This window comes from Myxine glutinosa, chromosome 1 (assembly GCF_964187855.1).
Source record: "Myxine glutinosa chromosome 1, kmMyxGlut1.1, whole genome shotgun sequence".
In the NCBI taxonomy this organism is placed as follows: Eukaryota; Metazoa; Chordata; class Myxini; order Myxiniformes; family Myxinidae; genus Myxine; species Myxine glutinosa.
The window spans coordinates 353,945,490-354,089,668 of record NC_136261.1 but is presented as its reverse complement, the minus strand read 5'-3'; positions in this window follow the sequence as shown (position 1 = coordinate 354,089,668).

Sequence of the window (144,179 nt, the reverse complement as noted above, 5' to 3'; positions counted from 1 at the left end):
CAGGACCAAGCATGTCCCAAAAGGTTTTATAAAATTCAGCTGGTAGCCCATCAAAACCAGGAGCCTTATGATCAGCAAGGCCATCGAGCGCAGTTTTAAGTTCACCGAGAGTAATGTTCTCATCCAAGACATGCCGTTGATGCTCATCTATCTGCGGTAAATTGGTCGTAATATTCTGCATTGCAGGCACATCATTGGGCTTAAAGGAAAACACATTCTCAAAATAAGACCGAACAAAGTGAACAATCTCCGTATTATCACTAAGAATATGCCCATCACTAGCCCGAAGACTAAGCATTTGCTGGCTCGCCTTCATCGTCTTCTCAAACTTAAAGAAATCTTTACAACATGTGTCTGACGACAGTAAACTATTAACTCTCAGCCTGACTAAGGCACCAATACCATTTTCTTGAATTAATTCCTTAAGCAGAGTTTGTTTTTCAAAGAGGAGTTGACACCGTCTTTCATCACTGAGGACCTCAGCACCTTCCTGCAATCGTAGAATTTCTTGTTTCAAGGCATCAATACATAATTGTTTACTTTGAGAGCAATTGGTTTTGTATTGCTGACAGAAAACACGGATCTGCGCTTTAGCATAGTCCCACCACTGACAGAGATTTAGGAAACGATGTTGGAAATCCACAACCTTGTCCCAAAAAACCACAAAGGATGATTTAAAGAAAGGATCGCTCAGAAGTGAGGTGTTAAGAGACCAATACAGAGTGCGGCGTTTGAAGCGAGGAAAGGAAAAGCACAGTTTTACCAAAGAATGATCAGAGAAGCCTGAAGGGACAATAGCCGTATATGTCACAAGGTTGACAGCAGAGTTAGGAATATAAAATTTATCAAGACGAGCAAGTGAAAGATGATTTAGTAAAACCCGACACCAGCTAAATTGCTGCAGGTTTGGGTGTTGTTGCCGCCATACATCGTTGAGGTCATGCCGCGAAGTTATACTGGAAAGAGGCCTACTTGAAGCTGGATGTGGCTCTGCACTGTTCCTATCTAAAGTTGGGTTTAAAGTACAGTTAAAATCACCCCCTAAGCACAACAACGTATCAGAAGAGAGGTGTCTCAGGAAATTAAAGGACTGATTAAAAAAAGTTCCTCTATCTGTGCTATCACTTGGAGCATAGACGTTAACAAACATAAATCGTTGCTGATTGTATTCAAGCTCTACAGAGGCTAGATAGCCTGGTACAATTTCCTTAAAGATGGGGGGGGAGACAGACAAACGTGAACTGACAAAAAAAGCAATACCCGCACTCACAGAATCTGTATTACTAAAAAACCAAGTGCCAATCAGCTGTTGCTGCCAATCAGCCATGCAGTCTGCAGTGGCACGGGTTTCTTGCAATAAAAGTACATCAATCTTTTCCCTCCTGGCTAATTGCACAGTTTGGGACCGACGCAGCTGACTGCGCCCACCATTAATGTTCAAGCTTGCTATGTTCATAGAAACATAGGCAGCAACACAGCCATTACAGGTTTAATTCTTTCCTTGCTGTGACAAGGTACCTCTTCAGTCTTTTCAGTGATTGATCAGAAATATGAAGGGCCGCAGATTGTTGTACAACTTCCTGAGCCCCACTAATGAAGGCGTGAGTATCAACGAAGAAATCGCAGATTTTCACGCGCTTTTTACGGTAAGTTTTTTGTAGGAAATCCACGATTTCAGCAGGAGGGACGGAGCCTCCAGAGACATGCTCCGATGAGAAGTCGGCCTCACCATCACTCAGTGAGGCAACGGAAGAACCCCCATCAGAGTCACAATCATTGCATTGAGAGTCCATTGCTGAGGCAACAGGCTCATCGACGTGAAAATCTGAGACTTCAGCACTATCGCCCTGCTGACCATGAGCTTGACAAGGCTCAGCTGCCTCAATGGAGGATTCCACAGACAGATCACTAGTTCCAACACACTCACCACTCCCCACAGAGGGAGGGGTGGCACAATCAACACAAGCTTCATCAGGGGACACACATGGAGGCTCAACCTCACATGGAGGTTTACCCTCAGAACACTGGAGAGACTCAGGTGCTGTCTGGCCAACACATACATTTTCAGCATTTATCACATTACCCTCAGAGTATTCTGAAGGCGGGGGAGGTTGAGCAATTTCCTCAACTGGAGGAAACTGCTGAGGAGGAGGTCGCGCTCCACCATAACCTTCACTAACCACTTGAGCGAAGGTTGGAGGACAGGCCAAGACCTTAGTATCAGGCTCGTTGAGGTCGCTAGAAGGTGGGAGGGTTCTTTTCCTGGTTCTCTGTTTGTCTACAATGGGGTTTGCATCAGCACCACCCATACTGTTTACCTCATCGACAACGATCTCAGTAGAGCCCTGCTGTTCATCACCATTCAGGCTAGTGGCTCTATCTGCGGACTTTTTCGGGCACGAGTCTTTTAAATGACCATATTGACCACACTCAAAACAAACTAGAGACTCTGTGGAGACAAAGACCCGATAAGTGTGACCTTCGACCTTGAAAGGCAATACCGCATTTAAAGAGGTTACACCACGCGGTAAAATCATATAAACAAAACGACGAAAGGACATGACGTGTTTTAAACGGTTATTTTTCCCTCGTACAGGAACCAAAGTAACTGAAGAGACAACAGAACCAAGTTTGTTTAGTTCAGTAACCAGGTCTTTGTTCTTAAGGAACGGAGGAGCGTTAGAGAGAGAAACCCGAACTGCCGGCGTGTCGAGTGGACATACCTGAACAAACACGTCGGGAGCAAAGAATAGCCCGTGCTCGACTATTTGAGCAACCATGGGCACTGTGGAAACAAAGATTACCACGCGTTTATTCATGCGAGAAGCCGCTTTTACATTATCCAAACCGATTAACTCTCCGACCGCAAGGATAATGGCCTCCACATCGATTCCCGATGGAGGTGAGCAAACTAACCCATGCTTCCGGGTTAGCGCTTCAAGAGACGTGTAACGAGAGCTATCCGCCATCGTTTACACGTTTAAACAAAGGATAAATGTATAAAGGGTTAATGAAGCCAAAAAGCTCCAGTAACGAAAAATAAAAATATTTACGAAAAAAGAAACGGAAAAAGGATTATGATTTGTAACACGAGGCGAAAAAAACCCGAAGAGGGAACCGCCCTAAGGGGGAACCTTTACCGGTCTCACCACGTGTGCTCTCTCACTTTCTCACTCTCAAGAGGGGGGGGGGGGGGGGTATGATAACGTGGAAGGGTGACACACAAAAGACGGAACAAAGGTGAGAAAAGGTAAGGGGAGGGTAAAGATACAAACCACGAGCACGGAGCTACAATGCCAAGACACGAACAGACGCCATGACACCGCACCCAACACACGAACGGCCAGCAGGGGGCGCGAGAGAGAGAGAGGGAGAGGGAGAGAGAGGGAGAGAGAGACTTTTGAAGCTCTTTTATTATAAAGGTAAGAAACCCATACAAGTCATGCAAATAATAAAGTCACCACAATTCAAAACATGTGCAGCCAAACAACAACAATAAAAACACCAAACACTAAAATAAAAAACTTAACAAACCATGATCAAGTTTACAAAACCCACCCTTTGCACACCATTTTTCCACAAAGGTTTGTAAATCATCTTTCATTTGGAAAAAAGAAAATTCCATGCGTAACCTTGCCATGACTAGAGCCTTAAACACAATTACCACATCACATAAAATATCAGCATTTGCCAGGAGCTTTGCTTTTCTTGTTTTGTAGATTGCTAATTTTCCAATAGAAATTAAGAAATTAGCAAGAGCAGTCTCAGAGCGTTTTTTATAACTAAGTGGTGTTCCAAAGATAAAAACACGTGTAGAAAAAGAAAAGTTCATACGATTAAAAAAAGTTGATAAAAAACCAAAGAAGGGAAAGAGTCTTGCACAATCTACGTAAGCATGGAAAAGGTCTTCAGAAATCATACAAAAGGGGCATTCCACTGAATTATCCTCATTAAAACGATGTAATAAAACATTGGAGGGCAACACCATATGGGCGAGTCTCCAAGCAATATCACCAGTCCTTTTAACAATCGGTGAAACATACATTGCAGACCATTGCGGATGGGAGGGAGACCCAGAAGGCAGTTTCTCTTTCCATCGAGCCCCAAAAGAAAGAGGCTGTAACGAGGGAAACCGAACTGAGATACACAAACGATACAGTCTCTTTTTATCCTTGCTAGAAAGTGGCGATGAGGATAGCAAGATAGATGTTGTGGTGCTATCAGCTGGCAGGCTAGAGCTAGCACAGATCTGTGGTGGTGTACGGTGGTCACCATTGTTGGCGGTTGAGCTCAGGCCCAGGTGCCTAAAAACACACAGGATTTCCTGTAGGACCTTGGCTACGCTCCTCAAAGATCTGATGCCAGTTCTTACTTGAAGATGTCCTGCGGAGAACCAACTGTTCCTGTTACAGTCACGAAGGTCCCGAGTCGTTTTCACGCCAGCACTCACAAAACGTTGCACAAAGGCACGTGAGCGAGGAATAGCAGGAAAGAGGGCATTGTAGAAAAGGGGTTCCCGGAGGAACCTTTCACTGTTGTATGTCTCCATTTGGCGAGTTATTGAAATGGACCGCCAGACGTTCAAGACATCTTGGTAAAAGTCAGGGAGCAGCGAAGCATCGACATGTTGCAGCTCCATGAAGAAGAGTTCACAATTGTACCCAAGCATGCCGGCTTGTTTTAGTATACAGTTTGCAGTCGATTTCCAGGGCAAGGCCTCCAGAAATATAAAACGACGAGCTGTGGAGACTCGGAAGGCCATCACCCGACAAAGAATGTCCACAAGCCCATGACCACCTTCTGCCAGTGGGAGGCAAATAGTCTCTGGCTTTAGCCAGTGTTTGCCATCCCAAAAGAAGTCAAGTAAACATTTTTGGATTGACGACACCAACGTTGCAGGTGGCTGCAAGGCAATCATTTTATGCCATAAGAGAGGGGCCACCAGGTTGTTAATGACCAGTGCACGACCTCGGAAAGACAAGGTCGACAAAATTCCTCTCCATCTGTTTAATTTGTTGCTGATTTTGTGGAGCAAACCATCCCAATTCCTTTTGACAAAGCCTGGGGTTCCAAGGTAAACACCGAGGTATTTCACACCTTCTTTTTCCCATGTCAAATTCATAGGGAGAATTGGAAGGGCAGAAGGTGGCGTACCGCCGACCCAAACTGCTTTGCATTTCGACCAATTAATTTGCGTTGTACATGCTTGAGAGTAAACCCGTAGGCACTCAAATAGCAGAGCAATGTCATTACTGCTGCGAACAGCAACACATACATCATCAGCATAGGCCGAAATGATAACGGGATTTTCTGAGGGAGTCACTGAAAATCCCATAAGAGAAGATCGTAAACGAATCAAAAGGGGCTCAATGCAAAGAGAGTACAATATTCCAGATAAGGGACAGCCTTGCCGAATTCCCCTCCCAATCCGCAAAGGTGAACAGAGACCATCATTGATTTTGATCAAGCTAAAAATGTGATTATACAATAAGGATACATATGAAATAAAGGATGCCCCAAAACCAAATTGCTTTAAAATGTGAAACAAATACTCATGATTAACAGAGTCAAAAGCCTTTTCTTGGTCAATAAAAAAGAGACCGGTATGTTGTTGTTGAAATGCACACACATCCCACAGGTCTCGTACCAAAAAAATGTTATCGTGCATAGATCTGTGCATAACACAGTACGATTGATCCTGATGTATAACTGTGCTTAGAACAGTCTTTACACGGTTAGCTAGCGTTTTGGCAAAAATCTTGTAATCTGTGCAGAGAAGAGAGATTGGACGCCAGTTCTGTATCAATTGCAGGTCGTTTTTCTTAGGGATAAGGCAAACAACTGCACGCCGACAACTAAGGGGTAACAATCCCTCACGCAGACTGTATAAAAACACTGAGTGCAAAGCAGGACCAAGCATGTCCCAAAAGGTTTTATAAAATTCAGCTGGTAGCCCATCAAAACCAGGAGCCTTATGATCAGCAAGGCCATCGAGCGCAGTTTTAAGTTCACCGAGAGTAATGTTCTCATCCAAGACATGCCGTTGATGCTCATCTATCTGCGGTAAATTGGTCGTAATATTCTGCATTGCAGGCACATCATTGGGCTTAAAGGAAAACACATTCTCAAAATAAGACCGAACAAAGTGAACAATCTCCGTATTATCACTAAGAATATGCCCATCACTAGCCCGAAGACTAAGCATTTGCTGGCTCGCCTTCATCGTCTTCTCAAACTTAAAGAAATCTTTACAACATGTGTCTGACGACAGTAAACTATTAACTCTCAGCCTGACTAAGGCACCAATACCATTTTCTTGAATTAATTCCTTAAGCAGAGTTTGTTTTTCAAAGAGGAGTTGACACCGTCTTTCATCACTGAGGACCTCAGCACCTTCCTGCAATCGTAGAATTTCTTGTTTCAAGGCATCAATACATAATTGTTTACTTTGAGAGCAATTGGTTTTGTATTGCTGACAGAAAACACGGATCTGCGCTTTAGCATAGTCCCACCACTGACAGAGATTTAGGAAACGATGTTGGAAATCCACAACCTTGTCCCAAAAAACCACAAAGGATGATTTAAAGAAAGGATCGCTCAGAAGTGAGGTGTTAAGAGACCAATACAGAGTGCGGCGTTTGAAGCGAGGAAAGGAAAAGCACAGTTTTACCAAAGAATGATCAGAGAAGCCTGAAGGGACAATAGCCGTATATGTCACAAGGTTGACAGCAGAGTTAGGAATATAAAATTTATCAAGACGAGCAAGTGAAAGATGATTTAGTAAAACCCGACACCAGCTAAATTGCTGCAGGTTTGGGTGTTGTTGCCGCCATACATCGTTGAGGTCATGCCGCGAAGTTATACTGGAAAGAGGCCTACTTGAAGCTGGATGTGGCTCTGCACTGTTCCTATCTAAAGTTGGGTTTAAAGTACAGTTAAAATCACCCCCTAAGCACAACAACGTATCAGAAGAGAGGTGTCTCAGGAAATTAAAGGACTGATTAAAAAAAGTTCCTCTATCTGTGCTATCACTTGGAGCATAGACGTTAACAAACATAAATCGTTGCTGATTGTATTCAAGCTCTACAGAGGCTAGATAGCCTGGTACGATTTCCTTAAAGATGGGGGGGGAGACAGACAAACGTGAACTGACAAAAAAAGCAATACCCGCACTCACAGAATCTGTATTACTAAAAAACCAAGTGCCAATCAGCTGTTGCTGCCAATCAGCCATGCAGTCTGCAGTGGCACGGGTTTCTTGCAATAAAAGTACATCAATCTTTTCCCTCCTGGCTAATTGCACAGTTTGGGACCGACGCAGCTGACTGCGCCCACCATTAATGTTCAAGCTTGCTATGTTCATAGAAACATAGGCAGCAACACAGCCATTACAGGTTTAATTCTTTCCTTGCTGTGACAAGGTACCTCTTCAGTCTTTTCAGTGATTGATCAGAAATATGAAGGGCCGCAGATTGTTGTACAACTTCCTGAGCCCCACTAATGAAGGCGTGAGTATCAACGAAGAAATCGCAGATTTTCACGCGCTTTTTACGGTAAGTTTTTTGTAGGAAATCCACGATTTCAGCAGGAGGGACGGAGCCTCCAGAGACATGCTCCGATGAGAAGTCGGCCTCACCATCACTCAGTGAGGCAACGGAAGAACCCCCATCAGAGTCACAATCATTGCATTGAGAGTCCATTGCTGAGGCAACAGGCTCATCGACGTGAAAATCTGAGACTTCAGCACTATCGCCCTGCTGACCATGAGCTTGACAAGGCTCAGCTGCCTCAATGGAGGATTCCACAGACAGATCACTAGTTCCAACACACTCACCACTCCCCACAGAGGGAGGGGTGGCACAATCAACACAAGCTTCATCAGGGGACACACATGGAGGCTCAACCTCACATGGAGGTTTACCCTCAGAACACTGGAGAGACTCAGGTGCTGTCTGGCCAACACATACATTTTCAGCATTTATCACATTACCCTCAGAGTATTCTGAAGGCGGGGGAGGTTGAGCAATTTCCTCAACTGGAGGAAACTGCTGAGGAGGAGGTCGCGCTCCACCATAACCTTCACTAACCACTTGAGCGAAGGTTGGAGGACAGGCCAAGACCTTAGTATCAGGCTCGTTGAGGTCGCTAGAAGGTGGGAGGGTTCTTTTCCTGGTTCTCTGTTTGTCTACAATGGGGTTTGCATCAGCACCACCCATACTGTTTACCTCATCGACAACGATCTCAGTAGAGCCCTGCTGTTCATCACCATTCAGGCTAGTGGCTCTATCTGCGGACTTTTTCGGGCACGAGTCTTTTAAATGACCATATTGACCACACTCAAAACAAACTAGAGACTCTGTGGAGACAAAGACCCGATAAGTGTGACCTTCGACCTTGAAAGGCAATACCGCATTTAAAGAGGTTACACCACGCGGTAAAATCATATAAACAAAACGACGAAAGGACATGACGTGTTTTAAACGGTTATTTTTCCCTCGTACAGGAACCAAAGTAACTGAAGAGACAACAGAACCAAGTTTGTTTAGTTCAGTAACCAGGTCTTTGTTCTTAAGGAACGGAGGAGCGTTAGAGAGAGAAACCCGAACTGCCGGCGTGTCGAGTGGACATACCTGAACAAACACGTCGGGAGCAAAGAATAGCCCGTGCTCGACTATTTGAGCAACCATGGGCACTGTGGAAACAAAGATTACCACGCGTTTATTCATGCGAGAAGCCGCTTTTACATTATCCAAACCGATTAACTCTCCGACCGCAAGGATAATGGCCTCCACATCGATTCCCGATGGAGGTGAGCAAACTAACCCATGCTTCCGGGTTAGCGCTTCAAGAGACGTGTAACGAGAGCTATCCGCCATCGTTTACACGTTTAAACAAAGGATAAATGTATAAAGGGTTAATGAAGCCAAAAAGCTCCAGTAACGAAAAATAAAAATATTTACGAAAAAAGAAACGGAAAAAGGATTATGATTTGTAACACGAGGCGAAAAAAACCCGAAGAGGGAACCGCCCTAAGGGGGAACCTTTACCGGTCTCACCACGTGTGCTCTCTCACTTTCTCACTCTCAAGAGGGGGGGGGGGGGGTATGATAACGTGGAAGGGTGACACACAAAAGACGGAACAAAGGTGAGAAAAGGTAAGGGGAGGGTAAAGATACAAACCACGAGCACGGAGCTACAATGCCAAGACACGAACAGACGCCATGACACCGCACCCAACACACGAACGGCCAGCAGGGGGCGCGAGAGAGAGAGAGGGAGAGAGAGGGAGAGAGAGGGGGAGAGAGAGAGAGGGAGAGAGAGAGAGAGAGAGGGAGAGAGAGAGAGAGAGGGAGAGAGAGAGAGAGACTTGACTTTTATGTCCTTTTATTATAAACAATGTAAAGCCATTTCACAAGCAGTTGTAAAAAAAACACATTTCACAAAGCAGTTGTAAAAAAAAAAACACAGCAACTAGTTTAAAGAAATTGCATAAGGATCATGAAGGCACCACAAAAAGAGCAAAGGGTATTTAAAAGAACCCAGCAAATATACAAAAAAATATATATTGAGCAAATTAAGCGAAAAACTAAGAGAGAGAGAGAGAAATGTATTCAAGGACACAGGAAGAAACATATATGCAAGCAATCAGTTCCAAAGAAAAAAGTCAAATCAATCAGGAATTATAAAGTAATTACCACTTTTGAATCATCGACTGAGCACAGAACATTGCCAATACACCACTTTCTCTCAAAAAGTTGGACGTTTCCATTACTGACAAAGAAATCAAATTCTAGCTTGAGTCGTGTTGAGACAAACCCTTTAAAAATAGAAATAGCCTCAGAGCCATAGCCGTTATCTATTTTAATTTTCCGAGATTTATATATCGCATATTTTGCAACAGCAACCAAAAAATTGAGAAGAACACCCACATCCCTACATGTGGGCCTGAAAGACACACCAAATATAAACATATGCATATTGAAAGGGAAGGACAATTGGTGAAAAAGATATTCAAGGAACAAGAAAAGCGATGTCAGTCTACGACACTGTACATAAGCATGAAACAAATCCTCCTTCTGGTCACAGAAAGGACAAGTTTCCAGCAGTGAGCTGTTAATACGGTGGACAAAAATATTGGAGGGAAGCGCCCAGTGTGCTAACCTCCATTGTATGTCCGCTAACACACCATGTATTGGTAAGGTGTACATGTGAGGCCAAAGGGGGGTAGAGGGAGACCCCAACCCTAACCGCTCTGACCACAAAGCTACTCGTGTTCTCCCAAAGAGGGGTACATTCTTATTTTGTCGAGAGAGATCACGGATTCCAATTTTAGTTACAAGATGAAAAGGGGGGGTATGTTCAATCTCCGGCTGAAGAGAAGACGAAAGGAGCACTTTGATTTCAGGGAAACCTAACCGAAAGTCCTCAATGTTACCAACACCTTCCCAGCCGATGTTTAGCTGTCTAAATTTTCTTATGACTATACGTACAACTTGGTCTACAAGTCGGACAGACCGAGATCCAACTGAGGTTGCCACCAAACCAGCAGGTTTCCACTTAACTCCAGATGAGTCTCTCAGATCACATACTTTGTTAATCCCTCCTTGGATAAATTTTTTAATCAGGGCATGGCTATGAGGGATACCAGGAAAAAGGTTATTGAAGAAAAGGGGTTCTTGAAGGAACATTCGACAATTATAGCCCTCAAGGAAGCGGTGGACGTCAAACCTTTTCCAAGTGTCCAATAAACTCTGATAGAATCTCGGAAGAGAGGCAAAATTTATATGCTCGAGGTCTATCAAAAGAAGCTGCCGATCATATCTCAGTCTACCAGCCTGTTGTAACAGAAAAAATGCAAAAGGCCGCCAGGGCAGCTGTTCAGCGAACAGTAGTCTCTGCAGAGACTGCAGCCGAAAGGCCACAACCCGACCAGAGATATCAACAATGCCCTGGCCACCTTCCTTCCGGGGGTAGTACAATATCTCAGGCCTCAGCCAATGGTAGCCACTCCAAAAGAAGTTTACTAGCATTCGCTGAGTAGCCATAATTAGTTGGTTTGATGGCTGTAAAGCAATAATGCTGTGCCATAATTTTGTTGCAACCAGATTGTTTATGACAAGGGTACGGCCTCGATAGGAGATGGACCTCAGCAGTCCTTCCCATGCTTTCAATCTGTGCATAATTTGCTCCAACACTCCTTCCCAATTTTTCATTTCTGTTTCACGATTACCGATATGCACTCCAAGATATTTAACCCCGTCCGTTCTCCAGACCAGGTTGTGTGGGAGTGAGGGTGGTGATACACAAGAGAGATTGCCTTTGCCACACCATAATGCTGTACTTTTATTCCAATTGATCCCACCGGAAGAGGCTGCAGAGAAATCTCGCATACAACGTTGTAAAGCAGAGACATCATTGGAGCTTCTAATCAAAACACAGACATCATCAGCATAAGCCGTCTGCACAAATTCTGCTCCTTCTATACTTCTCATTCCCTGAGGTATTTGCTGTCTAATAGACCGAAGGAGTGGTTCAAGGGCGACTATATATAGAAGCCCAGAGAGGGGGCAACCTTGGCGAATACCCCGTTGGAAAGGAAAGGGAGAGCATAACCTATTGTTGATCTTCATCATACATTGAGTATTAGTATACAGGAGTTTCACATAAGAGGTGAAAGTTTCACCAAACCCCATTCCTTTCAGGACAGAAAAAAGGTACTTGTGGTCAACACGATCGAAGGCCTTAGTTTGATCAAGAAACAGCAACCCAAAATCGTCACGCAGGAACTTATTGCATGAAATAATATCTCTTACCAAAAAAATATTATCATAAATAGATTTTCCAGGCACACAGTAGGTCTGGTCCGGGTGTATAACTGAACTGATCACAGTCTTCATACGATTAGCAAGTACTTTAGAGAAAATCTTGTAATCAACACACAATAAGGAGACAGGTCGCCAGTTATCAACCAGTTGAAGATTCCCAGCTTTTGGTAGCAAACAAACGACTGCTCGTCTACAAGACATTGGAAGTTCTCCGACACGTATGCTTTCATCGAGTACATCGAGTAAGTCAGGTCCCACAAGGGCCCAGAAGGTCTTGTAGAATTCTGTGGGCAGGCCATCTATTCCAGAAGCTTTCCCATCTTTCAGGCTCCGCACAGCTGCTTCAAGTTCAACAGCCGAAATTGGGGAATCGAGCATGCATCGCTCATCCTCCTCGACACTCGGAAGCCCAGCAGTTAACTCTCGTATCACCTCATTGTCCACGTTCTGAGGAGAATACAAGTTAGAATAGAACCCTTTCAGAGTACACTTGATCGCCTGCTGAGAGGTCACCAGCGACCCATTGGGAGTGAGTAAAGTATGAATTTGTTGTGACCTTTTGAGGGAAGACTCTAACTTAAAGAACTCTTTGTTTGGCATGTCCAGAGTTAAATAGCTCATTCGCATTCGGACCAAGGCACCCATCGCCCGTTGCCGTACCGCTTCCTCCAGCACTGCTTTCTTTGCCCATATTAGTTGGTCACGTGCACCTCTCCCAACCTCGTCAACATTCTGTTCCAACGATATAATTTCAGATTTTAACTGATCTATTGATATTGATTGGATTTTGGTGGTGTATGCACTATATTGTTGACAGAAATTCTTAATTTGGGATTTTGCAATGTCCCACCACAGCCGGAGACTATCATACTCAGGTCTGGAGGAGCGAATTTTCTCCCACACGACGTGAAAGGCCTCATTAAATTCCTTGTCATGTAAGAGACGAGTATTCAAAGACCAGTAAGCACTACCACCGGGTGGAAAGGGTAACTTAAAGGACATCGAGATTAAAACTGTGGTCTGTGAATCCAGTTGGTAAAATTTTGGAGACAGACACCACATTCAACATTGGCTTGTTCACATAGAATCTGTCCAGCCTTGCCATTGACATAATACCATCATTGCATCTACACCATGTATAACAGCGTGAGAGTGGGTGTTGTGATCTCCACACATCCTTAAACCGAAAGATGTTGATGGTGTCCTCTAGAGCTTTCGTAGAGGCAACATGAGGCTCATGACCATTCCTATCAATTGACGGACAAATTGTGCAATTAAAATCTCCCGCGATACAGATAAAGGCTGTTGGGTCCAGAGTTTTTACAAAATCTCGCAGAGTGGAAAAGAAAATTTTCCTCTCCATTGGGTCACACGGTGCATAAACATTCACTACGATAATCTTTTGGGTATTATAAAGAAAATCTACGGAGATCAAATGCCCTTTATAGATTTCTTTAAATGAAACCTGTTGAGCACAAATCTTGTGACTTAGGCAAATGGCAACACCGGCCCGAGGTGTAGGGAACCCACTTAGCCACCATTGCCCTTTAAAAAGTTTCCCCCAATCGGCTACTTGAGCACTAGTAGCATGGGTCTCTTGTAAGAGAATAATGTCAGCCTTTTCTTTTACAACCGCTTGAATGGTTTGCACCCTCCGTAAGGGGGCACGACCCCCATTTATATTTAAGGATACAACATTTAGTTCCATGGTTGATTCTTCTAGGGGGTGAAGTCCTCTTCCTCAATTAATTCCTTGTTTGCCTTCGTGATTGATTTCCTCAGCCGCTGAAATTCAGGTTCGGAGATTTCCACATGCTCACTCCTTTGCAGCAAAGGTTTTGCGGCTGCAAGGAAGGCCTGGATATTAGGAAAATGATCCTTAATTCGTACATGCCTTTGTCTGAAAGTTTCCTTCAAAAATCTGACAATATTTTCTTTTGAGATCTCCAAAGGCTGCTCTTCCTCCTGAGGGGGGGGGAGCCCTGTCAACCACTGCCACTGGTTCCTCATGGCCGATCAGTGTCTCTGTAGTTAGAATTCCCTCTGTGACGCTAGTAACGAGTTCCTCCTGAACCTGTACAGAAACACCTGTTCCATCCCCATCTACCTTAGGTTCTTCATCCTCTTCATCCTCATGCATCATTGCAATGGGGGGGGAGGAGTCGTTATTAGTAGTAATGGGTATTTTGCATTCCCCATTAGAATTGATATGGTCATCAGTAGGCTGTTCGGTTTCGCAGGTTGATTTACAACCTTCAGGAAAAAGTTCCCCTTCATCCTGAGCAGGTGGTATCATGTCAGCCATAGTCTCACCACCTTGCTGATCTTCATGTGGAGGACTGTCTGAATCGTTTAAACTGCTTCCTGTCTGCACCACCAACACTTTAACACCTTTGTCCTCATTCCTCGCACTTACAAGTGACCGTTTCAAATTTTTCCGAGACGCCGCATCTACAATCTGCTGCTCCTCACAAAACATTCCCTCTACGGGTAGAGGCTTCTCCCTTACATTTGCTGACTCATCGTTTGCACGATGGCCAGCTGTACTGGATGACTCATCGCTTACACGAAGCACATCCGTATGGGTCTCATCAGCACCACTCTTAGCCGTACCTTGATGGTCCGATGTAGATTCCCGCACTGAAGGCGAAACATCTATAGAATCCTCCGTAATGGTCACGGGTGGGGCTGGTCCGGCTGCTGAGGCATACGTTTTCTCCCCATCAGGACAATACTGCCGAGTGTGTCCATGTACACCACACCCGTAACAAATCAACCTCTCCGTTGCCGCAAAAATCCTGTGCTCACGTTTTGACGACTTAAAAACGAGAGAGACATTCAATTGCGTCAAACCATCCTTCAAAACAACATAACAAAACCGTCTAAACGTTTCGATATGCTTAAGCTTCCCGTCTGTGGTGCGAATGGAGGCTTGGATAATTCTCGACACCACAGTACCGTACTGACCGAGCTTCTGAAGGATTTCCTCATTAGACAGCGTCGGTAGAACGTTTGATAGTACAGTATTACCTTCGAGGCCGGAGTGTTCCATGGCGAAACCGGAACAAACTGGTCATTGCCCAAGGTGAGTCCGTTCTGCACGACGATGCGCGCGAAACGGACACGTGAAACGAAGACAACCACCTTGTGGTGCATTCGGGACGCTGCCCGTATGTTCTCACAACCGATCAATCCTCCGATTGCGAGGAGCGTCTCCTCCAGCGAGACATCTTCCGGTGGGACAAAACACATGCCGTGTTCATCTGTTAACCCCTCATCGGCGTCACGACCGGCATTACTTCGACTATTCTTGCTAGCCATTTGAAGTAACTAAACGAAAAAAAGTAACCAATAAATGGTACAAAGGTTTATAAAGCCGAAATAAATGAAAAATAAACAACAACAACAATAACTGGGAAATAAATAAATAAATCCCGTTAACCACCTAAAGTGGATAACTCTAACCGCGCTGTCTCTCCCTCTCTCGCTCAGTAGACAAGATGATAGAAAGGGACACCGACACTCGGACAGCAGAAAGGACCAAAAGGTAGGAAGAAAGGAAAAAGCAACACGAGACACAGCACGTACGCCAGTGACTTAGCAACAGACCTGGCAATCGCACGTGCGTGCTAAGCGAGCGGCAGCTGTGCAAAGTGGGAGGGGAGAGAGAGAGAGAGGGAGAGAGGAGAGGGAGAGAGAGAGAGAGAGAGAGGGAGAGAGAGAGAGAGAGAGAGGGAGAGAGAGAGAGAGAGAGAGAGAGAGAGAGAGAGAGAGAGAGAGAAGAGAGAGAGAGAGAGAGAGAGAGAGAGAGAGAGAGAGAGAGAGAGAGAGGAAGAGAGAGACTTGACTTTTAAGCTCTTTTTATTATAAAAGTATAAAACAAGAATACCACCAAAAGCAATCAATCAGGGCAATCAGTAAAATCATAGCAATCCCGAAAGGAAAAAAACAAACGGTGCACTGCAAACCCAGCAACAGAAAGGTGCAAATGCCAGAAAAAAACAGCACACGATAAGAAACACCCGCACTGTATTATACGGAGATTAACAATTTGTTTTCCTGGACCTCACAAATCCCTCCAACACACCAAGTCGCAACAAAATTAGCAAGGTCGTTTGCCGTTTGGACACAGCCAAATTCAAGCTTGAGCCTTGCTGACACCAATGAACTAAAGAACACCATGATACTGCATTCCTGCATGGGTCTGCCGCCCAGCTTCGCCTTCCGCGACAGGTATACGGCCAGTTTAGCAGTAGCGGTTAGGAACCCGAATACAATGGATGTGGTTCCCTTTTTGGGAGGAAAGCCAAAGATGTAAGCTTTCAAGGAAAAGGTAACCTGCAATCTATGGGAAATAAAATTTAACCAATGAAACAAAGGAGAAAGTCTTTCACAATTAATGAAAGCATGAAGCAAATCTTCCCTCGCCGGACAAAAGGGGCAACAGCCGGAAATGGGGGAAAAAAAACGGATGACAGCATTGGAAGGAACAATCCAGTGGGCCAAACGCCACTGAAGGTCACCTGTTCTTTTAGAAATAAGTCCAGCATACATTGTATCCCATAAAGGCTCAGAGGGGGGACCGGGAGGCAAGAGTCCTTTCCACCGGGTAACCCCAGCTAGAGGTGGGTCCCCAAGAAGAAGTTTCACACAAGACCTATAGATACTCTTGCTGCTCATGCCATGGAAGGGGGGTGACCCTGCGCTCATGGGGGGCAGCTCGTTTGGGGTAAAAGTGACCCCTAATTTTGGGACTGTGGGCTCGACCTCTATGTCCTGCGTCCAATGTAGGCCTAGCTGGTGGCCCTTTCGGATCACCGCTCTTAGTATATTCTCGATTTGCCTCCTGGACCGAACACCTGTTAGGTCCGCCAGCTCGTTCGCAGGCTTCCATCCCTGTCCAGAGTCGTGTCGGAGATGACACACTTTCAGGATGTTGGCCGCTATAAAATGCTGGCAGAAGTCGCGACTCCTCGGGATATCGGGGAAAAGTGGGTTGAAAAATAAAGGCTCATGTGCATACATGTTAGTGCCATACGAGTCTGTTTGGCGACTTATCGAAACGCCCTGCCAGGCATTCAAGAGGCTCTGATAAAAAACTGGGAGCAGAGATGTATCGGTGTGTTGAAGGTTGGTCAGGAAAAGTTCCTGTCCGTATCCGAGCCTCCCAGCTCGTTGAAGAATGGAGCAGGCTAAGGGCTTTCCTGGTAGGTGTTCTGCATACAGCAAGCGTTGGATGGAGCGGAGCCGGAAGGCCAACAGGCGGCATTTCACATCGACTAGGCCATGACCACCCTCGGCCAAGGGACAACATATGGCGCTGGGTCGAAGCCAGTGGTAGCCTCCCCAAAAAAAATCCACCAGTTTCCTCTGGATAGCTTGGAGCAAAACCTCCGGTGGTTGCAGGCAGATGAACCGGTGCCACAAAAGGGTAGTGACGAGGTTGTTGACAACTAGCACGCGACCCTTATAGGACAGGTGGGGTAGAGCTCTTTTCCATCGGCTCAAACGCCCGTCTACCTGGTCAATGATCCTGTCCCAATTGTTCTGGGCATACTGAGGAGGTCCGAGGAAGACGCCCAAATACTTGATGCCATCGTTTGCCCACACTAGTTCTGCAGGAAGGGGAGGTGGTGGTAATAACGGTGGCATAGATAAGTCGTTTTTTGGAAAGGGGATCCACAGAGCCTTGCTTTTCCCCCAATTACACCTTAATGATGAGGCAAGGTTGAAGTCCGACAAACACTTTGCCATGGCGTCACTGTCGCATTTTCTTTTTATAATGACACACAGGTCGTCGGCATAAGCTGACAGGGTCAAAGGTGGGTGTCCTGGAGAAAGGGCAAGTCCAGGGATATCCTTTCTGAGGGCGATTAAGAGGGGCTCCAAGGCGAGGGCAAATAATAGACCTGAAAGTGGACAACCTTGCCTTACCCCTCTCTGAACCTTTATGGGTGGGCAAAATTCGTTGTTAACTTTGATCAGGCTGGAGATGTTTGCATATAACAAAGCTATGTAGGCTCTAAAATTTGTGCCAAGCCCGCAAGCTTGTAACACATGACACAAAAACTCATGATCAATGCTATCAAAGGCTTTTGCCAGGTCAAGAAACACCAATCCAAAATCCTCTTTAACACATTTACCAGTTAACAAATCTCTGACTAGGAATATGTTGTCATAGATGGATCTGCCAGGGATGCCGCAACTTTGATCAGGTGACACCAGGTCCCCGATAACTGTCTTCAACCGGTTCGCAAGGACCTTGGAAAACAGTTTGTAATCCGTGCACAACAACGAGATCGGACGCCAGTTTGACAGGTGTCGGAGATCGCCAGTCTTGGGTAGCAGGCAGAGTACTGCTCTTCTAAAACTGAGCGGTAATTCTCCGGATAAAAGAGATGCATCCAGAACATTGAGCAGCTCTGGGCCCAAAATGTCCCAGAATGCCGAAAGAAATTCGGCCGGTAGGCCATCGATGCCAGGGGCTTTTCCCGACTCCATCTCAGCGAGTGCACCGGATAGCTCTGGAAGGGTAATTGGAGCATCCAGTTCCAGACGTTGGGCCTCAGCCACGGAAGGAAGGTGAGAGGTCAAAACATTCATCATTTCGTGAGAAACTGTTTTGGCCTTGAAAAGTTCAGAAAAGAAATCAATTATATTTAATCTTATATCACTCGGATTTGTTAGGATGTTCCCCCCTGGGTCCAAAACCGAAGATATGAGTCGTGCTGGTTTCTCTATAGTTTCTAGATGAAAGAAAGCCTTAGTTGGGGTATCTGAAACCTTTATATTTTGTATTCTTAGCCGAACTAGTGTGCCCGCTGCTTTTTCATGGATCAAATCCCTTAATTGGGCCTTCTTCTCGAGTAGCAACCGATAGTTCACTGGGTTGCTCTCATTGGCCAACTTGCTCTCTAACCTTAAGATGTCTGCTTCCAAGCAAGCCATCGTGATATGTTTTACATTGGTACAGTGCGAATTAAATTGTTGACAAAATACTCGAATTTGGGCCTTTAGGTTATCCCACCAGAGGCTAATTGAGGAGAAAGAAGATTTTTTAGTACTCATTTCAGCCCAGAAATCACGAAAGGAGTCTGTAAATAAACTGTCCTCTAAAAGTTTAACGTTAAACTTCCAGTAACTATTTCTGCATGTGGGTCGAGGAAAAGAAAGATCTAAGGTTACCATATGGTGGTCTGAAAACAATGACGGAAAACAACCTGACGAGGCCGCGACGTTCTTAAAGGGTACATTTATGTACCAGCGGTCGAGTCTTGCCGAAGACACCCGGCCATTGGCACATCGACACCAGGTAAACTGGACTGTGTTGGGGTGGTGCAATCGCCAAACATCCAGTAGACCGGCCGTCTTAAAGAAACGGGATAGGTCCGCATGGGACTCGGGGTGGGGTTCTGCCGAGTTTCTGTCTTTCGGAGGGTCAAAGGTGCAATTAAAGTCACCACCAATGCACACACATTGATCGAGATCAACTGATTTCAGGTGGTTTACCATGGAAGTGAAGAAGGCCTTTCGGTCCCTGCTCTCACTAGGTGCGTACACATTGAAAATGGTACAGCGGAAGTTTTGATGTGCAAGCTGGAGGGAAATAAGCCGGCCTTTTATGACTTCCTGAAAATGACAAGACTCGAAAGCTAGGCCTGGCTTTAGAAAAAACCCAACCCCAGCAGATGAGGCTGACAGATTGCTAAAATAGCATTGCCCTTTGAAAGTTTGGCACCAGTCATGTTCCACGTTAGGTGTGATGTGGGTCTCTTGTAGTAAAAGAACATTTGCCTTTTTACGGTCAAACAAGTTTTTGACTTGGGCCTGACGGAGGTGGCTTGCACCCCCACCATTCATGTTTAAGGTCGCAAAGGAAATGTTTTTCATTCCGTGGTAATGAAATCGCCCTGTGCTTGGGAACACTCTGCACCTGCTCGGGTAACAAACTTTCTTAACCTGTGGAGTTGAGATTTCGTCAGGTCAAAATCCTCACGCGCTTTGATTATTGACTTTGCGGTGCACATGAATGCAGCCAAGTCAGGGAAATTGTCTTTAATGACAATGTTGCGGTGACGATACGTTTCGTTAAGGAAGGTAAGAACGAGTTGAGGGGATACCTGCGAGTGACCTGTCATTGTTTGTGACAGCGCGGTTGCCTCAATGTCATCTTCGGACTCAGACACGTCAGATAACATGTCGTCGGGATCTGGGGTATTACCCGCTGCCCCCGCGGTCTTGTCTGGGGGCACCTTCACAAGTTTCTCAAGGTGTTCCCGAGGGCACTCGTTAACACTTTGGTGGATATTTGTTTCTGGGGTCGGAGCTTGGGTTTGAGATCCCGGCAAACTCAGATTTGCTGGCCCCGTTTGTACAGTGGGAGCGTTTATTGAATCCTTAGTCTGCTCGGTATTTAAAGGGGGGGCAGGCGGAAAACCATTTCCCAGCTCGGAAATGGTAATACTTTCACTGGAGGTTTCGCACTCGGAAACTTCCAGGTGAGAGGTACAAATTTTATTTTTTGGCTCATTTACATAATGAGACTCACTGGTGTCATTGGCAACGGTATCCATGTTCTCAGTTAGTGAGGGAATGTCAGAGGGGCACTCGGACACGTGTGCGCCGGAAATGGTGCCGCCCATGACCGCCTTCTTTGCAGCACCAGCGAAACTGCTTGGCGCTGGTGCTCTTCGCTTTTTAGAAAACACTGTGGATTCTTCGTTCATGGGTTCGGGAAAGGGGGCAATGCTAGTTGTGTCAGTCGCATCGGTGGGTGTCGTCACATTGGAATCGAAAAGCACCGGTGTGACAGACGACTCAGTCGGGGTGTCAGAAGGTACGGTCGGGGTGTCAGAAGGTACGGTCGGGGTGTCAGAAGGTACGGTCGGGGTGTCAGAAGGTACGGTCAGGGTGTCAGAAGGTACGGTCCGGGCGTCCGAAGGTGCGGTCGGGGTGTCAGAGGGTACGGTCCGGGTGACGGAAGGTACGGTCGGGGTGTCAGAAGGTACGGTCAGGGTGTCAGAAGGTACGGTCCGGGCGTCCGAAGGTGCGGTCGGGGTGTCAGAGGGTACGGTCCGGGTGACGGAAGGTACGGTAGGGGTGACAGGAGATACGGTCCGGGTGACGGAAGGTACGGTAGGGGTAACAGGAGATACGGTCCGGGTGTCAGCGAGCATGGTCGGGGTGTCACAAGGCGCGGTGGAGGGATTGGCCTTTTTGCAAGCCCTTTCGTTATGTCCCGGTTCACCACACTTCGGACAAGCGGCCCTAGGACAGAATCTTTTAACGTGTCCGAATTCTCCACAATTAAAGCAAGTTAAGGAGGCTGAGGAAGCATACATGTGGTATTCTCGATCATCCAACGATACTTTAAAGGATATATTTAAACCTGTATCGGCTCCGCGATCCGGGAGGATCATGTACACCTGCCTCCTTAAGCTCATCACGTGTTTAACACGATCACTGCGACACCCGAGCGGGATCATTGAGATTCGGGAAACAATTTTTCCATAACGAGACAGAACAGATAGGAGTTTCTCGCCTGGCACAAATGGTGGGACGTTGGATATTGTTATCTTGGTCGCCGGCGTATCCATAGGGGATACCGTAATGTAATGGCCCCCTTTTATGGTTAGACCGGTACTAACGACGTCATGGACGAGTTTTTCTTCTGACACGAAGACCACAAATTTTTGGTTCATTCGTGACGCCGCACGAACATTACCGTCTCCTATGATGGATCCCACGGCAAGGATAATGTCCTCAGTAGGAGCTCCTTCGGGCGGAACACATGCGAATGCATGCTTACGTGTCAATTTCTCGAATGCCTCGCAACGAGAGCGTGTATTCGCCATACCGGCGAAATCCCCCCCCCCCCCCCCCTTGTCCGAACCGGACAAGAAGGTGTCAAACCTAAATAATCAAACTAAAGTAAATAATAAACGTGCATTATAAGCGCAAAAAAGGCTTACAAAGCGTCGTCAAAGCCAGTAGGCCGCACCCAAAATGGGCTCGCTCTCAATCCTCTCTCTCTTGAAGACAAGGGTACAGAACGGATGGAAACACGATGCCGAAGCACAACGGATGGAAAAGGAGAGGGAGGGGGGGCAGGGGAGGGCAGGAGAGGAGAAAAACTCACAAAGAACTCACTACACCACAGAGCAGTTGCTCACAGCCGCCATGACGCCACACCCACCACAAACGGCCAGCAGGGGGCGCGAGAGAGAGATAGAGAGAGAGAGAGAGAGAGAGAGAGAGAGAGAGAGAGAGAGAGAGAGAGAGAGAGAGAGAGAGAGAGAGAGAGAGAGAGAGAGAGAGAGAGAGAGAGAGGAAGAGAGAGACTTTTTTGACTTTTTAGTCCTTTTATTACAAAAATATAAAATATAAAAGTAACAATATACACATTTTGCAATGAAATCAATAATGCCAATAAAAAGAAAAAGAAAAAGAAGAAGCACCCAATGATCATCAAATAAGAAACAATCAGTATCTCACAACAGTATTCTAAATTCGTTTTCTTTAACCTCACAAAACCCACCAACACACCAAGTATCAACAAAGTTTTGAAAATTTCCGGCCTCGTTGGAAAGGGTAAATTCCAGTTTCAATCTTGCTGAAACGAATGCATTCAAACACAACATGATATTGCAGTGCTCTATCGGTTTGCCAGATAGTTTGTCTTTTCTTGTCAAATAAATAGCAAGTTTCGCAGTTGCTATTAGGAAACTAAACAGTTTAGACGCAGGATTCTGTTTAGGAGCAAAACCAAAGACGAAATTCCTCAAAGAAAAAGTAACATGCATTTCGTGTGCAATGTAATTCAACCAATGAAACAAAGGAAATAATCGGATACAGTCTATGAATGCATGAAACAAGTCCTCATTGACTGTACAGAAGGGACAACAAACAGATACAGGAGAAAAATGTCTAATAAACGTGTTGGAGGGAACAATCCAGTGGGCCAAACGCCACTGGAGATCACCTGTTCTTTTGGATGTGGGCTCACTATACATGGCTTCCCAGATAGGTTCGGAGGGGGGTCCTCCGGGTAACAATCCTTTCCATCGGGTAACTCCATTTAATGAAGGGTTCCCATTTAACAGCTTGAGGCACATCTTGTAGATGCCCTTGCTGTCCATTGTCTGGAAAAGCTTTGACCCATCGCTAACAGGGGGCAAATCGTTTTGAATGGGTTCAACAATCAATTTAGGCACTGTCGGCTCATTTAGATCTTCTTCTGTACCTTGAGCCCAAGTTAGGCCAAGTTGCCGTCCCACCTGAATCATTTTCCTCAAAATTTTTGCAATCATCCTATGGGACCAAATCCCTGTCAGGTCGGCGATTTCACTTACGGATTTCCAACCATACCCTGAGTCATGTCGGAGATGCCGCACCTGCACGATACCAGCTGCTTTAAAGTGTTGGCAAAAATCTCGACTCTTTGGAATGTCGGGAAAGAGAGGGTTATAGAACAAAGGCTCGTGTGCCAGCATTTTCGTTACATATGTGTCTGCCTGACGACTCACAGAAAGACTCTGCCAGGCATTTAAGAGGCTTTGGTAAAAAGCAGGGAGAACCGATATGTCGACATGTTGGAGGTTCATTTGAAAAAGTTCAAACCCGTACCCGAGCCTGCCCGCTCGCTGCAGTACAAGGCGTGCAGGGAGCCGGCCTGGCAGATGTTCCATGTAGAGGAGACGTTGAATGGACCGCAGCCGGAAGGCCATTAGGCGGGCTTTGATGTCGACGAGGTTGTGGCCACCCTCAGCCGAGGGGCGACATATCACATCGGGTCGTAGCCAGTGGTAGCCTCCCCAGAAGAAGTCCACCAGTTTGCCCTGGAGTGCTTTGAGTAGGGCCTCCGGTGGTTGCAGGCAGATGAACCTATGCCACAACATTGTGGCAACTAAGTTGTTGATCACTAGCACACGGCCCTTGAAGGACAAATGAGGTAAAACCCTTTTACATCGGTTCAATCTTTCTCCCACTTGCTCAATTACCCCGTCCCAATTTCTCTGAGCATATTGTGGGGAACCAAGGAATATGCCCAAGTACTTAATTCCCTCACTTCCCCACAGCAACCCTGCGGGGAGGGATGGGGGCGGCTGTGGTACAGGCTGAAGAAGGTTGCGATAAAGGGAGGGTATCCATAACGTCTTGCTCTTGTTCCAATTGATTTTTAAAGAGGAGGCAGCGTGAAACTTTGATAGGCACTCAACAAGGATATCAATATCATCCTTATCTTTTACAAAGATGCAGACGTCATCCGCATAAGCACATAGGGTTAGCGGTGCACTCATGGGAGAAAGTGCTATTCCAGAAATCTTCTTTCTCAGTAGATTGAGAAGAGGCTCTAAAGAAAGAGCAAACAATAAACCAGAGACTGGGCACCCTTGCCGAACCCCTCTCCGAACCTTGATGGGGGGAGCCAGCACATTATTAATCTTAATTAAACTAAATACATCTGTGTATAGCAAGGAAATGTAGGAACGAAAGTTTGCTCCGAGGCCGCATGCCTGTAACACATGATGCATAAACTTATGGTCGATACTGTCAAATGCCTTTTCAAGATCAAGCGACATCATTCCAAAGTCTTCTTTAACACGGTTACCATCAATGAGATCTCTGATTAAAGAAATATTATCATGGATGGATCTTCCAGGAACACAGTAACTCTGTTCTGGCAGTACTAGATCGCCAATAACCTTTTTTAGTCGATTAGCTAGTACTTTTGAAAAAAGCTTGTAGTCCGTGCACAGCAGGGAGATCGGTCGCCAGTTCACCAAAAGTCGGGGATCTTCAGTTTTCGGGAGCAAGCACACTACGGCTCTTCTTAGACTCAGCGGCATTATACCAGTCTGTATAGAAGTGTCCAAAACATTCAGCAACTCAGGGCCTAAAAGGTCCCAAAATGTCAGAAAGAATTCGGGAGGTAGACCGTCAATACCCGGAGCTTTCCCTGAATCCATGGCAGCAAGAGCACAGGTTAGCTCAAGGAGGGTGATTGGTAGGTCAAGCTCCAACCGTTGAGCCTCAGTTAGGGAGGGGAGGTGAGAGGTTAAATCCATCATTGTATCATTACAAACAGTCTGCTCCTCAAAAAGTTTTGTATAGAATTCAATAATGTTTAGTCTAACATCATCCTCGTTGACAACAACGTTGCCTCTTGAGTCCAAAACAGAAGAGATTAGCCGTGATGGCTTGCTTAAGGATTCTAAATGAAAGACTTGTTTGGGGTGTCTGATAATTTTACATTCTGTATTCTAAGTCTAATTAATGTACCGGCTGCTTTCTCTTGAACTAACTCCCTTAAAAGAGCTTTCTTTACAAGCAAAAACCGGTAATTGGCGTCATTGTTTTCATGAGCCAATTTACTCTCCAATTGTAGAATATCCAATTCCAACCAGGCCATTGTAAAGTGCTTGTCGTTTGTGCTGTGTGATTGGAAACATTGACAAAAAACCCGAATTTGAGATTTCATGTTATCCCACCATATGCTGGATGAAGAAAAGGAAGATTTCTTTGCTACTAGACTTGCCCAGAAAACACGAAAGGCTTCTTTAAACACACTGTCTTCTAGAAGTCTAACATTAAACTTCCAATAAGCGCTCCTATTTGCGGGTTGAGGAAAGGAAAGGTTTAGGGTTACCAAATGATGGTCTGAAAACACGGAAGGAAAAAGTGTTTGAAGAAACCGCAGTATTTTTAAAGGGTACGTTGATGTACCATCTGTCAAGCCTTGCCAAGGATACTCGACTATTGGCGCATCGACACCAGGTGTACTGGGATGTGTTTGGGTGGTGCAACCGCCAAACATCAACGAAGCCCATTGTGCTAAAAAAATTGGATAAGTGTACATGGGACTCAGGATGGGGTTCGACAGAGTTTCTGTCAACCGATGGGTCGAAGGTGCAATTGAAATCACCTCCGACACACACACAATGATCAAAATCAACCGATCTTAAGTGATTTATCATTGAGGTGAAGAAGGACTTACGCTCTACGCTATCACTTGGCGCATACACATTAAAAATGGTGTAATGGAAGTTATGGCTTACTAGTTTGAGAGAGCTAAGCCGACCATTTATTACCTCCTGAAAATGGCATGACTCACACACGAGGCCTGGCTTCAGCAAGAAGCCGATTCCAGCAGATGAAGCTGATAAATTGCTGAAATAGCATTGGCTCTTAAAAAGTTGATGCCAGTTATGTTCCACATTTGGTGTGATGTGAGTTTCTTGAAGTAAGATCACATCCACCTTTTTCCGTTGAAATATGTTTTTTACTTGAACCTGGCGGAGGTGGCTAGCACCACCACCGTTAATATTTAAAGTTGCAAGTTTTATAGTTTTCATCCTGTATTGATGAAATCAGCCTGTGGCTGGGAACACTCTACACCTGCACGTGTGATGAATTTTCTTAACCTGTGGTATTGTGACTTATTCAGGTCAAATTGTTCAGGCGTTTTAATTATGGATTTTGCAGTGTGGATGAATGCAACCAAATCGGCAAAATAGTCTTTAATGACTATGTTACGCTGTCTGTACGTTTCGGCTAGAAACGACACGATGTGTTGGGGGGGTATCTGTGACTGAGATGCTGATGACTGTGACAGCTCAGTCACTTCCACCTCGTCCTCAGACTCTGACAGGTCTGATAATGTCCCACCTGGATCTTGGGCTTTACTTGCAGCTCTCACAAGCTACTCTGGATGCATATCCTGAGATTTCGTTGGGTACTCTGGTACACACTCACGAGCAGACTGGTGCTTACTTTCTTTATGTGTGCTTTGGCAAATGGCTGCAGATCTCTGCGTAGCCGGGGTTACGATTTCTGTTTGTAAGACAGAGCAATTTGTTTGGTCACCAGTCCGCTCAGCTACTGGAGGGGGTCCGGTAGGGCTTCGCGTTCAGGCTCAAAAATGGCCGCATTGTTCGGATCAATGTAGGCTTTATTCTCAGAGCCTGGGAAATCAGTAACATCCTCTTTTCCACTTTGGCGTTCGATATTTTCGTTTGCTGTAAACGTTTTGCCCTCTTTTGCAGAGACAGTGTCTCTGCCCAAGACAGCCTTCTTTATCGCACCATCGGGGCTATTTGTTAGTGGTGCTTTCCGTTTTTTGGTCAGTATGACAAGTTCTTCATTCATGGGTTCGCCAGCAGTACTAGCATCACCAAGTGCCATCTCACTGGGTTTGGGTAGCACCGGGGCGTCGGGAAGCACGGTCGGGGCGTCGGGAAGCACAGTCGGGGCGTCGGGAAGCACAGTCGTGGCGTCGGGAAGCACGGTCGGGGCTTCGGGAAGCACGGTTGGGGCTTCGGGAAGCGTAGTCGGGACCTCGGGAAGCACAGTTGGGACATCAGGAAGCACAGTCGGGGCGTCGGGAAGCACGGTCGGGGCTTCAGGTAGCACCGTTTGAGCGCCAGGAAGCACGGTTTGAGCGTCGGGGAGCACGGTTTGAGCGTCGGGGAGCACGGTCGAGGCGTGAGGAAGCACAGTCGAGGCGTGAGGAAGCACGGTCGAGGCGTGAGGAAGCACGGTCGAGGCGTGAGGAAGCACGGTCGAGGCGTGAGGAAGCACGGTCGGGGTGTTTTCTTTTTTACAGCCCACATTGGTGTGTCCCAATTTGCCGCACTTCGTACAAGATGCTTTGGGACAAAACCTTTTAACGTGTCCGAAGGCTCCACAAAGGAAGCACGTTAAGGTGCCTGACGAAGCGTACATTTGATATTGACGATCATTTACCGAAATTTTAAACGAGATGTTTAGTCCTGTATCGTCGCCGCGATCAGGAAGCACCATGAATACTTGTCTCCGGAAACTCATAACATGTTTCATTCGTTCATCCCGACATCCCAGGGGAATCATCGAGATTCGGGAAACAACAGTTCCATACCGGGTCAGAACAGCCATTAACTTATCATCTGTGATAAACGGAGCGACATATGAAATAATAACTTTAATCGCCGGTGTGTCCATCGGGGAAACCATGACGCACTGCCCACCTTTCAATGACAGACCGGTACTAACAACATCATGCACGAACTTCTCGTCCGACACGAAAACAACAAACTTTTGGTTCATCCGCGACGCGGCGCGGACATTTTCATCGCCGATAACATTCCCTACAGCTAGGATAATGTCCTCGGTAGGAACACCTTCGGGAGGGACACACACGAAAGCATGCTTCCTTGTTAGGGTTTCAAACCCTTCCTGCCGTGCACGAACACTCGCCATAACGGCGATGTCTCACCTTTCCACCTTGACCAGGCGGAAAGGACACAAAATAAATAAAGTCGAAATGAAATAATGAATAATAAAGTTCACACGACGCGAGTAAGGTAAACAGCACCGACGGAGCAGGTAAACTGAACCGAACGGGTCTGCTCTCACCTTTGGGCTCTTCTCTCACTCTCTCTGTCTCAAGGGAGGGAAAGGGGCACAGGTGGTAAAGAAGGACACGACAAAGGCGCGATGGGAAAGGAAGGAATGGGGGGGGGGGGGGGGGACAACACAACACAAGCACGGAGCTACAGCACACGAACACCAGTGCACGCCATCTTGCCACGCCCAACACACGAACGGCCAGCAGGGGGCGCAAGAGAGGGAGAGAGAGGGAGAGAGAGAGGGAGAGGGGGAGGGAGAGGGGGAGGGAGAGGGGGAGGGGGAGGGAGAGAGAGAGAGAGAGAGAGAGAGAGAGAGAGAGAGAGGGAGGGAGAGAGACTTTGACTTTTTAGTCCTTTTATTACAAAAATATAAAAGTAACAATATACACGTTTTGCAATGAAATCAATAATGCCAACAAAAAGAAAAAAGAAAAAGAAGAAGCACCCAATGATCATCAAATAAGAAACAATCAATATCTCACAACAGTATTCTAAATTCGTTTTCTTTAACCTCACAAAACCCACCAACACACCAAGTATCAACAAAGTTTTGAAAATTTCCGGCCTCGTTGGAAAGGGTAAATTCCAGTTTCAATCTTGCTGAGACTAATGCATTCAAACACAACATGATATTGCAGTGCTCTATCGGTTTACCAGATAGTTTGTCTTTTCTTGTCAAATAAACAGCAAGTTTCGCAGTTGCTATTAGGAAACTAAACAGTTTAGATGCAGGATTCTGTTTAGGAGCAAAACCAAAGACGAAATTTCTCAAAGAAAAAGTAACATGCATTTCGTGTGCAATGTAATTCAACCAATGAAACAAAGGAAATAATCGGATACAGTCTATGAATGCATGAAACAAGTCCTCATTGACTCTACAGAAGGGACAACAAACAGATACAGGAGAAAAATGTCTAATAAACGTGTTGGAGGGAACAATCCAGTGGGCCAAACGCCACTGGAGATCACCTGTTCTTTTGGATGTGGGCTTACTATACATGGCTTCCCAGATAGGTTCGGAGGGGGGTCCTCCGGGTAACAATCCTTTCCATCGGGTAACTCCATTTAACGAAGGGTTCCCATTTAACAGCTTGAGGCACATCTTGTAGATGCCCTTGCTGTCCATTGTCTGGAAGAGCTTTGACCCATCGCTAACAGGGGGCAAATCGTTTTGAATGGGTTCAACAATCAATTTAGGCACTGTCGGCTCGTTTAGATCTTCTTCTGTACCTCGAGTCCAGGTTAGGCCAAGTTGCCGTCCCACCTGAATCATTTTCCTCAAAATTTTTGCAATCATCCTATGGGACCAAATCCCTGTCAGGTCGGCGATTTCACTTACGGATTTCCAACCATACACTGAGTCATGTCGGAGATGCCGCACCTTCACGATACCAGCTGCTATAAAGTGTTGGCAAAAATCTCGACTCTTTGGAATGTCGGGAAAGAGAGGGTTATAGAACAAAGGCTCGTGTGCCAGCATTTTCGTTACATATGTGGCCGCCTGACGACTCACAGAAAGGCTCTGCCAGGCATTTAAGAGGCTTTGGTAAAAAGCAGGGAGAACCGATATGTCGACATGTTGGAGGTTCATTTGAAAAAGTTCAAACCCGTACCCGAGCCTACCTGCTCGCTGCAGTACAAGGCGCGCAGGGAGCCGGCCTGGCAGATGTTCCATGTAGAGGAGACGTTGAATGGACCGCAGCCGGAAGGCCATTAGGCGGGCTTTGATGTCGACGAGGTTGTGGCCACCCTCAGCCGAGGGGCGACATATCACATCGGGTCGTAGCCAGTGGTAGCCTCCCCAGAAGAAGTCCACCAGTTTGCCCTGGAGTGCTTTGAGTAGGGCCTCCGGCGGTTGCAGGCAGATGAACCTATGCCACAACATTGTGGCAACTAAGTTGTTGATCACTAGCACACGGCCCTTTAAGGACAAATGAGGTAAAACCCTTTTCCATCGGTTCAATCTTTCTCCCACTTGCTCAATTACCCCGTCCCAATTTCTCTGAGCATACTGTGGGGAACCAAAGAATATGCCCAAGTACTTAACTCCCTCACTTCCCCACAGCAACCCTGCGGGGAGGGATGGGGGCGGCTGTGGTACAGGCTGAAGAAGGTTGCGATAAAGGGAGGGTATCCATAACGTCTTGCTCTTGTTCCAATTGATTTTTAAAGAGGAGGCAGCGTGAAACTTTGATAGGCACTCAACAAGGATATCAATATCATCCTTATCTTTTACAAAGATGCAGACGTCGTCCGCATAAGCACATAGGGTTAGCGGTGCACTCATGGGAGAAAGTGCTATTCCAGAAATCTTCCTTCTCAGTAGATTGAGAAGAGGCTCTAAAGAAAGAGCAAACAATAAACCAGAGACTGGGCACCCTTGCCGAACCCCTCTCCGAACCTTGATGGGGGGAGCCAGCACATTATTAATCTTAATTAAACTAAATACATCCGTGTATAGCAAGGAAATGTAGGAACGAAAGTTTGCTCCGAGGCCGCATGCCTGTAACACATGATGCATAAACTTATGGTCGATACTGTCAAATGCCTTTTCAAGATCAAGCGACATCATTCCAAACTCTTCTTTAACACGGTTACCATCAATGAGATCTCTGATTAAAGAAAAATTATCATGGATGGATCTTCCAGGAACACAGTAACTCTGTTCTGGCAGTACTAGATCACCAATTACCTTTTTTAGTCGATTAGCTAGTACTTTTGAAAAAAGCTTGTAGTCCGTGCACAGCAGGGAGATCGGTCGCCAGTTCACCAAAAGTCGGGGATCTTCAGTTTTCGGGAGCAAGCACACTACGGCTCTTCTTAGACTCAGCGGTATTATACCAGTCTGTATAGAAGTGTCCAAAACATTCAGCAACTCAGGGCCTAAAAGGTCCCAAAATGTCAGAAAGAATTCGGGAGGTAGACCGTCAATACCCGAAGCTTTCCCTGAATCCATGGCAGCAAGAGCACAGGTTAGCTCAAGGAGGGTGATTGGTAGGTCAAGCTCCAACCGTTGAGCCTCAGTTAGGGAGGGGAGGTGAGAGGTTAAATCCATCATTGTATCATTACAAACAGTCTGCTCCTCAAAAAGTTTTGTAAAGAATTCAATAATGTTTATTCTAACATCATCCTCGTTGACAACAACGTTGCCTCTTGAGTCCAAAACAGAAGAGATTAGCCGTGATGGCTTGCTTAAGGATTCTAAATGAAAGAAAGACTTGTTTGGGGTGTCTGATAATTTTACATTCTGTATTCTAAGTCTAATTAATGTACCGGCTGCTTTCTCTTGAACTAACTCCCTTAAAAGAGCTTTCTTTACAAGCAATAACCGGTAATTGGCGTCATTGTTTTCATGAGCCAATTTACTCTCCAATTGTAGAATATCCAATTCCAACCGGGCCATTGTAATGTGCTTGTCGTTTGTGCTGTGTGATTGGAAACATTGACAAAAAACCCGAATTTGAGATTTCATGTTATCCCACCATATGCTAGATGAAGAAAAGGAAGATTTCTTTGCTACTAGACTTGCCCAGAAAACACGAAAGGCTTCTTTAAACATACCATCTTCTAGAAGTCTAACATTAAACTTCCAATAAGCGCTCCTATTTGCGGGTTGAGGAAAGGAAAGGTTTAGGGTTACCATATGATGGTCTGAAAACACGGAAGGAAAAAGATTTGAAGAAACCGCAGTATTTTTAAAGGGTACGTTGATGTACCATCTGTCAAGCCTTGCCAAGGATACTCGACTATTGGCGCATCGACACCAGGTGTACTGGGATGTGTTTGGGTGGTGCAACCGCCAAACATCAACGAAGCCCATTGTGCTAAAAAAAAAATTGGATAAGTGTACATGGGACTCAGGATGGGGTTCGACAGAGTTTCTGTCAACCGATGGGTCGAAGGTGCAATTGAAATCACCTCCGACACACACACAATGATCAAAATCAGCCGATCTTAAGTGATTTATCATTGAGGTGAAGAAGGACTTACGCTCTATGCTATCACTTGGCGCATACACATTAAAAATGGTGTAATGGAAGTTATGGCTTACTAGTTTGAGAGAGCTAAGCCGACCATTTATTACCTCCTGAAAATGGCATGACTCACACACGAGGCCTGGCTTCAGCAAGAAGCCGATTCCAGCAGATGAAGCTGATAAATTGCTGAAATAGCATTGGCTCTTAAAAAGTTGATGCCAGTTATGTTCCACATTTGGTGTGATGTGAGTTTCTTGAAGTAAGATCACATCCACCTTTTTCCGTTGAAATATGTTTTTTACTTGAACCTGGCGGAGGTGGCTAGCACCACCACCGTTAATATTTAAAGTTGCAAGTTTTATAGTTTTCATCCTGTATTGATGAAATCAGCCTGTGGCTGGGAACACTCTACACCTGCACGTGTGATGAATTTTCTTAACCTGTGGTATTGTGACTTATTCAGGTCAAATTGTTCAGGCGTTTTAATTATGGATTTTGCAGTGTGGATGAATGCAACCAAATCGTCAAAATAGTCTTTAATGACTATGTTACGCTGTCTGTACGTTTCGGCTAGAAACGACACGATGTGTTGGGGGGGGGGGGGTATCTGTGACTGAGATGCTGATGACTGTGACAGCTCAGTCACTTCCACCTCGTCCTCAGAATCTGACAGGTCTGATAATGTCCCACCTGGATCTTGGGCCTTACTTGCAGCTCTCACGAGCTCCTCTGGATGCATCTCCTGAGATTTCGTTGGGTACTCTGGTACACACTCACGAGCAGACTGGTGCTTACTTTCTTTTTGTGTGCTTTGGCAAATGGCTGCAGATCTCTGCGTAGCCGGGGTTACGATTTCTGTTTGTAAGACAGAGCAATTTGTTTGGTCACCAGTCCGCTCAGCTACTGGAGGGGGGACCGGTAGGGCTTCGCGTTCAGGCTCAAAAATGGCCGCATTGTTCGGATCAATGTAGGCTTTATTCTCAGAGCCTGGGAAATCAGTAACATCCTCTTTTCCACTTTGGCGTTCGATATTTTCGTTTGCTGTAAACGTTTTGCCCTCTTTTGCAGAGACAGTGTCTCTGCCCAAGACAGCCTTCTTTATCGCACCATCGGGGCTATTTGTTAGTGGTGCTTTCCGTTTTTTGGTCAGTATGACAAGTTCTTCATTCATGGGTTCGCCAGCAGTACTAGCATCACCAAGTGCCATCTCACTGGGTTTGGGTAGCACCGGGGCGTCGGGAAGCACGGTCGGGGCGTCGGGAAGCACAGTCCTGGCGTCGGGAAGCACGGTCGGGGCTTCGGGAAGCACGGTCGGGGCTTCGGGAAGCACGGTCGGGGCTTCGGGTAGCATGGTTGGGGCTTCGGGTAGCACGGTTGGGGCTTCGGGAAGCGTCGTCGGGACCTCGGGAAGCACAGTTAGGACATCAGGAAGCACAGTCGGGGCGTCGGGAAGCACGGTCGGGGCTTCAGGTAGCACGGTTTGAGCGCCGGGAAGCACGGTTTGAGCGTCGGGGAGCACGGTTTGAGCGTCGGGGAGCACGGTTTGAGCGTCGGGGAGCACGGTTTGAGCGTCGGGGAGCACGGTCGAGGCGTGAGGAAGCACGGTCGAGGCGTGAGGAAGCACGGTCGGGGCGTTTTCTTTTTTACAGCCCACATTGGTGTGTCCCAATTTGCCGCACTTCATACAAGATGGTTTGGGACAAAACCTTTTAACGTGTCCGAAGGCTCCACAAAGGAAGCACGTTAAGGTGCCTGATGAAGCGTACATTTGATATTGACGATCATTTACCGAAATTTTAAACGAGATGTTTAGTCCTGTATCGTCGCCGCGATCAGGAAGCACCATGAATACTTGTCTCCGGAAACTCATAACATGTTTCATTCGTTCATCCCGACATCCCAGGGGAATCATCGAGATTCGGGAAACAACAGTTCCATACCGGGTCAGAACAGCCATTAACTTATCATCTGTGATAAACGGAGCGACATTTGAAATAATAACTTTAATCGCCGGTGTGTCCATCGGGGAAACCATGACGAACTGCCCACCTTTCAATGACAGACCGGTACTAACAACATCATGCACGAACTTCTCGTCCGACACGAAAACAACAAACTTTTGGTTCATCCGCGATGCGGCGCGGACATTTTCATCGCCGATAACATTCCCTACAGCTAGGATAATGTCCTCGGTAGGAACACCTTCGGGAGGGACACACACGAAAGCATGCTTCCTTGTTAGGGTTTCAAACCCTTCCTGCCGTGCACGAACACCCGCCATAACGGCGATGACTCACCTTTCCACCTTGACCAGGCGGAAAGGACACAAAATAAATATAGTCGAAATGAAATAATGAATAATAAAGTTCTCACGACGCGAGTAAGGTAAACAGCACCGACGGAGCAGGTAAACTGAACCGAACGGGTCTGCTCTCACCTTTGGGCTCTTCTCTCACTCTCTCTGTCTCAAAGGAGGGAAAGAGGCACAGGTGGTAAAGAAGGACACGACAAAGGCGCGATGGGAAAGAAAGGAATGGGGGGGGGGTGGGGGGTTGGGGGGGGGGGGGGGTGGGGGGTTTGGGGGTGGGGGGGGGGAACAACACAACACAACACAAGCACGGAGCTACAGCACACGAACACCAGTGCACGCCATCTTGCCACGCCCAACACACAAACGGCCAGCAGTGGGCGAGAGAGAGAGAGAGACACAGAGACAGCCTTTCAGTGAGATTGAGGTGAGTGAGTGGTATTCCATCGGCACTCTGACGAGTTTCTGTCGTTTCTCGCCTTTTTCCTCATTGAGAGGCGTGGTTTAACACGTTCGTTTTATCATGCTGGTATGTGTTGAGTGGCGTTTTTTTGCGGTTTATTCCCCCTACTTTTTAAAGAAAGCTGTACCCGACCCTCCTTTTCCCCTCGGCCCCAACTCGGCTTAGTCCGGGTAATTTTGAATTAGTAAAATGTCGACACGTTCCCCGCATGCTACTTTCAAAGCTCTCACACGGAATCATGGCGTGGTGTGTCTTCCTCCCAATGAGGTTCGTGTGCAACACTGTTATTGCTATTGCACACCGCACCTTTCCTATGCCATCTCCAGGCGCTGCATATCGTCATTGCCGGGCACCGAAGGGGGCTCGGAAAAGATGCACGCTGAAAGGGAGTACTCAGTTTTCACTCTGGTTGTTTGTTGTACACCGCACCTTTCCTATGCAATCTCCAGGTGCTGCATAACGTCATTGCCGGGCAACAAAGGGGGCTCGGCAGTGACGAACGCTGAAAAGGAAGGACTCAATTTTCACTCTGGTTATTTTCTTGCTTTCTTTCTAGTTTGTTGTACACCGCTCCTTTCCTATGCCATCTCCAGGCATTGCATAACGTCATTGCTGGGCACCGAAGGGGGCTCGGAAGTGACGCACGCTGAAAGGGAGTACTCAGTTTTCACTCTGGTTGTTTTCTTGTTTTCTTGTTTTTTGTTTGTCCGAGCGATATCTCAGCCATCCTTTGAGCTAGGAAGCTGAAATTTCGGCACAATAGTGAGCAAGTCCTTTGTCAAAAACACTTTTTTTAAAAATTAATCAATTAATTGAGGAGTTATTTAATTATTAGCGATTAATTAAGTAGAGAAGTTGACTCTAAAGCAGTTGACTGCTTTACCTCCTCGCGTACCGGCGAGGTCACGTCTTTTCGAAGCTGTTCCATGCGCTCACGCTTTCGAAGCTAAGTGATTGTGTTTTTGTCGAGACTGTATCTATCTTTCGGTGTATGTACCTATAGCGTATCTTTTGGAAAATTTTCGGTGCTAATTTTTCGTACATGTATACACAATCGTCGGTTAATGCGTATCGAGTATTCTGCGGCCTAGTACTCGTAGGTTTGGCTACCGTACCGTCTCCGACCTTGTGGTTTTGTTTTTCTCTCAGCGATTCGTCGAATGCGCTGCATTTATTTTCGTTCTCTGTTTCATCCCAGTCGTTCACCCCATACCTCCTTGTTTAATATCTCTACTCAAAAAAAAAAAAAACCCAAAAAAGATTACCTTCCCAGGTCTTATTCGTTTATTTGTTGTTCTTTTTTGTTCGTTCGTTCTTCGTTCGCGATCACGCGATCACGTGGTTAGAAATGTATAATCTCTCCCCTGAACAACTATTTTCTCTCATATATTATAACACCCTTTTCTTCTTTTCCTACAAAAGGATGCTTTCGTCTTGCTCACCAAATCTATTCATTCCAAAAAATATATATAATACCATCTCTTACAGTTCCTCCTTTCTACATTCCCTAAACTATCCAGAACTCCACCCCTCCTTCAGTGTCCTCAAACGTATTTTTGACTCGAAGGTCTCAAACTAATTTTGCAAAAAATGTTCGTTTCCCATGAATCGTACACTTTTCAAAATCCAATCTCACCCCTCCCCTCCAAATCCTCCCCATCACCCATCCCTTTCAAATCTCCCCCCTTGCCCCTTCCCTCCCCTCCCTCCTAAACTCCCCCCACACCCCTCCCCTCCGAGACTCTCCCTCGCTCCTCCCCTCCTAGACTCCCCTCTCACCCCTCCTCCTCAAAGCATCCTCCCTGCTTCTTCCCCCTTCCAACTTTCACCTTCATCTCCCCCAACCTTCTGCCTCGCTCTTCCCCCTCCTCAAATAACACCTCACTGTGCCTCACCCAATCTCCATCAAACCTTTTGTCCGCCCCATTCTTCCCTTTCTCCAAGCTATTCTGAAATCTCTGAAATCTCTGACACACCTTCAACAGCTCTCCCTACCTCTTCCTCCTCTTTCACATCTTACCCTACCCCTCCCCCCCCTGTTCTGGACCCGATGCTCCCACTTCCTCTTCATTAACGGTATGGACCTCAAACATCCGGGGCCTTCGCTCAAACTTGACTGATCTCTCCATACAGGTTGCTTCTGACAAACCAGACGTGATCTGCTTAACAGAAACCTTCCTCCTTCATGATGTCTCTGATGCCTTGGTATCTCTCCCAGGTTACTCCCTCCTCCGGTATGATAGACCTGAGCCTCGTCCTGGAGGTGGGGTTGCTATCTTTATAAAAAACTCTCTTCCTCACTCGCCCTCCACTGCCCTCTCTCCACCTCACCCCCAGGAATACCTTTGGCTACGGCTTCCCCTTCGCTCCCACCTTTTGTTCATATGTGTGTTGTACCGTCCACCAAACAGCGATGACTCCATCTACATCTCGCTGTCTGATAATATGGACCAACTTCTATCTATCCATCCCAACTCTCTCTTCCTCATATGTGGTGATTTCAATTGTCACCAGGCCAGTTGGCTGGGTGTGGGTACCTCTCTCACCAGCCATGGCTCTTCAGCAAAGGACTTCTGTGACTCACTGGGACTGACACAATCTGTCAATTTCCCGACCCGGATCTCAGTCAACGGAGCATCTTCTCTTTTGGATTTGGTTATGACAAACTTCCCTGAAAATGTCTGCTGCTCTTCTTCTGCTCCAATCGGCTCATCTGATCATGTGCTTGTAAAAGTGGACATCTCTCTGACCATTCTCAGAGAGCCTCCTCAGCGTCGACGAGTCTGGCATTTCACTCAGGCCAACTGGCACGGTCTTCAAGCAGCCATCAATCATCTGGACTGGTCTCCCATCTCTACCGCCTCTGACATCAACTCATCCTGGGAATTCTTTCAAAGTAAATTGCTCTCTCTCATGCACAGATTTATCCCATCTCGTCTTCAGTTTTCATACCCTTCCTCCCGTCCATGGTACACGGAATCTTGTGGTGAGGCTGTTGCCCTGAAACAACTTGCTTTCGTCTCCTGGAAAGCAAATCCAACGGAAGGAAATCTCATTTCCTTTCACAAAGCCCGAAACAAGTGTGTGTCCACCCTCAGGAGAGCCAGGAAACAATATCTCACCGTTCTCAAGACCGAACTCTCTTATCTGTCTCCCTCTTCCAAATCCTGGTGGCGTCTGGTCAAATCTGTTTCTGGTGTTTGTTCCCCCTCCATCCCCTCCCTCACCTCAAATGGCTTAACGGCTGACTCCGCACGTGAAAAAGCTGAATGCCTCAACTCTGTGTTTGCCTCTAAATCTTGTGTCCCAAACCCATCCCTCTCTGTAGCCACCGTACCCAGTCGTACCCAGCTGCTCCTGGACCCTGTGTCCTTTCCTCCTGACAAGGTGGAAAAGTTTCTGTCAACCCTCGACTCTGAGTCTGCAACTGGTCCTGACGGTATCAGCCCACGGGTCCTAAAATCATGTGCTTCCGCTCTTTCACTCCCTCTTTCTGTTCTCTTCACCCTCTCTTTTGCTCAAGGTCATCTGCCATCTGCTTGGAAATCAGCCAACATCACCGCTTTGCACAAAAAAGGTGCAAAAACAGATCCCAGCAACTACAGACCAATCAGCCTTCTCCCAATTATCAGCAAAGTCATGGAATCCATCATTGCTTCAGATATGAAATCTTTCCTCTTCTCCAATGGCTTGATCTCTGATCATCAATTTGGTTTCAGACCTGGTCACTCTACTCTGGACATGCTGCTTCTGCTTTCTCAACAATGGATGGAGGTCCTCAACGCCAAACAGGAAATTAGAGCCGTCTCCCTTGACATTTCACGTGCCTTCGATTCGGTCTGGCACCCTGCTCTGCTCACCAAACTCTCCTCCTTTGGTATCCATGGAAATCTCCACGCATGACTGGCGGACCTCCTCTCTGGTCGTCGTCAACGTGTGGCCCTGAATGGGTTTCTCTCATCTCCTTTTCCTGTTCAGGCTGGAGTTCCCCAAGGTAGTGTTCTGGGCCCTGTGCTTTTTCTGGTCTTCATTAATGATCTCTCTGACTCTCTTGAAAATCCTCTCTATCTCTTTGCTGACGACTCTACTCTCTGTCGCTCCAATCCTCATCCCTCAGATCGGCAGTCTGCAGCCTCCTCACTCTCTGCAGACCTGGACAAAATCACAGACTTGGCAAACAAATGGAACATGTCTTTCAATCCTGATAAATCTCACACTCTTACGATGTCTCTCCAAAAAGACCGACTGGAAAACCCTCCCATCCACTTTCTGAATAATCCTCTCCAAGAAGTTCTGTCACTCAAGCTTTTGGGTCTCACTATTTGCCATGATCTTTCCTGGGAAAACCACATTTCAAATCTGGCCTCCAAGGCCAGTCGCCGACTGGGCATCCTCCGTCGTGCGAAGTCCTTCCTTGGCACACCTGAGCTCCTCACCACATACAAGGCTTTCATCCGCAGCTCTATGGAATACTGCTCTCCCCTCTGGTCTGGTGCTCCTGCCTCACACCTAGCCCGTCTTCACGCTGTTGAAACCAAAGCGTTCAGAATCATTGGAATCTCCCGCGATGAAGCTAACTCCAAGGGCCTTTCACTCACTCACCGCAGGCAGGTTGGTGGTCTTTCCGTCTTCTACCGACTCCTCTCTGGCCTTGCCCCCCCAGCCCTCTCTGGGCTCTGTCCCCCAAATATTCCTACAGGTCGCACAAGATCTGCCTGCAACCCTCTTATGGTTAAACTGCCAAAATCAAGACTTTCTGCTCACCTTCACTCCTTCATTCCTCTTTCTCCCGCCTCTGGAACAAACTCCCTCACTCTCTTCAATCCCACTCCACCCTCCAGGTCTTTAAAACAGCTGTTCACCACCATCTCTTATCCTCCCCCATCCAAAACCTTGATCTTTTCTACCCCCGCTAATTTCGGTCCCCTTGTGTTTTATACTTCTCCCACCCCCCCCCCCCCCCCTTCCCACGCCTCCTGCTCCCAAGCCCTCTCCCTCCCACACTTCTCCCTGCTCTCAAATGTTGTGGTTGTGTGCTTCCCCTTCTCTCCCTATCTTGTCTTCCGCTCCCTCTTTTTGTATATTTTGTTTGTCTGGTTGATTTGTTTGTGAAATAAATGTTAGCTCTTTCACGAGCCTCGATTCAGTATACAAAAAAAAAAAAAAAAAAAAAAAAAATGTACTATTTAATTATTCAAATTTCCTTTCTCTTCTGACCATTAATTAACTCAGGCACCTTTAGAGTTAGGAAGCTGATATTTGGACATGCCAATGACCAGGTGATTTGGCTGCAAAGGCTATTTTGGATTTATTAATTAATCAATTAATCAATTAATCAATGAATCGATTAATTATTTAATTATTCGATTAATGACTAAAAATTTTTTTTAAGTTACAGATTCTGATGAAATGTTGGTGGTTTCTGTGTTATATCAGCGAATTGCTTAATTATTTCATTTTTTAATGATTATTATTGATTTATTTTCTAAATTAATTATTTATTTTATTTTCTTTCTCATCTGGGCAATATCACAGGCACGTTTTGAACTAGGAAGCTAATATTTGGACATGACAGTGACCAAGTGATGTGGCTACAAAGGAAATTTTTGATTTATTATTAATCACTCAATCGATTCATTTTATTTATTGATTAATCAATTAATTTTTTTTTTAATTAATGCCTCATTTAATTAAATTTCTAAAAGATACATCTTCGGATGAAGCACTAGTGGTTTAGTTATGCGATTAGCCAATTGATTAAGAAAATATTTTATGATAATCTTTTCCTGATTTTAATTATGCAATGAATCAATCAATTATTGCACACCTCTCCCTCCAAATACAGCCTCTATGAGCTGCACGGTGGTATTGCCGGGCACCAGATGCGCCCCGGCAATGCCGTGCTGGAGGATATTTAATTGTCTGGCAGTGTACTTTGAATGGATCTGCACTTGTTGTACACCGCACCTTTCCGATGCCATCCCCAGGTGCTGCATCACGTCATTGCTGGGCACCGAAGGGGGCTCGGCAATGACGCACGCTGAAAGGGAGTACTCAGTTTTCACTCTGGTTGTTTGTTGTATACCGCACCTTTCCTATGCCATCCCCAGGAGCTGCATAACGTCATTGCCGGGCAACGAAGGGGGCTCGGCAATGACGCACGCTGAAAGGGAGTACTCAATTTTCACTCTGGTTGTTGTACAATGCTCCTTTCCTATTCCATCTCCAGGCATTGCAAAACGTCATTGCTGGGCACCGAAGGGGGCTCGGCAGTGACGCACGCTGAAAGGGAGTACTCAGTTTTCACTCTCGTTGTTTGTTTGTTTGTTTCTTTTCTTGTTTTCTTGTTTTCTTGTTTGTTTGTTTGTTTGTCCGGGAGATATCTCAGCCCTCCTTTGAGCTAGGAAGCTGAAATTTCGGCACAATAGTGAGCAAGTCCTTTCTCAAAAAATGTATTTTTGTTTTTTGATAAGTCAATTAATTGAGGAGTTATTTAATTATTAGCGATTAATTAAGTACTTATTAAATTAATTAAATTTACTTTCTCTACTGGCCTTTATCCCAGGCACCTTTTGAGTGAGCAAGCTGATATTTGGACATGCCAATGACCAGGTGATTTGGCTGCAAAGGCTATTTTTGATTGATTGTACACCGCTCCTTTCCTATGCCATCTCCAGGCATTGCAAAACGTCATTGCCGGGCACCGAAGGGGGCTCGGCAGTGATGCACGCTGAAAGGGAGTACTCAGTTTTCACTCTGGTTGTTTTCTTGTTTTCTTTCTTGTTTTCTTGTTTTCTTGCTTGTTTGTTTGTTTGTCCGGGCGATATCTCAGCCATCCTTTGAGCAAGGAAGCTGAAATTTCGGCACAATAGTGAGCAAGTCCTTTTACAAAAATGTTTTTTTTTGTTTGATTAATCAATTAGTTGAGGAGTTATTTAATTATTAGCGATTAATTAAGTACTTATCTAATTAATCAAATTTCCTTTCTGTCCTGAGCATTAACTCAGGCACCTTTTCAGTTAGGAAGCTGATATTTGGACATGCCAATGACCAGGTGATTTGGCTGCAAAGGCTATTTTTGATTTATTAATTAATCAATTAATCAATTAATCAATTAATCGATTAATTATTTAATTATTCGATTAATGACTAAAAAAATTTTTAAGTTACAGATTCTGATGAAATGTTGGTGGTTTATGTGTTATATCAGCGAATTGATTAATTATTTCATTTTTTTATGATTATTATTTATTTATTTTCTAAATTAATTATTTATTTATTTTCTTTCTCATCTGGGCAATATCACAGGCACCTTTTGAGCTCGGAAGCTAATATTTGGACATGACAGTGACCAAGTGATGTGGCTACAAAGGAAATTTTTGATTTCTTGATTAATCACTCAATCGATTCATTATTTATTGATTAATCAATTAATTTTTTTTTAAATTAATGCCTCATTTAATTAAATTTCTAAAAGATACATCTTCGGATGAAGCACTAGTGGTTTAGTTATGCTATTAGCCAATTGATTAAGAAAATATTTTATGATAATCTTTTCTTGATTTTAATTATGCAATTAATCAACCAATTATTGCGCACCTCTCCCTCCAAATACAGCCTCTATTGCCGGGCAACAGATGCGCCCCGGCAATGCCGCGCTGGAGGATATTTAATTGTTTGGCATGGGGGCGGTGTACTTTGAATGTATCTGTACTAGTTGTACACCGCACCTTTCCGATGCCATCCCGAGTTGCTGCATAACTTCATTGCCGGGCACCGAAGGGGGCTCGGCAATGACGCACGCTGAAAGGGAGTACTCAGTTTTCACTCTGCTTGTTTGTTGTACACCGCACCTTTCCTATGCCATCCACAGGTGCTGCATAACGTCATTGCCGGGCACAGAAGGGGGCTCGGCAATGACGCACGCTGAAGGGAGTACTCAGTTTTCACTCTGGTTGTTGTACACCGCTCCTTTCCTATGCCATATCCAGGCATTGCAAAACGTCATTGCCGGGCACCGAAGGGGGCTCGGCAGTGACGGACGCTGAAAGGGAGTACTCAGTTTTCACTCTGGTTGTTCGTTTGTTTGTTTCTTTTCTTGTTTTCTTGTTTCTTGTTACTTGCAAAATCGAAGATTTTTCAAGTATATTGGTCGGTTGTGTTTGTGGTTCTGTCTGTCTGTTTGTTTGTCTGTTTGTCTGTTTGTTTGTCACCGGCCTACAGGTCACAATTTTCAACCGATCTTCACCAAACTTCACTAAATGGTAGAGTTGGTCAAATGCCAGACGCCTATTGTTTTGGGGGTCAATAGGTCAAAAGGCTCCTGGACTCCGTGTCCTTTCCTCCTGACAAGGTGGAAAAGTTTCTGTCAACCCTCGACTCTGATTCTGCAACTGGACCCGACGGCATCAGCCCATGGGTCCTAAAATCCTGCTCTGCTGCTCTATCTCACCCTCTCTCTGTTCTCTTCACCCTCTCTTTTGCTCAAGGTCAACTGCCATCTGCTTGGAAATCAGCCAACATCACCGCTTTGCACAAAAAAGGTGCAAAAACAGATCCTAGCAACTACAGACCAATCAGCCTTCTCCCAATTATCAGCAAAGTCATGGAATCCATCATTGCTTCGGATATGAAATCTTTCCTCTTCTCCAATGGCTTGATCTCTGATCATCAATTTGGTTTCAGACCAGGTCACTCTACTCTGGACATGCTGCTTCTGCTGTCTCAACAATGGATGGAGGTCCTCAATGCCAAACAGGAAATTAGAGCTGTCTCCCTCGACATATCACGTGCCTTCGATACGGTCTGGCACCCCGCTCTGCTCACCAAACTCTCCTCCTTTGGTATCCATGGAAATCTCCACGCATGGCTGGCTGACTTCCTCTCTAGTCGTCATCAACATGTGGCCCTGAATGGGGTTCTCTCATCTCCTCTGCCTGTTCAGGCTGGAGTTCCCCAAGGCAGTGTTCTGGGCCCTGTGCTTTTTCTGGTCTTCATCAATGATCTCTCTGACTCTCTTGAAAATCCTCTCTATCTCTTTGCTGATGACTCCACTCTCTGCCACTCCATTCCTCTTCCCTCAGATCGGCAGTCTGCAGCCTCCTCACTCTCTGAAGACTTGGACAAAATCACAGACTGGTCAAACAAGTGGAACATGTCTTTCAATCCTGACAAATCTCACACTCTTACTATGTCTCTCTGAAAATATCGACTGGACAACCCTCCCATCTACTTTCTCAACAATCCTCAACGAAAAGTTCTGTCGCTCAAGCTTTTGGGTCTCACTATCTGCCATGATCTTTCTTGGGAAAACCACATTTCCAAGCTGGCCTCCAAAGCCAGTCGCCGACTGGGCATCCTCCGTTGTGCGAAGTCCTTCCTCGGCACACCTGAGCTCACCACATACAAGGCTTTCATCCGTAGCTCAATGGAATACTGTTCTCCCCGATGGGCCGGTGCTCCTGCCTCACACCTAGCTCGGCATCACGCTGTTGAAACTAAAGCTTTCAGAATTATTGGAATCTAACGCGATGAAGCTATCTCTGAGGGCCTTTCACTCACTCACCGCAGGCAGGTAGGTGGTCTTTCTGTCTTCTTCCGACTCCTCTCCGGCCTTGCACCCCCAGCTCTCTCTGTGCTATGTCCCCCAAATATTCCGACAGGTCGCACAAGATCTGCCAGCAACCCTCTGATGGTTAAACTGCCGAAATCTCGGCTCTCTGCTCACCTTCACTCTTTCATTCCTCTTTCCTCCTGCCTCTGGAACAAACTCCCTCACTCCCTTCAATCCCACTCCTCCCTCCAGGTCTTTAAAACAGCTGTTCACCACCATCTCTTATCTTCCCCCATCCAAAACCTTGATCTTTTCTACCCCCGCAAATTCACCCCAGATCCACCTTGTTTGAAATTCCAACTTCTTTCCTGGAAGTCCTGGCCGTGTCCATATGTTTTATACCTCTCCCACCCCCTCCCCCCTTCCCATTCCCACCTCCCCCAAAGCCCTCGCCCTCTCTCAGATCTCTCGATGTCTCCATGTCTCTCGTCCCTGCTCTCAAATGTTGTGTTTGTGTCCTTCCCCCTCTCTCCCCATCTTGTCTACCGCTCCCGATGTTATATGTTTTTGTGTCGGTTTGTCTTTCTGTGTGATTAATGTTCGCTCTTTCACGAGCCTCGATCTTGCATACAAAAAAAAAAGAAAAAAAAAAGGTCAACATAGGCCTTTTGCTAAACTTTGCTAAATTTCTAAAATCCTCAATTTTCATCCGATTGACTTGAAATTTGAAGACCACTTCCATATCTAGTCACTGAATTCAACCACCAAGCATTTTTGAGGTCAACATAGGCCAAATGGTGAACATAGGCCAAATTTCTAAAATCTTCAATTTTCATCCAATTGACTTGAAATTTGGAGAGGACTTGCATATCTGGACGCTGAATTCAACCACCAAGTATTCTTGAGGTCAACATTAGCCAAATGGTCAACATAGGCCAAATTTCTAAAATCCTCAATTTTCATCCAATTGACTTGAAATTTGAAGAGGACTTGCATATCTGCTCACTGAATTCAACCACCAAGTATCTTTGAGGTCACCATAGGCCAAAAGGTCAACATAGGCCATTATGTATCATTGGAAAACTTTTGGGGGAGGGCGGATTTTGCAAGTATCGTGCTACGCATGACGTCTTCTTGATACTTGCAAAATCGAAGATTTTTCAAGTATATTGGTCGGTTGTGTTTGTGGTTCTGTCTGTCTGTTTGTTTGTCTGTTTGTCTGTTTGTTTGTCACCGGCCTACAGGTCACAATTTTCAACCGATCTTCACCAAACTTAGTACTCACAAAAAAAAAAAAAAAAAAAAAAAATTCCTTCCCAGGTCTTATTCGTTTATTTGTTGTTCTTTTTGTTCGTTCGTTCTTCGTTCGCGATCACGCGGTTAGAAATGTATAATCTCTCCCCTGAACAACTATTTTCTCTCATATATTATAACACACTTTTCTTCTTTTCCTACAAAAGGATGCTTTCGTCTTGCTCACCAAATCTATTCATTCCAAAATATATATATATATACCATCTCTTACAGTTCCTCCTTTCTACATTCCACAAACTATCCAGAACTCCATCCCTCCTCCAGTGTCCTCAAACGTATTTTTGACTCGAAGGTCTCAAACTCATTTTGCAAAAAATGTTCGTTTCCCATGAATCGTACACTTTTCAAAATCCAATCTCACCCCTCCCCTCCAAATCCTCCCCATCACCCATCCCTTTCAAATCTCCCCCCTTGCCCCTTCCCTCCCCTCCCTCCTAAACTCCCCCCACACCCCTCCCCTCCGAGACTCTCCTTCGCTCCTCCCCTCCTAGACTCCCCTCTCACCCCTCCTCCTCAAAGCATCCTCCCTGCTTCTTCCTCCTTCCAACTTTCACCTTCATCTCCCCAAACCTCCTGCCTTGCTCTTCCCCCTCCTCAAATAACACCTCACTGTGCCTCACCCAATCTCCATCAAACCTTTTGTCTGCCCCATTCTTCCCTTTCTCCAAGCTATTCTGAAATCTCTGACACACCTTCAACAGCTCTCCCTACCTCTTCCTCCTCTTCCACATCTTACCCTACCCCTCCCCTCCCCTGTTCTGGACCCGATGCTCCCCCTTCCTCTTCATTAACGGTATGGACCTCAAACATCCGGGGCCTTCGCTCAAACTTTACTGACCTCTCCATACAGGTTGCTTCTGACAAACCAGATGTGATCTGCTTAACAGAAACTTTCCTCCTTCATGATGTCTCTGATGCCTTGGTATCTCTCCCAGGTTACTCCCTCCTCCGGTATGATAGACCTGAGCTTCGTCCTGGAGGTGGGGTTGCTATCTTTATAAAAAACTCTCTTCCTCACTCGCCCTCCACTGCCCTCTCTCCACCTCACCCCCAGGAATACCTTTGGCTACGGCTTCCCCTTCGCTCCCACCTTTTGTTCATATGTGTGTTGTACCGTCCACCAATCAGCGATGACTCCATCTACATCTCACTGTCTGATAATATGGACCAACTTCTATCTACCCATCCCAACTCTCTCTTCCTCATATGTGGTGATTTCAATTGTCACCATGTCAGTTGGCTGGGTGTGGGTACCTCTCTCACCAGCCATGGCTCTTCAGCAAAGGACTTCTGCGACTCACTGGGACTGACACAATCTGTCAATTTCCCGACCCGGATCTCAGTCAACAGAGCATCTTCTCTTCTGGATTTGGTTATGACAAACTTCCCTGAAAATGTCTGCTGCTCTTCTTCTGCTCCAATCGGCTCATCTGATCATGTGCTTGTCAAAGTGGACATCTCTCTGACCATTCTCAGAGAGCCTCCTCAACGTCGACGAGTCTGGCATTTCACTCAGGCCAACTGGCACGGTCTTCAAGCAGCCATCAATCATCTGGACTGGTCTCCCATCTCTACCGCCTCTGACATCAACTCATCCTGGGAATTCTTTCAAAGTAAATTGCTCTCTCTCATGCACAGATTTATACCATCTCGTCTTCAGTTGTCATACCCTTCCTCCCGTCCATGGTACACGGAATCTTGTGGTGAAGCTGTTGCCCTGAAACAACTTGCTTTCGTCTCCTGGAAAGCAAATCCAACGGAAGGAAATCTCATTTCCTTTCACAAAGCCCGAAACAAGTGTGTGTCCAGCCTCAGGAGAGCCAGGAAACAATATCTCACCATTCTCAAGACCGAACTCTCTTATCTGTCTCCCTCTTCCAAATCCTGGTGGCGTCTGGTCAAATCTGTTTCTGGTGTTTGTTCCCCCTCCATCCCCTCCCTCACCTCAAATGGCTTAACGGCTGACTCCGCACGTGAAAAAGCTGAATGCCTCAACTCTGTGTTTGCCTCTAAATCTTGTGTCCCAAACCCATCCCTCTCTGTACCCACCGTACCCAGTCGTACCCAGCTGCTCCTGGACTCTGTGTCCTTTCCTCCTGACAAGGTGGAAAAGTTTCTGTCAACCCTCGACTCTGATTCTGCAACTGGTCCTGACGGCATCAGCCCACGGGTCCTAAAATCATGTTCTTCTGCTCTTTCACTCCCTCTTTCTGTTCTCTTCACCCTCTCTTTTGCTCAAGGTCATCTGCCATCTGCTTGGAAATCAGCCAACATCACCGCTTTGCACAAAAAAGGTGCAAAAACAGATCCCAGCAACTACAGACCAATCAGCCTTCTCCCAATTATCAGCAAAGTCATGGAATCCATCATTGCTTCAGATATTAAATCTTTCCTCTTCTCCAATGGCTTGATCTCTGATCATCAATTTGGTTTCAGACCTGGTCACTCTACTCTGGACATGCTGCTTCTGCTTTCTCAACAATGGATGGAGGTCCTCAACGCCAAACAGGAAATTAGAGCTGTCTCCCTTGACATTTCACGTGCCTTCGATACGGTCTGGCACCCTGCTCTGCTCTCCAAACTCTCCTCCTTTGGTATCCATGGAAATCTCCACGCATGGCTGGCGGACTTCCTCTCTGGTCGTAGTCAACGTGTGGCCCTGAATGGGTTTCTCTCATCTCCTCTTCCTGTTCAGGCTGGAGTTCCCCAAGGTAGTGTTCTGGGCCCTGTGCTTTTTCTGGTCTTCATCAATGATCTCTCTGACTCTCTTGAAAATCCTCTCTATCTCTTTGCTGACGACTCTACTCTCTGTCGCTCCATTCCTCATCCCTCAGCTCGGCAGTCTGCAGCCTCCTCACTCTCTGCAGACCTGGACAAAATCACAGACTGGTCAAACAAGTGGAACATGTCTTTCAATCCTGACAAATCTCACACTCTTACAATGTCTCTCCGAAAGGACCGACTGGACAACCCTCCCATCTACTTTCTCAACAATCCTCTCCAAGAAGTTCTGTCGCTCAAGCTTTTGGGTCTCACTATCTGCCATGATCTTTCTTGGGAAAACCACATTTCCAAGCTGGCCTCCAAAGCCAGTCGCCGACTGGGCATCCTCCGTCGTGCGAAGTCCTTCCTTGGCACACCTGAGCTCCTCACCACATACAAGGCTTTCATCCGCAGCTCAATGGAATACTGTTCCCCCCTCTGGGCTGGTGCTCCTGCCTCACACCTTGCTCGGCTTCACGCTGTTGAGGCCAAAGCTTTCAGAATCATTGGAATCTCCTGCGATGTAGTCAACGCCGAGGGCCTTTCACTCACTCACCGCAGGCAGGTTGGTGGTCTTTCTGTCTTCTACCGACTCCTCTCCGGCCTTGCTCCCCCAGCTCTCTCTGTGCTCTGTCCCCCCAATATTCCTTCAGGTCGCACAAGATCTGCCTGCAACCCTCTTATGGTTAAACTGCCAAAGTCTAGGCTCTCTGCTCACCTTCACTCTTTCATTCCCCTTTTCTCCCGCCTCTGGAACAAACTCCCCCACTCCCTTCAATCCCACTCCTCCCTCCAGGTCTTTAAAACAGCTGTTCACCACCATCTCTTATCTTCCCCCATTGAAAACCTTGATCTTTTCTACCCCCGGTAATTCACCCCAGAGTCCTTGCAGTGTTCATATGTTTTAATCCTCTCCCACCTCCCCCCAAGTCCTCCCGATGTCCCTGCTCTCAAATGTTGTGTTTGTGTCCTCCCCTTCTTCCCCCTCTCTTTTGTGTCCTCCCCCCTCTCTCCCCATCTTGTCTGCCGCTCCCCTTGTTTTTTGTGTTTTGTGTGTCAGTTTGTCTTTTTGTGTGATTAATGTTTGCTCTTTCACGAGCCTCGATCTTGTATACAAAAAAAAAAAAAAAAAAAAAAAAAAAAAAACTTCACCAAATGGTAGAGTTGGTCAAATGCCAGAAGCCTATTGTTTTGGGGTCAATAGGTCAAAAGGTCAACATAGGCCAAAGGTCACCAACTTTGCTAAATTTCTAAAATCCTCAATTTTCATCCGATTGACTTGAAATTTGAAGACCACTTGCACATCAGGTCACTGAATTCAACCAGCAAGCATTTTTGAGGTCAACATAGGCCAAATGGTCAACATAGGCCAAATTTCTAAAATCCTCAATTTTCATCCAATTGACTTGAAATTGGAGATGACTTGCATATCTCGTGACTGAATTCAACCACAAATTATATTTTAGGTGAACATAGGCCAAAAGGTCAACATAGGCCAAATTTCAAAAATCCTCAATTTTCATCCAATTGACTTGAAATTTGAAGAGGACTTGCATATCTGGTCACTGAATTCAACCACCAAGTATCTTTGAGGTCAACATCGGCCAAAAGGTCAACATAGGCCAAATTTCTAAAATCCTCAATTTTCATCCAATTGACTTGAAATTTGAAGAGGACTTGTATATCTGGTCACTGAATTCAACCACCAAGTATATTTGATGTCAACATAGGCCAAAAGGTCAACATAGGCCAAATGGTCAACATAGGCCAAATGGTCAACATAGGCCAAATTTCTAAAATCCTCAATTTTCATCCGATTGACTTGAAATTTGAAGAGGACTTGCATATCTGGTCACTGAATTCAACCACCAAGTATGTTTGATGCCAACATTGGCCAAAAGTTCAACATAGGCCCAATTTCTAAAATCCTCAATTTTCATCCGATTGACTTGAAATTTGAAGAGGACTTGCATAATTGGTCACTGAATTCAACCACCAAGTATTTTTGAGGTCAACATAGGCCAAAAGGTCAACATAGGCCAAAAGGTCAACATAGGCCAAATTTCTAAAATCCTCAATTTTCATCCGATTGACTTGAAATTTGAAGACCACTTGCATATCTGGTCACTGAATTCAACCACCAATTATTTTTGAGGTCAACACAGGCCAAATGGTCAACATAGGCCAAATTTCTAAAATCCTCAATTTTCATCCAATTGGCTTGAAATTTGAAGAGGACTTGCATATCTGGTCATTGAATTCAACCACCAAGTATTCTTGAGGTCAACTTAGGCCAAAACGTCAACATAGGCCAAATTTCGAAAATCCTCAATTTTCATCTGATTGACTTGAAATTTGAAGAGGACTTGCATATCTGGTCACTGAATTCAACCGCCAAGTATACTTGAGGTCAACATAGGCCAAAAGGTCAACATAGGCCAAATTTCTAAAATCCTAAATTTTCATCCAATTGACTTGAAATTTGGAGAGCACTTGCATATCTGGTCACTGAATTCAACCACCAAGTATTCTTGAGGTCAACATAGGCCAAATGGTCAACATAGGCCAAATGGTCAACATAGGCCAAATTTCTAAAATCCTCAATTTTCATCCAATTGACTTGAAATTTGAAGAGGACTTGCATATCTCGTCAATGAATTCAACCACAAATTATATTTTCGGTGAACATAGGCCAAAAGTTCAACATAGGCCAAATTTCAAAAATCCTCAATTTTCATCCAATTTACTTGAAATTTGAAGAGGAATTGCATATCTGGTCACTGAATTCAACCACCAAGTATATTTGATGTCAACATAGGCCAAAAGGTCAACATAGGCCAAATGGTCAACATAGGCCAAATTTCTAAAATCCTCAATTTTCATCCGATTGACTTGAAATTTGAAGAGGACTTGCATAATTGGTCACTGAATTCAACCACCAAGTATTTTTGAGGTCAACACAGGCCAAATGGTCAACATAGGCCAAATTTCTAAAATCCTCAATTTTCATCCAATTGACTTGAAATTTGAAGAGGACTTGCATATCTGGTCACTGAATTCAACCACAAATTATATTTTAGGTGAACATAGGCCAAAAGGTCAACATAGGCCAAAAGGTCAACATAGGCCAAGTTTCTAAAATCCTCATTTTTCATGCAATTGACTTGAAATTTGAAGAGGACTTGCACATCTGGTCACTGAATTTATCCACCAAGTATACTTGAGGTCAACATAGGCCAAAAGGTCAACATAGGCCAAATTTCTAAAATCCTCAATTTTCATCCAATTCAATTGAAATTTGAAGAGGACTTGCATATCTGGTCACTGAATTCAACCACGTATTATATTTTAGGTAAACACAGGCCAAAATGTCAACATAGGCCAAATTTCTAAAATCCCCAATTTTCATTTGATTGACTTGAACTTCCAAGAGGATTTATATATATGGTCACTGAATTCAACCACCGTCTATTTTTGAGGTCAACATAGGCCAAATGGTCAACATAGGCCAAATTTCTAAATCCTCAATTTTCATCCAATTGACTTGAAATTTGAAGAGGACTTGCATATCTGGTCATTGAATTCAACCACCAAGTATTCTTGAGGTCAACTTCGGCCAAAACGTCAACATAGGCCAAATTTCGAAAATCCTCAATTTTCATCTGATTGACTTGAAATTTGAAGAGGACTTGCATATCTGGTCACTGAATTCAACCGCCAAGTATACTTGAGGTCAACATAGGCCAAAAGGTCAACATAGGCCAAATTTCTAAAATCCTAAATTTTCATCCAATTGACTTGAAATTTGGAGAGCACTTGCATATCTGGTCACTGAATTCAACCACCAAGTATTCTTGAGGTCAACATAGGCCAAATGGTCAACATAGGCCAAATGGTCAACATAGGCCAAATTTCTAAAATCCTCAATTTTCATCCAATTGACTTGAAATTTGAAGAGGACTTGCATATCTCGTCAATGAATTCAACCACAAATTATATTTTCGGTGAACATAGGCCAAAAGTTCAACATAGGCCAAATTTCAAAAATCCTCAATTTTCATCCAATTTACTTGAAATTTGAAGAGGAATTGCATATCTGGTCACTGAATTCAACCACCAAGTATATTTGATGTCAACATAGGCCAAAAGGTCAACATAGGCCAAATGGTCAACATAGGCCAAATTTCTAAAATCCTCAATTTTCATCCGATTGACTTGAAATTTGAAGAGGACTTGCATAATTGGTCACTGAATTCAACCACCAAGTATTTTTGAGGTCAACACAGGCCAAATGGTCAACATAGGCCAAATTTCTAAAATCCTCAATTTTCATCCAATTGACTTGAAATTTGAAGAGGACTTGCATATCTGGTCACTGAATTCAACCACAAATTATATTTTAGGTGAACATAGGCCAAAAGGTCAACATAGGCCAAAAGGTCAACATAGGCCAAGTTTCTAAAATCCTCATTTTTCATGCAATTGACTTGAAATTTGAAGAGGACTTGCACATCTGGTCACTGAATTTATCCACCAAGTATACTTGAGGTCAACATAGGCCAAAAGGTCAACATAGGCCAAATTTCTAAAATCCTCAATTTTCATCCAATTCAATTGAAATTTGAAGAGGACTTGCATATCTGGTCACTGAATTCAACCACGTATTATATTTTAGGTAAACACAGGCCAAAATGTCAACATAGGCCAAATTTCTAAAATCCCCAATTTTCATTTGATTGACTTGAACTTCCAAGAGGATTTATATATATGGTCACTGAATTCAACCACCGTCTATTTTTGAGGTCAACATAGGCCAAATGGTCAACATAGGCCAAATTTCTAAATCCTCAATTTTCATCCAATTGACTTGAAATTTGAAGAGTACTTGCATATCTGGTCACTGAATTCAACCACAAATTATATTTTCGGTGAACATAGGCCAAAAGGTCAACATAGGCCAAAAGGTCAACATAGGCCAAGTTTCTAAAATCCTCATTTTTCATCCAATTGACTTGAAATTTGAAGAGGACTTGCATATCTGGTCAATGAATTCAACAGCCAAGTATACTTGAGGTCAACATAGGCCAAAATGTCAACATAGGCCAAATTTCTAAAATCCTCAATTTTCATCCAATTGACTTGAAATTTGGAGAGGACTTGCATATCTGGTCACTGAATTCAACCACAAATTATATTTTAGGTGAACATAGGCCAAAAGGTCAACATAGGCCAAATGTCAAAAATCCTCAATTTTCATCCAATTGAATTGAAATTTGAAGAGGACTTGCATATCTGGTCACTGAATTCAACCACCAAGTATCTTTGAGGTCAACATTGGCCAAAAGGTCAACATAGGCCAAATTTCTAAAATCCTCAATGTTCATCCAATTGACTTGAAATTTGAAGAGGACTTGCATATCTGGTCACTGAATTCAATCACCAAGTATATTTGATGTCAACATCGGCCAAAAGGTCAACATAGGCCAAATGGTCAACATATGCCAAATTTCTAAAATCCTCAATTTTCATCCAACTGACTTGAAATTTGAAGAGGACTTGCACATCTGGTCACTGAATTCAACCACCAAGTATCTTTGAGGCCAACATAGGCCAAAAGGTCAAAATAGGCCAAATTTCTAAAATCCTCAATTTTCATCCGATTGACTTGAAATTTGAAGAGGACTTGCATAATTGGTCACTGAATTCAACCACCAAGTATTTTTGAGGTCAACACAAGCCAAATGGTCAACATAGGCCAAATTTCTAAAATCCTCAATTTTAATCGAATTGACTTGAAATTTGAAGAGGACTTGCATATCTGGTCATTGAATTCAACCAACAAGTATTCTTGAGGTGAACTTACGCCAAAAGGTCAACATAGGCCAAATTTCTAAAATCCTCAATTCTCATCCAATTGACTTGAAATTTGAAAAGGACTTGCATATCTGTTCACTGAATTCAACCACAAATTATATTTTAGGTGAACATCGGCAAAAACGTCAACATAGGCCAAATTTCGAAAATCCTCAATTTTCATCTGATTGACTTGAAATTTGAAGAGGACTTGCATTTCTGGTCACTGAATTCAACCACAAATTATATTTTAGGTGAAGATAGGCCAAAAGGTCAACATAGGCCAAAAGGTCAACATGGGCCAAATTTCTAAAATCCTCATTTTTCATCTGAAAAATCGTCACTTTTCATCCTGTTGACCCGAGCTTTGATCAAGATTGTAAATTTAAATCTTCATGAAATGGACAATTTGCTGTATCAATGGTAAACTTTTTGGGGGGGTGGGGGAGGGCGGATTTTGCAAGTATCGTGCTATGCATGACATCTTCTTCTTGTTATTCATTTATTACTTTGAAAATCGAAGATTTTTCAAGTATATTGGTCGGTTGTGTTTGTGGTTCTGTCTGTCTGTCTGTTTGTCTGTTTGTTGTCACCGGCCCACAGGTCACAATTTTCAACCGACCTTCACGAAACTTCACCAAATGGTAGAGTTGGTCAAAAGCAAGAAGCCTATTGTTTTTGGGGTCAATAGGTCAAAAGGTCAACATAGGCCAAAGGTCACCAACTTTGCTAAATTTCTAAAATCCTCAATTTTCATCCGATTGACTTGAAATTTGAAGAGGATTTGCATATCTGGTCATTAAATTCAACCACCAAGTATTTTTGAAGTCAACATCGGCCAAAAGGTCAACATAGGCCAAATTTCTAAAATCCTCAATTTTCATCCAATTGACTTGAAATTTGAAGAGGATTTGCATATCTGGTCACTGTATTCACCCACAAATTATATTTTAGGTTAACATCGGCCAAAAGATCAACATAGGCCAAAAGGTCAACATAGGCCAAGTTTCTAAAATCCTCATTTTTCATCCAATTGACTTGAAATTTGAAGAGGACTTGCATATCTGTTCACTGAATTCAACCACCAAGTATACTTGAGGTCAACATAGGCCAAAAGGTCAACATAGGCCAAATTTCTAAAATCCTCAATTTTCATCCAATTCACTTGAAATTTGAAGAGGACTTGCATATCTGGTCACTTAATTCAACCACGTATTATATTTTAGGTAAACACAGGCCAAAATGTCAACATAGGCCAAATTTCTAAAATCACCAATTTTCATTTGATTGACTTGAACTTCCAAGAGGATTTATATATATGGTCACTGAATTCAACCACCATCTATTTTTGAGGTCAACATAGGCCAAATGGTCAACATAGGCCAAATTTCTAAAATCCTCAATTTTCATCCAATTGACTTGAAATTTGAAGAGGACTTGCATATCTGGTCACTGAATTCAACCACAAATTATATTTTCGGTGAACATAGGCCAAAAGGTCAACATAGGCCAAAAGGTCAACATAGGCCAAGTTTCTAAAATCCTCATTTTTCATCCAATTGACTTGAAATTTGAAGAGGACTTGCATATCTGGTCACTGAATTCAACCGCCAAGTATACTTGAGGTCAACATAGGCCAAAAGGTCAACATAGGCCAAATTTCTAAAATCCTCAATTTTCATCCAATTCATTTGAAATTTGAAGAGGACTTGCATATCTGGTCACTGAATTCAACCACGTATTATATTTGAGATAAACACAGGCCAAAAGGTCAACATAGGCCAAATTTCTAAAATCACCAATTTTCATTTGATTGACTTGAACTTCCAAGAGGATTTATATATATGGTCACTGAATTCAACCACCATCTATTTTTGAGGTCAACATAGGCCAAAAGGTCAACATAGGCCAAATTTTTAATATCCTCAATTTTCATCCGATTGACTTGAAAATTGAACAGCATTTGCACATTGAGTCACTAAATAGGAAACTAACTATTGTTGAGGTCAAAAGGTCAAAGGTCAACTCAAGGTCAACCTTCCAAAATCATCACTTTTCATCCTGTTGACCCGAGCTTTGATCAAGATTGTAAATTTTAATCTTCATGAAATGGACAATTCGCTCTATCAATGGAAAACTTTGGGGGGGGGGGGGCGGATTTTGCAAGTATCGTGCTATGCATGACGTCTTCTTGTTTGCATGTTTGTTTGTCCGGGCGATATCTCAACCCTCCTTTGAGAGCGGAAGCTGAAATTTCGGCACAATAGTGAGCAAGTCCTTTGTCTAAAACGTTATTTTTTTGTTTTTTGATTGGTCAATTAATTGAGGAGTTATTTAATTATTAGCGATTAATTAAGTAATTACTTAATTAATTAAATTTATTTTCTCTTCTGGCCATTATCTGAGGCACCTTTTGAGTTAGCAAGCTGATATTTGGACATGCCAATGACCAGGTGATTTGGCTGCAAACGCTATTTTTTATTTATTGCACACCGCTCCTTTCCGATGCCATCTCCAGGCATTGCAAATCGTCATTGCTGGGCGCCGAAGGGGGCTCGGCAGTAACGCACGCTGAAAGGGAGTACTCCGTTTTCACTCTGGTTGTTTTCTTTCTTTCTTGTTTGTTTTCTTGTTACTTGCAAAATCGAAGATTTTTCAAGTATATCGGTCTGTTGTGTTTGTGGTTCTGTCTGTCTGTTTGTTTGTCTGTCTGTTTGTCTGTTTGTCTGTTTGTTTGTCACCGGTCTTCAGGTCACAATTTTCAACCGATCTTCACGAAACTTCACCAAATGGTAGAGTTGGTCAAAAGCAAGAAGTCTATTGTTTTGGGGTCAATAGGTCAAAAGGTCAACATAGGCCAAAGGACACCAACTTTGCTAAATTTCTAAAATCCTCAATTTTCAGCCGATTGACTTGAAATTTGAAGAGGACTTGCATATATAGTCAATAAATTCAACCACCAAGTATTTTTGAGGTCAACATAGGCCAGAAGGTCAACATAGGCCAAATTTCTAAAATCCTCAATTTTCATCCAATTGACTTGAAATTTGAAGAGGACTTGCATATCTGGTCACTGAATTCAACCACCAAGTATTTTTGAGGTCAATATAGGCCAAATGGTAAATATAGGCCAAATTTCTAAAATCCTCAATTTTCATCCAATTGACTTGAAATTTGAAGAGGACTTGCATATCTGGTCAGTGAATTAAACCACCAAGTATATTTGAGGTCAACATAGGCCAAATGGTCAACATAGGCCAAATTTCTAAAATCCTCAATTTTTATCCAATTGACTTGAAATTTGAAGAGGACTTGCATATCTGGTCACTGAATTCAACCACCAAATATTCTTGAGGTCAACATCAACCAAAAGGTCAACATAGGCAAAAATTTATAAAATCCTCAATTTTCATCCAATTGACTTGAAATTTGAAGAGGACTTGCATATCTGGTCACTGAATTCAACCACCAAATATTATTGAGGTCAACATCGGTCAACATCGGTCAACATAGGCAAAAATTTCTAAAATCCTCAATTTTCATCCAATTGACTTGAAATCTGAAGAGGACTTGCATATCTGGTCACTGAATTCAACCACCAAGTATATTTGAGGTCAACATAGGCCAAAAGGTCAACATAGGCCAAATTTCTAAAATCCTCAATTTTCATCCAATTGACGTGAAATTTGAAGAGCACTTGCATATCTGGTCACTGAATTCAACCACCAAGTATATTTGAGGTCAACATAGGCCAGAAGGTCAACATAGGCCATATTTCTAAAATCCTCAATTTTCATCCAATTGACTTGAAAATTAAGCAGCATTTGCATATCGTGTCACTAAATTGGGAAACAAATATTTTGAGGTCAAAAGGTCAAAGGTCAACTCAAGGTTAATCTTCTAAAATCATCATTTTTCATCTGAAAAGCTGTCAATTTTCAACCGATTGACTTGAAAATAAAACAGCATTTGCATATTGCCTCACTGAATTGGGAAACCAACTATTTTTGAGGTCAAAAGGTCAAAGGTAAACTCAAGGTCAAACTTGTAAAATCATCATTTTTAATCTGAAAAAATCCTCAATTTTCAACCGATTGACTTAAAAATTGAACAGCATTTGCATATCGAGTCAATAAATTGGGAAACATACTACGTTTGAGGTCAAAAGGTCATAGGTCAAACTTCCAAAATCATCACTTTTCATCCGATTGACTTGAAAATTGAATAGCATTTGCACATGTGTCACGAAATAGGAACACCAACTATTTTTGAGGTCAAGAGGTCAAAGGTCAAATTTCCTCATATTTAAATTTAAAGGCAAAAAATTTAACCTCATAGTATAGAAAAAGAAGTTCCAAAAAGTGTAGAGAAAAGACATTTGTGGCAAAGAGAAGGGTTCCAAGTTGTGCAGTTGCAGAATTCTCATCACATGCATGAACTTGTTTGGCGGATATTGGATGTTGCATGTCAAGTGATAGGTCCCCACGGCCATCTCTAATTTGCATACAGGTCGGTGATTAAACCACGTGGATGTTCGCATGGATGTTGTTTAAAACCACGTGGATGTTTGTTACTTGCAAAATCGAAGATTTGTCAAGTATATTGGTCGCTTGTGTTTGTGGTTCTGTCTGTATGTTTGTTTGTCTGTCTATTTGTCTGTTTGTCTGTTTGTTTGTCAGCGGCCTAAAGATCACAATTTTAACCGATCTTCACGAAACTGCACCAAATGTTAGAGTTGGTCAAAAGCAAGAAGACTATTGTTTTGGGGTCAATAGGTCAAAAGGTCAACATAGGCCAAAGGTCACCAACTTTGCTAAATTTCTAAAATCCTCAATTTTCATCCAATTGACTTGAAATTTGAAGAGGACTTGTATATCTGGTCACTGAATTCAATCACCAAGTATTCTTGGGGTCAACATAGGCCAAAAGGTCAACATAGGCCGAATTTCTAAAATCCTCAATTTTCATCCAATTGACTTGAAATTTGAAGAGGACTTGCATATCTGGTCACTGAATTCAACCACCAAGTATACTTGAGGTCAACATAGGTCAAAAGGTCAACATAGGCCAAATTTCTAAAATCCTCAATTTTCATCTGATTGACTTGAAATTTGAAGAGGACTTGCATATCTGGTCACTGAATTCAACCACGTATTATATTTTAGGTAAACACAGGCCAAAAGGTCAACATAGGCCAAATTTCTAAAATCACCAATTTTCATTTGATTGACTTCAACTTCTAAGAGGATTTATATAGATGGTCACTGAATTCAACCACCATCTGTTTTTGAGGTCAACATAGGCCAAAAGGTCAACATATGCCAAATTTTTAATATCCTCAATTTTCATCCGATTGACTTGAAAATTGAACAGTATTTGCACATTGAGTCACTAAATAGGGAAACGAACTATTTTTGAGATCAAAAGGTCAAAGGTCAACTGAAGGTCAACCTTCCAAAATCATCATTTTTCATCTGAAAAAACGTCACTTTTCATCCTGTTGACCCGAGCTTTGATCAAGATTGTAAATTTTAATCTTCATGAAATGGACAATTTGCTGTATCATTTGAAAACTTTTTTTGGGGTGGGGGGGCAGATTTTGCAAGTGTCGTGCTCCGCATGACGTCTTCTTGTTTGTTTGTTTGTTTGCTTGTTTGTTTGTCCTGGCGATATCTCAGCCATCCTTTGAGCTAGGAAGCTGAAATTTCGGCACAATAGTGAGCAAGTCCTTTCTCAAAAATATTATTTTTTGTTTTTTGATGAATCAATTAATTGAGGAGTTATTTAATTATTAGCGATTAATTAAGTACTTATTTAATTAATCAAATTTCCCTTCTCTTCTGACCATTAACTCAGGCACCTTTTGAGTTAGGAAGCTGATATTTGGACATGCCAATGACCAGGTGATTTGGCTGCAAAGGCTATTGTTGATTTATTAATTAATTAATTAATCAATTATTCGATTAATTATTTAATTATTCGATTAATTACGAAAAAGAAAAATTTCAGTTACAGATTCTGATGAAATGGTGGTGGTTTATGTGTTCTGTGACCGAATTGATTAATAATTTAATTTTTTCATGATTATTATTTACTTATTTTCATTATTAATAATTTATTTATTTTCTTTCTGATTTGGCCAATATCTCAGGAACCTTTTGAGCTTGGAAGCTAATATTTGGACATGACAGTGACCAAGTGGTGTGGCTATCAAGGATATTTTTGATTTATTGATTAATCGATTAATCATTTAATCGATTAATTATTTATTGATTAATCGATTAATTATTTATTGATTAATCGTTTTTTATTTAATTTTTTATTAATGACCTATTTAATTAAATTTCTAAAAGATAAATCTGCAGATGAAGCACTAGTGGTTTAGTTATGCTATTAGCCAGATGATTAAGAAAATATTTTGTGATCATCTTTTATTGATTTTAATTACAATAAATCAATCAATTAGTGTACACCTCTCCCTCCCAATGCAGCCTCGATGAGCTGCACTGCTGTATTGCCGGGCGCCGCCTGGGCAATGCCGCGCTGGAGGATATTTAATTATTTGGCATGGGGGCGGTGTACTTTGAATGTATCTGTACATGTTCGTTTTCTTTCTTGTTTGTATGTTGTGCACCGCACCTTTCCTATGCCAACTCCAGGCGCTGCATATCCTCATTTCCAGGCACTGAAGGGGGCTCGGCAATGACGCACGCTGAAAGGGAGTACTCAGTTTTCACTCTGGTTGTTTGTTTGTTCATTTGTTTGTTTTCTTGCATTCTTGTTTTAGTCTAGTCAAATTTCTGGGAAACGTGAATTCATGAGGCATTTTTGAGTAAAAGCAAGCAAACCACTTTTTCTGGGGTAGTTTTTCGTGCTGAATACGAATCTGTTGTTTGCCAAGCCCAAAAATGCGTAATTAGGTCACTAATCAAGGTCAAAGGTCAATGAGTGCAAAATTCAAAATTTTTGAAAAAATGTTTTATTTTACATCACCTATCTGTACATTTCAATTATTTTACAGTATTTTGTCTGGTAAGGTTACTACAGCTTTTCACAATTATGAAAGTAAAGGGAATTGTGAAGGGAAAAAATCAGATTTTTGTGAATATATCCGTAATGAAGCAACTTTTCGTTTTTTGACATACTGTTTTAATTCACTTGAATTGTTGCCTTAAATACCATCAGTGAAGTGGTTTACCTGAGTCCTATATAATAGCAAGATTGTTTTCTACACTAAATGTCAATATTTGACTAATTAGCCACTTAATTAAGGCTAACGGTCACAAGGCGCAAAGTGCACTTACATGGCACAAGGCGCAAAATGCAGTTCATGGCAAACATGTTTGGAGTGCAGGCAGTTGATCATTATCACATGTATTCTTAATTAATCCTGAATCAATTGCAGTCTGTCAGACTGATTGGCTGGAAGGAGGAGCCATCCAGGGGAATGCCAATTAGCTTAACTGTGTAAGCTCTGACCCCCCCCCCCTACTTTGGCCTGTTTCGACATGGTGTTTCACTGGCATTGCACTTGCAGGCCTCAGTGCAGAACTGTTTCCCCCACTTCCGACAAGAGCAACTATCAGAACTGCAACCTTTCTTGCAACCACACTGAGTAAGTTCTCGGCATCCCTTTGGAATTGACGGTAAAGTTGTAAGAACCGGTGACAACTTGTCATCAACGAGTTTCCATCCACAATCAGTCGGCGGTGGCAGATCTGTCATTGGATTACTGGCCTCTCTCCAAATTAAACTTTGGTAGTTTGCACGCTCTATGTGGAACTTTGCTGCATCACTAGATGGAGGTAGGGTCTCCGTTGCATGGCATTTGTTGAACAGTTTAATGCGGGCTTGATTACAGTTCTCAGATGGTTCCTTGTAGATATGGCAAATGAACTTTTCAGCATCTTCTGTGACCTTCTTTGATGGTGTCGGAAACTGCTGTTGTTGGATCTTTTCAACTGCTGTTGGTATATCCAACGTTGACGTATTGGATGGTTTGATGTCTCCAAGACCGCTTTCAGCAGATGGCCCCCTCTGCCAGGCAGCTAACTGAGTAGCGTGAAATGTATTTTTGCCATCTAGGGTAGAGTCATTGATGTCAATATTGTCGCCAGAAAAATGCACAAATCGTCCCGAAACCAGGTTGCTGGTAACAACTGCCCCAGTTTCTTGATCAAGCGCTTTCAGAGTGTTTTCAGCCATGGCAGTGTCATACCTAAGAACCCGGTTATAGCTGATTATGTGCCCAGCATTATGGAATAGCTCAACTAATTTCTTTGATCGAGTTGACTGGTGCAGCGTCATACCCATTCCAACGTGTTTAGGCGGTGCCTTCTTGTCTCCACATACACCATAGACCATGTCTTGTCCAATGCTAAGGACCCTTGTCTTCTTCACCCAACCAGTTTCAGACATCTCACTTTCGTCAAACTCAGCATCGACACTACTTTGGCCTCCAAGCAAGATATTCACAAACATGAGTACAGATGGTGGTACACTTGCCAACTCTGCTTTTTCGCTTACATCGCAACCTTCGAATGCAGGATGTGACATGATATCACTGCGGAGTTGCAGAGCAACGTGCACTAAAGACAGAAAATGATCATCCTGTTGTCTAAATATGGGAATATAGTCTGCACTGTTCTGACCGCACACCATTTCTGAAAGAGGTATGTGACTGAAATGTCGTGGAAGAAGCAAAGTTTGTTTCTCTGAAGGCGCCAAATTTCTTAGCACAAGAAATTCATAAATGTCCCCAATGCAATTCGACAAAGTTTCTTTAAAAGTCCCCAGTATACTAAGATACGATGTAGGAATTGTGCCGTCGCACTCACTGGCTAACTCTTTGTACCTCTCGAACACTGCAGATAGTTCAAATACGTGCCCTTTCTCAGCAGAGTGACGCAGCTCTTGACACAACCATGATATCGCCATGTCTGCTGATTTGCTTTCAGTTTCCGCCCTTTTGACATCCCTAAAGAATTTACTAAGACAGTTAACATGGTAACATGCCTCAGCTGAGATTAAATCATTCTCATTTGCAGTACGGACTAAGATGTTATGTACAAATTTAGCTTTTTCCGTAATTTCATTACTCATTTTGAAGGTTGTGACACGACTTGTCTTCTGCTTCTTGTCAAAGTTCTGGCAGAACATACACAATGTCCAGTTTATCTTAGTAGTACTACTGCGTAAAAACGGACATGCTTCAGCCGAAACACTCTTTCTTTCAGGATCTTTTTCGTTTTTCGATTGTTCCTTGGCTAGCTTAGCATTTATTTTCCCCTTGTGTGTGTATGCAGAGTAACATAGCTTATGCCATTTAAGTTTGGGGAGACTTTCTGGAGGCTCTGCAAAGAGAGTCGAAAGCCTGTCCACGGCTGATCGAAATTCATAGTGTCTAAGTTTGCATCGGAGCTCGGTCACCTCTCTGATGGCAGCAATACCCTGGTTTGTCTGGTTGAAAATCGTATCTTTGACCTGGCTAGTTCCCTGACAAATGATACAAAGTTCAAACGACACATCCTCACGCTGTCGCTTGAGGCTGGCAATAGGTTCCATGGTTGGCCTGAGGGGAGAAACAGAAACCAAACTAAGCACCAGGCACGCATGTTCTGACCATGAAAACTACAACGTTGTATGATATACTGCAACAGCCTTTAAATGATCGAATAAGCGCAGGCAGTGTTGGCCCGGGTTTTAATCTTATTCTCAAAGACACAAAGTAAAGCTTCTTCAAGACAAAACATCTAACCGATATCACTAATTCATTAGTGGTAGATGCATTAGGCACTCATCGTCAATGCCCATGCCCTGCCTGTCTTTTTACTACTGTTAGGTAAATGTACATGTATGTAGACCTGCCTATGATGTGAGATGTCAAGCATACATTACACATTTGTATGTACATGTATCTCACCAAAGAAGAATGCATTCCTTTACTTTCATTTGATTTTATATTTCATTTTTTAACAATCTTAAAAAGACCCTTACCTGTACTCCTGAAATGTTTAATGCCTGATGCCTAGGGTACGAACTAGATGGCTTATGCTAGGCTATTAGATTCATTCTTCATCATTAAGGGTCTATTGAAGAACACCCTGCTCTGTCTGAATGGAAATGATTTGACAAACATGGCAAATGCATTGGGGTCAGAAAGATGAAGCCACTTTCACTGTTGAGTGAAAGGGATGGTTTCAAGTGCAAGTAACTGTTACGTCATTGCAAGACTTTCGCACTCATTGACCTTTGACCTATGTTGTTTACCGGTGACATTTAGATTCTGTCTTTATAAAATCTATCTCTAGAGTCTAGACCATCAATAGGAGCATAAAAACTCTGCCCCATTGTGCATTTAGAGGTTAAACTGCAAGCAAATTACGCAAAAACTAATTGTCGCCCCTTCCAGAGATAAAGGCAAATGAGCATAGATGTGTCCTCACGTTTTCCTTTAAAAATAAGATTTTGAAAAGCTTTAGCAACCTTACTAGACAAAATATTGTAAAATAATTGAAATGTACAGATAGGGGATGTAAAATAAAGCATTTTTTCAAAAAAATTTAATTTTGCACTCATTGACCTTTGACCTTGATTAGTGACCTAATTACGCATTTTTGGGCTTGGCAAACAACAGATTCATATTCAGCATGAAAAACAACCCCAGAAAAAGTGGTTTGTTTGCTTTTACTCAAAAATGCCTCAATCATTCTATAAAGGCACATTTTCAGATTTTTTGACTAGGCTATTTTTCCGGGCTATATCTCAGCCATCCTTTGAGCAAGGGAGCTGAAATGTTGGCACAATAGTGGGCAAGTACTTTGTCAAAAACAGTATTTTTTTTTGATTAATCAATTAATTGAGGAGTTATTTAATTATTAGCGATTAATTAAGTACTTATTTAATTAATTAAATTTACTTTCTCTTCTGGCCATTATCTCAGGTACCTTTTAAGTTAGGAAGCTGATATTTGAACATGCCAATGACCAGGTGATTTGGCTGCAAAGGCTATTTTTGATTTATGAATTAATCAATTAATCGATTAGTTATTTAATTATTCGATAAATGACTAAAAATAATTTTTTAAAGTTACAGATTCTAATGAAATGGTGGTGGCTTATGTGTTCTATGACCGAATTTATTAATAATTTAATTTTTTAATGATTATTATTTATTTATTTTCATTATTAATCATTGATTTATTTTCTTTCTCATTTGGCCAATATCTCAGGCACCTTTTGAGCCAGGAAGCTAATATTTGGACATGACAGTGACCACGTGGTGTGGCTATCAAGTTTTTTTTTGATTTATTGATTAATCACTTCATCGATTCATTATTTATTGATTAATCAATTAATTATTTAATTTTTTTGATTAATGCCTGACTTAATTAAATTTCTAGAAAGATACGTCTTCGGATGAAGCACTCGTGGTTTATTTATGCTATTAGCCAATTGATTCAGGCAATATTTTGTGATAAACTTTTCTTGATTTGAATTATACAATTAATCAATCAATTATTGTACACCTCTCCCTCCAAATGCAGTCTCTATGAGCTGCATGGCGGTATTGCCGGGCGCCAGAGGCGCCTCGGCAATGCCACGCTGGAGGATATTTAATTATTTGGCATGGGGGCGGTGTACTTGAATGTATCTGTACTTGTTGGTAATATCATTGGTTTGGAAAAGATCCTTGCAGCATCACGAATGAATAAATGTATCGTTTTTTTAGCCGAGGAAATCCTCGTACATGAGGTTGTTGCAGCTGGTCCGTCCACGGACAATGGACACTTCGTTTTGGTTTCCCCACTCGATACCCCAGCTGTTAAAATACTACTATCTAACATCCCCCCCCCCCACCCCCCTTTTCTAAAGAATGAGTCGCTGTTGGCGGAACTATCGCGGTGTGGCACTGTCGTGTTCCAGATCAAGATGTTGCCGCTGGGCTGTCAGAGTGAACAGGCGAAGCACGTCATGTCTTTCCGATGCCAGGAATACATCGTACTTTCCATATCCAACATGGATGCAGTATTAAATGCGGTATTTAAATTCCGAATCAAAGTTCACGACTACCAAGTATATGCGTCAACCGAGACATTAAAATTCTTCACGTGTGAAAAGTTCGGTAACTTAAAACACTTCTGTCCCCAAATTGCACCCTCTGTGACTGAACATCTGGGATGGGTTTGCGCTTGTTTTTCATTGAGGGAGAGGAAAACATCTCAAAATTCATTTGCACCTCGTAAAGAAAAGGTGGTAGTTCTCGAGTCAGACACTTCGGAAATGCCTCTGTCCTACGAAACTACTACCAGCGAACGGTACGAACTGCTCGTGCATGAGAATGTAGATCCCCAGCCCTTACCCGAATCTTGCCCCACAAAGTACATGTTTTGGCAGCTTAAATATAAATGGCGGTGTGAGTCAGTTGCGCAAACTCCAAGTGGTGAACCTTGCACTACAGAAAAAAGTAGACATACTTTTCTAACAAGAGGCCCACACTACTCCAGCATAACATTCAGAATGGAACCGAATGATGAAAACGACCAATTTGTTTTAGCGATTCCAATTCCCGAACTGCAGGGGTGGCTTTTCTATTGAACCCCCATTTCTGTCCATCAAAACTTTCCTTTAAAAATATAATCCCAGGGCACTTAGCCTCCCTAGAATTTGTTATTAATAACATGAATCTTACTTTGTTGACGTTTATGCCCCTACAAATAGCACGGACTGGCAACGCTTTTATGCTAGATTAGGGCCTTACATGAGGCAAATAGACCTGCACAGGTGTATTATAATGGCAGGTGATTTTAACTGCACTCTGCAACCAAACCTAGACAGGAATGGTGTGGAACCCCATCCTGTACCAGCTAAATTATTAGCAGATATAATAAAGAATTTCAAGCTTCAGGATCTTTGGCATCAACAAAATCCCACGACGCATCAATTTACCTGGAGCAAGATCACAAACAACCAAGTATCCCTAGCTAGGCTCGACCGGATCTATATAAATTCACCGTTTTTCAATCTCTCCCCGACCACTGGAATTCCACCCTCCGATTTTTCAGATCACCATTTAATTATGGTCAATTACCACTCACATCTGTCTTTGGAATGGCCATTCTTTCTGGAAATTTAATGTCACCATCTTAGAAAACCCTTCCTTTCAGGCTGCCTTTGAAGACGTATTGTCTGTTTTATTAAATCAAAAACACCAGTTTGCAAATTAGCGTTTGTGGTGGGACAATTTAAAGGCCCAATGTAGAGGATTTTGCCAACAATTCTGTTTCTTAACCACACAAGAGGAACATGGAATAAAGACTAGTTTAGAAAGGCAAATTCTACAAATTTTACCCCTCCCTCCCCCACCCCCCAAGAAGAACTGAAACTGAAGCAAAGGAAAGCTTTCCTTCATACAATAATGGAGCATCAAACCCAAGGGGCATTAACAAGATTACGTTTTCAGCAGCTCAACCCTTTGGACACGCCAACCCGATACTTCTTTGATTTTGAATCTAAGGTTCGTCGCCCCAAAATTACTGCTCTAAAATGCCCCGACAATTCTGTCATCACTCACCCTGCAGGAATCAAGAGGGAAGCTAGACTCTCTTTTTTTTTCTTCTTTTTTTTTTCTTTTTTCTATACTGAATCGAGGCTCGTGAAAGAGCTGACAACCGCGAGGGAAAGACAGCACAGGGGGACCACGAGGGAAAGACAGTACAGGGGGACCACGAGGGAAAGACAAAGACAGCACATGGGGACCGCGAGGGAAAGACAGCACATGGGGACCACGAGGGAAAGACAGCACAGGGGGACCGCGAGGGAAAGACAGCACATGGGGACCACGAGGGAAAGACAGCACATGGGGACCGCAAGGGAAAGACAGCACAGGGGGACAGCGAGGGAAAGACAGCACCGGGGGACCGCGAGGGAAAGACAGCACATGGGGACCACGAGGGAAAGACAGCACATGGGGACCAAGAGGGAAAGACAGCACATGGGGCCACAAGGGAAAGACAGTACAGGGGGACCACGAGGGAAAGACAGCACATGGGGACCACGAGGGAAAGACAGCACATGGGGACCACGAGGGAAAGACAGCACATGGGGACCGCGAGGGAAAGACAGTACAGGGGGACCACGAGGGAAAGACAGCACATGGGGACCGCGAGGGAAAGACAGTACAGGGGGACCGTGAGGGAAAGACAGTACAGGGGGACCGTGAGGGAAAGACAGCACATGGGGACCGCGAGGGAAAGACAGCACATGGGGACCCACGAGGGGAAGACAGCACATGGGGACCGCGAGGGAAAGACAGCACAATGGGACCACGAGGGGAAGACAGCACATGGGGACCGTGAGGGAAAGACAGCACATGGGGACCACGAGGGAAAGACAGCACATGGGGACCGCAAGGGAAAGACAGCACATGGGGACCACGAGGGAAAGACAGCACATGGTGACCATGAGGGAAAGACAGCACATGGGGACCACGAGGGAAAGACAGCACATGGGGACCAATTCCCACATGGGAATTCAGTTATAACGCGATGAGTCATTGGACCTTTTTTTTTTTTTTGCTCTTTCCGGAACTTCTTCCGGAAATGGAACAAACTGCTCGAAAAAGAAAATATTTTTCTGTGAAAGATTAGCTTCACGCACTTGACGCGATCAAGACGAAAAGTCAAACTCAAGTTGCACGAGGCCTCGGGATACCGGAATCAACACTTCATGGTTGGAAAGCTCGAGAAGAAAAGTTACATGCGTCACTTTGCAAAGTTGAAGAAGAAGCAGGACTAAAAGCCAAACGCCTGAAGCCAGCCAAAGATGTCAGCCTCGATGACTCCCTGTATGAGTGGTTTGTTCAAGCTCGCTCAGAAGGCCTTCCAATGTCTGAATGGAGCAAAGAAGAGCTTCACCAGTGGCACTCTGCCGACGATGAATGCCCAACATATGAGCACCTGACGGACACCGAGATCGTCCGTAACGTATAAACTATAGCACCGGCGGTGCTATAGTTTATACATTATACCTCTTTATACCTATTTTATACCTCTTTTTCTACAACATTTACAAAACAAAGGAAGTTGATTTAAATGGTGTGTTTCACTTGTTTGATGGTGTTTCCACATTAACCCCAGAACAAAGGCAGAGCCTGGAGAAACCATTCACACTTGAGGAACTCTCTATCGCATTAAAGAGCCTTGGCAAAGGAAAATCACCTGGCATTGACGGTCAACCGACATAATTTTTTGGAACTTTTTGGGACCTAATTGGCCCTGAATTGCACTCAGTCTTCCAGGAAAGCCTTGAAAAGAATGAACTCCTGTTGAGCTACAGAAGAGCAGTATTTACCTTGCTTCCAAAGAAAGGCGATCCTTTACTCATTTCCCAGTGGAGGCCAGTATCATTACTATGTACTGATTGCAATATCTTTTCCAAAGCTATTGCCTTGCGCTTTTCACCTTGTACTTTTCACCCCCTCCTAAAGGACATTGTCAACATGGACCAAATGTATTGTGTCCCTGGTCGCAATATCTATGACAATATTTCTGTTATTTGTGACCTGATTTATGTTTGTGATATCCATCATGAAAGTGTTGGCCTTGTTTTCCTAGATCATGAGAAGGCTTTTGATTATGTTTCTCATAAATACTTCAGGTCCGTAGTGTTAAATCTATTTGGTTTTGGCCTTTTAATTTTATCATGTATACATTTATGTTATTCAAACATATCTGCCCTGCTAAACATTAATAATGAGATTGTGCCCCCTTTTTGTATTAAAAGAGGTGTTAGGCAGGACTTCCCAATTTCAGGTACTTTATACACCCTATCCCTTGAACCCCTCTTAAACACACTTCATTAGTCTTTGTCTGGTTTCACTGTTAGAGGTTTAAACCATCATATAAAGACCATTGCCTATGCTGATGATATATGTGTTTATATAAAAAAAACTCTGATGACATTGCTAAGATGATGCATGCTTTAGCACTTTATAGCAGAGCCTCGTCAGCAAAAATCAACTGGAAAAAGAGAGAGGCACCCCATTTCCCCCCACTCTCCCCACCTCCCCTCACCCCGTCTCTCCCCGCAAATATCACTTTGAGAAGAGATGGGATCAAGTTTTTGGGAGTTTTTCTTGGTCCTGGAGCTTTCATCAGGCATAACTGGGAAGTTTTGCATGAACACATTGAACTGATTTTAATAAAATGGAAAGGCCAACTCTGCCAATTGTCTTCCCATGGCAGAGTATTGGTCATATACAACCTGGTTACCTCCATTCTGTGGCACAAGGTTTTGGCTCTGCAACCACCCGCTGGTTTAGTCGACGGAAAACAGAAGAGTGTCACTCATTTCTTCTAGTCTGGTAAGCATTGGTTACAACTGGAAAGATTGAATTTGCCGATATCTGAGGGTAGTCAAGGACTTGTCAATGTAAAATGCTGAATCATGGCTTTTCGTCTTCGCACGATATGGTCTTTTTTTTGCATGAGCCTATTGTGCCTTGGAGGCACCTTGCATGCTGTATTTTGGGTCAAGTTGAGCATTTCGGCCATGCAAACAATTTCTTCCTACTTGACCAATTTTGATTTCTCGTCACTCCCTTCTTTCTATAAAAGTTTTGTTAAATGCATGGCAAGCTTTCACAAGCCATTGCGATCGTACTACGTATGAGAGATCCATGTTTTTTAACGAGCCACTGTTTTACAACTTTTGCAACTGTTTTACAACTAGCTAAGTGTTGCTGCTATTGACTCAGCGACTGGCATTAGGTCATCTCACCAAATAGACAGATGTTTAAGGGTGGTGCTTCGTGCCTACGGTTCACTCCCAACCTTGGTTGGTCGGTCCTGTACCTTCCTCTGAGCTGAGCCTCTCTCCTTTCCCCAACCTTCTTTTGTCTGCCCTCTGAAAACTTGGAGCCAATACATTTTTGCCGCTCCTTTTCCTCTTCCAGTGATGACCGTAAAACCTTGTATCTCCAATGTTTATAAGCACTTTTCCCCTCCTTATCTACCCCCAGCACCTTCTAAGTGGTCTGCAGTCCCACCACACACTCCTCCTTTCTACCCAAACTGTGGATGCTATTGTAAATATCCTGTGCCAAAACGGGCTGGTGATCTCCAATGGAGAATCGCACATTGGATAATACCTACAAACTCTCTTATTCAACGCTTTTCACAAGCGATAAGTGAGCATTGTCCCTTTTGTGCACAGAGTGAAACCTTGTCCCATGCATATATTCGATGCAATCATTTAACTCCTCTTTTTATTTTCTTGAAAGTGATATTTGCACGTCTTTCTCCTGGTTTCAGTTTTCCAATTTTGATTTTTGGTCCAAGTTTGGCCGTTGTTTTCTATCGGTGGGGTCTTCTTATCGAATTGATCTATTCTGCAGGGGTTAGCAATGAGTAATACACGAATTTACAAGTGAGTGGATCTATTCTGCAGGAGTTAGCAATGAGTAATACCCTAATTTACAAGTGAATGGATCGATTCTGCAGGGCTTAGCAATGAGTAATACCCGAATGTACAAGTGAATGGATCTATTCTGCAGGGGTTGGCAATGAGTAATACCCTAATTTACAAGTGAATGGATCTATTCTGCAGGGGTTACCAATGAGTAATTCCCCTGAAAATAAATTCCCCTGATCCTGAAAGAAAAAATACCCAAAACACACATACAGGAATATGTATTACCCTTCATTCAAAGTGTATATGAAAGATAATGTGTAAAATCGTTTTTATAACAAAGTTAAAGTGAAACAATCATGCCAGGCAATGTGATGGGGTAAAAAAAAATCCTCCCCATCCTGAAAAAACAACAACCCCAAAACACAAAGACGAACATGTATTACCCAATACTCAAAGCATATATGAAAGATGATGGGTAAAAACGTTTTTATAACAAAGTTATAGCGAAACAAAAATCATGTTGGGCCCGGGTCCACAAAAACCCACGAATGCATTCTAGGGGTATAATTTAAAAAAAATTAATTCCCCTGATACTGAAATGAAAAACCCCCAAAACACACATACAGGAATATGTATTACCCTTCATTCAAAGCATATTTGAAAGATCATGTGTAAAATCGTTTAAATAACAAAGTTACAGTGAAACAAACTGCAATGCGAGGCAATGGGATGGGGTAAGAAATTTCAAAAATAAATTCCCCTGATCCTGAAAGAAAAAGGAAAAACACACACATACAGCAGTATGTATTACCCTTTCTTTGAAGCATATATGAAAGATCTTGGGTAAAAACGATTTTATAACGAAGTTATAGAGACACAAAAATCAGCATGGCCTGAGGCATTAAAAGACTCACGATTGCATTATAGGGATGAAATGTTAAAAACAAATCCCCTCCACCCCCCATCCTGAACAAAAAAACAAAACAATTTACACACAGATATATGCAATGGTCTTTATTTGAAGGAAATCTGAAAGATCATGGGTAAAAACGTTTTTTACCCATTTACCTAAAAACAAAAGTTATTACAAAACAAAATCATGCCAGACAAAAAAGACCCACGAATGCATCGAAGGGTTAAGGGTTGGTTTTAGAGTTTTGTTTCCTCAAATCTTCCAAAGTTGTCCACAGTCATATTAGTCTGGTTGGTAGATGGAGGCCTCCCTTTCCCCCATGAACCCCTTGGAAAATTTAATGACACATACATTTTTATACTCCTAATGGTGTCTATTAACCAAATTCAGATGTTCCTATTGAAATAAACTGCACCAAGGGAGTCGTACATCATGGATTTTGTCGTGCGCTTATGGCTAAAGCTAAGGATTTCCACAACTTTTGAACAAGACATCATAGACAAGTAAATCCACTTTTCCATACAATTTTGGCATGAGAAAACGATTATGTGGGTCAAATCCTTGAAATATTGGGGGGGGGGGGGCGGGGAGGGGTATCAGGCCTGAGCCCAAGGAATCTTGTTTCTCACAGTCTGAGAATCTTTTAGGTGCTTTTTTGCAAACTCCAACAGGGCTTTCATGTGTCTTTCACTGAGGAGAGGCTTTGGTCTGGCCACTCTGCCATAAAGCCCAGATCGGTGGGGTGTTGCAGTGATGGTTGTCCTTCTGGAAGTTTCTCCCATCTCCACACAGAATCCCTAGAGCTCCGCCAGAGTGACCATCGGGTTATTGGTCACCTCTCTTACCAAGGCCCTTCTCCCCCGATTGCTCAGTTTGGTCGCGCGGGCAGCTCTACGAAGAGTACTGGTTGTTCCAAACTTCTTCCATTTAAGAATTATAGAGGCAGTTGTGCTCTTGGGAACCTTCAATGCAGTAGATTTTTTTTTGTAGGCTTCCCCAGATCTGTGCCTCGACACAATCCTGTCTCTGAGCTCTGCAGGCAATTCCTTCGACCTCATGGTTTGGTTTTTGCTCTGATATGCATTGTCAGCTGTGAGACCTTATATAGACAGGAGTGTGCCTTTCCAAATCATGTCCAATCAAATTAATTTACCACAAATAGACTCCAATCAAGGTGTAGAAACATCTCAAAGATGATCAAGAGAAATGGGAGGCACCTGAGCTAAATTTCAAGTGTCATCGCAAAGGGTCTGAATACTTATGTAAATGTGATATTTCAGTTTTTTCTTTTTAGTAAATTTGCAAAACTTTCTAAAATCCTGTTTTCTCTTTGTCATTATGGGGTATTGAGTGTAGATTGATGAGGGAAAAAATGAATTTAAACGATTTCAGCATAAGGCTGCAACATAACAAAATATGAAAAAAGTGAAGGGGTCTGAATACTTTCTGAATGCACTGTATATATATATATATATATATATATATATATATATATATATATATATATATATATATATATATATATATATATATATATATATATTAGGGTGGTCCTCAAATGCACACCAAAAAATAAAATTGGACTTTTTTCAGGTGCTTGTTGCTAAAATTGTTCCTTTTTGTGAAAAACTGAAATGTGCCAAAGATGGTTTCTATACGACTTTATTTACTACTGTCACACATGGGTTGAAAATTACAATGTTTCAGTATCGACACACAAAATTGTTTTTAATAAACTAACACTCAGATGTAATCCCAAATCAGTAAGAATGTATGACAATCATCACAAACACACAGCGTAAGAGTCCTCCAGACCATTGATTCCTCATTAATAAGTTCTGTGGTAAATTATTTCCTCCTTATCTTCTTTGAGTCAGGGAACTGATGGCGATGCCACTCAACAACTTGCAACAGGTACTGGCGCTGCTGTTCATCCTTTGTCAAGACTTGATTGTAGTCCTGTATTAATGCTACACCACGTTCTGCAAAGTCGTTGACAGTGGCAATACCGCACAAGACTTGCTGTGATGACTGAAATGATGGGTCATCGGCCCACTCACCAGGGTCCTTTTCTAGGAAGTCTGTATTGACTTTGAATGCAGTAAAAATTCGCAATGAGGCAGAAGTAACAAAATCTGCAACAGTCTTGGCAGCGATGGCTTATTTTGCTGTAAGATCCACATGTACCCGTGGTTGAGGATTCTCTTGGCATTCTTCTTTAAGAGCAGCCACTATCATTCGCTTGACATCAAGCTCAACACTATCGTCAAACAGAGCAAGTCCTGCCAGTTCTTCGCTGAGGTACCACAAGTGATTGGAAAGCTTTTTGCTGGTGGCTTCGGCAATCACTGAATCAGGATAGAAAATGAGTGCTTTTAAGAGAGCTAGGTCTCCAGCGGGAGCACCAATGGCAGATGGAGCGCTGAACCAGGCTTTGGTATACACTGCTCCAACAAATGCTGTAAAACGCTTTATGCCAGTGAGTTCCTTTGGGGTCAGTCGAAACTGATCACGGAACAAGTAGATCTTGATTCCATAAATCACACGGGCCATCCATCTTGCCCGATGCATGGCTCCTGGCTGCATGAACCTGAATCCTCTCGGAGGACACTCACCAAACAGAATAATAGTCAACTCAAGAAGTTCACGGTAGTCATCTCGTAGTTGGCCCGATTCCAGTTTCTGGATGCAGAATGAAACGACATCTTCTTTGCAACTTAAAAATACACCTGAAACTACAGAGTCCAGGTCATCAGGCATCATTGGCTTAAACTTGCTTTGGTCAATGGAATTCCACTTTGACTGGAAATGCTTGAAGACGGCTATCTCAGGTCCTTTTGAGGGACCAAGAAATGGTTTGAATGCTGCCATTGCTGCCTCTACCACTAGTTCCAGAATGTGATGCCGGCATGCAAAATGTAATAGTGGTCATCCAAGCTTTTGCTGCAAAATAGTGCATGCACCAAGTGCTGAACCAGTGTTGCTGGCTGTCGTCTCAAAGCTCATACCTGCCACCATGTCTTGCAAATGCCATTCTTCGGGGCATTGCATAACAGCAGCAGCTGTTGCTAGTTCAGTTCCTGCTGGAAGCTTTGGCACACCCAGAAGCTTTCCAGTTCCTTGTGGGTCACTGACAATGACAGGAAGGCGATCAACTTTTTTAGTCCCATCGTCTGGAAGGAGCTTGCCATCCCAATGAACCACCAGACTTGTGTTTGGAGCATAGGATGCCTGGATGTCACCTGCAATTGTCTTCCATTGGATCCGCCTGGATTTCCTGATCGATGTGCGGTTGATGGCCAACTCTGAAGGGTCGTGTCCCAGAGCAGAGGCTGCTGCTGACAAGATGTGAACAGCTGATCGATCGCTAACCTTGGTGTGGTCGAGAGCTGCTGTTAGGTCCGGTGTAACAATGCTACTTGCACGCTTTCGGCTCTGCCTCTTTGAAGCAGATAGAACAGCAGAGTCGTCATGATCACTGGCTTCAGCACTGCTGTCTGTTGATGATGCTAGCTCAAGAGTCTCCTCTCAGGCTGCTTGCTTCTCTTTTTCATGCTGCTCTCTTTCAGTCAACACCTTGTCGCGTTGATGTGTCCGCTCCTCTTTTCCTGCTAGCACCTTGTCAACACCAACCATAAAGCCCCGTCGACCTGGCTCCTGTTGTGCCTTAAGGAATTCACGGTCCTCTGGTATTTTGATCAGATCAAGGACATCAACATGAGCAATGTCAAATAAGTCATGTAGACCGGTCTGAAACTGCTCTTCTTTCTTTATCTGAGGGACAGATCGCCGGCTCTTTCCTTTCAGGATGGATCTGTATTGTTCTACTTTTCTCTCTAGTTTTGCAATGATATTCCGCTCATCTGCAGTGGGGATCCGTGCTTTCTCCCAGATGCATAATGTCTCACGAACAACAGTTGTTGCGGCACTGCTTATGTCCAATTTCTCCGCATGATGTAGCTTAAAGTATCGCTGCAGAATCTCTTGCCAAGATGGGAGCCAAGTTTCTGGTAGTTTTTCAACATGGCAGCCTATCATCCACACATGGTTCTTTTTTCTGGTTGCTCTTCTTGAAGTACTTGCACTCGCCATCATAACTGAAACAAACCGAAATAATTTCTGTATAGTGCTGATTAGCAGGGGCCATGTGACAGTGGTAAAAGTTTTCAAAATGACATGAAATTTTACCCAATTTGTTCTCTCTACAGGTGTAATAAAAAAATGGAAAAGCACTTTAGAAAAGTTAATGTTTACATTTGAGGACCACCCTAATATATATATATATATATATATATATATATATATATATATATATATATATATATATATATACGTATACATATATATATACAGTCACGTGAAAAAGTAAGTACACTCCATGTAAAGTTTTGACTTTTTCAACATATTTCAACATACAGTTATTTGATCTTCATTTCAACAATATTGATAGATAAAGGTGATATAATATAACAAATATCATGAAACATTTACATTTTGTAGTCCATTGTATAATTTAAATAAACATAAATGCAAATTTTGCATGTGGAAAAAGTAAGTACACCCCTACATTTATCACTACTTCAAATACCTAAAATTAGAATCAGGTGCACCAGCTCAGATGCAAATGATGAGAACATCGTCAGAGGGGATCTTGGAGGAACCTGTCTTATTTAAACCTCAGACATTTAGTTTGGTTTGCTCTTTGTTGTTGAAGTATGTGGCGTCACCATGCCTAGATCAAAAGAGCTCTCTGAGGCCTTCAGAAATCAGGTTATAAATGCCTACGAGTCTGGGAAGGGATTTAAAAAAAATCCAAACAATTTGAAATCAATCAATCGACTGTCCAGAAGATCATCTACAAGTGGAGAAGATTCCAAACAACTGCCAACTTGTTCAGGCCAGGCCATCCCAGCAAGTTCAGCCCGAGAGCAGACCGCAAGATGCTGAAAGAAGTCTCTAAGAACCCCAGAATGTCATCACGGGATCTACAGGTAGCTCTTGCCACTGTTGATGTCAAAGTGCACGAGTCTACCATTAGAAAGAGGCTGCACAAATTTGATCTACATGGGAGGTGTGCCAGGAGGAAACCTTTGCTGTCAAGAAAGAAGATCAGGGCAAGACTAAAGTTTGCCAATGAACACCGAGGCAAAGACCAGCACTTCTGGAACAATGTGCTCTGGACAGATGAGTCAAAGGTAGAGCTATTTGGCCACAGTAACAGAAGACATGTTTGGCGAAAACCAAAGACAGCATTTGACCACAAGAACCTGATACCAACTGTAAAGCATGGCGGTGGAAATATTATGGTTTGGGGGCAGCTTTGCTGCATCAGGGCCTGGGCAGCTCACCATCATAGAATCCACTATGAATTCTTCATTGTACCAGAGGGTGCTTGAGGATAATGTGAGGCCATCTGTCGGAGAGTTGAAGCTCAACTGAAGGTGGACCTCGCAACATGACAATGACCCTAAACATACCAGTAAATCCACCAGGAATGGCTGAAAAGAAAGAAATGGAGGGTTCTGGAATGGCCAAGTCAAAGCCCGAATCTAAATCCCATCGAGATGTTGTGGGGAGATTTGAAACGAGCTGTGCATGCAAGAAACCCCTCAAACATCGCACTGCTGAAATAATTCTGCATGGAGGAGTGGGCAAAAATTTCTCCCAGTCTATGTCAGAGACTGGTAGACAGTTATAAGAAACGCCTACTTGAGGTTGTTTCTGCCAAAGAGGGCAATACCACCTATTAGAGCCAAGGGTCTACTTACTTTTTCCACATGCGAAATTTGCATTCATGTTTATTTAAATTATACAATGGACTACAAAATGTAAATGTTTCATGATATTTGTTATATTATATCACCTTTATCTATCAATATTTTTGAAATCAAGATCAAATAGCTGTATGTTGAAATATGTTGAAAAAGTCAAAACTTTACATGGGGTGTATTTACTTTTTCACGTGACTGTATATATATATATATACACAAAGAATTAAGTTAAGCACCCCCCCCGTTTTTTTACAACCTCGCACATTACAAGTTTGTTGTCGTCAAAACAGTGTAATATACCCATGATATTGCTATATTTTCTGGAGAAGTGATATTATGGTCACATAAAAACATAACAATCATGCCGTTTTCAATATTTTATTCTGAATAATTTAAGGTGAAAATTTTTGGGAATTTTAGGCATATTTTCACCTCAATTTAAGTATGGAGCCATAGGTCCATCACGGACAGTGTGGATGACGTTTATGTTTTCTAACGTACAGTCATTGTTCTGAGAAGACCTCTAGCGATCTTTGCGTCAATAACGTGTGTAGGACCCACGTGATCGGATCACTGACTCAACCCTACGTCTCATAGACCCTGTGAGCCGTCGTATGCGTTGCTGTGGCAGGTTGAACCCCCTCGAGCACGTTTGGGACATGTTGGGACGACAAATTGCGAAGATGGTCCCTCCAATAGCCAATCTGGATGAATTGGAACGTGCATTACATCGGGAATGGAACAACCTGCCACAGCAACGCATACGACGGCTTACAGGGTCTATGAGACGTAGGGTTGAGTCAGTGATCCGATCACGTGGGTCCTACACACGTTATTGACGCAAAGATCGCTAGAGGTCTTCTCAGAACAATGACTGTACGTTAGAAAACATAAACGTCATCCACACTGTCCGTGATGGACCTATGGCTCCATACTTAAATTGAGGTGAAAATATGCCTAAAATTCCCAAAAATTTTCACCTTAAATTATTCAGAATAAAATATTGAAAACGGCATGATTGTTATGTTTTTATGTGACCATAATATCACTTCTCCAGAAAATATAGCAATATCATGGGTATATTACACTGTTTTGACGACAACAAACTTGTAATGTGCGAGGTTGTAAAAAAACGGGGGGGGGGGGGTGCTTAACTTAATTCTTTGTGTATATATATATATATATATATATATATATATACATATACAGACTTGGCATTTAATATGGAATATTTTTTTTGTGGGGGTGAACTTACTTTTCAAGATGTCTTAGAACCAAAAGTTCATTGGAATTATGTTGAAATTATTCTAGATTTTGTTAATGTGACCTTTAAAAGAAACAAAAACCACATTTGCCATTTCGAAGCAAATAAATTGATCCTTGAAAGTGATGTAAACTGATATCGAACTCAATTCATGGACAGTACTGTGTTAAACTTCTGTACGTTTTCCAGAAGTATCTCTTTATTTTGCACATTAGCCAAAAATGTTTTTAACAAAAACAAAAGTTAAATTACGACTGGGATTACGGACATTAAAATTACATTTCAGTACTTCGTGTAACCCCCACGAGCATTCAGGAGAGCACCTACACGTTGAGGCATGCTGATCACGAGATTTGCCAAGGTTTGGACAGGAATCGCTTGCCATGCAGTGACAATAGCCTGCTGCAATTCACGCACAGAGGTCGGCTGCTGGTCCAAGTGGTCGATTTGACACGTTAATTCTGTCCACAAGTTCTCTATCGGATTCATATCCGGGGACATGGCAGGCCACTCCATATGCTCTACACCATGGTCAGCAAGAAAGTGTTGGATCATGCGAGCACGATGAGGCCGTGCATTGTCATTTTGGAAGACAAAGTTTCCTCGAAACGCTGCACGAGCAAATGGAAGCAATGTTTCTTCCACAATGGCCCTGTATTTGAACTGGTTCAGGTTTCCATTCAGAACAACCATGTCAGTTTTGCCCCCTGCATGAAAAGCAGCTCAATTGGTCACCCCACCACCTCCAGCATGGACTAATGGCACTATACAATCTTTGTTGTAGGCTTCATGCACTTGTCTGTGCACTCAGACGCGGCCATCTTGACGATAGACCAGAAATCTAGACTCGTCACTGAAGATCACGTGATTCCAGTGTCCTGGCTGCCATTGACGGTGCTCTCTGGCCCACTGCAATCGGCGCTGGCGGTGTTGTCTGGTCAGGCGTGGCTTTCTCAGGGGACGCCTGGCACGATAGCCTGCTTGAACCAGTCGTTGGTTGACTAGCCTTCTGGATACAGGCACATTTGTCAGTTGCTGCCACTCAGCCCTAAGCCAATTAGCTGACTTGGTACGGCCATTGCGGGCTAACCGGTGCAGCTAGCGATAATCCCTCCTAGAGGTTCTGTGGGACGTCCTGGCCTCGGTATTTGAGTAGGGATACCCCTCTGAGCATTTCGTTTCAGGATCTTTGACACCTGACCTTGAGTGATGCCATACTGCCGAGCAATAGCACGCTGTTTCATGCCGTAATTTCGTAAAGCCACCACTCCATGACAAACAGCATTGTCGAGTTGACGGACCATCTCCAGAGGAAGTGGCAATAACTTTTGGAGACGTGCAGCAGTTGTTTTCCACTAATACAGAACGCAACAACCCTTGTATACCCAACTGTGAAGCCAATCATCAAATGCACCTGTCCGTACATTTTGCCACGCCACCTGTGATATAATCCTGTTGTTGACTTCTTGCTGCGACAGACAATCAGTGACATGGTTCTTTTAACAAATAAATCACCAAAGTGGAAAAGAAACTCACCAGATTGATATACTGAGTTAAGAAAGTAAACCCAAGTCAAGAAAAAAAGAATATTCCATATTAAATGCCAAGTCTGTGTATATATATATATATATATATATATATATATATATATATATATATATATATATATATATATATATATATATATATATATATATATATATATATATATATATATATATATATATATATATATATATATATATATATATATATATATATATATATATATATATATATATATATATATATATATATATATATATATATATATATATATATATATATATATATATATATATATATATATATATATATATATATATATATATATATATATATATATATATATATATATATATAATATATATATATATATATATATATATATATATTATTGTTACGGTTTTTAGAACCTTCACTAGTAAATTTTAGTAAATGTATCCCTTATAAATGTTTCCCCAGTAAATATCCCCCTCAATTGCCTGGTTAAAGATCGCACCCTAGTTAGTCCATGAACCACACGTAGCAAACCATAGGACCTCTGCGTAGTTATCTCATTGTTATGTGTTTCAGTTAAGGATCTGTTCCCAGTAGTTGAATCTGCGTTGCATTAATCAAATAAGATAGGCCCCTTTCAATTCCCCAATTGCCTCACCCACGTCTCCGCAAAGTAACAGCCAGGCAGCGTTCGCTGCCCTTTGGTTTGGCTCGTTTGATTGCCCCAAGCCGCCAGTAGCCATGCGGTCAAGCTGAGAAAGAAGGGGGCGGAGCCGCCAGATCACGGGTGTGGCAAGTCGCCTCGTCATCGGAGGAGGAGTCAGCAAGCCCTTACCGGCCAACCAGAACCGCGGCGAGCCAACCAGTATGCGGGTCATCAGAGCCGGCGGCTTGATTCGAAGACGAGCAATAAAAGCGACTGCAAGGGACTGCTTGGCGAGTTGAGTGAGAGGGTTCCGAAGGAGTTGGACGGAAAAGGTATGAGTCGGTGAGAAGGCACAAGAGAGAGAGGTGATCCGGCGAGTGGGTCCGTGACGGCGGCCACAATACAATCGTCAACTAACATTGGCCTGGCAGTGCGTGTGAAAACGAATACGTGGAGCGGCGGCTGGCTGTTCACCTCGAGCCCGTACCGTGGACTGGAGCCACCTTCGACGCTGTGCACCGGCCCGCACCGGCCTACCCTCTCACCGGCACGGACCCTTCTCCTTCTTCCAGTGATTCCTGCCTGCTATTCCCCTTTCGTGTAAGTCTGTGTTTGTTCTGTCTGGGCGTTGATAATTAAGACTGTTTTAAGGCTTGCCCTGTGTATCTGCTTTTTCCTCCTTGTAAATGCCTTTCTTTCGTTTCCTCTTTTAGCATAGAAATAAACCTGTGTTCTTCCTTTACCCTTGTTGGTTCTTTGGCTTCCTCTCATCCGATCGCTTTAGTCCCTTCTTTCCATTGAGTACCTGTGGCACGATTTGGCCAACGCTCGGAATCGGGTATAGTCAATTGATAACGGCTCGGACCGCGGATTGCTAAACCGCTCGGCAAATACCATCTTGTCCGTGGTTCAAGTGGTACTTGTCTCCCTGTTTTGCAGAGGGATTGGTGAAGGTATTCGGGAGAACACCTTGACCAATAACCCTGATAAATTCCACCCCACAGAAGAGCGCTACAAGTACCAGGACCAGAGATGGCCAGCTTAACGGGCCAAGGGGATTAACCCCCCCCCCCCTTGCTAAGGGGAGTGCCGTCTCGGAGATCCATAACAATTGGTGTCAGGAGTGGGATTTAAAACCCGAACCAAATTTTCTAACATCTAAAAATTTGGTCAAAATTTGGAGCGGCCGAAATCTAGTATTAAGATCCAAAATTATAATCGTGCCATGGATGATCAAGGTGGTCGGATGCCGGTGGGGGCGATAGAAGAGGGGGTAGAGTGGACCCAGGACCCCAGGGAAGCAGTGGGAATAATGGAAGAGGAGAGCAATGAGGGTGCGGTAGCGGGGGTTGCAGGCACACAAGATAGCGGCGCCTCGCACGAGGTTACAGGAGCACAAAATGGCGCCTCACACATGGCAGCAAGGGCCGCACCCTCTGCGCAAATGGTTGTGATAGATTTGGAGGCCCTCATGATGTGATTTTTAGCGAGGATGGGAGTGTCAAGACAGGAAATGAATGAAGAGATGGATCGAATGGCCAGATTGAAAAAGGCGGGGGAGAACATTGACCGCGGGTTGGGCGAGAGGGTCCCAAAGGTACGCGACGAGGTAACGCGGGTTGAGAAGCGCAGGTTGAGCGAGGCGGAGCAGGGCGCGGTTAAAATGACGGGCATAGAAATCGCGACCCGGGGTATGGGGAAGCCGGCGACCGCTGAGGTAGAAGACGACATTTTAATAAAGCCAGCGGTCGTCGAGGTGAATAAAGAAAAAGAAATGCTGGAAATTGGGATTGGAGAGACGGACTTGGTAGAACAACAGCGGGAGGAAAAGATGGAAAATGTGCCAAGTCCATGCTCACATCACGATGCTATGCTTAATAACCCCAATAAAGATTTGCAGGTGTTGGAGCGAGGAGGAAGAAGAATCCCCCACGTGAGTCGGCCTGTATATTGTGTGTGGAGATTTTGCAGGAGGATGTTTGGTGAAAAAAATTTTTTTGCGCGCTTGAGATCGATAAAGCACCCGGGCATTGGTGGAGGGTCCCTTGTGAGTGGTGTGAGTGGAAATGGCGTGCTTGTGAGGAAAAAGTGTGCGTCGGAGAGTGAGTGTGTGACAGAGTATGGGAGTGATACCAGGTGCGCGAGCGAATGCACGTCAGAGGGTATGTGCGAAACCGAGTGTATGGAGTGCGACACGGAGAGTGAGCTGGTGGAGGCATGGGTGCGGGAGAGCACACCGGAGCGCGTGAGTGGGTATGTGCTGGAATGCACACCTGTGGTGAGTGGTAGGGAGTACGTACCGGGAGAGTGTGCGCAAGAAGGTGCGCGAGAGGAGTGGTGTGAAACAGGGTGTGCGAATAGTGGAATGGATGCACAAGAATGTGCGCGAGAGTGTGTGGTGAGCGTTATGAGTAGACTGGAGTATGGAGCGAAAGAGAACGCACGAGCGAGTACAGTGGTAGAATGCATGGGATGTTCGAGAGGCGCTGAGACGCAGGGCTTGGTGAGTGTGAAAGGGGTCGTGTATGCGTGTGAGCATGCGAGTAAGGTATCGACGTTAAACGGGATAGCGGTTAGACCGACGTTTAACCGACGCGAGCTCTCGGTCCGTGCCGGGCTGTGTGTATTGCGGGAGCCGGCGGGGATAGGTGCAGCGTCGCTCCTCTTCGGAGCGTCGTGCACGATCCGGACCGGGCCCCACCATGCACGGTCGAGTCCGGGCTTTGCCGGGCAAGGCGACCAGCCCGGTTCGAGGGAAGGTAGGAGGGATTGGAACGGCACCCCCTTGTGGTGGTGGCATCCCACCCGGGCAGGGTTGGCCCACCGTGCATGGGAGCGAAAGGCCCCGCACCGGGATGGTGCTTTAAACCTTGGCCCAAACAAACCTCCTCCCCTGAACCGAATGCCGGACGGACCCAACCTGCAGGCGATCAAACCACCGGTATGCATTGCTCGGCTTTGCAAAGCCGAGCTTTGAAAATGCATTGACGTACCGAGAGGCTCAGATATAGCGGACTGTGATGATGATAGTGTTTTGATTCGAAATTGGGAATAGTGAATAGGATTGGCAAATTGGATTGGCAAATTTGATGGGTAAAATGATTGGCAGTAATGATTGGCAAATTTGATTGGCAAAAATTGGATGGGCAAAATTAATAGTGAGAGATGCCCGATGTAGAGGGATGGTAAATCCACCATCCCTCACATTCCCCGGGCACTTGAGCTATAGTTTTATGGGGTTATGGCTATGAAAACCAAGCAAGGGAGGGTTTGGATAATTGTATAGGGAAATAGCTTACCATAGGTAACTGTAGAGTTAAGTAACGACATGTACCTGTAGTGGGGACGTAGAATAGATTAGGTGGATTATAATGACGAGTGAGCGCAGTAGTATAAGGGGCGACTGGGAAGCGCGAGTTTCAGAAGGGGGTAGTCAGCTCAGATGATGCAGTGTGTTTGTGGTGTGGTTTATTAAATGAGGCATTGGGTATGGAAGTTCTCGCTGGTGAGCATATTGAAATGAGGAATTGAGAGGCAATGCTCATGAATGGGGCATTGGGGCAGTGTGTGTGAAGGAGGTGATTGAGCAGCGTATTGTGAAAAGTGTGAGTTGAGTGCGTAGTATTGAATGAATGGTCCTGGAGGGAAGACAGGTGCAAGAGTCACCAGGTGTGTGTGAGCACAGGTGTGTAAGTGAAGTACAGGTGTGTGGAGAATGGTTGAATGGAATAGATGGAATGGAGTATGGAATGGATGGTGTGGAGTGAGTAGTGTGGAATATGTGGAGTGGAGTGGTTGGTGCGGAAGGAGTGGATGGGGAAGATGGACCCCTTTCACGAGTACCCAGGGAGGGTAGTTTAAGAGTAGGTAGAGGGTATAGGTAAATTGTGGTGGATATTGGCATCTGTGGTGCATGTGGTAAAATGGTGTTTGGATGGGTGCATTAGTGAAGTGGAAATGGCTGGGCATGTGGCCTGTTAGTGTGTGTGTGGTTAAATGGGCACTCCACCACTGTGAGGATGTCGGCCAGGTGAGGCCGCAGGTGGGCTCTGGGAGCCATTAGAGTTGTTCAGTGGGGCCAGAGGATCCGGAGGACGGACCCGGGTATCCCAGTGCCAGAGAGGGCACCGAGTGGGGAGAGCGCCAGAGGGCCTTCCCCACGTAGATAGGTTAGGGTAAGGAGCAGGTAAGCTCGGAGGCAATTGCAGTGGCGGAGGTGTGCAGGTGAGTAGACCTGCTAGGGGAGCCACACGACTCAGCCCCAAAATTGTGCGAAGGCACAGGGAGTTAAATCGGGGGAGTGAGACCCCAAATTGGTGAGCACCACAGTTTGGTCAATGGGAGTTCGGTTTTTAGAACCGCATAGAGTAAAGTGGCCAATGGTTTAGCAGGGAAAGACCCCGGGTAGAGTAAAAGTGTTGAAGTCATTTCGAGGATAGTTAGGATTGAATTCTCTTCGCACCATCTACATCCACTCACCAGGGTGACAAGACTCCACACCATGTTTTTTTTGTGCAAATGTTTTGGGAATGTGAGACGCATTATGACGTGGGGGTGACATTGTGCTGGTTTGTTCCATCTCTTCCTCCTTATGAGGGATTGAGGATGAATTTGAATCGATGGCAAATTTGGTTAGAGGGATTGTGGACGAATTTGGAATTAGGGGAGATATGGGGAAGACGAGACAGTAGAGACGGAATTTGTAAATGTGGAGAGTTGTGTAAATATGGGGTAAGGGGCAAGGGTGGATTAGGTGACGGGGGGGGGTGACGTACGATAGGGACGAGCTTTCTCCGCCCGCTCCCATGCGCACCTCACCTCTGCATTGCCTTGTTTTGATGTGTACCCTTGCGCCCTTGCACCCCGCTGACTTTGCTTTGTCCTCCTTCCCCACCTATGGACCGTGCACTCTGGGCACTGAGGGGAAAGCATGCAGGAGCTGCATTTGTGTGCCCGAGCCGCCGCTGCATAGCCTGCCTGGATCGGTACACCACCTTATGGACTGCACGACTTGCGGCCCAGCACCACCACATGGACCACACGCTTCTGTGGCTAAGCACCACACCCTTATGGACCCCATGTATTGGGGCCTGGCCCCTCTGCTGGGACTGGCCATGATGGCCAGAGAAGAGTTGGCTTGCAGACCACGGTGAGGTGGCCCCTTTTGCCCTACAGGTGGACCACCCATAGTTGGCCCCTGTGGGCCCCAAATAAAAATGGACGCATTTTGTGCCTTTTTATTATTTACAAATAGGCAGCAAGCCACAAGAACAAGAAGGACAACATCTGGAAGAAACATCGGACCAGCAGAGCAGGAGCAGCAAGAAGGACCGGACAACAGTTTGTTTGTTTTTATTTGAAATGTGTGTGCAATGAGCACTGGAATGTGCTTTGTGTGGTTTTCTGGTGCTGATTGGTGCTGATTGGTGCTTTGTAATGCTCTTGTGCTCGGGGGTGCACTGCAATATAAATTGTGCATCCCCGGGCACTTGAGTATGGTGTATCGATGCAGTGCAGTGCATGCTCTTCCTCTTTTTCAGGAACATCTTTTTGTCTCCAAAAATGACAGGTCCTCGGTTTGCCGTGTAAATACAAATTAGTGTTTTGTAAATAATGCTCCCCACCGGCTTTATGTATAGTTTGAGAACAATTCCGTTATCCTGTGGGTGTGAGTCTGTTAGGTAGGACGCAACGTAGCAGGCGGGACATACGTAGTTGTTTTATAACTGTTGCACTCAAGGGTAAGTTTAATAGTAGAGGGCTATTCCACCTGAGAGTCACATTAAGTAAAGTTAGTTCGGGTCGAGACGACCCTAGAGGAAAAACGGGTGCTGTGTTATGGTTTTTAGAACCTTTACTAGTAAATTTTAATAAATGTATCCCTTATAAATGTTTCCCCTGTAAATATCCCCCTCAATTGGCTGGTTAAAGATCGCACCCTGGTTAGTCCATGAACCACACGTAGCGAACCATAGGACCTCTTCGTAGTTATCTCATTATTATGTGTTTCAGTTAAGGATCTGTTCCCAGTAGTTGAATCTGCGTTGCATTAATCAAATAAGATAGGCCCCTTTCAATTCCCCAATCGCCTCACCCACGTCTCCGCAAAGTAACAGCCAGGCAGCATTCGCTGCCCTTTGGTTTGGCTCGTTTGATTGCCCCAAGCTGCCATTAGCCATGCGGTCAAGCCGAGAAATAAGGGGGCGGAGCCGCCAGATCACGGGTGTGGAAAGTCGGCTCGTCATCGGAGGAGGAGTCAGCAAGCCCTTACCGGCCAACCAGCACCGCGGTGAGCCAAACGGTAGGTGGGTCATCAGAGCCGGCGCCTTGATTCGAAGATGAGCAATAAAAGTGTCTGCAAGGGACTGCTTGGCGAGTTGAGTGAGAGGGTTCCGAAGGAGTTGGATGGAAAAGGTACGAGTTGGTGAGAAGGCATGAGAGAGAGAGGTGATCTGGCGAGTGGGTCCGTGACGGCGACCACAATACAATCGTCAACTGACATTGGCCTGGCAGTGCGTGTGAAAACGAATACATGGAGCGGCGGCTGGCTGTTCACCTCGAGCCCGTAGCGTGGACTGGAGCCACCATCGACGCTGCGCACCAGCCCGGACCGGCCTACCTTCTCACCTGCACGGACCCTTCTCCTTCTTCCAGTGATTCCTGCCTGCTATTCCCCTTTCGTGTAAGTCTGTGTTTGTTCTGTCTGGGCGTTGATAATTAAGACTGTTTTAAGGCTTGCCCTGTGTATCTGCTTTTTCCGCCTTGTAAATGCCTTTCTTTCGTTTCCTCTTTTCGTATAGAAATAAACCTGTGTTCTTCCTTTACCCTTGTTGGTTCTTTGGCTTCCTCTCATCCGATCGCTTTAGTCACTTCTTTCCATTGAATACCTATGGCACGATTTGGCCAACGCTCGGAATCGGGTTTAGTCAATTGATAACGGCTCGGACCGCGGATTGCTAAACCGCTCGGCAAATACCATCTTGTCCGTGGTTCGAGTGGTACTTGTCTCCCTGTTTTGCGGAGGGATTGGTGAAGGTATTCAGGAGAACACCTTGACCAATAACCCTGATCAATTCCACCCCACAGAAGTGCGTTACAAGTACCAGGGCCAGAGACGGCCAGCTTAACGGGCCAAGGGGATTAACGCCCCCTTGCTAAGGGGAGTGCCGTCTCGGAGATCCGTAACAATATATATATATATATATGTGTATGTGTGTATATATATATATATATATATATATATATATATATATATATATATATATATATATATATATATATATATATTTGTGGTTTTGCCATAATGGCAAACCCCCTATCGTTGATTGCATGACAGCATGTAGCCTGCAGTAGTTAGTTATTTCTTAATGAATGTAAAGATTAGCCCCCTTCCCATCTATATAATAATACCGTAAGGACTCGACTTTGTTATCCCTTTTACGCCGCACCCAGTGACCCGATGCCCACGGCACTAATGGATTTACGATCTACAAACCGCGCTCTTTGTTTATCACGTACAGCCACACTCGAAAAATCTAAATTAGTCGACTTTGGGGCCCAAAAGCATCCGATTAACGGCCGATACGACGCCATATTACGACGCCATCGTATTGGCGTCTGCTGGGCGAAGGCGATGCGAGCCGTCCGCTGATTGGACAGTCGAGTGGTGTGAACCAAATGGTCTTTTTATTCCCTTGAACATTTTAAATTAGGATATATAAGGAAACGTCTTTATCGTCATTTTAATAAAGTTAAATGGAGTGACGTTTTGGAAACGTTTTTTGAAGTTTGAAGTTTTTTCGAATCGAAGTGAAGAAGTTTTTGAAGTTTTGATTTTGGAAACGTTAAATGGAGAAACAGTTTCACAGGAAGAGAATGTGATGCGATGAAGAAGAATCCATCTTTATTTTATTTTTTTGAACCACAAAAGATTGAAGCTCCACGAAGTCAAGAAGGTGAAACTACGTGAATGTAATAAAATAAAAATGTACATAAACGACACAGTTCTATGAAACAGTTTCACAGGAAGAGAATGCGATGCGATGCGATGAAGAAGAATCCATCTTTATTTTATTTTTTTGAACCACAAAAGATTGAAACTCCACGAAGTCAAGAATGTGAAACTACGTGAATGTAATAAAATAAAAATATACATAAACGACACAGTTCTATGGAATTTTAAATCGATTCATTTTCACATGAAGAAAATGAGGCGCAGATGAAGAAGATGACTGCATCACCGGAATTCACCTCAGGTTTTTGGCGTATCTTTCAAGTTGTCGTGATTTTGTGAAAATCCTGAATATTCCTTTGGTTTTGTCGACACGTTTTGTTGAGAAGACGATCAACAAAACATTTTCCTTTTTGATTGACAGGTTACAAATGTGTTCTTGAACAGCCGAAATGTCGCGTTTTTAAAATTCAAGTTGAATAGGTCTTGAGGCCTTTAATAATAATCTTCTATCTATAAAATAATACCGTAAGGACTCGACTTTGTTATCCGTTTTACGCCGCACCCAGTGACCCGATGCCCACGGCACTGATGGATTTACGATCTACGAACCGCGCTCTTTTTTTATCACGTACAGGCAGACTCGAAAAATCTGAATTAGTCGACTTTGGGGCCCAAAAGCATCCGATTAACGGCCGATACGATGCCATCTTTCGACGCCATCGTATTGGCGTCTGCTGGGCGAAGGTGATGCGATCCGTCCGCTGATTGGACAGTCGAGTGGTGTCATTAAATAATGGGCTGTGCTTACTGCTTGCTGATATTGATCTGAAACTTGCAAATGGGCATGTATTGCAAAGCAATTTTCCTTCTTATATTGTCCAAGTCTAAAATACACACCGACACACACACATAAATCAGCTGATCGTCAAATCTGCATTCCCTACAACCAGTGATTACAGGTTTAAAAAATGATTTTTTGACGTATTGACTCAATGATGTAAATAGGAAAGCATTAATTTAAATATTTCCTTCTTATTCTGTAAAAGCGGCCTCGACGGTATAGTGTGCGACTGCCCAAAGCAGGTTCTTATTTTGACAATCGTTAGTCGTACAATAAATACTTACGGAATATTAAATGAAAAAAAATATTTCTTTCTTGAATATTTTAAAGCATTTTGTTTTTCATTCCACATGGTGTGCTTCTTCCCTCCCTCTGTGGACAACCAAGTGCCGGCTTCCGGTGGTAGTATAATCCTCTGTAGCAGTGTAGGGTTTTATGAGCCAATGATTATGGTGCGGCGCATGTCGAGTCACAGCAGGATTTTATGAAACGCCATTTGAAGTTGTGAAAAAGGTCAGAGTACCTGCTAACATGTCAAGCTAGAGCAGGGCGGCGCAGGTCAGTTATAGTTAATCAACGGATCAATGAGAATGTCCTTTACTGTACGTACTGTACTTTACCACATCGGTTAGAAACGCTGCCGCAGGAGATCTCCGATGGTCTTTAATTTAGCATCTGCTTTGGATTCGGTTCCCGCCTCCTGATACCTCGCAGGTGTGACGTCGCATCAGAGGACGTTAAGCCAGCTGTCTCATCTGATTGGACAGGCGAAGGCGACAGCAAGCTGTCCACTGAGTGGACAATCCAGAGCATGCATTTGTGCCGGTGTCGGCGATCGTTGTTCATATACGCACTCTTCATTCTCATCTTTCTTCCTAACTCTTACTCGGACAAGCAAATCCCCTATGCCATCCATAATGGTACACTCTATCCATACACCACATCCTCCCTTCCGTGGATGTTCCACGGGTTTCGGCTAGTTATATAATAATAGCGTAAGGACTCGATTTGTTATCCCTTTTACGGCACACCCAGTGACCCGATGCCCACGGCACTATTGGATTTATGATCTACGAACCGCGCTCTTTGTTTATCACATACAGACATACTCGAAAAATCTGAATTAGCCGACGTTGGGGCCCAAAAGCATCCGATTAACTGCCGATACGACGCCATCTTACGACGCCATCGTATCGGCGTCTGCTGAGCGAAGGCGAAGCAAGCCGTCCGCTGATTGGACAGGCGAAGGCGAAAGCAAGCCGTCCACTGAGTGGACAATCCAGAGCATGCATTTGTGCCGGTGTCGGCGATCGTTGTTCATATACTCACTCTTCATTCTCATCTTTCTTCCTAACTCTTACTCGGACAAGCAAATCCCCTATGCCATCCATAATGGTGCACTCTATCCATACACCACATCCTCCCTTCCGTGGATATTCCACGGGTTTCAGCTAGTCTATATAATAATAGCGTAAGGACTCGACTTTGTTATCCCTTCTACGCTGCACCCAGTGACCCGATGCCCACGGCACTAATGGACTTACGATCTACGAACCGCACTCTTTGTTTAACACGTACAGACATACTCGAAAAATCTGAATTAGCCGACGTTGGGGCCCAAAAGCATCCGATTAACTGCCGATACGACGCCATCTTTCGATGCCATCATATTGGCGTCTGCTGGGCGAAGGCGATGCGAGCCGTCCGCTGATTGGACAGTCGAGTGGTGTCATTAAATAATGGGCCGTGCTTACTGCTTACTGATATTGATCTGAAACTTGCAAATGGGCATGTATTGCAAAGCAATTTTCCTTCTTATATTGTCCAAGTCTAAAATACACACCCACACACACACATAAATCAGCTGATCGTCAAATCTGCATTCCCTACAACCAGTGATTACAGGTTTAAAGAATGATTTTTTGACGTATTGACTCAACGATGTAAATAGGAAAGCATTAATTTAAATATTTCTTTCTTATTCTGTAAAAGCGGCCTCGACGGTATAGTGTGCGACTGCCCAAAGCAGGTTCTTATTTGGACAATCGTTAGTCGTACAATAAATACTTACGGAATATTAAATGAAAAAAAATGTTTCTTTCTTGAATATTTTAAAGCATTTTGTTTTTCATTCCACATGGTGTGTTTCTTCCCTCCCTCTGTGGACAACCAAGTGCCGGCTTCCGGTGGTAGTATAATCCTCTGTAGCAGTGTAGGGTTTTATGAGCCAATGATTATGGTGCGGCGCATGTCGAGTCACAGCAGGATTTTATGAAACGCCATTTGAAGTTGTGAAAAAGGTCAGAGTACCTGCTAACATGTCAAGCTAGAGCAGGGCGGCGCAGGTCAGTTATAGTTAATCAACGGATCAATGAGAATGTCCTTTACTGTACGTACTGTACTTTAACACATCGGTTAGAAACGCTGCCGCAGGAGATCTCCGATGGTCTTTAATTTAGCTTCTGTTTTGGATTCGGTTCCCGCCTCCTGATACCTCGCAGGTGTGACGTCGCATCAGAGGACGTTAAGCCAGCTGTCTCATCTGATTAGACAGTCGAAGGCGACAGCAAGCTGTCCACTGAGTGGACAATCCAGAGCATGCATTTATGCCGGTGTCGGCGATCGTTGTTCATATACGCACTCTTCATTCTCATCTTTCTTCCTAACTCTTACACGGACAAGCAAATCCCCTATGCCATCCATAATGTTGCACTCTATCCATACACCACATCCTCCCTTCCGTGGATGTTCCACGGGTTTCAGCTAGTCTATATAATAATAGCGTAAGGACTCGACTTTGTTATCCCTTCTACGCCGCACCCAGTGACCCGATGCCCACGGCACTAATGGACTTACGATCTACGAACCGCACTCTTTGTTTATCACGTACAGACATACTCGAAAAATCTAAATTAGCCGACGTTGGGGCCCAAAAGCATCCGATTAACTGCCGATACGACGCCATCTTACGACGCCATCGTATTGGCGTCTGCTGGGTGAAGGCGAAGCAAGCAGTCCGCTGATTGGACAGGCGAAGGCGACAGCAAGCCATCCACTGAGTGGACAATCCCAGAGTGGTGCTCGTCCGATTCCTATTACGAATCCATTCATTTTTCAAAAGTATATCGTAGCATTTTCATTGAAGTAGATTGCAATAAATACGTTGTTCATATACGCACTCTTCATTCTCATCTTTCTTCCTAACTCTTACTCGGACAAGCAAATCCCCTATGCCATCCATAATGGTACACTCTATCCATACACCACATCCTCCCTTCCGTGGATGTTCCACGGGTTTCGGCTAGTTGTGTAATAATCCACACCAATATGTGTTGAGTTAGGCAGGAATTCAAACGATGTGCTGGGAGGTGTGGCTAAAACTACAGTCCACGTGACCAACCACGACTGTGGTAGGCGTGGCTAAAGGAGTCGATCACGTCACCAGCTAGCAGCCAATGACAGGTCGGGGCATGCAGGAACCAATGAGTGATCGAGGATGGGCAGAACAGCCAATCAGGTCTGGACTTTGCCCTGGCCTCGGCCAATGGGAGGCTGTGGAACATTCTAGAAGCTTTTCGGGTCTGATATAAACCCCCGCCCATCGAATCTCTCTCTCTCTGATATGGCTGACCTGCAAGTGTTGACCCCTCCGGCGACTCATCTTGGAGCTGGCTGCCCAACCTGCACTGAAGTTCATCCTACCTGCACTGAAGTTCGTCCTACCTGCGCTGAAGTTCGTCGTTCGGGCGCTGAACCTGCAAGTTGCGCCCTGACGGCCGTGGGTTGAGCAGGAGCTAACGGACCCAAGGCGGCGTCGACACACTTCACGGTACAGGAATCAACCCATGTGTCATCCCCCGTGTTTGTGTGGTGTGGTGTGTGTGTGGTGTGGTGTGGTGTAGTGTGTGTGTGTGTGTGGGTGTGTGTGTAGGCACCTGTTGGGATTATATAAGTAAGAAATTGATAAGGTTGCATCTTCATCTCTTTCTATTGCCTTGTAAATAAAAGGCTGTATATTTGGTTGTTTCTTTCAAACCTGGTCGGATCGTCTTTTCTCCATTTGGCCTAGCATCATCCGAGACCGAATTTGGCTTGAATCAGGCCCATAAATCACGTCAGGTAACGCCGCTTTCCACACCACGCAAACCGCTCAGCACGCAATAAGGTGTGGAAAGCGAGGGTTCGATCCCCGATTTCTTCAGCCGCGTGTCTCGTAGGTATTTGGGATTCGTTGACTAGCAAACTCTTCAGCACGTGGCTGGGACATTGGCGATTGGAGTTGCTTAGCAACCCATCGATCACGAGTTTAGTCGCAGTCCGCGGCCTGTGGACCCGGATTTCGAGGAGGAACGGGGTCATAAACCCCCTTAGTAGGTTGACGAACGCGGGATCCACAACAATATACTGTATATATATATATATATATATATATATATATATATATATACTTTTGTATTTAAAATATAATTTTCTTGGTGAAATCTCTTGCTGATTTATATGTACTTTTATGATTAAAATAAAATTTTGTTGTTAAAATCGCTTGCTAATTTATAGTTTGTATATATTTTTAAAATGTATTGGTGAAATCACTTTCTGATTTATGGATACGTGTTTAAAATAATTTTGTCTTGGTGAAATCTCTTGCTGATCACTTACAATGTATTATTTTAAGCACAAAAATGTCCATAAATCAATGAGATAATTTTTCTAGGACCTATTTATATATTATATTTTTATGCCTGCGCTGACGAAGTTGCCGGAAGCATTATGTTTTCAGGTTGTCCATCCTGCTCTCTGTCTGTGATCGGTTTTGTTCCCGCAATAACTTGAGAATGGCTAAAGGGATCTTTTTCAAACTTGCTACACGTATGCATAATGAGGTAAAGATGAACTGATTCGATTTTGAGCTCACGAGGTCAAAGGTCATGTTAGCTAAAAAAAAAATACTGTAACTGCGATGACCTGTGAACCAGTGATGGGATTCTGACCAAATTTGGTACACTTATATGTACAATGATGTAAATATGAACTGATTACATTTTGGGGTCAAAGGTCAATGTCTGTAATCGGTCTATAACTTGAGAACAGCAGAAGTGATCGAATTAGAATTTGGTACAGGTATGTATAATGATGTAAAGATTAAATGATTAGAATTTGGGGTTAAGAGGTCAAGAGTAAAAGTCTGTAATAGGTCTATAACTTGAGAACAGCTGAAGTGATCTAATTCAAATTTGGTACGGGTATGTATACTGATGTAAAGATTAACTGATTTGATTTTGGGTTCAAAATGTCAAAGGTTAAAGGTCATAGGTTTATAACTGTAATAAGTTTATAACTTGAGAATGGCTAAACGGATCTAATTCAAACTTGGTACAGATATGTATAATGATGTAAAGATTCACCGATTAAATTTTGGGGGTCCTGCGGTCAAAGGTCAGAGGTCATGTCAGGTAGAAATGTGCTAACTTGGACACAGCTGAATGGATTTAAATCAAACTTGATACAAGTATTATAATGATGATGTTATGTGAGCGGAGGCATATCAGTCGACGTCGTGACGTCGAAAAGTGCCGTTCTTGTTGTGTTTTAAATAAAATTTTCTTTGTGAAATCTCTAACTGATTTATAGATACTTTTGTGCTTAAAATAAAATGTATTGGTGTTTCAAAATGAATTCAGAAAGGCTACCAATAAAGATTTGTTGATTTGGAGTTTACTAAAGAACTTTCTTTTCTTATAACTTTCATCACTGGTGAGAATGTTGATAAATAATATGTTGGGATTTGGTTCTTGGGTTAAATATGCTTGTTGAGTGAAGATAAAATGATAAACCTCCCACTGCATTCTCCTATGAGCTCCTCCTGAACCACTTGTCATTTGAAAATTGTAGTAAATTATTTTTCCATTGTTTTCTAGACATCCATTAAAACTTTTAAAACATCTCAGCCTAGGTGCTATATTTATGCTCGTCTTGGTTATTTATTTGATAAGACTTTTTTTATGTTGTTCACATTTATTATTATTATTATTAATATTATTATTATTATTATTATATATGTTTCCGATCTAAATACCAAGGTTGTGATTTTATCCACTCTTTTGTTTGTTTTTTGCTTGGCTCTATACTCTTCAAGAGTTTTGAGGCTATTTATAAAAGATTAATTTGACTTAAAATGATTTTTAAATGGAGGAGGGGGCGGGGCTTAAAAAATTGGAATCATAATCGAGGCTCATGGAAGCTTGGTCCCAGAAGTAATTGAATACATAGGAGAAGCTGCTGCAGGATGAGAAGAGGTGGCGGAGGAGAAGGAAAAGTTTGTGCAGGAGGAGATCTATGTTTGTGGGAATAAATTCACTTGGGAATATTCATGGGGGAATAAATAAATCCTTTTTATTGACAGGGTCAAATAGTTTTTCCATTAATTAACATGGGAGAAGATGGGATGGCCCCAGAACCACCAATTTCCCCCTTAATAATAGGATGATATTCTGTGTGGGAGATATATTGGTAAATAAATATCTGCAAATTTAGAAAATTATATTTTCTGTTGAAATGCAATCTTGTTCTTAATGTTTTCTTTTTTCCTTTCAAGATTATCATTCTCATTAACGGCAATCACACTCAGATTGATTGGCTATTTATGGTGAATTTCTTGGATTTTATGGAAAGCAAGAACGATCGTTGAGCGAATTTCCTGCATTCTGAAACCGAATATTAATGGATTAACAAGAGCTGGTGTTACCGAACTTAAAAGATCTAAGATAAACCCAAACGTGGGAAGTCGTAAAAATCGTTTCAGCACAATTATGGCAATAAGTGACATGAACTGTGCTAAAGATGCAAACAATTGTGTAAAACATGTGTGCAATGCTTTTAGATTTGCCTCTGTGGATGATTTTCGACATTTACGAACAATACACCATGTAGAGTACAATGCCGTAAAACAGGTTAATCCAAACACAACATACTGAAAAAATAGAGAATAAATGAGTGAAGGATTAACATTTCCACAAGCTGACCTTGCAACAGGTGAATAAGCACAGAGAACGTCAGGAACTACCAAAGAGTAGTTGCAGTACACCATTGTTGTTGGTACAACAGCAAAGCTCACACTCAACAACAACCCGATTGTTAAAACTACAAAAGCAAGTTTCACAGCCCCACCTTTGTTCACCATGAGAGCCACGTAACTGTACGGCCAGAAAATAGCCCAATGTCGGTCAACGTACATTAACCACGTGGTGAGAAACTGATGAAACAATGTACAATATATACTAAACAACTGAACCAAACATTCATCAAACGATATTATTTTACGTCTTGCAATTATTCTACTGAAATAGGATGATATTCCCACGATTCCCCATAAAGTGTCAGCGAGCGATGATAAAGCAATGTACATGAGCATGGGTGAATTGAATCCACGATAAAAACAAGCCGCTATGATTGCTGCGTTCAGAGGGATTGAAATACACAAAATAAACGTGAAAAACGACATGATGACTCGGGCGCCGTAATCCAAAGGAATGTCCGACACATCCAGTGTGACTGTGAGAGGCAAATATCCCACAACAGTTTCGTTCATGTCTCCTGTAAAAACACAATGAAAATTGTAATAACTTGTCTTACATGAAGTTCACAATGATGATCACAATGAAACATTCACTTCATTCAACATCCGTTCATATTTCACAATTTAAATTTATATTCATATCTAGTGAAGATGTATATTTTGTTTGTTGAGTAAACCCTGCGACATGACATTGCAAATTGATATTGTCCTGTTTAATTTGCATTTATCTCATGATCACATAGGACCATCTCAATTTAAAATCTGACATATTTGTGTTTATTGTACACCGCACCTTTCCTCTGCCATCTCCAGGCATCGCAAATCGTCATTGCCGGACACCGAAGGGGGCTTGGCAGTGACGCACGCTGAAAGGGAGTACTCAGTTTTCACTCTGGTTGTTTTCTTGCTTTCTTGTTTGTTTGTTTTCCTTCTTGTTTGTTTGTCCGGGCGATATCTCAGCCATCCTTTGAGCTAGGAAGCTGAAATTTCGGCACAATAGTGAGCAAGTCCTTTGTCCAAAACGTTATTGTTTTTGTTTTTTGATTAGTCAATTAGTTGAGGAGTTATTTAATTATTAGTCATTAATTAAGTACTTATTTAATTAATCAAATTTCCTTTCTCTTCTGACCATTAACTCAGGCACCTTTTGAGCTGGGAAACTGATATTTGGACATGACAGTGACCAGGTGATTTGGCTGCAAAGGCTATTTTTGATTTATTAATGAATCATTTAATCGATTAATTATTTATTGATTAATTGATTAATTATTTATTGATTAACCAATGCATTATTTAATTTTTTATTAATGACTTATTTAATTAAATTTCTAAAACATACATCTTCGGATGAAGCACTAGTGGTTTAGTTATGCTATTAGCCAATTGATTAAGAAAATATTTTGTGATAATCTTTTATTGATTTTAATTATACAATTAATCAATCAATTAGTGTACACCTCTCCCTCCCAATGCAGCCTCTGTGAGCTGCACTACGGTATTCCCAGGCGCCTGAGGCACCCCGGCAATGGCGCGCTGTTGGATATTTAATTATTTGGCATGGGGGCGGTGTACTTTGAATGCATCTTTACTTGTTATTTATTTATTTTCATTATTAATCATTTATTTATTTTCGTTCTCATTTGGCCAATATCTCAGGCACCTTTTGAGTTCAGAAGCTAATATTTGGACATGAGTGACCAAGTGATGTGGCTATCAAGGATATTTTTGATTTATTGATTAATCAATTAATCAATTAATCGGTGAATTATTTAAATATTCGATTAATTACTAAAAAAATAAAATAATTCAGTTGCAGATTCTGATGAAATAGTGGTGGTTTATGTGTTCTGTGACCGAATTGATTAGTAATTTAATTTTTTAATGTTTATTATTTATTTATTTTCATTATTAATCATAATTTATTTTCTTTCCCATTTGGCCAATATCTCAGGCACCTTTTGAGCTAGGAAGCTAATATTTGGACACCACAGTGACCAAGTGATGTGGCTATCAAGGATATTTTTGATTTTTGATTAATCATTTAATCTAATAATTATTTATTGATTAATCGATTAATTATTTATTGATTAATCAATTAGTTATTTTTTTTTTATTAATGACTTATTTAATTACATTTCTAAAAGATACATCTTCGGATGAAGCACTAGTGGTTTAGTTATGCTATTAGCCAATTGATTAAGAAAATATTTTGTGATAATCTTTTATTGATTCTAATTATGCAATTAATCAATCAATTGGTGTACACCTCTCCCTCCCAATGCAGCCTCTGTGAGCTGCACTGCGGTATTGCCGGGCGCCGGAGTCGCACCGGCAATACCGCGCTGTCGGATATTTAATTATTTGGCATGGGGGCGGTGTACTTTGAATGTATCTGTACTTGTTTGTCCTTTATTTCCTGTGGTTATATATAATTCACGAGCATATCGTGAATTATATATAACCACGAGCATATCGTATTTTATGTACACGAGCATATCGTTATTTTCCCTGATGGCACTTTTTCCTATTATTATATGGTAAAAGTAAAAAAAAAATTGATCTCGATGAAAATTTGTCGGGATATCTCAGGGATAGCAATTCCAAAAGTAAGCAAAACGATTTCGGGATTATCCAAGTACAACAAAAATCAACACTATTTCTGTGTAACAACGAATATTAAAGCAGCAATACAAGATGAGGCATCCTTTCATCTTTTTTCTGTTGAACAAATGATTGTTCTTTAACCTGCTGTGCAGGTTTGATCGGGTTCACAACCCTTATCATATGCTGGGATCATGGGGGTCCGCGTTGTGTTCAAACAACAAACAAATTGACAGATTTCAAAAAGAGAAATTTGATATGCAAAATCGACAAAGTGAAGGTGTGTGCCCTGGCTCATGTCACCCATGGGATTAGACAAACACCTGAGAGCGAGCCGAGCAAGGGGCGAGCCTGCAAAAACGGTGCCATATCTGTGTTCTGGCCCATGGGTGCTACAGCACCGAACGAGAGCAGTGAAAGCAAGCATCCGTGCCTGCTGGCCAAGAAACAACCAGATTAAAGAAAGCAAAAGTGCACAAAGTACATTTTAGCAATCCAGCATCTGTGGTTGTAGTCCGAAGGAAGGTCTGATTTAAAAGAGCCTCACACAGGACCATGGTTTTCAGACAAGCATCGAGCGTAGTTACTCAATGCATTGTGAAGACGAGCGCTATATAAGAACAGTGCTGTGATCGTGACCACTTTATTATAACACTTTATTACCTCCGCCACTGAGGGTGGATGGAGTTTATGTTTTCACCCGTCTGTTTGTGTGTTTGTCTGTTTGTGTACAGGATATGTCAAAAAATTGTGGATCAATTCGTACGAAAATCAGTTGAGAGGTAGCATATGAGACAAGAACGTTAATGATTCGATTTTGGTGACGTTTCGGATCCGGATCAGATAATTCCGTAATTCTTCACCATTGGGTGATAAGGCTAAAACCGATATGTAGAACGATATCTCAAAAAGTTATGTACGGATTTGGCAGAAATTTGGTGGACAAGTTGGGTGTATGACAAGGACGAATTCGTTTAATTTTTGTGAAGATTCGAATGGGGATCTGGACACAAGAGTTTTTTTTAATTCCTAAGTGATTCTTCACTATTGCGTAAAGGGCCAACAACAAAATAAAGCACTATATTTCAAAAAGTTGAGGACGACTTATGCCAAAACTAGGTGGATGAGTTGGTTATGTGACAAGGACAGGACGATTACATTTTGGTTCAGGTCCAAATCCAGATGTGGCCGATCAGTGGGATACAAAATATAAACTGTTCAGCCTGGCGGAGGTATGCGAGGTATCTACCAAGTACCGTTCTAGTTGGATTTGTGCCAGCAGGTGAGAATCAAATATCAGTACAGTATGAGCAAGTGCGTGCATTGTAAAAGTGGTACAGTCCCTGCCACAAAAAGCCAAAGAAATAATTGTGCTTTCATTTGTTCCTGAAATATGCTTTTTAGTGTTAATCATATACATTCACAACATTCTCAAATATGTAATCACGTTTTAAATACTTACCTGTATATGTGTCCCAGCTAACACAACACCGTTGCGCCAACGTTGGAAAATAGACGTCGCAATTGCAACCAATGGACGTCAGGCCGACGTTGGAAAATAGACGTCGTAATTGCAACCAATGGACAACGTCAGGCCAACATTGGAAAATAGACGTCGCAATTGCAACAAAAGGACAATGTCAGGTCGACGTTGGAAAATAGACGTCGCGATTGCAACCAATAGGCAAATTTAGGCCAACGTTGGAAAAGAGACGTCGCGATTCCAACCAATATGCAACGTTACCCCGACGTCAACAATGCGCTTGCGACCAATTGACCAAATGCCAACGTTGGCCCAACGGTGTTGTGTTAGCTGGGGTATAATAGACTAAATTGAGTGAAGTCAGCCAAAATACACGGATCAGTTGCAATAACAGACACGATTCCAGAATTCCGACAATATTTACTCCGTGCACTGTCGACTTAGGATACACACATCATCCATAACACATAATGATATACTATTCTATGAGATGCACCCAATCTATCAAACTCTCGTATGAGATGAGTAAAAGTTTATAAATGCAAAAGGTGCACTTACGAGTCGGCAGAGCCGACGTTTCGGCGAGAATGCACTCGCCTCGTTCACCGCAGAATGCACTCGCCTTGTTCAGCGCAAAATGCACTCGCCTTGTTCACTGACGAATGCACTCGCCTTGTTCACCGCAAAATGCACTCGTATCGCCTTGTTCACCGCAGAATGCACTCGCCTCGTTCACCGCAGAATGCACTCGCCTCGTTCACCGCAGAATGCACTCGCCTCGTTCACCGCAGAATGCACTCGCCTCGTTCACCGCAGAATGCACTCGCCTCGTTCACCGCAGAATGCACTCGCCTCGTTCACCGCAGAATGCACTCGCCTCGTTCACCGCAGAATGCACTCGCCTCGTTCACCGCAGAATGCACTCGCCTCGTTCACCGCAGAATGCACTCGCCTCGTTCACCGCAGAATGCACTCGCCTCGTTCACCGCAGAATGCACTCGCCTCGTTCACCGCAGAATGCACTCGCCCTGTTCACCACAGAATGCACTCGCCCTGTTCACCGCAGAATGCACTCGCCCTGTTCACCACAGAATGCACTCGCCTTGTTCACCACAGAATGCACTCGCCTTGTTCACCAAAGAATGCACTCGCCTTGTTCACCGCAGAATGCACTCGCCTTGTTCACCGCAGAATGCACTCGCCTTGTTCACCGCAGAATGCACTCGCCTTGTTCACCGCAGAATGCACTCGCCTTGTTCTTGTTCACCGCAGAATGCACTCGCCTTGTTCACCGCAGAATGCACTCGCCTTGTTCACCGCAGAATGCACTCGCCTTGTTCACCGCCGAATGCACTCGCCTTGTTCACCGCCGAATGCACTCGCCTTGTTCACCGCAGAATGCACTCGCCTTGTTCACCGCAGAATGCACTCGCCTTGTTCACCGCAGAATGCACTCGCCTTGTTCACCGCAGAATGCACTCGCCTTGTTCACCGCAGAATGCACTCGCCTTGTTCACCGCAGAATGCACTCGCCTTGTTCACCGCAGAATGCACTCGCCTTGTTCACCGCAGAATGCACTCGCCTTGTTCACCGCAGAATGCACTCGCCTTGTTCACCGCAGAATGCACTCGCTTTGTTCACCGCAGAATGCACTCGCCTTGTTCACCGCAGAATGCACTCGCCTTGTTCACCGCAGAATGCACTCGCCTTGTTCACCGCAGAATGCACTCGCCTTGTTCACCGCAGAATGCACTCGCCTTGTTCACCGCAGAATGCACTCGCCTTGTTCACCGCAGAATGCACGCGCCTTGTTCACCGCAGGATACACTCGCGTTGTTCACCGCAGAATGCACTCGCCTTGTTCACCGCAGGATACACTCGCGTTGTTCACCGCAGAATGCACTCGCCTTGTTCACCTCAGGATACACTCGCGTTGTTCACCGCAGATGTTGAAGTGAAGAAGAAAGACACAACCTGCATCGATCAATTTTCTCCGATGAGATGCATTCTACTTATAAACATAATCACTTACTTGAATAAAATACAGAAACTTTCGGGCTTCAGTCGTATGTTGTTGATTCTCCATTACATATATATACTCCAATAACGAATTCTAAGGAGAGTCCTTGGGCCTGAGGGAGTCTTTGAGAGATTGGCAAAATTGGGATTTTCTTCTTGGATGGTTGATTGTTAAATCAAGTGGAAACATAAACAAAACGTTGTTTAGTGCTCTCTTTTGAGACAGTGGTAAATGATGCTTGGAACCCACGTTCAAATCCCATATACAGTATTTTACAGGGTGTCCCATAATTCTGGAACCAGAGGGCAAAGTAAGTGATTCATGATTTTTTTCGTTTAAGAATGATTTTTTTCATGATTATTTTTTTATTTATTGATGTTCCAGACTTATGGGGCAGTTTCAGACGTATGGGACACCCTGTATATATACACATACACAGGGTGCCCCATAAGTCTGGAACCATAAGGCAAAATAAGTGATTCATAGATTTTTATTAATTTGAGAATGATTTTTTAGGCATTTGATAAAGTTGAGATACCAAACCTAAATTAAAAACACAACATTCAAACGACCATTAATGGTTTGTCGAAATATAGCTTCACAGGCACTCATCCAAAGTATGCGCTTATTCAAGTTAAAGGAGGATCTAGTTGAGAACCAAGTGAAACTAGAACAATGTGATTGTGTCGCCAATATGCCTCTGTCTAGTCCCACAACGGGTAGATAGATGCCATCGTTCACTGTTCTAAAAATAAACAAGTTTCATTATAAATCCCTTCAGCTGTTTTCAAGTATCACATTTTCCCCAGCCATGACAGGTTTCACATCGATTGGTGAAGCAGTTTCAGAGAAGGATTTTTTTTTAAATATCAGCTTTAAAGCTAATATGGCTGCCATACCACATGACATATGACCTTAAAATGTACACTCTGCATATGTATGGGTAGAGGATCACGTTTGTGAAGTTTGGTGTTGATTGGATAAGGTTCGTTTTTCTATCCAAGATGGCTGCCAAACCACGCGACCTACGACATCATAATTTTCAAACTATATGCAACAGTGGTGTTCGATGATATTTGTAAAATTTCGCATCAATAGGGTAAGCAGTTTCAGAGATATCATTATTTCATATTATCCTTAAATCCAATATGGCTGCCACACCATGTGACCAATGATGTTTTCGTGATCATCTTTTAATCATTATGCCAATTCAATGACACACGTAAAGTTTCAAATCATTCAATTTGGTGGTTTGGGAGATGATGTTTCTTTGAGGTTTTCGTTTTTTTCCAATATGGCTGCCAAACCATGTGACCTATGATGTCATAAATTAAATATTTCAATACAAATGGGTCATAGATCATGTGCATTCAATTAAAAAAAATTAGGTTAAGGAATTCATTTAAAACATTTTTGGCTGGTATACCACTTCACCTATGATGTCATCATTATCATGCTTTTGTTCCCCATTGGGTGTACTTGACAAAGTTTGAAATTTTTCCATTCAGCGGTTTCTGAGAATTTGTTTTTTATTCTTTGCGTTTAATCCAAGATGTCTGCCATACCACGTGACCTATGATATCATAAACATATCGAGAAAAACGAGGTTTAGCCCATACGGATGGATGGACGGACGGGCAACCCGAAAACATAATGCCTCTGGCCACCTTCGGGGGCGGAGGCATAAAAACACATAAATTCGAAAACAAAGAAGTTTATCCATATCTATCTATATTATAATAGCCGTAGATGATTCTGTCTGTCTGTCTGTCTGTCTGTTGGGTGTCTGTCCGGGGTGTGGCTTACTCGGTTTGCAGAGTAGCTCCACCCATAGCTCCCCCCATAGTGGCTTCATATATTTATAAACAAATATCCACCATTTTATTAACTCGCATAGCTTTGAGGCCTGTTTTGTAGGCCCGTGGTGTTTTTCTCTCTCTCCCAGTTTTATTTCAAATCAAATTCGATATATCATTTCATTTTTCACAGTCGCTAACATAGTTTTAGACTCGGTTGAAAAAAAACGGGAAGAAAATCCAATGAAAGTTGCCGTTTATAGAACGAAATGAATTCTCAAACGCCTGTAACTTCAAGGCCATTGAGTCTCTCTCACGCCTTTATCTCCAATCTAACTCACCATATGATTTCATTTTTATCGATGGTTTTAGACTCGGTGTCAGCAATAATTGAGAACATTCCACACACGCGGGAAAATGCAGAGATATATTTTTTAAAATCGCGTCATGGTGTATTATACACCGCCCAACATGACACCGATGGCAACGTGTATATTAAAAATATACATTAATATATTAAAAATTCGCTTTTGCTTTTCCGTTAAGATATATTACTTTTTCGTTTGATGACAGTCGTCACAAAAACGTCAACAATGATGCCGACATATATTTCTTCGTTTTTATTTCATTCAACATTATTAGGCGGAAGTAAAATATTATGTTTCAGGAAATTACCGAGAGATATTTCTTCGTTTTTTTTTATTAGTTATGTGCGCATACACTTTAAATAGGTTTATTTGAAATCTTTAACTTTCCACAATATAATTTACTTGCCATTTATCATTTGATGATTACGAGACACTTCCTCTTGAGGATCGCGACAATTCATGCGCTGCGTGGAAACTTCTATTTCCAAAATGAATGAGACGATCGATGAAGAACGCAGACTTGAACAGGATGCAGCAAGAAAACGAATGAGACGGGCGAACGAGTCCATCGACGAACGTCAATGCAAACCTGCGGGGTCACCCGTGGGAATCCTACGGGCATGGACGTGTGTGACATTTCGACATATTGAGTTAGATGCTGCACATTCATTTTTACAAAATGGTTACTGGTAAGTCATCAGATCCAGAAATGGTGTAATGAACACAATTTATTTACGCGCAAGCAAGAAAGCAAGACGGCCCGATTTCCGATTCCGACGGGCGAGACGGGCCGATTTGGAGCAAGAAAAAGAACGAGACTGGAGAAAAACGAGAGAAACGAGATGGGGAAAGCCGATTGGAGAGGCGTGTGAGGAGCGATTGGAGAGGCGAGTGAGGAGCGATTGGAGAGGCGAGTGAGGAGCGATTGGAGAGGCGAGTGAGGAGCTATTGGAGAGGCGAGTGAGGAGCGATTGGAGAGGCGAGTGAGGAGCGATTGGAGAGGCGAGTGAGGAGCGATTGGAGAGGCGATTGGAGAGGCGAGTGAGGAGTGATTGGAGAGGCGAGTGAGGAGCGATTGGAGAGGTGAGTGAGGAGCGATTGGAGAGGAGAGTGAGGGATTGGAGAGGAGAGGAGTGTGAGGGATTGGAGAGGTGAGGGATTGGAGAGGAGAGGAATGTGAGGGATTGGAGAGGAGAGGAGTGCTAGGTGGAGAAAGGAGAGTGTCAGGTGGAGAGAGGAGAGTGTCAGGTGGAGAGGAGTGAGGGGTCATATTATGTGAAATAAATAAATTGTGTTCATTACACCATTTCTGGATCTGATGACTTGCCAGTAACCATTTTGTAAAAATGAATGTGCAGCATCTAACTCAATATGTCGAAATGTCACACACGTCCATGCCCGTGGGATTCCCACGGGTGACCCCACTATATTTCTTCGTTTTTATTTCATTCAACATTATTATCCGGATGTAAAGGTTCACATGTTCATTTCACGTGTGCAAAAACAAACTCCATTTCACGTGTGCATGGACATGAAACACAGACGGGAAATTGCTTAGAGATATTTCGTTCGAAGCAATTATACACCGCCCAAATAAAATATTTCACCGATACACCGAGCGAATTTCAGCGAATTTCAGCGAATTTCACCGAGTTTCAGGAAATTACCCAGAGATATTTCTTCGTTTTTATTTCATTAGTTACTAGTAGTCAGGTCAAAATACAGTTTAACCCCCAAAAAATTGCTACAAAAGCTTTCTCAACTGATTCTGGTAGGGTTTAGCGTACGTTATAACATACTAAAAGTTTACCAAAGTAGGACCCCCGGAAAAGTGTTTTTTCAAGATGGCGTCCAAGATGGCCGCCGAAACATCTTAATGATCATAACTATGTAACTATCAACTCAAATTTGATGATCTTGATGTCTATCCCCAGGTTTTTGGGGGCAAGGAACACATTAAGACAACTTTGGATATTACTGAGCTGTTGAATCATTATGAAATTGAACTCATGACCTTCAGCTGTCACCTAATGCACAAACACCTTTGTCCATCGAATAAGTTTCAGAGCGTTCAGTTTTGAGTGTCATCCTCCTCCTCAGTATCGACCTCTTGAGTGTTGTTTGGATTGTCACAGTTTTCAGTTTGGCAAGGGCCACATGCAGCAGTGCAGCGGAGTCCATAGCGTCTGCAGCTGCATCGAGAGGATTTGCATCCCCCCAAACAGTTGCAATGGATAATTTTCAAGAGTTCGTCAGGCGCAGCATTGTTTTGGGTCATAATTGGAATTAACTGATCATTTTCCTGTTTCCATCCCCATTCAGTTGGGTTCATTTCATTTGCCATCCCCATCCATACCATAATTTGAAAGTACACACGTTGGCTATGGAATATTGTTGCAGGTGATGTTGGGGGGAGCCGTTCAGAAGTGACAAATGCTTGAGCAGTTGCCACTTTTTTGGTGAAAATGATATGGCGCAGTGATGATAGCGTATCATTAGACTTGCCACCAAAGAGATCAACCATCAGGTCTTTGCCAAGATCTGATATGTCCTCTTGAGATTTATTTTGAAGGATGAATGCACTAGCACAGGACTTCATGACAGGATCAGATTTCACTAATTTCCGGAAGGCTGACTTTTTTCCGATGCCGAAAATCCTTGAAGTAGAATCACATCCTGAGTAGGCATGTACAAAGAGCAACTCATTGCACACATCGTCTCCTAAAGTTTCTTTCAACAGGGTAATGTTATACACTCTGTGTTCTTTTGACTGCTTGTTTGCATCAGAACGGAAGTAGATGATCTCATTGTCTGTTCTGGAGTAATGAAGGAGCAAGATCAGCAAATCTGTATCCTCACCGACCAACGTTGTGGTGCAATGACGGGATCGTTCAACAGTTGCCTTAACGATATCAACGTCTGCATCCCCTGGTGACTGAATGACATGGCATCCCCTTTTAGTTAGTGCTGTGCTGATGAGAGCAATCATGTCTGCCTTGTTTTTGTCACGAGACAAAAAGTCATCCTTTTTGCCTGCAAACTCTGTTTCTGCAGTGAAACTAACAATAGGGTGCAGGTTTTTTCCTCGTCTCTGATGTGTGTTGTCTTTTATGGAGGGACCTTCACCATAGCCATCGAACACCACTGTCGCTTGTCCGTAATGTCTCACAGTGAAGTCTGCATAAGACTCAGCTATTGCATTATATGAGTCGCCTTTGTTCCACGGTAAACGATGGAGCAAAGAGCCACCATCAAGCACGTAACAATCTGTTTTGGGAATAGAGTTCATCACAGCCTCACTTGATAAGTCCGCAGCATGGTCTCGAATTGCCTGAGCAAGCTGAGGTTTGTCTGCTGTTCGAAGAATGTTCCTGGTCTCAAAGAGGGCTGGAGGGTAGGGGCTTAGTTCATACGTCAAAACCTCTTCAAGGGAAAGATCTCCTGACCTTGACACCAGAAGGAAACGCTGGAACAGAACGGCAGGATCAATGGTACGATCAGGAGCAATCTTCACAGCAGAGATATTCCCAAGGGTTTTGGCTCTGTCTTTCCGCTTGAATTTGTAAGTAAATGCCGACTTTCCGATTATATCTTCAATGATCTTGTTTCCAACCGATTCAAAGTCATGTACATTCACATCTGGCCCAGCCACTATCCCGTTGACAATGTTTCTCAGAGTAGGATCAGATGTGAAGGGTGAGCAGGCTTCTTTTTTTTTTTTTTTTTTTGTATACAAGATCGAGGCTCGTGAAAGAGCGAACATTAATCACACATGAAAGACAAACAGACACATAAAACAAATAACATCGGGAGCGGTAGACAAGATGGGGAGAGAGGGGGAAGGACACAAACACAACATTTGAGAGCAGGGACCGAGAGACATCGAGAGATCTGTGGGAGGGAGAGGGCTTTGGGGGGAGGCACGTGAAGGGGGGGAGGCATGTGAAGGGGGGGGGGGGGGTGGGAGAGGTATAAACATATGGACACTGCCAGGATTTCCAGGAAAGAAGTTGGAATTTCAAACAGGGTGGATCTGGGGTGAATTAGTGGGGGTAGAAAAGATCAAGGTTATGGATGGGGGAAGATAAGAGATGGTGGTGAACAGCTGTTTTAAAGACCTGGAGGGAGGAGAGGGATTGAAGGGAGTGTGGGAGTTTGTTCCACAGGCGGGAGAAAAGAGGAATGAAAGAGTGAAGGTGAGCAGAGAACCGAGATTTCGGCAGTTTAACCATCAGAGGGTTGCTGGCAGATCTTGTGCGACCTGTAGGAATATTTGGGGGACAGAGCACAGAGAGAGCTGGGGGAGCAAGGCCGGAGAGGAGTCGGTAGAAGACAGAAAGGCCACCTACCTGCCTGCGGTGAGTGAGTGAAAGGCCCTCAGAGATAGCTTCATCGCGGGAGATTCCAATGATTTTGAAAGCTTTGGATTCAACAGCGTGAAGCCGAGCCAGGTGTGAGGCAGGAGCACCAGCCCATAGGGGAGAACAGTATTCCATTGAGTATGAGAGGCTGCAAGCTTTATCCGAATTTTCTCGAGATCAGATGCATCTCTTTTGATGCACGCCTCAGTTGAGTCTTTGTGTTGCGGACTTGTAGTATAGGTTAGGTTTGTGAAATCCTGCATCGCAATGTTGTACTCGGATGTTACAGGTGCAGATAATGTCCAAAGGTTTCGCATGTCCTCGGTCATCCCACTGCCGTGAGTTAGACCACCAGTGCTCTTCAGAGACCTCATCAACGTTTGTTCGATGACAAGATCACTACTATGACAGCTCGTGGGCAATGACAGCTCGTGGGCGAACTGCCTGAATTATGGCATGACCAACTGCCGCAACCTTGCGTCTTGTGTCTTTCCCAACGAACAATGTTTCCAGTGCTGTCCGCAGACTAGTCGGAATGAACGATAGGGCTGAATCAAGTTTTAAATCATCACTACTTGGATACTGATTCGTCACGGTAGAAACCTGAGATTTTATATCACTTCTGATTAACCTAGCAGCAGTTTCAATAATAGCGCGTTTTTGGGACTCTTCATCGCCTTCCTGACACGTTTGCTTGTAGTATGATCTCAGAATCTGCGACGTTTGTTCTCTCATCATAACAATATCGCCCAAGCCTTCTCTTTCACCAAAAAAAATTGAGTCCTTAAAGCGTTCTTTAAGACGCTTTTTCAAACTGTAATTGTCATACGGTTCCGAATCAGGATTACAAAGATACCCTTTCATTATGAGGCTCAAAGATGTAACAGTTAGTTGTTCCTCACTGTTCAGTTCTAGGTAAGCACACATTTTCTGAAATGCTTCATACTTATCTTCATCTTTAGGACGACCACACTTTCTGCGCTTGGCTTCGGGGGCTTTCTGGAACTCTAAAGGCACAGACTTGAAGGACCGGAAATTTCCACTACACGAATGATGATAAAGTCCGTCTGCTGCATGTAAATCTCGTAAATAGTATTCAATCCGACCCTTTACAGTATGTCCCCAATCATCTGAACGGGATTCACAGACCTCCACAATTGTCTCCACAAATTTGTCAGTCCGTACCCAGCTAAAGTGTCCCTTGTCCAAATCAATTGTACATCCACAGAATACGCAATCCTTTTCACTGTCAAAACCTCCACTTGATTGTCTTGTGGTTCTCTTTGGTGGCACAGAACCACTACTTTTCTTTGCAACATGGCTTTTAATGTTTTTATCATTTATGTACTGTTGACGACAGCTTTTATGCACTTTAGTACTGGCTTCAACTACAAGATCGTCCTTCCGCTTTACACTGGCTTCATTTATTCCCTTCGCCCCCTTCCACTGAATTGCAACCCAGTTATCACTGGAATCCTCGATCTCCTCCTTGCAGATTGGACAAAAAGCTTGACTGGCTGTGCTTGCACTCATTGTTGAATCATGTCTGAAAAAGAGAAAGATGAGAATTAGTTATTCAGTTAGATCCAATTCGACACATTCTTCAGGTCAATATATGGAAAATGCCCCCTCAACCTGTTAGATAATGGCCCACTTTCATTTTTAATGGTCTTAATGTGTTCCTTGCCCCCAAAAACCTAGGGATAGACACCAAGATCATCAAATTTGAGTTGATAGTTACATAGTTATGATCATTAAGAGGTTTCGGCGGCCATCTTGGACGCCATCTTGAAAAAAACACTTTTCCGGGGGTCCTACGTTGGTAAACTTTTAGTATGTTATAAAGTACACTAAACCCTACCAGAATCAGTTGAGAAACCTTTTGTAGCAATTTTTTGGGGGTTGATGGGGTATTTTCCATATATCGACCTTACTATAGCAGAAGTACTCAGCGTTGCCGGGCGGGGGAGGGGGGAAGGGCACGTACACTTTAAACATGTATATACATGTGGGATGTGGGATATATACATGTGGGACGTGTGTGTGTGTGTGTGTGCGTGTGCGCGCGCGTGCATATATGTGTGTGTGTGTGTGTGTGTGTGTGTGTGTGTGTGTGTGTGTGTGTGTGCGTGCATATATGTGTATGTGTGTATATATATGTCTGTGTGTGTGTGTGTGTGTGTATATATATATATATATATATATATATATATGTGTGTGTGCATATGTGTGTGCATGTGTGTCGATGTACATTTGTCTGTACGTGTGTGTGTGCGTGTATGTATGTGTATATATGTGTGTGTGTTTTTGTGCATGTGTATATATGTGTGTGTCTGTATGTGTATATGTGTGTGTGTGTGTGTGTTTGTGTGTGTGTGTGTGTGTATATGTGTGTGTGTTTGTGTGTGTGTATGTGTGTGTGTGTGTGTGTGTATGTATGTGTGTGTGTGTGGGTGTACATGGGTGTATGTGTATATATATGTGTGTGTATATGTGTGTATGTGCATATTTGTATGTGTGTGCATGTGTGTCGGTGTACATGTGTGTGTACACGTGTGTATGTGTGTGTATATATATGTGTGTGTCTGTATGTGTATATATGTGTGTCTGTATGTGTATATATATGTGTGTGCATGTGTGTGGGTGTACATGTGTGTGTACGTGTGTGTGTGTGTGTATGTGTATATGTGTATGTGTCTGTGTGTGTATATGTGTATGTGTGTGCATGTGTGTATATACATATGTGTATGTGTATATGTGTGTATGTGTATATGCATGTGTCGGTGTACGTGTGTGTGTGTGTGTGTGTGTGTATGTGTGTTTGCGTGTGTGTGTATATATATGTGTGTGTATATGTGTGTATATGTGTATGTGTGTCGGTGTACGTGTGTGTGTGTGTGTGTGTGTGTGTGTGTGTGTGTGTGTGTGTGTGTGTGTGTTTGTGTGGGTGTGTGAATAAGAGAGAGACCGAATTGTGAGGATACAGAAATGAAAAAACGAGGTGTGTGTGTGTGTGTGTGTTATTGTGAAACTGCATGTGCAGGTGCAGCATCTAACTCAATATGTCGAAATGTCACACACGTCCATGCCAGTGGGATTCCCACGGGTGACCCCACTAGTATCTTTACACTTGTTGTTGCGATGTTTGTCCATTAAGTGAAGTGGATTTCGTTTGCTTAGCTGAGAAACCACAATGACAACGAACGAGCATTTTCTTTGTTTTGCATTCGATGCCATCTCGAAGAAGGAATCCATCCTTCTTCGGCAACAACTGGAGAGATGACGGGAGGATTTTTATTCCACCGGACATCATTTAAAGCATGTGAAGGCTTTCAAGATCATTAGAATCCCTTGAGATGAAGCGGAGTATATGGACCTATCATTTCGCCATTTCTGGTCTTGAACCCTCTGCCCTTCCGTGCTCCTCCCCAACCCCCCCCCCCCACCCCACATCTGCAGGACGTGGTCCACCAGCAACCTTCTCCATGAAACTGCCTAAATCCAAGACCACAGCTCACCTCCGCACATCTATTCCTCTCTCTACATATCTGTGGAGCCACCTTCCACATTCTCTTCAATCTCATTCTTCCCTCCAGGACTTCAAGATAGCTATTCACCACCATGTCAAGTCATCCCTCATCAAAAACCATATTTTCTACACCCGTTAAACAACCCCCAGCCTCTCCCTTGCGATCTCCCGTACCCGTCATGCCCAGGCTGACCAGGTGTCCCGTATTTTACGGGACTGTCCTGTTTTTTTACTCAAATGTCCCGCATCCCGTTTCAAACCTTCCCGGGACGCCATTTCCCCCATATTTCTCGTCCTCCGAACAATATTTGAAAATGGAAAGGAAAGGCGGCATGCAGCGCTGGCGCAGACACTTCCATATTGCAACAATATGCCGTCAATAAGGCCAAGTGGCAGCCAGAAACGAAGCACTGTCATGGCTTCATGGGACTCGTCACATGGGACTGGGCGTGATGAAACTTTGAAGGGCTAAAGTTCACTGAAAAAGAGGAAGGCGACCACAAAAAGGACTTGTGTCTTTCGTGACGAATGGCTGTGGCTGCTTTCCACCAGTTATGACTGATTGATGAAGGATACTGAAAATTGTCATGGAGCTTACTGTAAAGTATGCTCGAGGAGTTTCTCCATTCCCACGGCGGCTTATCCGATATCAAGCAGCATGCTGCAGGAAGCACACAATGTCTAAATTGATGGTCGCTGCAACAAGCCAAAGGATCAAAACCTTCTTCACAGTAAAAGGCTTCAAAAGCCGAAAAGGTAACCTAGATAATAAACATTCTAAAGAAAGCTTGGTAATTATTTACTTTTTCATGTAAACATGTTCCGATTCTCATTTTCTCATCAGACTTTATAAGATGAACTTCCAGTATTTTTCCAACTTTTAGTGCTAGTTTCCATTTGAAAACACGTTGTTTTCACGTTATTAGTTGAGCAGAACATTGTCATTATAAAGGATGAAGATCGAATTACCAAAACTTTTTGCCTTAACATGTAAATATGGTGCTGCTTATCTATTTTATCGAACAGTAAATAACCCCATGGACAGGATAATTCCCACACTTTTATAATGTCCCCTCCCTCCACCCTGAACCGCCAGAGCTTCTAATGGGTTATAAAGGGTAATTTGAATGGGTTATGAAGGGTAATTGTAATGGGTAATTATAAGGGGTTCAAAAGGGTAATTGTAAGGGGTTCTACAGGGTAATTGCCTGAGTGTCCCATCTTGTTTTTCCTTAGACCTGGTCACCCTGGTCACCCTGGTCATGTCTGTCTCCATCTACTTTCTCCTTCTGCCCTGCTGTTATGTTGTGTCCTGATGTGTTCTATGTTTTAGCTATTCCACGAGCCTTGACTGTATTAATAAAAACAAACCTCCAACAAACAACCCATACACAATTTTGAAGACTGCGCTCTTGAAGTGCACGACTCCCTCGGAACACTGCTGCTTTCAACAACTGTTTACATCTGAGGACTTAAGAGATTGAAGTCCCACACAACTACTGGGTCTCATGCAGGAGCTTCTCAGTGACTGCTATGCCAACTTCGACAAGTCGTTCCTTCGTGAGATGTTCTTGCAACGTTTACCAACACACATCCGCATTATACATGCAGCTAATACAGAGCTGGCACTACCCACCGCTGCATATCTAGCTGGCCATCTCATTGACACGGTTACACCACCCATGGCTAATATAACATCTCCACCACAGCACGTCACACAGCTAATAACTGAAATGGCGGACCTAAAGAAGCTTGTTCTGGAGCTCCATGCTCTGCAACGCCAGTCATGCGCACCTTCATGTAACCTTTGTAGGGACAGAGAAAGACGCCGTAACTCGAGTTACACTTCACCTTCACCTTCCGTGATCACTCCAGATTGGTGTCGGTGCCATGTGGCCTTAGGTGCGAATAGAATACTAGTCAGTGTTGAGCACCTTGATCATACCGGCCGCAGGGAAACAATGAGGCCCACAACTAATGGTGACGAGTTCAACTGGGTCATATGTCGGTTTCCTCCTCTTCCTTGTGGATCGCAATAGCCAACTTCATTTTTGTGTGGATACAGGGGCAGATGTGAGCACTGTGCCAGAGTTTGCCGCGAAAGGGGAAAAAGGTGACAGGAATATTCATTACATGCTGCTGACAGCAGTGCTTTTTTCTACTTTTGGAGAATGTCTCCTCCAGCCTGATTTGGGTTTACGTCGCTCATTTCTGGGGGTGTTCACTATTGCAGACACCAGATATTTCAATCTCCTTGTCGATGTCAAATATCACCATCTATTGGATGCCTCACCACAGATTAGTGTTCTTGGTAAAGCATCCACGGTTTTGTCGTTAAATATCACTGCCTTCCATCCATGCACATGTGCCTTTTTCAGAAAGTACTTTATGATTTCCCGTCCATAACGTGCCCATCGACGACAATCCAGCCCATCAGACACCAGATCACACACCACATCGGGACCACTGGACCTCCTGCTTTGACAGTGCTCACAGACGAGCACCCGAGAAATTATATATCGCTCGCCAGGGGTTTTATTCTGTTACCACATGGGATCATCAAACCATCATCCAGCAGTTGGGCTTCACCACTACACATATCTAAAAATTCGTCTGGGGATTGGCGTGATTGTGGGGATTTCCCGTCCTTAAACAACACGTCTGTTCCAGACCATTAGCCCATTCCACATTAGTGGGAAGCCAAAAGCAAACAAACACTAAGGAAATGGTGAATGCTAAACCATGGAACCAATAAATTCCACATTCCTGTGCCACCTTCGGTCGAACGTAAAGCCACATAAAAAAAGTATTAGCGTATCACCCTCGCTGGGCGCATCACTTTTGGTAGAATTCCGAGTTTTTTTTTCCCGATCGTCTTTTCAGTCTTTTTTGCTCGAAAAGCAGACTATTCCTTCCGAACAACAACGAATGATTCCTTTCGCGCTCCGGAAGTCATCGGATCGATAGTTTTTAATTTATGCGCATACCACAATGACTGTTCGATCCCTTGTGTGTGCAAAAAAAATAAAAAAAATAAACCACCCTCCCTCATCACTTCTCCAGCCTGAATAGTGTTACGACCTGAAGCTCACCAAGCCAAGCCTTCAATCACACTGTCTTTATTTATGCATTATCACACGAAAAATCTCTTCCTACACATAAAACCAATAAGGGAGAAAAGAAGGAAAAACCAGAGTAGGCCAGTCCAAGAGTAGGCAGGTCCACGAGTAGGCCCCAAGGCAGGCCCAACAGTAGGCCCCAGGGCAGGCCCAACAGTAGGCCCCAGGGCAGGCCCAACAGTAGGCCCCAGTGCAGGACCAGCATGAGAGGGTAGGAGTAGGCAAGTCCACGAGTAGGCCCCAAGGCAGGCCCAACAGTAGGCCCCAGGGCAGGCCCAGTAGTAGGCCCCAGTTCAGGCCCAGCACGAAAGGGTAGGAGTAGGCAAGTCCACGAGTAGGCCCCAGGCCAGGCCCATCAGTAGGCCCCAGGGCAGGCCCAGCACGAGAGGGTAGGAGTCGGCAAATCCACGAGTCGGCCCCAAGGCAGTAGAGGTATGACAGAAATAGTTCGATCAACGTCACCCTTCAGGTAGAGAGGCGGCTGCAGGGGGGTTGATCCAGCATACCCTTGAGGTGGAGATATTGCAGCTACAACCCCTGAAAAAGCACTCCGCCATGAGCCCTCCTCCAAAATGGCCCCTCTCTCTCCTCTGAATCACCTTCCTGGCCCCTCCCCTGACCCACAGCCAATCATAGGCTTTATACACATGGACCAAACCACTTGGTATAACTCCCAGGGGAGTCGGGGGGGGGGGGGGGGTGAGAGGGGAAGGAAGAAGAAAAAGGTCACAGACCGTAACAATAGGGTGATAAGATAATACTTTTTTTTATGGGGCCTAAGACATGGACAGCTGGTTCATGAATGACTTGGGGGGAAAATGTACCCGTCTCAATGGTTCCACACCCAGTCAATGGCAAAACTGCAAATGGGGAATCCGTGAATGTCACGGTTAGAAAGTAGAAATCCTCAGGTCATTTCCTCATTCATATTTAAACTCAATATCTATATTTCATTCCAAACAGCATCATTCCAATCATACATTAATACTATAACAAAACACTGTTAAATCACGACTGTATGGAATATTATCAAACCAGCCCATCATCGTCATCTGTTCACTTCCGGATTTGGGAGCATGTCCATATCAAGCCAATTTCAAAATAATAATTTTAATGAGGAACTTATGAAAGTACCTACCTACCTTACAACATCCGCTGGAACCCCAAAACATGCCACAGAAGGTTTGGCGGGGCTAGCCCCAAAACTGAGGGAGTAGTTTCAGGATGGACAGACAGACAGACAGACACTCCTTTTTTACGGCATAGCCCATTGGGCTAAGCAGTCTAGAACAGTGTTTGTCCATCCGTATGTATGTATGTATGTATGTATGTATGTATGTATGTATGTATGTCCCCTCAAACGTATACCAATCAAACGTATACTGAGGATCTTGTCACATGACAGGGTGATGTGATTACGTCTGATGTCATTATGGCGGTATGGCGGCTGACTCCACACACACCGCCAATTTGATTTATATGCTGTTCATGCCGAACATATTGTTGAACCTGTCATATATTACAATCGCCATGCTCTACCTTTACGTTTTTCATAGAGTGTGAAACACAAAAAACCGATGATCATTGTTAAAATGATCGTCAAATATCGAAAGCATCGTCACCTTCAACATATTAAAGTAGCGGCAGTTTTGTGTCCTGCTGTCACGCTATGTCATTACGTCTATGATGTCGTTACGATGGCTGACTCCACCGACCGATATTTTAATTTACTAGTACACCTGCTCACTACAGAACCGGCAGAAAGGGTCACTCCTCTTTGGGGTATATAGATTACAGTCAATCTATGTATGGTCGGGTCTCAAGAACATTGGGTGTGTTAATTTACCAAGTTTCTTGTGGAGAGATCGACAAGTTGTTAAAGCATTCGAGCAAGCACTCCATTCACAACCGTCAAGGAATGGCTGGCTTGAGAAGCGCTAGCTGGCTGTTTGGTAAATGAGCAAACCCCAGTCTTCCTCCCTTTCAGTTTCGTGTTAAACAGCAGGAAAAGTGGGTTTCATTGGTGGTTTTCAAAACAAAACCTTAATTGGTGGGTTTTTAAAAGCCGCCACGAAAAACGCCACTTTAGCTGCAGGGTCATGTTATTTTTAGCCGCGTCGCAGACACTGGTCATAGAGTGCCCTCTGCTGTTGTTGTTGTTGTTCTTCTTCTTGTTCTTCTTCTTCTTGTTGTTCTTGCAGAGAAGACAAAACCTCAAAGCTCCACCCATTCTGGGAACCATAGCTCCACCCATTCTGGAAGAGGCTTCACATAAACAAATATCCACCATTTTATTAACTCACATAGCTTTGAGGCCTGTTTTGTAGACCCGTTGTGTCTTCCTCTCTCACACAGTTTTATTTCAAATCAAATTCGATATATCATTTCATTTTTCACAGTCGCTAACATAGTTTTAGACTCGGTTGAAAAAAAACGGGAAGAAAATCCGATGAAAGTTGCCCTTTATAGAACGAAATGAATTCTCAAAGGCCTGTAACTTCAAGTCCATTGAGATATATTTTTTTTAAATCGCGGCATGGTCAGTCATACACCGCCCGAAATAACAGACAGGAAAATGCCGAGATATATATATTTTGTTTAAATCGCGGCATGGTCAGTCATACACCGCCCTGAAATAACAGACGGGAAAATGCCGAGATATATAAAAAATTCGTCCATTTGATGACAATCGTCACGATGAAATATTTAATTTATACGTCGTCACAATAATGTGGAGAGAGGAGCATAGCTTCGTTCACGTGTCGCCACATACGGGAAATTGCCGAGATATATTTTTAGCCGCGTCGCAGACGCTGGTCATAGAGTGCCATCTGCTGTTGTTGTTGTTGTTCTTCTTCTTGTTCTTCTTCTTCTTCTTGTTGTTCTTGCAGAGAAGACAAAACCTCAAAGCTCCACCCATTCTGGGAACCATAGCTCCACCCATTCTGGAAGAGGCTTCATATAAACAAATATCCACCATTTTATTAACTCGCATAGCTTTGAGGCCTGTTTTGTAGGCCCGTGGTGTCTTCCTCTCTCACACAGTTTTATTTCAAATCAAATTCGATATATCATTTCATTTTTCACAGTCGCTAACATAGTTTTAGACTCGGTTGAAAAAAAACGGGAAGAAAATCCGATGAAAGTTGCCCTTTATAGAACGAAATGAATTCTCAAAGGCCTGTAACTTCAAGTCCATTGAGATATATATTTTTTAAATCGCGGCATGGTCAGTCATACACCGCCCGAAATAACAGACGGGAAAATGCCGAGATATATATATTTTGTTTAAATCGCGGCATGATCAGTCATACACCGCCCGAAATAAGAGATGGGAAAATGCCGAGATATATTAAAAATTCGTCCATTTGATGACAATCGTCACGATGAAATATTTAATTTATACGTCGTCACAATAATGTGGAGAGAGGAGCATAGCTTCGTTCACGTGTCGCCACATACGGGAAATTGCCGAGATATATATTTTTTAAATCGCGGCATGGTCAGTCATATACCGCCTGAAATAAGAGACGGGAAAATGCCGAGATATATTAAAAATTCATCCATTTGATGACAATCGTCACGATGAAATATTTAATTTATACGTCGTCACAATAATGTGGAGAGAGGAGCATAGCTTCGTTCACGTGTCACCACAGACGGGAAATTGCCGAGATATATATTTTTTAAATCGCGGCATGGTCAGTCATACACCGCCTGAAATAACAGACGGGAAAATGCCGAGATATATTAAAAATTCGTCGCCACACACGGGAAATTGCCGAGATATATTTTCACTTTGCACAAAAATAACATCAAGTAATCGAATCAATAGGAATGTCCTGTGCCTATAACATCGACGTTATAGGCACAGCTGCATCTAGGCATTGTGTAACATCGACGCGGCTTTTGTTTTAATTAAAACTTTTTGTACTTGTTTATTTTTGTATACAACATCGAGGCTCGTGTAAGAGCTAACATTAATCACAAAAAAACAAAAGGACACACAAAACATATAATAAAGGGAGCGGGAGACAAGATGGGGAGAGACAGGGAAGCACACAAGTACAACAGCAGAGAACAGGGATATCGGGAGATCTGTGGGAGGGAGAGGGCTTGGGGGGAGAAGGCATGGGAAAGGGGGGGGGGGGGTGGGAGAGGTATAAAACACATGGACACTGCAAGGACTTACAGGAAAGAAGTCGGTATTTCAAAAACGTGGATGTGGGGTTAATTAATGGGGGTAGAAAAGATCAAGGTTTTGGATGGGGGAAGACAAGAGATGGTAGTGAACAACTGTTTTTAGGACCTAGAGGGATGAGTGGGATTGAAAGAGTGAGGAAGTTTGTTCCAGAGGCGGGAGAAAAGACGAATGAAAAAGTGAAGGTGTGCAGAGATTCTTGATTTTTGCAGTTTCACCAGAAGATGGTTGCTGGCAGATCTTGTACGACCTGTAGGAATATTTGGGGGTGTTACGTGCTCCTCCCCGACCCCGTGGTCACGATGTACCTCCGAGCCCCGAGAGGAGCCACGGCAGAAAAATATGTTATTTGTGTTAGAAACCAATAGTGAAACCACACCAATGATTATAAACAAACAAATATTGTATTGAAAATCACACCAGAATAATGGTACAACCAATAGCAATCAAAAGTACACTTCATACATCTTATGATGGTACCATCAGCTAAAGACAGATAACCCACTGCGTTCCAAGTGAGTGAAAAAGAACACTCCTCAATGTCTCTATAACTCAAAGGTGATCCCCTTCTGCGAGTAGTGATGAGATGATGAGGCGATGAGGCGAGTAATGAGGTGATGAGGCCATGAGGCGAGTAATGAGGCGATGAGGCCATGAGGCGAGTAATGAGGCGTAGGCAAAGCGTAGACAGTCACGTGGTCCAAACCAAAGGTAAACTGGCAGCGGGATGGGAAGTCCCAAAGGCCCCCTCCAGACGTACACGTTCACAGTTCAATCAGCGAACCGCAACGTAATCCTCAAACGCCGTGTTTGCGCACACACATCCCCGATAGACGACAGGATGGTGAGAAAAGCTGACGCGTAGCAAAACTTTTTTCGGTGAGCGAAGCGCGAGGGTCAAAATGGCTGACGGCTCTTACTTGAGGTGAAGCGACCAAGCGAGGATTCTTCAGAATCTCAACGCCGGAACCTGACTACGCAGATTTCTCAATCCCAGCGATAATACCTATCGCAGGATGTCCTTTCAAGGAACTTAAAATTCCCTCGCGACCTTCGTTAGACAACGCTCGCTACGGAGCTTGACGTCAAGCGTCTTGTCCGACTGTTCTCGCCATGCCTCCTCTTCCTCTCCCTTGTTGTCTTCCGGTTCTCAATCCGGTTTCCTGTTTCATTTGAAATATTAACCCTTTATGCCTTTTAACAACAATGACCTTAACTTTTAACAACAATAAACGCCGTTTCCTTCAAACCCCAATAATAATAATACATAATATCAGAAATATGTCAAGTGGGTGAAAACCACAATAACAGAAGTGACGAATCCATAACAGGGGACAGAGCACAGACAGAGCTGGGGGAGCTAGGCCGGAGAGGAGTCGGTATAAGATAGAAAGACCAACAACATGCCTGCGGTGAGTGAGTGAAAGGCCCTCTGAGTTAGCTTCATCGCAGGAGATTCCAATGATTCTGAAAGCTTTGGTTTCAACAGCGTGAAGCCGAGCTAGGTGAGAGGCAGGAGCACCTGCCCAGAGGGGTGGGCAGTATTCCACTGAGCTGCGAATGAAAGCCTTGTAAGTGGTGAGGAGCTCAAGTGTGCCAAGTAAGGATGTCGCACGACAAAGGATGCCCAGTCGGCAACTGGCTTTGGAGGCCAGCTTGGAAATGTGGTTTTCCCAGGAAAGATCATGGCAGATAGTGAGACCCAAAAGCTTGAGTGACATAATTTCTTGGAGAGGATTGTTGAGAAAGTAGATGGGAGGGTTGTCCAGTCGTTCTTTTCAGAGAGACATAGTGAGAGTGTGAGATTTGTCAGGATTGAAAGACATTTTCCACTTGTTTGACCAGTCTATGATTTTGTCCAGGACTGCAGAGAATAAGGAGGCTGCAGACTGTCGATCTGAGGTATGACGTATGGACCGGCAGAGAGTGGAGTCATCAGCAAAGAGATAGAGAGGATTTTACAGAGAGTCGGAGAGATCATTGAGGAAGACCAGAAAAAGCACAGGGCCCAGAACACTGCCTTGGGGAACTCCAGCCTGAACAGGAAGGGGAGATGCGAGAAATCCATTCAGGGCCACACGTTGACTACGACCAGACAGGATGTCCGCAAGCCATGCGTGGGGATTTCCATGCATACCATAGGAGGAGAGTTTACTGAGCAGATCGGGGTGGCGGACCGTATCGAAGGCAAGTGGTATGTCAATGGAGACAGCTCTGATTTCCTGTTTGGCATTGAGGCCTTCCATCCATTGTAGAGACAGCAGAAGCAGCATGTCCAGAGTAGAATGACCTGGCCTGAATCCAAATTGATGATCTGAGATCAAGCCATTGGAGAAGAGTAAGGATTTTATGTCAGAAGCAATGATGGATTCCATGACCTTGCTGATGATTGGGAACAGGCTGATTGGTCGGTTGTTGCAAGGATCTGTTATTGCACATTTTTTGTGTAAAACGGTAATGTTGGCTAACTTGCAAGCAGATGGCAGATGACCTTGAGCAAAAGAGAGGGTGAAGGGAACAAAGAAAGGGTGAGATAGAGCGGCAGAGCAGGATTTTAGGACCCGTGGGCTGATGCCGTCTGGTCCAGTTGCAGATCAGAGTCTAGGTACGACAGAAACTTCTCTACCTTGTCAGGAGAGAAGGACACAGAGTCCTGGAGCAGCTCGGTTCCACTGGGTGAGGTTGGTACAGAGAGAGATGGATTCGGGACTCATTATTTTGAGGCAAACACAGAGTTGAGGCATTCGGCTTTTTCACGTGTGGTGTCAGCTGTGTAGCCCTTTGAGGTAAGGGAGGGGATGGAGGGGGAACAACACCAGAAACAGATTTGACAAGATGCCACCAAGGAAGAGGCAGACAGGTTTGAGATTTCTGTCTTGAGAGTAGAGAGATAGTTTCCTGGCTTTCCTGTGGGTAGACACACACTTGTTCCGGTCTTTGTGGAAGGAAATGAGATTGCCTTCTGTTGGATTTAGCTTCCATGAGGAGAAGGCAAGTTCTTTCATGGCTACTGCCTCATCACAAGAGTCAGTGTGCCATGGACGGGAGGAAGGGTATGACAACTGAAGACGTGATGGGATAAATCTGTGCAAGAGAGAGAGAGAGAGCAGTTTACTTTGGAAGAATCCCAGGAAGAGTTGATGTCAGAGGCAGTAGAGTTGGGAGACCAGTCCAGATGATTGATGACTGCTTGAAGACCATGCCAGTCATCCTGAGTGAAATGCCAGACGAGTTGGCACTGAGGAGGCTCTCTGAGAATGGCCAGAGTGATGTCAACTTTAACAAGCAAATTATCACATGAACTGATTGGAGCAGAAGAAGAGCAGCAGACATTTGCAGGGAAGTTTGTCATATCCAAGTCTAGAAGAGAAGATACTCCATTGACTGAGATCCGGGTCAGGAAATTGACAGATTGTGTCAGTCCCAGTGAGTTGCAGAAGTCCTTTGCTGATTTGCCGTGGCTGGTGTGAGAGGTACCCACACCCAGCCAGCTGGCATTATGACAGTTGAAGTCACCACATATGAGGAAGAGAGAGTTGGGATGAGTGGATAGAAGTTCGTCTATGTTGTCAGAGAGGGAGATGTAAATGGAGTCATCACTGTTTGGAGGACGGTACAGAACACAGAAGAACAAAAGGTGGGAGTGGAGAGGAAGCCATAGCCAGAGGTACTCCTGGGGTGGGGTGGAGAGAGGACAGTGCAAGGAGAGTTAGGAAGAGTGTTTTTGATAAAGATAGCAACCCCACCACCAGGATGAGGCTGTAGCGGTTCCTGCTGAATGTACACAATCGCCTTGCACCTGCCAGGACGCGGCCAGGGCATGATCGCCATGCCGGGCTCATCCAGACGGGCCCAGACGTGCCTCTCCTGGGCATGCCCGGACTCGCTGTTCCCGGGCACGGCCGAACCTCCCGGGCACGCCCGGTCTCGTCTTTCCCGGGCATGCCCGCTCTCGCCTTTCCAGGGCTCGCCCAGAGTGCCCGGGCACGCCCAGCCTCGACTTGCCAGGCCGCGTCCAGGACGCCCGGGCATGTCCAGACTCGCCTTTCCAGGGCTCACCCAGAGCGCCCGGGCACGCCCAGCCTCGACTTGCCAGGCCACGTCCAGGACGCCCGGGTATGTCCAGACTCGCCTTTCCAGGACTCGCCCTTGACACCCGGGCATGCCCGGTCTCGGTTTTCCCGGGCAAACGCCCGGGCATAAATGTGTATATATATTGCTGCCCGATAAACGGGCTTTTGAGAATACCTGAGCTGTTTTGTTTCAATAAAGCAACTCTGACGAATTCCGTCTTTGGTCGCGTCAATTCTTTCGACTCGCGTTGGAGCGCAGCTCCTTCACTGGTGACCTACCGACATGGACACGGCAGTGACTCTTAAACTGCCTACCTTCTGGGAGGCTCACATGGCTGTTTGGTTCGCCCAGGCGGACTCCCAGTTCGCCCTGCGAGGCATCACCCAGGACGACACCCGCTTCCACCACGTCGTGGCAGCGCACGGTTCCGCCACCGCGGCCCGCGCCCTGAGCCTCCTCGAGCACCCGCCGGCTGCCGCCAAGTATGACGCGCTGAAGACGCTCCTCCTCGATGCTTTCGCCCTCTCACCAGCGGCACGCGCACAGCGCCTGCTCGACCTGCCCGACCTCGGCGACACGCGCCCGTCCGAGCGCATGGACTATATGCTCTCGTTGCTCGGTGAGCACTCTCTGGATTTTCTGTTCCGCGAGCTGTTCCTTCGCCAGCTGCCTCACCCGGTATGCCTCGCCCTGGCTGGCACGTCGATCACCGATCCCTGCGCCCTCGCCAGGGAAGCCGATAAGATCTCCTTGGCGGGCCAACACATCGGCGTGGCTACCTGGAGCCTGCCGCCATCTGAGGCGACGCCCACGATGCCCGAGCGCCCTGTGCGGTTGGAGGCCGAACTGCCGGTGCAACTGGCGGCCGCCACGCCGCGCCGACCGCTTCCGACACGACGGCCGGGGCCTCCACCTGACCAGGCGTGGTGTTATTACCACGCCAGGTTCGGACACAAGGCTCGGACGTGCCGACCCCCGTGCACTTTCGGCAAGTCGGGAAACGGCCGGGCCGGCGTTCATTCCCAGCTATGAGCGCCGACCACTCGGGCAACTTGCTTTTTATTCGGGACAAAGCGTCCGGGCGGCGTTTCCTTTGTGACACCGGCGCCCAACTGAGCATCATACGCGCCTCCGAGCAGGACAGGCGGGACGCCGTTTGCGGCCCCTCTTTCGTCGCTGCTAATGGCTCGGCCATACGCACTTTCGGCCCGCGCGACGTCACCCTCTGCTTCGGCAGCCAGCGCTTTCAGTGGACCTTTGTGACCGCCTGCGTCCTCATGGCTTTGCTGGGCGCCGACTTCCTATGCGCGCACGGGCTGCTGGTCGACGTCAAACGTCGTCGCCTTGTCAACGCCGAGACCTTCAGCTCCCTGGCGTGCATGATGAGCAGCTCCACGCCGACCGAACTGGGGTGCGCCCTCCCGATGGCAAACGAGTTCGCTCGCCTGCTTGCGGAATTCCCGGCCCTCACGCGGCCGACGTTTTCGGCCGTCGCAGTGCGGCATGGGATCGAGCACCACATACCCACTACGGGCCCGCCGGTCTACGCCAGGGCCCGCCGCCTCGACCCGGCCAAGCTTGCCATGGCAAAGGCCGAGTTCGACGCATTGGAGCACCTCGGCATCGTGCGGCGCTCCAATAGCGCGTGGGCCTCACCACTGCACATCCTGCCAAAGCCGGGGGGCGGATGGCGCCCGTGTGGTGACTACCGCCGACTCAACGACGCTACCACTCCCGACAGGTACCCGATCCCGCACATCCAGGACTTTTCCGCCTGTTTGGCGGGACGGGTCATATTTTCCAAAATTGACCTGATACGGGGATACCACCAGGTACCTGTCCGGGCGGCCGACGTCCTGAAGACGGCCGTCATCACGCCGTTCGGCCTGTTCGAATTTTTGAGGATGCCATTTGGCCTCAAGAACGCAGCCCAGGCATTCCAGCGCTTAATGGATGGCGTGCTGCGCGACCTGCCATTTCTTTTCGTCTATCTGGACGACATCCTTGTCGCCAGCACGTCCCGCGCCGAGCACCTCCTCCACCTCCGAACGCTGTTCGGTCGCCTCAGCGAGCACGGCTTAATTGTCAACCCGGCCAAATGCCACTTCGGCACGATGACCGTTGACTTTTTGGGCCACCGCATCACCAAGACCGGGGCCGTGCCGTTGTCGACCAAGGTCGAGGCCATCACCACGTTCCCGCATCCCCGTTCCATCAAGGCCCTACAAGAGTTCCTCGGCATGGTGAATTTTTATCACCGATTCGTGCCCCGCGCTGCTCAGCTCATGCGGCCCCTTTACGAGGCCCTCCGGGGCAAGCCGGCCAAGCATGACATCTTTTGGTCCGCGGCCATGGACGCGGCCCTTGCGAGCGCAAAACGGGCCCTCGCCGATGCAACGCTGCTGGCTCACCCGGTGCTCAACGCGCCCATCGCCCTCACTACGGACGCCTCCAACTACGCGGTGGGCGCCGTCCATGAACAATGGGTGGACGGGGTTTGGAGGCCACTCGCTTTTTTCAGCCGGCAGCTCCGGCCGAACGAGCTAAAATACAGCACGTTCGACCGCGAGCTGCTCGGTCTATTCCTGGCCGTTCGCCATTTCCGACACCTCCTGGAGGGCCGCCCGTTCACGGCTTTCGTCGACCACAAGCCGTTGGTCTACGCAATGGCCAAAGTCACGGAGCCGTGGTCGGCCCGCCAGCAGCGCCACCTCTCTGCCGTGTCGGAATTCACCACGGACATCCGGCACGTCGCCGGCAAAGACAACGCCGTGGCCGACTGTCTTTCTCGGGCCAGCGCGAACGCGGTCCACCTCGGCGTGGACTTCGCGCTCATGGCGGCCGACCAGACCACCGACACCTCGGTGCAGGCCCTCCGGGCGGCGGACACGGGCCTCCGCCTGGCCGACATCCCCTTCGCGGGCACTGTCCTGCTCTGCGACGTCTCCCAGGGCCAGCCTCGCCCCATCGTGCCCGTTTCCTGGCAGCGCCGCATCTTTGCCTCCATCCACGGCCTTTCTCACCCGGCCCGGAAAGCTTCTCAGAAGCTGGTGTCGGCGCGTTTCGTCTGGCACGGCCTTCGACGGAATGTCCGCGACTGGGCCAATGCCTGCACGGCCTGCCAGCGGGCCAAGGTCCACCGCCACACCCAGGCCCCGCTAGCACCTTTCACCGTGCCAGCACGTTCGACCACGTCCACGTGGACCTGGTGGGTCCCCTGCCCCCATCGCGGGGGTTCACCCACCTGCTCACCATGGTGGACAGGACCACCAGGTCGCCGGAGGCCATGCCCCTCACCTCCACCACCACCGCCGACGTGGCGCAGGCGTTCATCGCCACCTGGGTCGCACGCTTCGGCGCACCGGCGGACATCTCGTCCGACCGCGGCCCACAGTTCACGTCCGAACTTTGGGGCACGGTCGCCCGCTCGTTGGGGGTCACGCTGCACCGCACCACGGCCTACCACCCCCAAGCCAACGGGTTGTGCGAGCAGTTTCACCGCTCCATGAAGGCCGCACTCATGGCCGGCCTTCAGGACAACGGTTGGACCGACCGGCTGCCCTGGGTCCTTTTGGGCCTCCGCACGGCCCCCAAGGAGGACCTCCGGGCGTCCGCCACCGAGCTCGTCTACGGCCAGCCGCTCCGCGTCCTGGGCGAGTTCGTGCCCGACGCTACCAGTCCCTGGTCCGCCGCACACCAGCGCTCGGACCTCCAGGAGGCCGCCCGCCGATTTGCCCCCATGCCAATGTCCCGCCATGGTGGCCCCCAGTCCTACGTCCCCCCGGCGCTTTGCACAGCGGAGTACGTCTTTGTGCGTCATGACGCGCACTGGGGGCCACTCCCGCCGCCGTACGACAGGCCCTTCCGGGTCCTGCGACGGGGCGACAAGTCCTTCGTCGTCGACGTCGGCGGCCGGTCGGACCGGATCTCTGTGGACCGCCTCAAACCGGCGCGCGTGGACGTCGACCGACCACCACGGTTGGCCCTTCCTCCGCGGCGAGGCCGCCCCCCATCTACAGTTGCCCCCGCTCGACCACCCACCACCGGATCGGACCCCCCCCCCTCCCACGATCCTCCAGGGGTCGCTTCGGCCGTGTCATCCGGTACCCCCTTAAATTGACCCTGCCGGTGCAGGTCGATTCTGGAGGGGCGTGTGTAGCGGTTCCCGTTGAATGTACACAATCGCCTTGCACCTGCTAGGACGCGGCCAGGGCGCGATCGCCATGCCGGGCTCGTCCAGACGCGCCCAGACGCGCCTCTCCTGGGCATGCCCGGACTCGCTGTTCCCGGGCATGCCCGAACCTCCCGGGCACGCCCGGTCTCGTCTTTCCCGGGCATGCCCGCTCTCGCCTTTCCAGGACTCGCCCAGAGCGCCCGGGCACGCCCAGCCTCGACTTGCCAGGGCTCGCCCAGAGCGTCCGGGCATCCCCGCTCTCACCTTTCCAGGGCTCGCCCAGAGCGCTCCTGCACGCCCAGCCTCGACTTGCCAGGCCGCGTCCAGGACGCCCGGGCATGTCCAGACTCGCCTTTCCAGGACTCGCCCTTGACACCCGGGCATGCCCGGTCTCGGTTTTCCTGGGCAAACGCCCGGGCATAAATGTGTATATATATTGCTGCCCGATAAACGGGCTTTTGAGAATACCTGAGCTGTTTTGTTTCAATAAAGCAACTCGGACGAATTCCGTCTTTGGTCGCGTCAATTCTTTCGACTCACGTTGGAGCGCAGCTCCTTCAAGGCTATAATACCAAACGAGGGAGTAATCAGGAAGAGATATAAAGGAAGAGAGTGAGAGTGAAAGATAGAGTGAGAGTGAGAGTGAGAGTGAAAGAGAGAGTGAGAGAGTGAGAGTGAGAGTGAAAGAGAGAGTGAGAGTCAGAGTGAGAGTGAAAGAGAGAGTGAGAGTGAGAGTGAAAGAGAGAGTGAGAGTGAGAGTGAGAGTGAGAGTGAGAGTGAGAGTGAGAGTGAGATAGAAAGAGAAAGAGAAAGAGAAAGAGAGAGAGACTTTTATGTCCTTTTATTACAAAAGTATAAAATGAAGATTTTTTTACAGTCAAAACAAAATAAACAAAACAGTTACATGCAATTTTACCATTGGGGAAATCAAAACCAACAAACCGTTAAGCTACCAAAAAAACACAAAAGGATATTTAATAAAGACTAGAGAGAAAGCACCAAATGACCCTCAGATATTTCACAAAAATCCTTTACACACCACATTCTTTTAAAAAGTTCAATTTGGCTGGAAAGCGAGTAACAGTAAAAATCTAGTTTTATCCGGCTTTCGCAAAAAGCTCTGAACATTGCTACAGTATCTGTACTGTACAAGTCATTCTTTATCTTTGATTTTCTGGTTTTGTAAATTGCCAATTTTGCTTGGGAAATGAAGAAGTTTGCAAGAATTGTTGTTTGGATGTTTAAGGGGCCACTTGGACCTAAAATAAACATTGGAAAATTGAAATCAATGGAAAGACATGCAAATAGCACTTTCAAGAAAACAAAAAGAGGAGTTAAACGACTGTATTGAATATATGCATGGGGAAAGGTTTATCTCTGTCCACAAAAAGGACACTGATCACTTGTCGCTTGTGAAAAGCGGTGAATGAGAGAATTTGTGGGTATTATACAATGTGCGATTCTCCATTGGAGATCTTCAGCACGTTTTGGCACAGGATTTTTATAATACCATCCCCAGTTTGGGGAGAAAGGAGGAGTGTGTGGCAGGACTGCAGAACACTTGCAAGGTGCTGGGGGAGACAAGGAGGGGAAAAGAGCTTTTAAACATTGGAGATATAAGGTTTTGCGGTTACCACTGGAAGAGGAAAAGGAACGGCCCAAATTTATTGGCTCCAAGTTTTCAGAGGCCGACAAAAGAAGGTTGGGGAAAGGAGAGAGGCTCGGCTCAGAGGGAGGTACAGGATGAACCAACTGAGGTTGGGAGGTACCGTAGGCACGAAGCACCACCCTTAAACATCTGTCTAGTTGGCGAGATGATCTGACGCCAGTCGCCAAGGCAATAGCAGCAACACTTAGCCACTTATCATTTGCATTGTCTCTAAGGTGGCACACTTTGGTTATTGATGCAGCCACAAACTTTTGAATGAAGGCCCTGCTGCTTCTAAAACCTTCAAAAAGTGAGTTGCAAAAGAGTGGCTCGTTGAAGAACATGGATCTCTCATACGTAGTATGATCCCGATGGCTTTTGAGAGCTTGCCGTGCATTTAACAAACTTCGGTAGAAAGAGGGGAGTGAAGAGAGATCAAACATTGTCAAGTCCATTAGGAAAAGCTCCTTAGCATGACCGAAATTCTCAAAACGACCCAAAATGCAGCATGCAAGTTGCCTCCAAAGCACAACAAGCTCGTGCAAAATGGACCATATCGTGCGTAGACGAAAAGCCATGATTCGGCATTTTACATTGCCAAGACCTTGACCACCCTCAGATATCGGCAAATTCAATCTTTCCGGTCGTAGCCAATGCATTCCAGACCAGAAGAAATGAGTGATGCTCTTCTGTATACTGTCGATTAACCCAGCAGGTGGTTGCAGAGCCAAGACCTTGTGCCACAGAATGGAGGTAACCAGGTCGTTTATGACCAATACTCTGCCACTGTAAGACAATTGGCGGAGTAGGCCTTTCCATTTTATTAAAAGCAGTTCAATGCGTTCAGGCAAACCTTCCCAGTTATGCCTGATAAAATCTCCAGGACCTAGAAAAACTCCCAAAAACTTGATCCCATCTCTTCTCCAAGCAATATTTGCGGGGAGAAGCGGGGGTTCAGGGGGGGGGGGGGGTTCGGGAGAATGGGGGTTGAGAAAGGGATTCAAGCCACAGTGCCTCAGTCTTTTTCCAATTGATTTTGGCTGACGAGGCTCTGTTAAAAAGTGCTAAAGCATGCATCATCTTAGCAATATCATCAGAGTTTTTGATACACACACATATATCATCAGCGTAGGCAATAGTCTTTATAGTGTGGCTTAAACCTCTAACAGTGAAACCAGTCAAAGACTTTCGAAGCGTGTTTAAGAGGGGTTCAAGGGAAAGGGTGTATAAAGCACCTGACAGTGGACAGCCCTGCCTAACACCTCCTTTAATACAAAAAGGGGGCACAAGCTCATTATTTATGTTTAGCAGGGCAGATACGTTTGAGTAACACATATGTATACATGATAAAATAAAGGGTCCAAAACCAAATCGATTTAAGACTTCGGACAAGTATTTATGCGAAACGTAATCAAAAGCCTTCTCCTGATCTAGGAAAACAAGGCCAACACTTTCATGATGAATATCACAAACATCAATCAAATCGCGAATAACAGAAATACCGTCATGGATATTACGACCAGGAACACAATAAGTTTGGTCCATGTCTACAATGTTCTTTAGGAAGGGTGAAAAACGTAAGGCAATAGCTTTGGAAAAGATCTTGTAATCAGAACATAGTAATGATATTGGCCGCCACTGGGAGATGAGTAAAGGGTCGCCTTTCTTTGGAAGCAAGGTAAGTACTGCTCTTCTGCAGCTCAGCAGGAGTTCCTTCTTTTCAAGGCTTTCCTGGAAGACTGATAGCAGTTCAGGGCCAATTAGGTCCCAGAAAGATTCGAAAAATTCTGACAGTAGACCGTCGATGCCAGGTGATTTTCCTTTGCCAAGGCTCTTTAATGCGATGGAGAGTTCCTCAAGTGTGAGTGGTTTCTCCAGGCTCTGCCTTTGCTGTGGGGTTAAGGTGGAAACACCATCAAATAAGTGAGAGACACCATTTAGGTCAACTTCTTTTGTTTTGTAAAGGTTGGAGAAAAAGAGTCTAGCTTCCCTCTTGATTCCTTCAGGGTGAGTGATGACAGAATTGTCATGGCATTTTAGAGCAGTAATTTGGGGGTGAGGAACCTTAGATTCAAAATCAAAGAAGTATCGGGTTGGCGTGTCCAAAAGATTGAGCTGCTGAAACCGTAATCTTTTTTATGCCCCTTGGGTTTGGTTCTCAATTATTGTATTAAGGAAAGCTTTCTTTTCTTTCAGTCTCAGTTCTTGTTGGGGAGAAGAGTGAGTTTTTTAATTTGTTTGAATTTGTAGAATTTCCTTTTCTAAAGTAGCCTTTGTTCTACGTTCCTCTCGTGTAATGAGGAAACAAAATTTTAGACAAAATCCTCTACATTGGGCCTTTATGTTGTCCCACCACAAACGCTGATCTGTAAACTGGTGTTTTTGATTTAATATAACAGACCATACGTCTTCGAAAGCAGCCCTAAAGGAGGGGTTTTCTAAGATGGTGACATTAAGCTTCCAGAAAGAATGGCGATTCAAGGACAGATGTGAATGGTAATTTACAGTAATTAAATGGTGATCTGAAAAACCAGAAGGCAAAATTCCAGTGGTAGGGGAGAGATTAAAAAATGGTGAATTTATATAGATCTGGTCGAGCCAAGCTAGGGATACTTGGTCTGCGCTTTTTCCAATTCACTTTAGCGGAACTTGCCAAACTGAATTCTTCAATGCTTTGGACCAAGGCAAAAACGTCCTCATCCGAGTGAATGATTGCACAAAGGTCGTCTGCATAAGGAATCACTTTAAACGGGTTTGCTGTCGGTTGGGGAAGGAAACAGAGAAGACGTGCATGCAACCGGATGAGCAAAGGCTCAATGGCGAGAGAGTACAGGAGGCCGGAAAGAGGGCAACCTTGACGAATGCCTCTACTAGCCGGGAAAGGCTGACATAAAATGTTGTTATCTTTTAGGAGACTAAAAGTGTTATTATACAGTAGCTGTACATGAGAGATCAAATTTTCCCCAAAACCAAACCCTCTTAAAACAAAAAAGATAAAAATGATCAATGGTATCAAAGGCCTTTTCTTTATCTAAGAACACCAAGCCAACATTTCTTTGTTGGAGAGAACAGATATCAATCATGTCACGCACAATAAATATACTGTCATGAATTGTCCTTTTAGGGACACAGTAAGATTGATCTGGGTGTATGATCTCCGCAATAACGGCTCTGAGCCGGTTGGTGAGAGCCTTGGAGAGTATCTTGTAGTCCGCACAAAGCAGTGAAATGGGACGCCAATTGTGGGGTTGCTGGAGGTCTCCCTTTTTTGGGATAAGGGCGAGAACAGCCCTACGGCAACTTAACGGCAGTGAGCCTGTTCGTTGGCCATCCATCAGAACCTCAAGTAGCTCTGGCCCCAGGAGGTCCCAAAAGGTTTATAAAGTTCTGTCGGAATTCCATCCAGGCCGGAGGCCTTACCAGAAGGTAAAGTTTGTAGAGCAGAATGGAGTTCCTCCAAGGTTACTTCCTTGTCCAGTTGTAGGAGTGCAGATTCTGACAAGTTGGGTAAGGAAGAAGTCAACAACTCTATAACTTCGTTGTCGATGTTCCTAGCATGATAAAGTTCAGTGAAGTAGTGTTTAAGTGAGGCTCTGATATCTTTTTGATCATGCGTTATCCTTCCTTCCTTTGTTCTTACTGAAGTTATCTGCTGACTTATCTTTGTTTGAGCTTCCAGTCCAAAAAAGAACTTAGAAGAGGTATCCAGGTGACACAAGTTCTCCATTCGGAGACGAATCAGCGCTCCTCTGGCTTCCTTTGCACAAAGCCCAGCAAGAAGAGCTTTTTTCTTTGCAAGCAAAAGGTTGGTTCTTTCATCACTGGGGGCCGAGAGGTTGGACTGCAAGGATAATATTTCCTTGGCAATCAGGGATTGAAGGGCAGAGTTGTGTTGAGTACGATAAGCTCCATATTGTTGGCAAAACAATCTCATCTGTACTTTGGCATTGTCCCACCACTGCCCAAGGCGGGGGAAGGATGGTTTACGTTGGAGCAAGGCCCTCCAGAATGCATGAAATGCATCAACAAACATTTTTTCTTCCAAAAGGCTCACATTAAAGGTCCAGTAGGCAGCACCACGATTCCGAACTGGTAGGCAAGCACAAAGCGTAACCATGTGATGATCTGAGAAGCCACTCGGGACAATGTCCGCACCACTCACGATATTCAGAAAAATACTGTTAATATAGAACCGGTCCAATCTTGCGAGCGAGAGACGACTCTTTGAGCACCGAGACCACGTGTATTGGCGGACAGAAAGATTGCGGATTCTCCACACGTCAACAAGGGAGAACTTGGACAAGGATCTTAACAGAGGCACGGCGCTTGCTGGGTGAGGCTCCTCTCCATTACGATCAAGGGCAGGGTCCACGGTACAGTTAAAATCTCCACCCAAACAGACAAGTCCATTAAAATCAATGTGCATGAGAGATGTTTCCAACTTAGTATAAAAGGCAAGTCTTTCTGTGCTATCACTAGGTGAGTAAATGTTCAGTATGGTGTGTTTAAAACCATTGTGTGTAAAAGTGACTGAAATTAAATACCCTTTGATTATGTCATTAAAAACTATATGAGAGCTACAGAAGGAAGGCTGTAAATAGACAGCTACCCCAGCCCTTAGGTGTTCCAGACTACTAAAAAACCATTTTCCTTTCATTATCCTTTGCCACTCCCCCATACAAGAGGAACTACATCTTGTCTCTTGTAGAAGTAGAATATCGATGCGCTTTTCCTTAACAAACTGTTTAACTTCAATTTTCATTAGGGAAGAACGTCCCCCATTAATATTCAAACTGTCGAAGGAGAAAGCCATGATATAAGGGTGTATATAAACGTGTCAAACGTGTCAAACGTGCCAAACAGCTTGGCTGGGCTACATCTGCAGCTCCTTCTTCGCTTTCAGGATACATTTCCGGAGACGATAGACCTGTGATTCGGTCACGCCAAGCTGTCCGGCTTTAACAAGCAGTCACTTCGCAGAGACCACAAAGCCGATTAGGTCAGGGAAAAAATCTTTAATTTTTACCCGTTTCTTCCGAAAAGTGTCCTGGAGAAATTTTATGATCTCGGAGGGTGGAACACTGGTCTCACCCTCCAAATCTTGGGGAAAACCCGGGTCATTCCAGGCTTCGACACTCCCGGCAGAGGCGAGCGATGAGGTCCTGTCCGAATCACATTCCGAGTGTCGGTCCATGTCCATGACATCAATTTCATGCTCCTGAGATGGAGCTGGTGGCTTCACGAGGGAAACGTCACATTCCGCACCCAAAGCAGAAGGAAGAGGAGTATGTGGGGGAGGAGGAGGAGGGGAGGCGAGAGAAGGAGGAGGGGGGGTGGGAGGAGAAAGAAGGGGGATGGGAGGAGGAAGAGGAGTGGGAGGAGGAAGGAGAGTGGGAGGAGGAATGGGAGTGGGAGGAGGAAGAGGGAGAGGAAGAGATGTACTATCAGGAGAAGTTTCACATTCTGCTGGGGGAAAACCCGGCACGTCATCAGCTGATGCCTTACACTCTGATTCACCTGGGCTCGAGGTTGTCTGCAACTCAGGAACGTCACACACCTCACCCCCAGCAGGAAGAGGGACAAGAGTGGACTCGGCATTCACATACACGGTGCCGGTGACCATGGGAGTGGTGACATGCGCCTCCTGTTGCACCACACCAACTTCCCACTCGAGTTCACCAACTCCACAAGCAGAAACATTATCATCCTCCAGAGCAAGAACGTCGAACCGATTTTCGGTTTTAAAAACCTCAGATATTGCTGCTTTCAAATGGGACTCGCCATGTTCGTCAGCCGGTGCCATCTTTTTTGGACAGCTCGCCGCCACGTCCTGACTGTTATCTGTTAAATGTTTTAATTTATGTTTCCTTTTATAGGGAACAACGATAAAACCCTCACCATCTGCCTGGGGTTGAGCCACCCCCGCCGCCGACTGGGCTCAGGTAAATTACTCGTGTTTGAGGCATCACGAGGGTCCCCGACTCTAGATGGACCACTTTTTGTGTTAATGGTCTTCACCGGTATCGATGCACCACCGGCGGTATTCTTGGGGCAAACGTTTTTTAAATGCCCCGATTCACCACAATTAAAGCAAGTTATAGTTTCCGTCGCAATATAGGTTTGATAATTGCGGTTTTTATATTTCAACGTCATAACTGCATTGAGTGATTGAGCGTTATCCTTTAAAATGATATAACAATGACGTCGGAACGACATAACATGCCGAACCGAGGCGTCAGAGCGAAGACGAAGCGGAACCATCGAGACCCGCGACACAACTGTGACCAAAGACACTTAGTGCAGAGACTATCTCTTCACTAGTGAAAAAAGGAGGAATGTTGGACAGAGTTAACCGAACGGCCATTGTGTCCAAAGGATTAACGTTAACAAAAATATCCGGCGGGACGGTTAAACCGATTTCAACCGCCTGGGCCACGTGTCGCACGTCCGACAGGAAGACCACGATGCGATGATTCATTTTTGAAGCTGCAAGAACATTCTCGATTCCAACAAGGTCTCCTAAACCAATCACCACATTCTCAACACTAACTCCATCAGGTGGAGTAATTATCACTCCATCCTTACGAGTGAGCGACTCGTACACACTATTGGACATACGTCCGTTTGCCATAGCTGAAAAAAAAAAAATAAGGGAAGTTTAAGTTAAACAAAAAGAAACCTGTCACAAGCAACCAGCAAGTGGAGGTAAAGGAAAAAGATAAGGAAAAAACAATATATAAATGAGGAATCGAAACCACCGACGAGCAGTTCGACCAGAAAAACAAGGCAAATGAAATGCAGGCCCAGAAACCGAAGGTTTCAACAAGAACCTGCGAAAACACTTACCGTGCGCTCTCCCGCTCTCTCTCAAGTCTCAACACACACAGGAAACAGGGGGAAAACTTTACAATCAGAAACAGGGACACAATGGAGCGAATAAGGGAAATAGGAAACAGCCAAGACAGAGCACTCACGACACAAAGCGAGCAGATGCCATGACACCGCACCCAACGCACCGACAGCCAGCAGATGGCGAGACAGAGACAGAGACAGAGACAGAGACAGAGAGAGAGAGACAGAGAGAGAGAGAGAGAGAGAGAGAGAGAGAGAGAAAGACTTGAATTTTATGTCCTTTTATTACAAAAGTATAAAATGAAGATCTTTTACAGTCAAAACAAAATAAACAAACTAGTTACATACAATTTTATCATCGGGGAAATCAAAACCAACAAACCGTTAAGCTACCAAAAAAACACAAAGGATATTTAGTAAAGACGAGAGAGAAAGCACCAAATGACCCTCAGATATTTCACAAAAATCCTTTACACACCACATTCTTTTAAAAAGTTCAATTTGGCTGGAAAGCGAGTAACAGTAAAAATCAAGTTTTATCCGGCTTTCGCAAAAAGCTCTGAACATTGCTACAGTATCTGTACTGTACAAGTCATTCTTTATCTTTGATTTTCTGGTTTTGTAAATTGCCAATTTTGCTTGGGAAATGAAGAAGTTTGCAAGAATTGTTGTTTGGATGTTTAAGGGGCCACTTGGACCTAAAATAAACATTGGAAAATTGAAATCAATGGAAAGACATGCAAATAGCACTTTCAAGAAATCAAAAAGAGGAGTTAAACGACTGTATTGAATATATGCATGGGTAAAGGTTTATCTCTGTCCACAAAAAGGACACTGATCACTTGTCGCTTGTGAAAAGCGGTGAATGAGAGAATTTGTGGGTATTATACAATGTGCGATTCTCCATTGGAGATCTTCAGCACGTTTTGGCACAGGATTTTTATAATACCATCCCCAGTTTGGGGAGAAAGGAGGAGTGTGTGGCAGGACTGCAGAACACTTGCAAGGTGCTGGGGGAGACAAGGAGGGGAAAAGAGCTTTTAAACATTGGAGATATAAGGTTTTGCGGTTACCACTGGAAGAGGAAAAGGAACGGCCCAAATTTATTGGCTCCAAGTTTTCAGAGGCCGACAAAAGAAGGTTGGGCAAAGGAGAGAAGCTCGGCTCAGAGGGAGGTACAGGACGAAACAACCGAGGTTGGGAGGTACCGTAGGCACTGTGGAAGTGTAACTCAGTGTAACTTATTGATTGGCACTGGTAACTCATTGATTAAGACTGGTAACGAAGCAGATAGACGATTTCGTAAATGAATGGCAAGAATGTGCACGAACATGGTAATCTCTTGAAACACCTGGTCACAGCCCCAGGCTGGAGCACCCCCCTATTGTTTGGTAAATGGAACTCGCAGCAGGAGGGGAGCTAGCTGGTGCCAGGGAGGCGACCAGTAACGTCAGCGGAGAAGGGATTACGATTTCAGCGGACAGAGGATTAACTGAAGTGTGCCGATATAAACAGAAGGGACTTTGAGCCAAAAGAGCACTTGCCACAATAACCCCTGCCCGACGGAACGAACGAGCACTCATCATCAGAACCTCTGCCCGACGGGAATGGCGGAGGAACATCGGCCGAACGAGAAGGACCATGCGAATAGAGTTAACCTGGTCCATTGAGTTAAACGGTATTACAGTAGTGACCCCTAATTCCGAACGCCCCTCATCTCGAACTACTCTAATTCCGAACCGTAAATTCGAGAAAATTTTGTCCCTAATTCCGAATGTATTTCTATAACCGAACCGCCAACATAGCGTTAGCGTCGTTCATATTTCCCGCCGCGAGCGTCGTTCATATTTCCAGTGCTGAAATTAGAGAACTGTGCTTCCATTGGTCTAAAACACAGGCCATTGTTGAAAAGTGGCACCCTATTAAAGCAGTGGTTAACAGGAGCATTAACTTGTTCAGTGACGATGTGATTGACCACTTCAGAAAAATTAAGAAAAGTCGCCAACACCAGGCAACTTTGGAGAGGTGGTTCTCTAAAGAAAGCAAGCCTAGTGAGCCCCAACCCTCTACAAGTGGTGTTAAGAGACAAAGAGAGTAAACACCGTAAGTCAAGTCATCTGATGTTAGCTTGGAAGGTGCCTCACCTTCCAAGCAATAAAACCCTCTCCCTCCTTCCTCCTCTCCAGCCTCCACATGCACCATCAGAACTCTCCACGAAGGTAAATGCAGTTATTTTCATGTTAGTACATTTACTTCTTGTTTTTATTATTATTATTAGTTGATATTTAGGGCATTTACTCATCTTATTTTACCTTGAATCATGTGTATTTGCAGTTAACAGTGTCTTGATAATGGGTTTTTGGGGTCCAGGAACGGATTAATTCACTTTCCATTATTTCTTATGAGGAAAATAGTTTCTAATTCCGAACTTTTCCCAATCCGAACTGCCGCTGGAACGAATTAAATTCGGATTTAGAGGTTCCACTGTATTTGGTAATGGAATGAAGTGAATAACCAGTTAATAAACCAGACCTTTTGTAAAACCTGTTTCCGACCATTGGCGTCTTGAGTCTCACCCACCACTTCCCCGACAATATGGAGGCACCGCTGAGATCAATTGGACACATACAAGACCTTTAACGGTGAGTGTGTCTTGTTTTTGTCCAGTATGATTTACGAACTTGGGAATAGTTATGTTGTATATACATGGAGGATTTGGTGTGTGGGCTTCTCCACGCACAATTGGTGCAGGAGAGCCCTCAGAAGGAAGATATAGATGAGACCTTTTGGCTCCGGTGATGTGCTCGCGACACAGAGATCCATTTGAGTTGGTCTAGGGTGCTGGGTAGTGGATCACAAAGAACCATTGCTGAGCTGGTACTCCCGGGTGCTGTGGCTACTACCCAAAGAACCATTTTTTGTATGATTAAGATGTAACGATTTTAACGATCGTCCGAGGTAACGTCCTACAAAATGTCTGCTCGTTCTTTTTCCTTTGAGTCGTAATCCTGTTGAAATCTCATTTACAAAAGCGGAGGTTAGTACGCCGGGGAATGATCGAGGTCCTTGATGGCAAATCAGGAATAGTGAATAAGCGGACAAAATCAGGATGGAACGTTTTAAATGATTCTATTATTCGTGAGCTTGCGAGGATATGTACATTATACGCTGGGTATTAAAAGCCTTACTCTGGTCTGCAGGCAAATCGGCTCATGAAGTGCACCATGAGGCGATTTGTTTGCCGGTTCGGTAAGGTTCGGTAAGGTCCGTACACGTGTACAATCGTGTACACCCGTTTTAAATAAATAATTTTTTTTCAGTTTTCCCGCCATGTCTAAAACTCGTTCGATCAACAAATAAATTCATGACAGACAACCCCATCTCATACCGGTCCAGAATTATTATGAAAGATGGCGATTGGATGAAAATTGCATCAAATTTTGTCCAGGTCCATCACTAAGCCTTTGAGACATGCTTCACGGTTGAATGAAAGACAATAATTAAGTGCTTTTGTGGAAAAGCAATGGCAGACCACCCAATGTCACCACTTTCATGAGCTCAGAGAAATAATAATTCCAAATTCCACTCTGATGGCTCAATGGAAATCGGCAGAGAGAATGAAAATCAACAGACAATGGAACAGCTAGCGACGAGTGTTTGTGAGTAACAACCACCCTCTGGTCGAGGCTCATAGGAAAAGTGATACTTATTGATTCGGCACGCTTACAATAGATATTAATGGCGAAGGTTGTGGTTGGTTCGATTTTGCGAAATGAACGTTCTTTGAACAAGTTAAATGGAAAAATAATGAAAAAGTATATAATTGTTTACTCTCTGAAACTGGGTATTGTATAGAACTCTGGGTATAGTTCTCAAATCACTCTGGGTTGTGCCTTGAAGAATGAATTGGAGTTGTGACAAGGTATAGACAGATGGGAGGTTGCGATGCTGGTACTGTGGATTTTATGAGACAAAGTACAGACAAATTTTGTTTCACTTCTAAAAAAATTTTTGGACAAAAGTGGGTGTAAGGATGTAAGGGTGTAATGTAATGTAAGGATGTAAGGTAAAATTGAGTTATGGAATTAATTGCTTTCAACAATGCAAAGGGTGACAAGATATGGGATTGTAATGGGATTTTAATGGGATAAATATAAAAGATATTTGTTTTTGTCAAGAAAAAGTGACAATTAGCTGAGGAGTCACCGAGGCCAAACTTTAACCTTTGACGGCAGAGAAATTGTGTTCTGACAGCAGAAGACTTCCAAATAATATTTATGGCTGGATTGTTTCAAGAGAAATGACATACTATTTATTTTAATATAAAATTGCTATGAGATGAAATTATATTTTCGGTGTTGGTGTGATACTAATTACCTAGAAAAATATATCTGAAGACTTACGGACATAATTTAGGCAAAATATGGCAGAATAGTTGTTGATAGTTTAGGCACATATCAGAATGCTTGTTGATTTAAAATTTCAAAGTCAAATTTTTACACCTTCAAGTACTGATGAAATCAGTGAAATCAGATGAAATCAGAAATCAGAGATCTCGGAGACCGTGGGAGGGATTTTCGAAGCTCCACACGGTCTCCACGTTTTTCGAAGTTAAGTCTGTTCACAATTGTATTTTGTCGAAACTGTATTTATCTTTCGGTGTGTGAAGTTATTGTGTGCAACTTTGGTTGTTTCTCGGTGTTTATCTTTCATAAATTGATCGTCTGTTTGCCGTGTCGTGTCTTGAGGCCTTGTACAGTGTGCACTGTACAACCTTGAGGCTTTGTTTTTCTCTCAGCGGTCCGTCGTTTGTGATCCAATAACTTTCGTTCTCTGTATTCCCAGGCTTTTCACCCATAGCCTACTTCCTTGTGTAAATCTCAACTCCAAAAAAAAAAAAAAAAAAAAAAAAAAAACATTTCCTTCTCTGTTCTCATTCGTTTATTCATTCTTATTCGTTCGTTCGTTCTTCGACCACGTGTTTCTCCCCCATTTCCCCAGATAGTTTTCACTCATTAACCTTCAATGTTTACACTTTCCCCTCAAGTTATGTATTCCGTCATATTTTATAACACCTTTTTCTTCTTCTTCTTTAAAAGGCTGCTTTCGACTTGCTCACCAAATCAATTCATCCCAAAAAAAATATCCATCTCCTATAGTGCCTTTTTTCTACATTCCCTAAACTCTCCTGCACTCCATCCTCCATCCAGCGTCCTTAAACGTATTTTTAACTCGAAGGTCACAAGAAACTCATTTTGCAATAAATGTTCGTTTCCCATAAATCGTACACTTTCAAAAATTCAATCTCACCCCTCCCCTCCAAATCTTCCCCATAACCCCTCCCCACCAAATCTTTCCCATCACCCCTCCCCTCCAAATCTTCCCCATCACCCATCCCTTTCAAATCTCCCCCCTTGCCCCCTCCCTCCTAAACTACCCCCTCACCCCTCCCCGCCAAGACGCCCCCTCGCCCCTCCCCTCCTAGACTCCTGCCTCACCCCTCCCCTCCAAATCTCCCCCATATCCCATCCCTTTCAAATCCCTCCCCTTGTCCCTTCCCTCCCAAACTCCCCCCTCACCCCTCCCCTTCAAATCTCCCCACCCTCATTGCTTCTCAATTTCCCCCCTCTCACTCCCCCTCCTCAAAGCGTCCTCCCCGCTTCTTCCCCCTTCAAACTCTCACCTCCATCTCCCCCAACCTTCTGCCTCGCTCTTCCCCCTCCTCAAATAACACCTCATTGTGGCTCACCCAATCACCATCAAACCTTTTGTCCGCCCCATCCTTCCCTTTCTCCGAGCTATTCTGAAATCTCTGACACACCTTCAACAGCTCTCCCTATCTCTTCCACCTCTTCCACATCTTACCCTACCCCTCCTCCCCCCTGTTCTGTATCTGATGCTCCCCCTTCCTCTTCATTAACGGTATGGACCTCAAACATCCGGGGCCTTCGTTCAAACTTAACTGATCTCTCCATACAGGTTGCTTCTGTCAAACCAGACGTGATCTGCTTAACAGAAACTTTCCTCCTTTATGATGTCTCTGATTCCATAGTATCTCTCCCGGGCTACTCCCTCCTCCGGTATGATAGACCTGAGCCTC